The sequence below is a fragment of the Myxocyprinus asiaticus genome, chromosome 29, assembly GCF_019703515.2.
Source record: "Myxocyprinus asiaticus isolate MX2 ecotype Aquarium Trade chromosome 29, UBuf_Myxa_2, whole genome shotgun sequence".
Taxonomy (NCBI): Eukaryota; Metazoa; Chordata; class Actinopteri; order Cypriniformes; family Catostomidae; genus Myxocyprinus; species Myxocyprinus asiaticus.
This window is the reverse complement of record NC_059372.1, coordinates 12388497-12532675: the sequence shown is the minus strand read 5'-3', so window position 1 is coordinate 12532675 and position 144179 is coordinate 12388497. Positions and strand designations below refer to the sequence as shown.

Genomic DNA, 144179 nt, shown 5'->3' with positions numbered 1-144179 from the left:
CATACCTGCTTGAAATTTTTATGAATTTCCTGATAAATCAAATAGATGATAAAGCAAAAATTATCATGTAATTTGAGGCTAGTCTGCTATTGTTTCTGTCGGTTTGTGCATTTCTGCAATGCTGCGCTTTATTGTCAACCTCCAGCACTGATTTTTAAAGCTTTCAGAGGGACAACACAAGCCATCTGTGCATTTGTGTGTATGTGTGTGTGTGTGTGTGTGTGTGTGTGTGTTTGTGTGTGTGTCCACCACACACTGCTTATTTACAATTCTGTCCATGCACTCCCAACACACAGTCTATCTTTCTCTCTACTCTCCCTCTCTCACACCTTTTTTCACTCTTACATTTGAGCATCACCATGCTGCAAGACTTGAGTGATGGCTTCATTCTTCCAGTATTACTGATCCCCCCCCCTCTCTTCACGCAAATTATGCTCGAAAAACATGTGAGATCTATGTGTCAGGAGACTAAACATCATTTTCACTGCACTCTTAATGCTTGATAAAAGGGCAAGGCTTATAATGATGACAGTGCTTTGTAAAGTGTACTCTGACAACATCAGTTAAATTTCAGAATACTACATAGTGACTGAGCAAAATCACTTAATGGAAATGAACATGAAATGAACCATAATACTATTGTTGATTAACAGGTACTTTGCAGCATTTCTCAGCTGATATTAGAACTCTATTTTCATTGGAAAGATAAATCAGAAATGACCTCTCTCAATTTTCGCTCAGACAGCATTGGAGAGCATAATGGAGAACATATTGAGACTTTTGCTGAAGTCTCCTGCTTCTAATGTTTGTCAATTTTGTACTTTCCTAAAGGAAAGACCCAAGTAATCTTTCATGTATCTCTAAAGTTTCAATAGATCTCAACAATGTCTCAAATTGTGCTCAGATTTGCCAAGTTACTGCAACATGATCACACAGAAATCAGCATGTTGCTTTACCCTGAACATTCATGAGACGTTTTTGTCTGCAAGCACTTTTCATATGTAGTTATAAGCAGAGTTGACGCCCTGACGCGAATCATAAACACGGCTTCACGATTGCCGTAACAAAGCGGATAGCCACAGTCTACCGGTAGATTAATATTGTGGAGGATGAGAGTTTAAGCGATTTAATGCCCATTACAATGAATATTTGCAACCTATGTGGGTCTAGTTCTTTCAATTAGTCAAACTGCCACTTAAGACTTTGGGAAATATTTAATGTTACTTGAACTGATTCTTTTAGTGCATTTCTATCTTTATACTGTGGAAGGCTTTGTTTGAAAAATGTTAATAAGCAAATTTTTTTTTTTCCTTAGGAGAAATTAATTGCATTTTGACAGGAAAATAAGTATATTTAGAGTTAGATTTCAGCATTTTCAAATTCTTAAGATTAACTACGAAAAATTATTTGATTAATCACGATAAAAAATTTTAATTGACTGTCAGCACTTTTAACAACTAAAAATAAAACTTGTTTTTTGCGGCACTCAGTGGACATTTCACTCAGAAACTGGAGCTCACACTTGCCCATATGTTCAACACCATTTCCAGCTTCAGCCAATGGGGGGCAGTGATTCGAATTTTGGTAAGCATAGACCGATTTCACCAGCAAAAATTTTGACCTGCTGTTGCAGAATTCACAGGTGATCAGTCTGGTTACTACAGTGCACAACTGAATGTCAGAGATTATAACATAAACATTTTGCATATAATTTTAGCTATGCCATCTACGTAATTTTCTAGCTCTATACTCTGTGTATATACTATGTTAGTAATTGCTCATTTGAGTCTATTTTAACTTCTCCGGGGGAAAAAAGTCAAACTTGACACTTCTGCAAAACAACAACGAGCTTCATGAATTCTCCAGAGCTATGAAAGACCAACATCTGAGCGATACAATTTTACTCAGGGTCTCGAAATTAAAAAGTAAGGTGATTTCAGCACTAATGATCCACTCATTCAAGTAGAATATTCTTCTGCTCCTCTATATATAAACTCGATCCATGTTGAAGTTGTCATAATAACTGATGAACATAATAAAACTCTATCATCAGTTTTCACTAAACACTGCTCCATGTACTGAATTATGGGGCAGTGAGGGATTCCTGGAAATTATCCAAGCACAAAAGCCTGGCCAAGCTCCAAACCTTCTCCCTTCAGGCTATGTTTGACAAGCAGCAGTCAGAAGCTCTGTGGGACTCTGATTTATCCTGTGTACTTGTCAGGTCTTAATGGTCTCACCAGGCCACCATAGATTCACAGGAAGTGGTCCTCTTCTATTGGGCATCCCTCTCCGCATATTGAGTGGCTAAATGGGAAAATGGCATTTTAATTTGGCTCGCCTGTTTGAACAGAATGAAAAATAATTAGCATTAATTTCCTTAGGGGAATAAATGAATCTGTCTGTTCAAGATTTACATGATTTCACTAGCTAAGAACATTTTTACAATGAAGAAAAAGTGAATTGCGCATGCCCATGCAAATCTTGCTAAAGCGCTATGATGCTAAAGTGTTGTGGGTGTTTGCCAGAGCGTTGCCAGAGTGGTTGCTTGGTTGTTCTATGTGGTTGCTAGGGTGTTGCTAGGTAGTTGCTTACTTGCTCAAGTCAAGTCAAAAAGAGCCCGTCCCTCAGTCTCTATGATATTCCTACTCCCTACATATGGAGCGGATCCCTCCTTTAATGTAATTCAATGGAATTGTTTATCATCTGCCAGACACAGATCTTAAATCCAATTAATAACAGCATGTCATTCCTCAACAAATCGAACATTTTGAGGTTTCATTCTTGTCCCTATTACAAATGGTGTGGGACAAGTTACACGTCGAAGTTTAGCATTTAGGCTTAGTCTTAACAATAGTAATAATAATGCTTGCCTTAGCAAACACCTCTAAAAAGTACCAAAAAATACCATGATTTTTTTTTTTTTTTTTTAAGATCATAGTAATGCCATGTTTTGTTTTGTTTTTTTGGACATGTGCCATGGTAATATCATATGACACCATTACTGCACAATGGCATGGCCAAAGTAATGTTTTGTAAGGACTGACATAGTATCCAAATCTGTTACTATAATTAAGTGTACCGCTGTAAAATGGCATAAAAAGCTATGGAAAATCTATCCACAGTTTTTCTGGCCAACAACTGGGCGGCGCCATGATGATTACCACTAGACTGTTTTCTGGTTCCCATCTCCATAAGAAGCAATGTAAAAATTACTGAAACGAGTGATCTGACAAAGAACAACAACCATTTAAAGTGTTAGTTAGAGTAAAAATTTGTAAAAATAACAGTTATTGGCTTTTATAACAAAGTTATAAAGAAATTCCTCATAAGTATTTCATAATATCAAGGTTCCATTGCGACTTTAATGTAGTGGTACTATGGAGCAACATGTTGTTGTTTTTTATTTTGCAATTAGAAAAAATAATAATACGCTAAACATCAAATTATCTGCTAAAACATACAACGATGCAAGTGAAAACACTGAAGGACAAAAAATAAAAACAGGCCTCCATTATGAATTGCAGAACACTTCAACATCCAGAAAAAAAGGTGGATTCATTGTATTAAGGATATCTGTTGCATTGTGTGATTGACCTCCAATTTTGTCGGATATTTAACATGTTTTTGTAAGCTAACTTAACATTTTTGGAATAGAAACTAACAGAATTTAATGGACAGAGGTTTCGATTCATGCCTGAGAAAAACAAAATTAATTTTCAAGCTCTAAGACTCTAATGCAGAGCTCTTGTCATACACACACACACACACACACACACAGAGAGAGAGAGAGAGAGAGAGAGAGAGAGAGAGAGAGAGAATCAAAGTAAAGAAATGTAGCTGTCCTGCTAAAAGAAAGATAATTACTTAAAACAAAGTGCCATCACGCAGTTTGTGTGAAGGCATGGCATCCTGCAAGTGTTCTGTCTGTGTGGAGGCATTGACAAAAGACACATCATGCATGTGTGTTGGGCAGAACAAGGGACTGCAAACAAAGAATTTAAATGAATGTGTGTATCACCATATCAGCCTGTATGTGTGTGTGTTCATCATGGATGCCTTTCTTGCCATCTGTAACTCTCTCATGCTGTGCCAAATCCACTCAAAGGGACCAGGCGACGACTAGAAAGACAAGCCCACACACATTGCACTTGCACATGGTCAGTGTGCCGGCCATCTTGAGTCTTTGTGGGCTCCAGGCACGCTATGAAAAAGGTGCTATTTTCTGGGCTTTGTCTGCTCGTGTGGCGTTTAGGTCACTTCTGTTCCACCAATATTGAAGTCTGTCTCAGCGTGGACGTAAACTTGGAAAACACTATTCTAGACAAGTGACGCCTTGGAGTTTTGTAATGCTGCTTTTCCGTGTGCGATACTTTTCTCACTCTCACTGTGTTACAAAACGTAGTGATCTGCATGCTGTGCTTCCTACAATAGAGCGCAAGCAAATATCCCATTCATTTTCTCCATATGATAATTGATTTTTAACTTATAAACCTTTAAAGACACACATACAGTGCCATCAGTCCACGTAACTTCAACTTCATTGTATAAAATTGTTTAATAGTGGAAATCATGGTGAAGAATTACACTATCTATGATCCAGCATAGAAAGATCCACCAATCAGAGAATCTCTCTCCAAACAAGCTCTGAAGTGACCACACATTTCCATTACGCAATCGAGTCGAACTCCCTACACTCTCAAACTACTTATATATTTCCATATATTTGAATATTTTGCAATATAATTTGCAATATAAATATTTCATTTTTTTCCTAATAATCAACAACTTTAAATCAATAGTTTTCCATTTTTCCATTGCTTTTTTTTTTTGACTGCATCGTTTGAAATGTTTCATGTGATAGTAGTTCAGGCCCTCATGAAAGATGTTTAGTACAATTAAAGTCTTGTAGGGTAAGATGGAGTAAGACGCCCCCCTTAAGAACAATGTTCATTTACTTTAAAATTGTAACATATATAGATAATCTTTTAGCATGTACAGGATGATGATGCATCATCCAACATATTATCAAGGGAAATAAATATAAAAATTTGCTAATTTTGTTGTCATAGCACAAAATAAAAAATTATGAAAACGAGCCACCCTTTTAAAAAAAAAATGTTGGTGGGGGGTGGGGGGGGTGGTGGTCAATGGGGGTGTCTTCCCCATTTTCCCCTACCTTTGTCTATGTTTGTAATGTTGTTATTGAACTCATGAACTTGGTTCATGGCTTAGAGCTCTTTTACAAAAGATTTTATGAAATCACTATGGAAAAAAAAAATGATTGGAAAAATCCATCCAGAAACCAAGATGGCTGATAAAGTGTGCCGGCACTGTTGCGCTCTATAGCTTTAAATTCTAAGGGGCCGTTCACACTGAACACATTTTTGTGTCTGTCTGCATTGTTTTTAAATCACTTTTCTATGTAAACATGTGATAGACAGACGTCTTTGTCCATACACCGCATCTCGCTATATTTTCAGTGTCTCGCACAGGAGCGCCGCGTTTTGAATACGCAGTATGATGCCATTTGTTGCACTGCATCTAGATTTTAAATGCAAGAAAGTGGTCAGTATGAAGTTTTTTTTCAGTGAGCTCAGTGCAATGCATCTTAGAAAGAAGCATAGTCAAACAGCCTTTCTTTGGCACGGCCATCATACTGGTATTACGCCTATTATTAAGCTGCCTATGTATGTTTTGGAATAGAACATTTCTCTCCATCGGAATGAAGCTCTTTTTATTTGTGTATTGCTGCAGAGGTGTCCAGAATATTAACACAAGCCTTAGAAGTTCTCAGGCATTAATATGCCAAGCACAGACCTCCCAATTAGTGGAAGACATGGCTTTTCTTGCACTAAGGAGCAGACAGGTTGGCTCAATACCAGTGCAACTCTAAGTTGAGTTAGAGAGGGGTGAGATTTTCGTTTGTAAAAATTATATTTTCAAAGCAGCAGTGTATGAAGCAATCAAACACACAAAAATATTGCAACTTTATAGGAATGATTGGCATATGGTGAATTTCTTTATCCAATGAGAAGAAGGGTCCAGGCACCGCTTTACACCAGGGAGACATCCAGCCTGCCTTAATGTGCAAGAACAGCATGATTAAAAAGCATAATTAATCAGCACATCCAACCTAAGGTTTGTGTATCAAGACAACCTTCCGCCCTTGGCCATGACCATCTTAAGATGTTTTAAAGGTGTCTAGGAGTCGTTATACTTTGTTATATTTTGCCAACAGAGAGGATTTTCGAGTATTACTTCAGCGGCAACCACTCAAAGTTTCTTAGTGAGAAGCAAAGAGTCTCTTGTGAAAACATTTCTCTTCACCTGCATCTGAGGGTCATTATGTGACCCCCTACTGATATTCTGTAAACCACGTCTCGGGTCCTCACAGAAACTGGAGGGCTTGTTTGAAATTGATCAGTTTGGCTGAAGTGCTGCCTCAGATTAATTTCTGGGCTCTTTGGGTGCATAATATCACAGTATTATGATACTCTTTGGTATATCGACTCCCCCTTAAACAGAGAGGTGCCTATTATATGGCTTTGTATCGACAAGATTTGCAGATTGTGGGAGCTTTTGTCAGCGATCATTGTGATTTTTCAATACCCACCCTCACTTTTATATGGAAAAGCTTAATTTGTGGGAAAGAATGGCAGTTCTTAGACTATTGTACATTTCTTTCTTATAGAACCAATGTAACAAAATAACTAATGGTTGAGCTCAGGTACGGTTGGAGTATATTGCTTGACCTAAAGATGCAGTTGCCATCTGGGTCATCCCTGTTATGCAGTACCTTTTGAACTCTAACTTCCAATAATATATAATATTGTGCTATATTTTAAGGATGTATTTTTATAAAAGGGTATACCAGACTTAAACAAGTATGCTTTGGTCAAGTTTAGACGCTTACATTTTATCGATTATAACTGGATTTTTTACATTATGTCAGGATGTCTAACAGGATAGAAATAAAGAGCTTAGGTTAGCCATTGTTCGGTGTAGGATTGAGAGTTATCTTACATAAGAGTGTCAACTTGAAGTAATTTTTTTTTTTAAATTTTTTTTTTTTATGACATTGTAATACTAATTTCTGCGATTTTAAAAAACTTTCTAAAGGATGATGAGATATGACAGAGATATCGGTTTGAATCCCATTCAGAGCGGTCATGTAGGACTGGTTACAGTGGTACCATGACCTGGATGGGAATGAGGTTTAGGGGGGTGAGTGTAACAATAGCCAGCTGGTAAGGTAGCTGTGCAGTGTGTAAACCTCACTCTCCTGGCCTCAAGATGCGCACTAGTGACTGACGCTAGGGGCTGTAGCCTTTAGCCTTCTTGTTAGTGCACCTGCCTCCCATGCCGGAGATGCCGGTTCGAATCCCGCTCAGAGTGGGTAATGTAGGGCCGGTTACAGTGGTACCGTGACCCGGATGGGAGTGAGGTTTAGGGGGTGAGTGTAACAATAGCCTGCTGGTAAGGTAGCTGTGCAGTGTGTAAACCTCACTCTCCTGGCCTCAAGAGGTGCACTAGTGACTGATGCTAGGGGCTGTAGCCTTTAGCATCCTTGTTAGCGTGCCCGCCTCCCACGCCAGAGAAGCCGGTTCGAATCCCGTTCAGAGCAGGCCGAGCAGTGCCGGTTACATATCAAGTATGAAAAGTGATACTGAGGACATCCTATTGAGGAAAAACCTACTGATTGCCAATTAAAACAATATCTTCAAGAGAACATGTTTTGTTAGAAACATTTCGATTAGAGAAAGGAAAAAGGGAAAAAAATTCGAAATAAATTGACAGTTTTTCATTTTAGAAGTATGGGTGCATAGCACTAACTAGTAACAAATAAGATATTCATATTTGTCACTTAAAAAATTGTGAGTTTAATATTTGATCTAATATATTAAGATCCCCCGTTTTGAAGCAAAAGGCAGTAAAGTTGTGGTTTAGTCATTCACTTGGTGGCTAATGGCAACAGCAACATTGTTTAAAAGAGACACTTGTAAATCCATTCTACAGGTCTTATTTTCATCAGACCACTAAAGTCCTTACTTTGGTTTCCATGGTTACCAAGGCTAAATCACTCAATGTTATCGTATTCTTGTATGTTGGTGTCATTTGAAGTATGCAAGCATTTTTTCACAAAAGCTTTTCATAATAACAACCTACAAACTCTGGAATGTTGCAGGAGATGTATAATTCAGAGGAATAATACAAAAACTGAAAATAATTAAGGCAGACATTTTGTAGACCACATTAACACTCCTACTCTAAAAGTACTACATTGGATTCATGGTACAGTGATAGTATTCCTTTTATATATACCATGTTACTGAATGATAACATAATATTTATATTTTTATATAGTTAATAATATTATACAACTATTTATTTTGTTAGTGGTTATTTGTAAAGAGTAAACTGAACCATGGCTACAAAAATATATTTAGCTAAACGCAATAATAATAATAAAAAAAAAACACTGTAAACTTTTTATATCCCTAAGATAAAGAGAGAGAGAAAGAGAGAGAGTATTATACTGTATTGTGGTGATGTGGGTGTGGCTGAGCGACATCTGTGGAGAGCGAGGCCAGGAGAGGAAGAACGGTAAGGACTGATACCTGTGGAAAATCACCTCTAACGGCTGTTTTGTGTTGCAGTGAGAGCTGGAGAGGGATAAATGGGCAATCCAAATCCGCTGGAGGAGAGAGAGAGAGAGACGCACGCAGCAGAGTTGAACTGTGTGTATATTTGTTGTGCTGAAAAGCAAACCATTTGTTGTGACACTGATAAGTGTATAAAAATAAAGTCTTTCATTGAACATTTACCTGGCCCTTACTTCCTTCTTAAGAAGAGAACTAAAGATCTTTCACAGTGGTGCCGAAACCCGGGATTAGGAGGAAGAAATCGCTGTCATGGAGTCCTCGCCGATGGCTGAAGTAATCAAGACCCTCGCCGGCATCCACCAAGCCTAACATCAGGCTCTGCTTGAACTGCGTGTGGAACAGGAGCAGCAGTTCCAGGAGCTCTTCCAAGCTCAAGCAGAGGACCGGCAGGTGCTACGGAGCTTGGTACACCAGGAGGGGTCTTTAGCCGCGACCCCGGACCCACCTATGGCCTGCCGCATATCACGCTGAGGAAGAAGGGAGCTCAGGACGACCCGGAGGCGTTCCTTGAGCTCTTCGAGCAGACGGCTGAGGCATAGAAGTGGCCCAGCACTCAGTGCGCAGCCCACCTACTGCCACTGTTGTCCGGGGAAGCCCAACTCGCAGCCAGACAACTCCCTGCATCCAACCTCCTGGTGTAGGAAGACCTGAAGAAATCCATCATGCAACGGGTCGGCCGAAGCCCAGAGCAACATTGCCAACACTTCCGCTTGCTGACGCTTGGCAAGCTCGGCCGCCCTTTTGCATTCGCTTGATAGCTCCGTGACACCTGCAGAAGGTGGCTGCAGATCGTGATGCCGAGGAGGTATTCGATCTGGTGGTCCTGGAACAGTTCATCGCCCGACTACCGAAAGGCACAGAGGAGTCCACCGACCGGTGTCCAGTGCCACCGACTGGTGTCATTGGATTAGGCGGTCCAGCTAGCTGAGGACCATATGGTGGCATATCCAGGGGCCAGCGAGCCCTCTTCTTCTCTCCCTCTCTCCTTCTCTCTCTCCTCCCTCCCCCTCTCCCTCACCTTGTTCCTATTCCCTGGAAACGGGGAATTCCTACCCCAAAACCGGTCCTGTGGGCCATGCTACAGGCCGCACCTGATCGAGCAGGAGTGTACCGGATATTTGTACCCCATTTGAATTATTGTATGGGCGTCAACCATGCGGCGTGCTCAACGTCCTATGGGAAAATTGGGAGGAGGGACCTTCAAACAGCAAAAATTAAATTAAATATGTTCTTGACCTGAGAGCAAAACTCCACACACTGGGGCAATTAACACAGGAGAATTTGCTCCAGGCTCAAGAACGTCAAAGCCGGCTGTATAATAGGGGTACTCAGCTACGGGAATTTATACCGGGAGGTAAAGTCCTTTTATTGCTCCCAACATTGAGCTCTAAATTACTTGCCAAGTGGCAAGGACCCTTTGAGGTCACACGGTGAGTTCGGGAATTCGATTATGAGTATAAACTAATGGATAGAGTTGGAGCATGTCAGATTTACCACCTCAATCTCTTAAAACCTTGGAGAGAGGTGGTCTCTGTGACTTTGGTGATGGTGGTTCCAGAGAGGGAGGAGCTCGGATTGGAGGTGAACTTAAAAGCCACTGATCGAGTCACCCCGGTCACTTGTGGAGACCACCTCTCACTGTCTCAAGTCACGGAGGTTGCCAGGTTGCAAGGAGAATTCTCAGTCATGTTTTTGCTTCGTCCCGGCCATACACATCTCATAGAGCACCATATCGAAACAACCCCAGGGGTGTGTAATCGTCCCGACCGATTACATGAGCACAAAAAAAATAAGTGGTTCAGGAAGAATTAAAGGCCATGCTAGACATGGGAGTAACAGAAGAATCCCACAGTGACTGGGCCAGCCCGGTGTTGCTGGTTCCGAAGAGTGTTGGCTCTGTCCGGTTCTGTGTGTATTATAGAAAAGTCAATATGGTGTCTAAATTTGATGCGTACTTGATGCCTCGGATTGATGAACTGCTCAATCAGTTTGGTGTGGCTACCTTTTATTCGACACTGGATTTAACGAAGGGATATTGGCAGATCCCCTTAACTCCCATGTCTGAAAAGACGGCATTTTTCACACCGTTCAGATTACACCAATTTGTGACTCTTCCGTTCGGTTTGTTTGGGACCCCAGCTACATTTTAGTGGCTCATGGACAGAATCCTCAGACCACCTGAGGGCTGTCCTGAGATTGTTGAGATGGGCGGGACTCACGGCAAACCCAAAGAAGTGCACAACTGGCGGGTGGAAATACAGTATCTCCACTTGGGTCATGGGCAGGTGCGACCCCAAATTGATAAGACTTCAGCAATTGCAGCCTGCCTGATACCTAAGACCAAAAAGTAGGTGAGACAGTTCCTGGGGCTTGCTGGCTATTATCATAGGTTTGTGCCTAATTATTCGACCGTCACCAGCCCACTGACTGATCTGACTGAAAAGGGGACACCAGATCCGGTCCAGTGGATGGAGCCGTGTCAGTGGGCGTTCACACGGATGAAAGCTTTACTTTGCGGCAGGCCGTTAATGCATTCTCCTGATTTCTCTTTCCCTTTTATCTTGCAGTCGGACGCAATGGACAGAGGGGTGGGAGCGATACTGTCCCAGATGGTGGAGGGGGAGGAGCGCCCCGTGCTGTACATTAGCCCTAAGCTCTCACTGAGGGAGACTAAGTACAGCACAGTGGAGAAGGATTGTTTGGCCATCAAGTGGGTAGTCCTCACCCTCCAGTACTATCTGTTGGGGCGTGCTTTCATCCTCTGTTCGGACCATGCCCTGCTCCAGTGGCTCCATCTCATGAAGGATACCAACATGCGGATCACCCGTTGGAATCTGGCTCTCTAGCCTTTTAAGTCGAGGTGGTCCACAGACCGGGGGCGCAGATGCTGTTATGGATTTCCTCTCCAGAAATGGGGGGGGGGGGTGTAGATGACAGGCTAGATGGCGACCCGGCCTGAATCGGGCGATGGGGTATGTGGTGATTTGGGTGTGGCCGAGCGACGTCTGTGGAGAGCGAGGCCAGGAGAGGAAGAACAGTAAGGATTGACACCTGTGGGAAATCACCTCTAACAGCTGTTTTGTGTTGCAGTGAGGGCTGGAGAGGGTAAAAGGGCAATCCAGGAGAGAGTTGAGCTGTGTTTTTATTTGTTGTGGCACTGAAAAATTTATAAAAATAAAGTGTTTACGTTGGGCATTTACCCAGCCCTCGCTTCCTCCTTAAGAAGAGAACTAGAGATCTGTCACATGTATATAAAGTATTCATTACTGCTTGTGTAGAATCCACCCCTGCCTTCATCAGCGTGTAACTCTGAGTAAAGTTGACTTTTTGGGGTTAGTGCTGCAAGAATCCCTCTGTAATTCCCTGTAAAGGCAGACCGGTCTGAAGAGAAACATCACATAACTCCACAGCAGATTAAAGATACAAGTTGTCTGTCTGATCCAGCCCACAGTCCAGCATTCATGTTTTCAAAATGTGTTCTTGCTTGTTTTCTTATTTTCAAAGTGAAAAAAAAAAAAAATAACAGGCAAAAGTTTAGATGGCAATAACTTCTTGTGGTCTTGTATCTTAAACTTAGTTTTTATGGAGCAATTAAAGTCAACATGAAATCAAAATTGACCCTTGTTACTTTTTCAATGCATGTTCTTGGTTATTTGCAACACAAATGCATGATCACACGGGAAATTGACATGTAGCTTCCGAAAGTTTATGTACCTTGAAATCAAGATACTTGGGTTCTGGTCCTGTGGGAACAATTCTGTGGTGAGAGCAATTCTGAGTTTGCATTTTCACTGACGGTTATGTTGTTTGGGTTGGATTTAATAAAATATGCATTCCTGATGTCTGTATTACATGCACTGTAAATACTCATAGTTATCTCAAACTGTAAAAAAAAAAAGAAAAAAAAGTTTACTTGACTTAAGTAATTTTTTTTCTATTCTTACTAGATTTAATTAAGTTACCGTTACTCTCTTAACCCTAAAGTTTTTTTTTATTTTTTTTTATTTTTATTTTTTTTATGTAAATAGTTTTAATTATTTTGAGTATTGTTGTTGTTTTTTGTAGCTGGTTGATAGTTGTGATTTATGTGAAGTCACCATTAAGGTGATTAGTGCTACTTCTAGTGAACTTGGAGCCTGTTAAATTTCATTTAAAGAAAAGTCATTCTTCTTTACTCAATTGTACTTTACAAAAGTGCAGATTTTTGTGCATTAAAAGTACTTAAAAGAATCCAATGTGTCATATGGCTAATCGAGATTCCAGTCATAATTTCACTTATACTGTAGAAGATGTGCTATAATTCAGTTTAAATAATGAAATAAAAACAATAATACTTTAATCACAGGTGAGTTAAGTTTACTTGTAACTAGTTAACATTACTCAAAAGTAAGTTCAGTTTATTTGAGCCAAATAAGTATGTTAACTGATTGCCTTAAAAAGGTCAACTAATTAGATTTTACAGTGTAATTTACAACTAAAAATACAGCTTGCAGAAATACATAACATTACAGCAGTACAATCATATAATGATTATAAATTAGAGCGGGGTAAAAGTTTAATCGGCACTGGATTTTGAAATATTTACGCACAAAATCGTTCTTCTTGTGTTTCATAAATAAGCCCCAAAGACTTTTTAAACAGAAACTTTAGGCAGTGTGAGTGTTTTAATGTATAGTCATATTTGTTTCATATTCTCCCTTGTTTTATGTTTGTTGTGTTTATTGTTGTAGTGTTTCATGCTGCCATTTTGGCCTGGTCTTTAATCTCAAAGGACTGACCTGGTAAAATAAAGGTGTAATAATAATAGCTTGAAGTTTAGAAATGTTGTATGTTAGGCCTTGCTTTAGCTACATCTGCAACAGTAATTTGAATGTGACATCACATGGTGATTTGAATACGAGCTTAACTAAATGATGACAAAAAGAGATATGACAGTGGTGTACAGTTGCACAGACTCCTAGCAGTTCATCACTTTGACACGAGAAGACAAGCGTGGCAGCCGGGTTTAAAAAAAATGTGACTCTCTATGAATACGTCTGGAGGATGTATAAACATACTTTGCCGAAAATATATTAAGGAGACGCTCACCCAACCTTCTCCCTGTTCTCGAGGAGGGCTGTAGGTAACAAATCAAACAGGAATCCGAGCCCCACAACATTCCTGCCTGGAAGCATCATCTTCCCTCACAATGGTTCCTTGCTTATCTCTGCCCAAACACCTGCCATGTTGGTTCCTACTTATCTAGTGATTACAGCTGTAGCCATTTTGCAATGATTCACTGCTAAATTATTGAGAAAATAAATAAACATCTCAAAATGTTCAGAGACTAGAGCGCCGTCGACTGAACTGCAACTTGGACGGTTTATCGAGGGGGTATGGGGAGGCTTGGTTCATATTAATAGCTCTGTCTCCTTTTCGTGTATGTTCTCCAAGTAATTACCCTGGCATCCATAACAGCACTTCAAGGTGACACAGGTCCTTCAGAGGGGTAGACATGCATCTCTCTGATGTTTTAATGGGTGAGCTGGCTGATTTGGGGCAGAGATGCTTTTTTGCCCTGTGAACTTTTTACAATTTACATTTTCGTAACTCTTGACTTTTGAAGTTATTGATCAGGTGGAAACTTCGGTTGCTCTCGACTCGAATAAGCTTAATAGAGCTTAGCTTGAAGGGTTGCTTTAGTGGAAAATAAATTACAACAGCTAAAGAAGCACATTGTACATTCTCAGAGTTATTTTTTAATATGTATATCAAACTGTTTGAAAATTTTCAGGCTTTCTCTCCCACTTGATCTCATTCAGTCACTAGGTATTATGTATGCAATGTATTAGCCTAGGCTAATTAACTTTATTACTTGGTAAAAGAATTACGTAGATTATTATTAAATTCAACTATATATTGAGTATTGGTGTCTTTTATCATATTGCTATTGTTAGTATTTTGTAAAAGCATAGTTACTCAAGGCCATGTGTTTTAGGCCCCCTAAGCACTCTGCTTGCCCATGGTAAAATCAGTGGCTTAATGTTTAAGAAAAAGAAAGATAATATTGGCCTATTACTTTATTGCTTTGGAAAAAAATATTATATTCCTAGTTATTCCTAGCAATTGTTGGAGACCCCAAACCAACCCACGGTTATTTAAAGGAATATTCTGGATTCAAGAAAAGTTAAGCTCAATCGACAGAATTTGTGGTATAGGGCTTTACTGGTTGTTTAGATCAGTGTTACTATCAGAAATAATTAATAATTATTTCTGTAGTTATTAATTAATATTCAAATTAATTAATTGGATCTAACTCATTAAAACCTCATATAACTCCAGTAAATGTAGTGCGCTACGTTTAGGAGCAAGTTTGGTTATTAGCAATAATTAATAATTATCAAAGATAATTATTAATTATTAAAATCAATAGAACATTGATGAGAATCAATGTTAGCTTTTTTTTAAATCCTTTAAATCAACAATTATCAAAGATAATCGTTAATTGTTAACATCGATGAAACATTAATTAAAATTAACACTAGCTTATTGATCATTCAAATTCAATCAAAGATAATTATCAATTATCAAAAATCAATAGAATATTAATAAGGATTAACATTGACGGGGCACCACCCTGGAATCAGGGACTAATAACCGAATATTAAAACAGTCTCAATATTAGATTGTTTTCTTAGGAAAATCGACATCCGAAGAATATCGATTTTCGGGGAAAAAAAACAATGAATGAAGGTTTGAATCCGAGCACTGACCTCCCGTCAGCATGACACAGGCGTATGCAAAACAAACCAAAACACTTCTATTTGTAATATAAACAAAGTTTATTTATGCAGTAATATCAATTAATAATTAATACAATGCAGTCAATAAACTTCCGACTTACAACTACAAACTAAACAGTGACATGATTAGATATGGAAATAAAACTAATCCTATAACACATAAGGTGTGTGTGTGACAGTGTGTGTGTGTGTGTCAGTGTGGTTAGTGAGAGAGAGAGAGAGAGAGATTATTAAGTGACAGCCCGAAAGCCGATTTCGCGATAGTGGGAGAGAAAGCAGCTGTGCTCATCACTCAGAGATGCTGTTTTACGAGCGGGGCTCGTAAAAGTCCTGCGTTATTTGACTCTTTAATGGATGAACTCAGTTTCTGTTTCACCCGCGATGGCGAAATTGCACAATTCAGTTTGGTTGGACCACAATACAGCAAAACAAATTTGTGATAATTAATACCCTGAGTATTAATAATGAGCGGACATGGCGGTCCGTAAACTGTACAAGCAAAAACCTTGAAACACAAGAATAACACGCTATAATATTCTATCTCTGCCCAGACATAACCTCTTACTTGAACCGCATGACGACACAGATAGAATGTGTTTTCCTTCGTCCTTTAACTCTGACCCGGTTCCTTGAGGCTCGTGTGATGACGGGAGGCCGTTTCCTCACTCTGTCGGCGGGCGGTACGGCTGTTGATTCTCGGCGGGCTGGCGGAGAACTCAGAAATGTCGACTTGATTGAAGATGGAAGAGAAATCTTTAATCTCTTCACTTCTGTAGGCCAACGGATGAAGATGCGAATTGCTCTGCGGTCTCCTTCGGATCTGTTAGAGTGTTCAGTTGAACATAGAGTAATCTCAACTCGTCCAGCTAGATGGAGATTGTATGGCTACAGTTTCAAGTCGGACATTACTTCCTTATGCCACGAGGCTGCACCGGAGAGCAGCAAAACGCTACGTCCGTATTCGGTGAACTAAGTCGCTGGAAGCAAAATCTTTAAGCATTTCAGAATTATTTGAACTCCTGATGATGTCATGTTTGAGGGACATTCTGTTGTGTGCCTCATCCAATAGGAGCTGAGAGCTCGATCCTTTAGTGAGCAAGGCTTCCTGGATTTGTAGTCTGTTTTGGACTCCCTTTGTTTGAAATTGGTGCAATTTACGACATGGAATGTGTGGGGGCTGAGTTAGGTTTTACGACTGTCAGGCCTGCCTTTGTCTTCTATCTGAATACATGAGGCCCAACAGTGGCATAATGTTGATTACCACAAAAATTTATTTTGAACCATTTCTCCTTTTCTTAAAAAAAAAAAAAAAAGAAGCAAAAATCGTGGTTTCAGTGAAGCACTTACAATGGAAGTGAATGGGGCCAATTGGAGGGTTTTAAGGCAGAAATGTGAAGCAAATAATTTTATTAAAGCACTTACATGAATTCTTCTGTTAAACCTTGTGTGTTATTTGAGCTGTAAAGTTGTCGTTTTAGGGTTTTAGTGTTTACAGCACTACGTCATGATGACAATAAAGTTGTAAAATTGGCTATAACTTTACACAGAAAAGGTTAGTAAGTGATTTTATCACACTAAAATTGTGTTAACACGCTGTGATGAGGAGGAGGCATGGCCGGGCCGAGAGTATTCACGAGAGAGATAAAAGGAGGAGCTGGGGATGACAGAGAGATAGAGAGAGAGAGAGTTGTGTTTTGTGTGTGCACTTTTGTTATGTTTCAGTTCAGTGTTTTATGTTAAAGTCTTTTTGATTGTTAATCCGGTTCCTGCTTCCTCCCTTTGCGATGAACGAGAGGCTTGTCTGCCACACTGGTGCCGAAACCCGGGACTGGAGGAAGATGCGCCGTCAGAGAGCCCTCACTGCTGATGGAGGATCACGAGGCCAAGAAGAGGTCTCCTCAATGGTACTGGAGCGGTCCCCAGGAGACGGAGGAGCCATTGCCGTCCGCCAGGAAGAAGAGGAGCCATTGCTGTCCGCCAGGGTACGGAGGAGTTGCTGCCATCCGCCGGGAGGCAGAGGAACCGCTGCCGTCCACCAGGAAGCGGAGGAGCTGTTGCCATCTGCCAGGGTATGGAGGACCCGATGCCATCCGCCAGGGGACGGAGGAGCCGCTCCCGGCTGCCAGGTGGCGGAATCCGGGCCGAGGGGATTCATGCCTGGTGCTGAGTTGCCCAATCAGTGGGAGAGAGATAAAAGGAGGAGCCAGGGACTCCAGAGAGAGAGAGAAAGATGCACGCAGCAGTGTTTTGTGTGTGCATTTGTTATTTTTCAGTTCAGTGTTTTATGTTGAATTAGTCTTTTTGATTGTTAATCTGGTTCCTGCTTCCTCCTTACCCAATGAACAAGAGGCTTGTCTGCCACAAACGCATATTGTTTACGTCTTATGGGTATCATTTTGAAACAGTGATATATGCGACATGAATGAACATACAGTATATATATATATATATATATATATATATATATATATATATATATATATATATATATATATATACACACACACACACACACACACTGATTAGTTCAGTGACCATTTGTTGAGACTGCATAGTTACTTCAGTAGGTGGTGACAAATGAGCGTCTTTTATGTTATGATTGAGTCATTTTATCATTGACTCAACTGATTTGTTAAAAAACTCTAGTCATTCATCAAGATACAATAAAAGTGAACGAGATGATTTGTTCGCTTAAAAGATTTGTTCAAAAACACTAATTAGTTTTGTTTACAAATGCAGTTCAGAGTTGTGCTTGTTGCTTTGGCTTCTTTAGGAACTCTTGCTTGTGTTGCTTACAGTGCAACTGTTGGGTTCTGGTAGTAAAAATCCTATTAATTTTTTATATAGCCAAATTGATTTTTAACGATAACTTATAAACCTTTAAAGACAGACATACCATTAGCTCCGATGTTGTACCAAGACAGCAAGACAAACACTGTTGCACTCTATTATACTATATTTTTTGAACCAATTATAGGCCCTAGATGTAATTTTATACAGGTAATATTATAAAATCCTGCATAAGGACATGTTTAGCCAAAAGACCATAACAGAGATAATGGTCAAGGATCTTGTCCATAATAGGAAACCTATTAAATTTCAATGGCTGTGTCAGCTATTACTGTTTCTCATGAAATATTTATCTAAGTGTGGACCGAGCTGACGGAAGAGATGCTGGTATTGTGCTGAATGGAAATATGAAGTGCTTCCTCCAAATCATTGTGATTCAGTTTAGTAAGATTCAGGTGAAACAGGAGATTGCCTTGATTATGGCCACATGGGATGACTGCAGGGTTCCTTTCATAATACAGGTGCATCTCAATAAATTAGAATGTCGTGGAAAAGTTCATTTATTTCAGTAATTCAACTCAAATTGTGAAACTCGTGTATTAAATAAATTCAATGCACACAGACTGAAGTAGTTTAAGTCTTTGGTTCTTTTAATTGTGATGATTTTGGCTCACATTTAACAAAAACCCACCAATTCACTATCTCAAAAAATTAGAATATGGTGACGTGCCAATCAGCTAATCAACTCAAAACACCTGCAAAGGTTTCCTGAGCCTTCAAAATGGCCTCTCAGTTTGGTTCACTAGGCTACACAATCATGGGGAAGACTGCTGATCTGACAGTTGTCCAGAAGACAATCATTGACACCCTTCACAAGGAGGGTAAGCCACAAACATTCATTGCCAAAGAAGCTGGCTGTTCACAGAGTGCTGTATCCAAGCATGTTAACAGAAAGTTGAGTGGAAGGAAAAAGTGTGGAAGAAAAAGATGCACAACCAACCGAGAGAACCGCAGCCTTATGATTGTCAAGCAAAATCGATTCAAGAATTTGGGTGAACTTCACAAGGAATGGACTGAGGCTGGGGTCAAGGCATCAAGAGCCACCACACACAGACGTGTCAAGGAATTTGGCTACAGTTGTCGTATTCCTCTTGTTAAGCCACTCCTGAACCACAGACAACGTCAGAGGCGTCTTACCTGGGCTAAGGAGAAGAAGAACTGGACTGTTGCCCAGTGGTCCAAAGTCCTCTTTTCAGATGAGAGCAAGTTTTGTATTTAATTTGGAAACCAAGGTCCTAGAGTCTGGAGGAAGGGTGGAGAAGCTCATAGCCCAAGTTGCTTGAAGTCCAGTGTTAAGTTTCCACAGTCTGTGATGATTTGGGTTGCAATGTCATCTGCTGGTGTTGGTCCATTGTGTTTTTTGAAAACCGAAGTCACTGCACCCGTTTACCAAGAAATTTTGGAGCACTTCATGCTTCCTTCTGCTGACCAGCTTTTTAAAGATGCTGATTTCATTTTCCAGCAGGATTTGGCACCTGCCCACACTGCCAAAAGCACCAAAAGTTGGTTAAATGACCATGGTGTTGGTGTGCTTGACTGGCCAGCAAACTCACCAGACCTGAACCCCATAGAGAATCTATGGGGTATTGTCAAGAGGAAAATGAGAAACAAGAGACCAAAAAATGCAGATGAGCTGAAGGCCACTGTCAAAGAAACCTGGGCATCCATACCACCTCAGCAGTGCCACAAAATGATCACCTCCATGCCATGCCGAATTGAGGCAGTAATTAAAGCAAAAGGAGCCCCTACTAAGTATTGAGCACATATACAGTAAATGAACATACTTTCCAGAAGGCCAACAATTCACTAAAAATGTTTTTTTTATTGGTCTTATGATGTATTCTAATTTTTTGAGATAGTGAATTGGTGGGTTTTTGTTAAATGTGAGCCAAAATCATCACAATTAAAAGAACCAAAGACTTAAACTACTTCAGTCTGTGCGCATTGAATTTATTTAATACACGAGTTTCACAATTTGAGTTGAATTACTGAAATAAATGAACTTTTCCACGACATTCTAATTTATTGAGATGCACCTGTACATACACTGCTGTAGAATGAAGATCTGCTTGTGTTTGGCATAAACTCACATTGGTTGTTAAGATCTATCCCTCTTTCATGTGCCTCCACTGATTTCTCTGACAACATTTTCCTGAAGCTAATACTGACCCCTGGTGTTCAATAATCAATCTTAAAGTAAAATTCTCTCATCATTAACTCATCTTTATATGTTTTGAAAACTGTATGACTTTTTCTTCTGTGGAACATAAAAGGAGTATATATTATAGAATATATTATATAATGTATAGTATATACTCTAGCAGGATGGATAGATAGATATACAGTATGTGTTAGCCTCAGTCACCAATCATACTCATTACATCTTTTTTTCCATACAATGAAATTGAATGGTGACTGACGCTAACATTCTGCCTAACATCTCCTTTTGTGCTCCACAGAGAACGTGTTAGGCTGAGTTTGGAACAGCATGAAGGTGAGTAAATGATCATAGATTTATAATTTTTTCACTGAAAAAAAAAACCCCTTTAAGGCAAGATTTTCAGTGAATAATGACTTTAATTTTAGTCTGTTCCTCAAACAAGCTATCATTTGGCTTTAGAAGACATACACTGATGAGCCAAAACATTATGACTACCTGCCAAATATCCTGTTGGTCATCTGGCATGGACTCTACAAGACCCCTGAAGGTGTCCTGTGGTATCTGGCACCAAGACATTAGCAGCAGATCTTTCAAGACCTGTAAGTGGTGAGGTGGAGCCACTGGGTGCGAAGCACTGTGCGTTGTGACACATTCCTCCCCTAACCATCATTAAAATTGTATGTGACTTGTGCCACAGTAGACCAGCTGTCAGTTTGGACCAGATGGGATAGCCTTCATTGCCCTCGTGCATAAATGAGCCTTGGGCGCCCAACACCCTGTCACCGGTTTGTGGTTTGTCCCTCCTCGGACCACTGTCGGTAGGTTCTCACCACTGCTCACCGGGAGCACCCCACAAGCATACCCGTTTCAGAGATGCTCTGACCCAGTTGTCTGGTCATATCAATTTGGCCCTTGTCAAAGTCACTCAGGTCTTTACTTTTGCCCATTTCTCCTGCATTCAACACGCTGACTAGGGGAACTGATTGTTCACTTACCATCTAATTTGCCCAGACCTTGACCTGTGACCTTTTTAGGAGATGATCAATGTTATCCGCTTCACCTGTGAGTGTTCTTAATGTTTTGGCTCATCAGTGTATACATGTACTAATTTAATTATTATTTTATGGTGCTTTTTTTGTCCTTTTTGAGGCTTGACAGCCCCTTGCCACCATCCACTTTCATTGTATGGAGAAAGCAGCTTGGACATTCTGCTAAACTTCTCCTTTTGTGTCTCACGGAAGACAGAAAGACATACAGGTTTGGAACAACATGAAGGTGAGTAAATTATCGTCAATTTATCACTTTTGACTGAACAACCCTTTTAAGGCAAGATTTTCAGTGAATAACAACTAATTCCAGTCTTCCACAAACAAAGCTATCATTTGGCTTTAGAAAACATATAATGCAAAAATCATATGGATTTAAAAGGAATACAGTGCACAAATCATATGGACTAACTTAATTATTATTTTATGGTGCTTTTTTGTCCTTTTTGGTGCTTGACAGCCCCTGGTCACCATCCACTTTCATTGTATGGAGGAAGCATAGTCCAACTTGGACATTATGCTAAATTTCTCCTTTTGTTTTCCACGAAAGTCATACCGGTTTTGAACAACATGAAGGTGAGTGAATGATGAAACATTTTCATTGTAGAGTGAACTATCCCTTTAAACTGTGGCTCTCCCTTCCTCTGGATAAAACCCTCTACAGAAAAATCTGTTTTGAAAAAATACCCTCAGAGCACAGACACACATTTTAGCCTGAGATTAGATTGCAGTTTGGTCTAGTACACTATGAATCAGCATTTTTCATTAGGATTTCGCTGGTTCAGCTACACTCAGATTTGTGCTGTGGTCGTCTTTGGTTATCAATTACTAAACAGCAGCAAGAAAGTTGCGTGCAAAACATTCTCTCTTGATCACAACATCACAATCAGAAATCCAGCTTCCACAAAGGGACCAATTAAAAGTTTGCTCCATGATGTGCTTTAAGCCGGTCAGCGATTAGTGAATCAACATGTAATCTCATAAATTTCCGCTTGAACGATTCGTGTTTGTCAGCAAAGTGCCTACGACTGACAAAATCTTTTGAAACTGTAATCTTGTCAGGGAAAGAGCGCAAAGGGTGTTTAGTGTGTACAGTTCGATGGACGCATGCGTTTTACTACAGAGCCTCGGTGCGAGATAAGCATGATGAGGAATGCAAGATGTCTTTAAAAAGTACATAGAGGGATTAAACCAACATATTGATGTATTACAGGAGGATAAGACACCAGCTGCTAACTCTTTGCAAGCTACCGCTACAATTAATTTGAAGCTAAACACCCTAATTGATGAGTAGGAGTTTTATTTCGAAGTGTGCCAGAGAAGCTTCACTTGTTAAGAGAATTAAAGCCTCTTTAGAGTTGATTCAACAGGTGTCTAGGGGGAAATATTCAAGGTTTAAACTCCACATACGTTAGAAACACTGAAGTAATCTTGTGTTTTACAGCAGTGTTTGGGTTTTGTATGTGAGGATGGCTATAATGAGTGTAAAATCATAACTACCATCTGTTTTGCATGTGCAAAAATTCTCAGCTGCTCAAAATTTCCATGGCTCCCTAGTTAAAACATCACAGAGTAACTGTTAAGGATGTCACATTTGTTCAGGAGAAATGTTTGTGATTATCATCGAGAGTTTGCATATGTCTTCATTTGACACATCTAATTTGAGCTCAATTATCTCTCTGAAGCAAAACGAAACGAGCTGGACCAAGGGTGCGGACAATGAGGAGCATATCCAAATATGATTCTCACAAACCTACAACAGCAATTACAATCTGCATCTTTTATAATGGTCTCATCACTTGTATTGTAGCATTTCTATGTGTGAGTGTAATTACTAATTCCTATAATTTGCTTTTGTGTTTGGCATAGCTTGATGTGTAACAGAACTCAGATTAGGTTCCTGTGTCTGCCCATACAAAATCAATTAATGGTGTTTAGAGATTTTAAGAATCAAGGAAAATATAAATCAAAGTCAAATGTGATGAATTTCTCTCATACAAATGGATGCCCAGCATAACAGGATGAACAATTAAAATTTTATATAATTTTTTCATTGCCAAGAAGATCAATAATTTCACTGTAAAATCATTAGTGGTGTTAGCTATGGGGGCTGCCATGTTATGATCATATGACCAGCCAAATACTACTCACTTAATTTCAGTAACCACACTGTTATTGGGCACTTTCACTCATGGATTAAATTAATCATGGCTGACTGTGAATCATGAATTTCTACAATGGCATTAGTAACTAAAAACGTTTGTAAGCCCAAGACGACATGCATTATTGAGTGCACCTTTAAAGGTATAGCCACAAGGTTACCAGAAACATGGTAAATCCCTTATTTTATCACACTAAAATCATGTTAGCATGTATAATTTCGGCTACACTTCAGAAAGAGTGCGTATTTTAACATTTATGGATTGGCCCCATTCACTTCCATTGCAAGTGTCTTTCTGTAACATAGGGTTGGGCAACATAGCAAAAAAATAAAATAAATAAATAAATAAATAAAATCGCGATATTTTTCAAACTTAAGGAGGATTAAATTTTTTGACTTTTAAATGTACTCAACTAAAAAGTAACTCCAGCGTGATTCAAATAACATGCTCTTTATTAGAGTGTAAGGCAACCTGGTTTGAGAAATCAAAGTCCTTTTCATTATAGGTGTACAAGAAAAATGCACAAAAATAACCCTGCACAACACAGGAATGGTCAACAGAGTAAATGTCAAATAAATTAAAATCTAATAAATCCAGATACATTTTTATCTCAATCAATTACATCTAGAAATATATCTAGAAATAAATATCTAGAAATTATCAAGTTTATCTAGAAAGTACTCGTTGTATATCAAACAATTTGGCCCGGTGGAGTGGAGTGGGTTACCTTCCTCATGGTTGCTATAAGGTGGTTCTCGCTCTCGGTGGAGCATATGGTGAGTTAGCAGTGAATAGCGTGAGCCTCCACACACACTAGGTCTCCGCGGTAATGCGCTCAAAAAGCCACGTGATAAGATGCACGGATTGACTGTCTCAGACGCGAAGGCAGCTGAAATAACTTTTTTGAAATAAAGTTAGAATGTTCGCAAAAGAATGTAAGATAAACCTGAACCAGAATGTTCAAAAAATATTAACAGTGCTGCCTGGCGAGCACTGTGTTTACATATACAAAGGTGTAAGTGTAGAAAGGACAAATTATTTTTTCTGGTCAAGTCTTTGTGTTTTCTACAGGTTTTCTTCATTGCTTAAATGCCTAAACAGTAAACACACCATAAACCAGTCTAACACGTCCACAGCATCTTCACAAGTTGGAAGCTGCACTCTTCTGATTCATTTGTGAAATTATGTATTCATGGGTTTCTCTTCTGAAATGGCATTTACCAACAGAAAGCAGCATCCTGTCAGCCTTGAGTGCTTCGAGGAATTGTTTAATTGGTTTGCGCTTTCGTTCAATTGATTGCTGGATTTCAGGGAGAGTGTTGTGATGTGGGCTAAAAGCTCCAGGACAGTGCGGAGAGATGAATTGTGGGACATAAAAGAAAAGGTCAGCGGCTGTTCTGTAAAGGGCAGTGCTCACAGTGTATTAGAATTGAATAATTGACAGATATGCTAGTTAACTTGTTTTATATAAGAACACACCCTGATAATTGAAAACAGCATTGAGGGAACGTTTCATGTACATGTGTTCGTGTACAGCATTCTTTTATTTTTATTTTGTATTTAAATATGGGGATAAACAACATAAAACTAGGAATTTACATATTCTGAAACCAAAAAAATGTGGTGCTTTCCCATACAAAAATGCTTGCCACCATGATGCTAGGGTGCTGTGGGTGATTGTAGGGCTTTGCTTTGCAGTTGCTAGGGTGTTTGGTTTTTTGCTAGGTGGTTTTGGATGGTTGCAACATTAAAACAAGAGTCAATAAAACCCATCTCCAAGTCTCTATGATTTTCTGGTCCCTAGACATGGCTCAGGTTGCTGTTTTCACCTATTTTATCATCTGGCAGGTGAAAATCATAAGTCTGATTACTTAAAGAAGTAATAGCACACCTCTCCTCAGCAAGTCTCACAGTTTAAGGTATGATTCATGTCTGTTGCACAAGCGGTGCAGGATGAGTTACAGTACATGCCAAAGTTTAATATTTACATTAGGATAAGAAGTTTGTTCAAATCCCTAACCCTTAAATATGAGCAATAGTAGTGATGTTTGCTTAATCAAGCACCACTAAAAAAAATGGAAATTAAGCAATGATTTATTTGCTGCATGGTCAATGGTATTTACTTCAGTGTTTTTTTTAAAAAAAGAACCTCTTCTCATTAGTGCTGTAGTGACTGAATGTCCAAACTCTACAAAAATCTATTAATTATTTGTCTCAAGGATGCATGTTTAGAATTTATATGAAACACAAGCCTAATCCTTAAAAGAATAGATATGAGGAAAGATCTAAGCTTTCCTCTCTTTTCTCTTGATTTTAATGTAGTGTCTCGGCTATACGACTGGATCCTCGTTGATAATTTGCTTTTGGTTTCTCTTAATGTCATCGCTCAGGATATTTGGGTAGGAACAGACGAAAGGCGCATAACTGAAAGCTACCAGCGGTGGTCTTCATCAAACTCTTTTGTATGCACAGGAAATTAATTTTTTTTTCAAATGTTTCCTCATTATTTATACATTTGCATCTGTTTTCACAATGGGTGGCACTTAAAGATAATGAAGCCTAATAAGCCTTTAATGCTGGTTTTTATGGATTCACAAAGAGTACACAAAAGAACAGATGGTGGCTTCTACATCCACATCTCACCCAAAACCTTTGGTGTTGTGCGTGTTTGAATGGGCATGTGGAGTTAAAATACCCAGCATGCAGCTGCAGAATTCTTTATCACCAATGATGGAATGTTCTGGCTTGCCCTGAAACACACCATGAAAATGTTCAAAAGGGAAAAATGTGTTTTACAATTCATTAATATATTTTTGTTCAAGTTTCTGAAGGAAATACAGACTTTATATACAAAAGTCAGTAAATCTGCTTTCTATTTAATTAAAGTCTCACTTTCATGCATCTCAAAGAAATACACATTTGAATTCCATTCAGTTCAAATTTTAAACAACTGAGAATACACAGCATTAATATTCAAAACAGGGCAGGCTCAGGGGCCTGGGTAGCTCAGCAAGTAAAGACACTGACTACCACACCTGGAGTCGTGAGTTCGAATCCAGGGCGTGCTGAGTGACTCCAGTCAGGCTTCCTAAGCAACCAATTGGCCCGGTTGCTAGGCTGGGTAGAGTCACGTTTGGTTAACCTCATTGTGGTCGCTATAATGTGGTTCTCGCTCTCGGTGGGGCACGTGGTGAGTTTTGCGTGGATGCTGCAGAGAATAGCGTGAGCCTCCACATGCGCTAGGTCTTCGCGGTAACGCGCTCAAAAAGCCATGTGATAAGATGCACGGATTGACTGTCTCAGACATGGAGGCAACTGAGATTTGTCCTTCACCCCCCAGACTGAGGTGAGTCATTACACCACCACGAGGACCTAGAGCGTATTAGGAATTGGGCACTTCAAAATTGGGGAGAAAAGGGGAGAAAATCTACAAAAAAATAAATAAATAACAGGGCAGGCTCTTTATATAAGGGTCAGTGGTTACAGAATATATATTTAAAGGAGTAGTTTACCCACAAAAATTAAATTCTTAAAGTCATGATTTGAAGGTGCATTATCTGAAGTTTGAGTATGAGGAAAAGAGAATGAGATTTAATAGTTGTAGTGGAAAGGAAGTTTTCAGTGAATAAGGCCTTATCATTTGGACCTCTTTTATTGTACTTATAGTTTTTGTTTTTTGTTTTTTGTTTTTTTTATGGGGCAGTTCCACGGAAATGTCAACCATACTATGGAAAAATAACGTTTTAAGGAAAGGAACAAAACTCCTTTTGAATTGTTTATTTAGGATTATATTTGTCTGTATTATAGCGTTATAATAACTTTTATACTTTTTTTGTTTAGGAAATTGCATTGCTTATCCTCTAATGAGTGGTGCACCATTTCTAAAACATTTACATTATTTTATGGTTGCAAAAGAGGAGTCAAAGGACTCTTTATTTTCACTTTCTTAACAATAATGATTTTCCAGAAAGACAAGGAAATGTCTGAGGAATATATATATATATATATACTTTGTCCTAACTGCACTTCTTTTTTAAATGATGAGGCACATTTATGATACCGCTGCATTTCAGTGCTGTGTCCTGACATTTTAGAGGTTAATTTTATATCACTCAAACAATATTCATTCAAATAAGTTTATATTTCTGTACAAAGCTAACTGATTTCGATGTGAAGTATGATGAACAAATGGGTCTCCCTTCTTTACTTTAAATACCCATAATAATGTGTTACAGACATGACCGTTACAGACACTTTATATCAAATCATATGGGTATCAATAAGAATCAAACATCCACCGCTCATTCTTTTACCATAATAACTCTGATAGATCGCTGTTTCAAGCTTTCTGCATCTATAGCCAACATTTGGGAAGGGGTTATTTTGACAGACTTTGAGATTTGAATTGAATTACAACAAATATTATCCAATTTTTCTGCACTGTTCCAAGTAGGAGGCTGCAGGCTGGAGATTTCCAAATGGGGGCAGAATCTCCAAAAGAATTACTCCAGAGTGGGACTGGGTTACTCCAAAAGGGGGTTGGGTCAGCTCCAAAAGGGTGCAACACATCCACACACAGTTAGAGTTAGGGAACGGGTTAGTTTAGGGGCTCTCTGTACTTTTGCTGGTGGTTTGGAGCTCCCGCCACTTTTTTGAGCTCAGACTACAGCTACATCTTTTTCCACTGCTCAGCATGTTCTGCACACCCGCTAGAGGACGCTGCTCACTCACGCAGCACTGACTGAAGCGATGAATGCAGACTATATTTTAAAACGCAGCCTTGTGGCGATCAGCTTTAATGGATATCAGACTCATGATGTAAGTTCTGCTTTCACAACTGTCACATCCATAAAGAAGAGATGTAATTTCTATAATGCAGTTTTTTCCCCATTTATGTGAAAATAACAATTGATACAATTTAAATATTACATGTTCTTAGGAGTGCCAACCCTTCTACATTCCGTGCCTATTATAATTTCTGGATTGTGCATTTCAATTCACAGGATTTTTACAAAGTGTGTGGTCTCCCAAAAACTCTCCTAAATTGGAGGGGGAAAAAAACTTGTCTAGACTGAAACATAGGTGACTATGTAAATGAGGGTAAGTTAATAATGGTAGAACTATTCATTTAAGAATTTGAACACTTACTGTAGATTCATCTAAGAGTCTCAAATTAATAAATCCAGAAAAAGATACAGGCAAGAGAGAAGCCCTTTGGAAATACATTCATTCACTCCTTGAAATATAGTTTCCTGTCTAAGCACTTTGGTTGTGTTTGGATTGTCAACTGATAGTTGTATCAGTCCAGTGAGCTCTGCAAACACACACAGTCTCCTGCAGTCCTGGAACTCCTTTCATCAGGTTTGATTCAAATGAGTCATCTCTTGGAATTTCTGAAGGCAAACAAAACCAGTTATATTTGCTTACACTCAAACACAAATATTTTAGCCTATTTTTTATTTTTTTTTTTTTTTTTTTTGGATTTACACAGTACTATTTCATCTAAATAAAAAAAATAAAAAATAGTGTATTTTGCATTTGCCCATATTGCACATTATTATTGCTCAGTGGGGCAGTTTTAACTTTTCATGAGATGGATAGCCTGAGGGAAATAACTGTTCCTGTGCCTGATGGTTCTGGTGTTCAGTGCTCTGTAGCGCCGGCCAGAAGACAACAGTTCAAAATGGTAGTGGGCTTGGTTTGTGGGGTCCAGAGTGATTTTTCCAGCCCTTTTCCTCACTCTGGAAGTGTACAGTTCTAAATAGAGTTGAAGTAGTGATAAGATAATAATATGTATTATGAATCTGTTTCTGCCTGAAGTACAGTTAGTGTTACTATAGTAAATTGAAGGGTGGTCATGTAGAATTCAATATTTTTAAAGCCTTAAAAGTAATCATATAGCCCCATTTTATTATATGATTGCAAGTTAAATATAAATAAATTGCTGCTTAAGGTGTAGGCCTATCTGAAATAAGCATTTGTACACCTTAAGAAGTATGACAATTTGTATGACAATTGCTTATCATAATAATCGCATTTATTTATGAAAAATGATTGTCAGCCAAATATCATAATCATGACAGCCCTAGCTGCAATGGGGTCTGAGTTCTTAAGAAGCTGTGGTGTGAACAACAAGGGGTCTGAGACCACATTAATGTGAAGAGGACTAAAAAAAGAAACTGGGTCCTCTTTTAAGTCCACTTACATTGTGAACACCAAAAGCACTGAGGTCATTTGCGACTGATTCCCTTTCTGGTTCACTTTAACTGAACTGGGTTTGGTTCACTTAAAATGTACTATATGTGAAACCAACCTATATGTAATCTGTGGTTTTGATGAGAGTTTTATCCCATCAGTCACTGTGCGGTGGAAGATAAACCAATGCACGGGGCTAAACGGAGTTTAATATAACATGTAATGTAAGATGAGATTCATTAGGCACAACAAGTCTTAGATGAATTGCTTTGAGAAAAAGTAATAAATATTCTGGGTTTCTCTCATGGTTGTGTTGTAAAATGTGTCACAGCAGTGCGGTATCCTGGTGCGGGTCTCTTGTCATTGAAAACGTCCTCTCTGCTGACAAACTGTCATTTACAATGCTTCAGAGGCGACAAAACATGATAGAAATTTCACTCAGTCCCCTCCCTGCATACGCACACATATTCAAAGCGAAGACAAAAACACATTCTAATTAACATTCCCACTGACCCGAAAATCAACATTTATTTTCCCATCTTCTGCACACTTCGAAGATTTTCTGACACTGTCCTTTGATAGCTTCCGTGACTAACATTTTCCTCTCCCAAATACGACTTCTTTTCCTCAATTTATGCATGAAGTTCATGCATCCATAATTCTATATTTACCACTATCTGATTATGAAAGTTCCCAAACAAATTCTGCCATTATTGTGTGGCATAGACCGCCCTCATTAAAATTGTATATGATATTTCGTTAAGAGATGAAAAATGTAACAACATTTTTGGCCTATGCATGAATCTCCATGCATTTCAGGCACCTGAACACTGATTATTTTGGTCATCTGACATTCTTGATTGTATAGAGTTACAGATTCAAGGACACGTCAGACTTCAGCTTGCAACTAAAATAGAGTTTGGAAGCGGTCACACTGCATAGTAACTAAACCTTCCATTTAAAGAGATAGTTCACCCAAAAATGAAAATTCTTTAATCATTTAGTCACCCTCATGTTGTCCCAAAGACTTTATTTCTCATGTGGAACATAAAAGTAGATTTTAGACAGAATGTTATCCTCAGTCACCATTCACTCTCATTGCATGGAAAAAGATGCAATGAAATCGAATAGTGACTGAGGCTAATATTCTGCCAAACATCTTTTATGTTCCACAAAAGAAACTCATAGTTGAAAGAACATGAGGGTGAATAAATGACTGCAGAATTTTCAGTTTGGGTAACACCAACACCAATTTGTATCATGTCTCACAATTTTTTATAAATAAAACTCATAACATAATAAATAAAATTAAATTAAAAAAAAAAACTCTCCAATGAGAGCCAAATAGGCATTCATTGTATTGCTTTTAATCTAAGCATTGCAACCTGATCAAGTGTTCCTGTGTGTCTTTGCATACTTGTTAAAGAATAAATGATTAATCTGCGGAAAGGGGGGTCAGGAAACTTACATGAGCATAAAACAATCATTCCAACTACTGAAGCTAGGATGAATGAATGCAAATCCATCATGGGCTGGCTGTTTATGTATGGAAATCCAGGAGGAAGCATAATTACAGGCTTTAAAGCCAAGGAAAGCACTAAAGCATTACGAGGTGGGATTACATTCTGAAAAGTTCCACCTATGGCCTATACTGGGGCCAACAAGCAAAATAAGACTTAAGGGGGTCAAATGGAGCAAATCTGTCATGCAAATATTAAGTCATAATGTTTTTGCTGACTGTACTGTTTCTATAAGGAGAAATGGAAAAGATAATTTGTGACATAATACTGTAGTTACAATGTGTTTAAAAATGTCTGAACATATATGCATAATCTCATTCTTCCTTCAATTCATGTCTGAATGAGATAAAAACACATGTTGGCACCAGTGTCATATTGGGATTTTCTTTGATCCCAGACTTTCAGAGCTGGGAGCATGTAAAATAAAGAATCATGGTGGAAGTTAATTGGTATTGGTCATAATTAAGGTGTTATTGTGAATGTTGACTGTACAATTTAGTTAGTGCACATTTTGTACAGTGTTGATGAAGAATAGAGATTACATTTGCCAGAATATATCACTCATTTAGCCAGTTTATGAGGAGTCAGGCTCATGGATAAAATACATAGATAGCCTAAATACCAATTACACCAACTACTGCACATCCTTAGTTCATAATTTTGTTGTACAAGCATTACAAAATCATCCTTCCTTCTTGCAAATTTTAACTGAGATAAATACATTTGAAATTGCCCAATGCAAAATCACTTAACCCTCCTATTGTGTTCAGAATCTGCTTACTCTTTTTGCATTCTCAGGTCAATTTTGACCCGGTGGAATTCAAGCTTATAAATCATTCATAACCCGACGGTTTTCATCTAAAACTATATTGTAAGTCATTATTAAGTTCTTAACTGTTCATACATGTAAAATGATTGATATTTTTGGCATGTTAACTAAACCAATATAAAGTTATGTATTAATATGCCTCTTTTTTTTTTAAATAATAAAATGTAGAAATTCTTTGACATTTAAAAATATAAATTAACTACAGCAAAACCAGTGTGATACATGTGAAGACATGTTTTTTATCAACATTTCTGTGATATGTTATCTAAATTTAAAATAATATACAATTTATATTAACATCTAATATGAGAATTTGAATGAATTTCCTATTACTCATAACTGCTCAATACAACTTGATGGTCAGAAGTTATGAAACCAATGTATTCTTTTTCAACTAAACTTCATCAAAAGAACTGTACAACTCAAGTATACAACATTAATACTTATTTACTATGTTTTTAAGCTAAATCTGTTCTATTTACTTGCATGAACTGCTGAATGTTTATGCGTGAGTATGCTGCAAGCTGGTGGACAATCTCCTCTTTCAAGCCCTATTTAGACTAATGCGTGCATGAACTTTTGCTCTCGCCGCACACCCTTTAGGCCGTAGTACCTTTAATTTACAACCCTAATTCCAAAAAAGTTGGGACAGTATGAAAAATGCTAATAAAAACAAAAATGAGTGATTTGTAAATTATATTCACCATTTGCTATATTGAAAGCTCTATATGATGTTTTATCTTGTGAATTTCATTGTTTGTTTGTTTTTTTTGTTGTTTATTTTTGTTTTGTTTTTTTAATGTACAGTAATTTCAAATTAGATGATTGCACCATTCTCCAAAAAAGTTGGGACAGTCGAGTGTTTACTATTGTGAAACATCACCATTTCTTCTAATAACACTTAAAAGTGGAATTTTCCCCCATTCATCCATTATGTAAAACATCATATTATGTGTAGTTGTAGTGCTTTCAATATAACAAAGGGTGAATATAATTTACAAATCACTCCTTTTTGTTTTTATTAGCATTTTTCATACTGTCCCAACTTTTCAGAATTGGGGTTGTAGTTTATTTGTTATGTTTGTTAAATCTGTCATGTCTGTTTTGTTCAGGAATGTGTGTGTGTGTGTGTGTGTGTGTGTGTGTGTGTGTGTGTGTGTGTGTGTGTGTGTGTGTGTGGGTGGGTGTGTGTGTGTGTGTGTGTCTGTGTGTGACTGTATGTGTATGTGTATGTGTGTGTGTGCATGTTTGTAAACAAGATGCAGTCCAAGTGAGAGATAAAAAGGTAATTCAGAGAGTATGGGAAAGTGGCTCAATATAAGTGAAGTGTTTATTTAAAAAAAAAAACAATCTAATTTATCGATGTACAAAAAAATCTACATAATATCATGTGTAAAGCTACAGTTGATGCCCGGGTCAAAATTGACCCGCGAACACAAAAGATATAAAAAATATTTTTAAATGGGTATATCTCTTAAATAATTTTATTTAAAAATCTAAAGAAAATAAATATTGTGTATTTTGATAAGTCTTGACAATGTTCCCATTCTAAAAACTATGTGGTATTTAAAAATTATTATCTACCTCTCCCAGGTCAAAAATGACCCAAGCGCAAAAGGAGGGTTAAATGCATGTCACATTGTAAACACAATTTCTAAACTCATAAGCAGTAACTTGAACAGGATAACTTGAACTTGACAGCCTCATCATCAAATGCCAAAGTCATATTTTGTAAAAGTATATTTTATAAAACAACTTTGAATTATCCAGTGTCCTCACACACAGGATTGCATGATATTCAGCACCATGGACAACACCAGTTCTACCAGCTCTGAAAACCTGGTCGGAGCCCATGGGTGCAAAGAAAAACTAAAAGCTGAATACATAGACCCAACCAATGGCATGATGTGGGGGCGACTGTCTATCTGTCTGACAAATGGAAGACTGGGGAGTCTTTGGGGAGCCTGTTAAAAACAGTCGTTATTTTTGCAATTCCGTTTGGTGGTGATGAGGCACCAATATTACACAATATTATACTTAATCTTTAATGTATTGTTATGCTGACAATACACAGATGAAAGTTGAGGCTAGCTAGGGAACATTATTCAGGATGGAAAAACCTCATCGAATTAGAGCAGCCATATGTCACAACCTTGCAATTAATAAAACTATTGCAGGCGTGTTTCTAATGGAGCGTGGGATTTATTGGGCATTAGGAGTGTAACTCTGCTCCAACAGGGCAATAAAATTTGTCAATCACCAAAGGCCCTTCCTTGTTACAGCCAAAATGAAAGAGTGTGTCCATAGTTTGGAATGTCACATGAAATTGATTTAGTGCATCTTGGATCCTTGTCCTATTTAATATCCCACTGTTATTTTATATACACTGTATAGTAAATAAAACCACAGCTAAGGTCTGAACAATTCCCCCATCTTCCATTGATCAGCCAAACAGACAGTCCCACCCTTAAAGGGATAGTTCACACAAAAATGAAAATTCTCTCATTATTCACTCACCCACCCTCATGCTATCCCAGATGTGTATGACTTTCTTTCTTCTGCTGAACACAAACACAGATTTTTAGAAGGATTTCTCAGCTCTGTATGTCCAAACAATGCAAGTGAATGGGTACCAAAACTTTGAAACTCCAAAAAGCACATATATGCAGCATAAAAGTAGTCCAGTGGTTAAATCCATGTCTCCAGAAGTGATATGATAGGTGTGGGTGAGAAACAGATAAATATTAAATCCTTTTTTACTATCAGTCTCCACATACACTTTCACATTCTTCTTTTGTTTTTGGCGATTCACATTCTCTGTGCACATCACCACCTACTGGGTATGGAGGATAATTTATAGTAAAAATTAGCCTAAGTACTGATCTGCTTCTCAACCACACCTATCATATCGCTTCTTAAAATATAAATGTAATCACTTAAGTCTTGTGGATTACTTTTATATTGCCTCCGTTTTATAATAGCTACTTAGCTGACAAGCTGATTCAAATCATTGTCATTTTTCACATTTCCAGTCAATTTGATTCTAAATTCCTCCCTGAAGCATAAAAACAAGATATTTTCACTGTTTAATTAGATATTTGTTACCCCCTCTCTCCTCCTCAGGTGCGAATGAATTCTGACTTCAAACTAGCTGCGTTTAAAATCGATTCAGATATTTCAACAGACTCAACACGCGCGCGCCCGTCCCATCTTTATTTCCGCATCACCGTGATGCGTTTAATCTCGCGCACGAAATCAGCGGATGAGAGCGCGCGAATCATCATTCCCCACAAAAAGCAACGGGTGTCTCGCAGTTATTTAGCGAGATTACATGGTGTATGGTCTCGTTCAAAAACGTTTTATTTACTCGTTTGCTCTGGATGGATGAGCGCGACTGAAGGGAGATGAGCAAAAGAAATGGGGAGAATGTTGCAAGAAGAACAAAAGTATGGGATTTGCATATTTTAGGTTGTGGAAAAACCTGTGGAGTTTTGACTATAGTCATATTTGACTATGAGCTCATAACAGGTGTTTTTTGGCTTATTAAATTAAAAGCTTGATAAAGCCAAAACTTTTACCAAATGTTTAAGATTGGGGGACCAAATGCAAAAGTTTTAGAATTAGCAATACTTAAACTGTGAAACAATAATAAAACACAAATGAAAACACAATTATGAAATAGCAAAAATGGAAAATGCAACATACAATATCAAACTACTAGCTGTTTTGGTCAACAATAATATTCAATATTTGATGGTCAATCAATATGAGGGTATTTCAAAGCCATTAAAAAGCCTAAAATAGCCTACATGAATAGCCATGTATAAAGATATACTTTTTTTTTTTTTTTTTTAACTTAGAATTTTAGAAGTCCATAAATGGTATTCTTCTCAAATTAGCATCAACAAACAGCAGGTTCACATTGTGACAACTTACCCCATATAGTGTAACAAAATGCCTCACAATATGTCACCATAATTAAATGAAATGCATCTTTTTTTTTTTTTAACTTTTTTTTTCCAGGGCAATAAAAATAGAAGCGTTCAAGCATTTTTGTAGCCAATAGCTTAAGGTATGTGTCTATAAAAAGGCTGACTTTCAAAAATAAACCTACAATAAAAACCCTAATAAGTTGACTTTACTCAATTAATTGAGTAAATGAATTTCCTCAACTGAACTGAGAGATGGTGTCTCTAACTATTGTAATTAATCATATAGAATGAACCAATCAGATTTGCTAATTAAATGTTGTTGTTTCTATTTAATAATTTTAAGTTGAATGGACTCAAATTTAGGTCATATAATAAAACAGCTTAAATAAATATTATAACTGATTCTTGGTCAATCATTAAACTTATTTCCCCACAGAAATGCATAGACACATGTACTTGCACATGCACAAGGAGAACTGAGCTAGTGTTAGAGTCCAATTCAACCAAAGGAGAAACAGATCAAGACATCAAACAACTATTTGTAACAAAATAACTTAATAATACAACAAAAAAGCTAAAACCTATAAATTCTTAATAGCAACTATTTAAATGCCCCTATATGTTCACTTTGACCAAGGAAACATAACAATTAAATAATTCAAGTGCAAGGCATTATGGGTATTCTCCATAGTCTCAATTTTGTACTCAATAGTTTGAGTTATTAACACTTAAAATCTCAAGTCTATGGATTTTTAAGAAAAATAAGTTCAAACAACATGGATATTTGAGTTATGAGCACAAAACTTGACATTTCAGGTAATGTTTAATTAAGACAACTTGATTTTTCCAGTAATGCAACATTAGGGTTTCCAATGTATATTCCAAGAAATATTCACTGTAGTAAAAGTGTGACAACTAGCCCCTGAATTGTTATCACAGTAAAGACCAGGATGTCATGTTTAGGATACAGCAGGACTATAACCAGTGACATGGATTGTCTCGAAGATATGAACAATAATCATATGGTATTAATAATATATCATAGTCCCCTACCCCAACATGTGTGTATGTTAATCTGTAATGTTTAAAAGTGTGTTCAAGAGGCGAGGGAGGTACAGGGCTGGGATCATAATTGGTGAGAAACTGAAAATGTCAGTTCCACTAGCTTAGAATTCTCAGTCTACCGTTTACAAGCTGAGCTTTTTAATTCCCTCCGGCCAGAATGGCAATTTTCTGCTATAGTAGTGCTACGTCCCTGGAATTGCTTATGTTAATAAAGCCGGTGAAATAACTGCACAATTAAGCAATTTTAGTGCTTAAATTTTAATTTGGAAATACTGCCATTTCTCTGCTTAGTCATCCATGCCATGGAAAAAAAAGCTACAGATGTGCACATTTTTTATGTGTCATCTTTTTTTTTTCTCATACATACAGGTGAAGGGTAGATTTGAGATTTGTGTTTGATTGCACAGACTAGTGAAACCAAACTGCTCTTAGTAAAAAAAAATTGTTACCAGTGGCCTTAAAGGGATAGTTCACCTAAAATTGATAATTCTGTTATTTACTCATCCTTATGTCATTTCAAACACATAAGACTTATTTCTTGCATGTAACACTAAAGAGTTATGGAGCAGAATGTCCAAGCTGCTTTTTCCACACAATGTTTCCCATATGTCAAATATCTCCTTTTGTGTGCCATAGAAGAAAGTCATATGGGTTTGGAATGACATGAGGATGAGTAAATGATGACAATATTTTAATTTTGGGGGGTAAACTATCCCTTTAACCTCAATGCTGAAGCATCATGTGAACAAAAAAACATTCTTATTTGATTTTCTTTTCTTTTTATTCCATAAAGAACTAGTGCTACTAATAGTGAATAGTGAAACTATAATTCTAGGTTGAGTGGATTTAAAACAAGAGTACTATACTCAATTATCTAAAATAATTACATTTAAAATAAAAGTCTTCCCCACTGAAAATTCACAGTGCTGTGTTGGGGAAGCTATTTTGAAACCCAAGCTACAAGCTACTCACTTTAAGGAGCTATACATTTCCACTTTCATTTTCACTTTCACTTCAACATTCTTTTTCTTATGTTTTTGGCAAACCGTCCGAAAGAACAGATTCACTAAAACAAATCAGGTTTCCCAACATTAAAGATAAGGGAATCGGTTATTTTAACTGGTTAATTTACACAAACCTTCTGAAAGAATCGATGCACTTAAAGGGATAGTTCACCCAAAAATGAAAATTCCCTCATTATTTACTCACCCTCATGCCAATCCAGATCTTTCTTCTGCTGAACACAAACAAAGAAGAACATTAGAAGAACATTTCAGCATTGTAGGTCCATACAATACAAGTGATTGGGTAGCAACATTTTGAAGCTCCAAAATACACAAAAAGGCAGCTTAGAATGTAATCTATAAGACTCCAGTGGTTATATCTATATCTTCAAAAGCGATATAAGTGTGAGTGAGAAATCAATATTTGAGTCCGTTTTTCCATAAATTCTCCTCCCCGCCCATTAGGTGGTGATATGTATGAAGAATGCTAATTCTAGTCATAGCCACACCTAGTCATATGGATTAATTTTATGCTTTGTCATTTTGGAGCTTCAAAATTTTGGTACCTATTCACTTGCATTGTAAGGACCTATAGAGCTGAAATGTTCTTCTTAAAATCTTCGTTTGTGTTCAGCAGAAGAAAGAAAGACATACAGATCTGGAATGGCATGATGGTGAGTAAATGATGAGAGAATTTTCATTTTTGTGTGAACTATCTCTTTAAATGATGTGGATGTCCCAGTGATATATATGAGAGTGAGGACGGTTTAGGTGAGCGCATTTGATTACTCCCTCGGCACCATTGCTGCATTTAATACAGTGTGACAAATGTCGTGTTTTGTGATGCTAGACAATTACTCGTTGGAAAATCTAGTTACTGGAAAAGCTACACTTTTAGCTAAACTACTCTTGCACTACTGAAAAGTGTAGTTTAGTTAGCAGCATTGCTATTTTTAGTTAACTATTCCCCACCACTGGTGCTACCGTAGATGCACCTTGGTTATTTAGGTGGATTTTCAAGCTCCTTTAGCTTGTTAAAGTCTGTGTGTGCTCAGTGCGAGCACAGCAACAAAACAGTAATTATCATTTGAAAAAGAGTCAGCCCAGAGCAAATCCCTGTCAAAGGCTTTGTGCTGTACCTGGGACTGCAGCCGCAAGATCAAAGGCATTTGAAATACTTCTGCTCTGTCATCATGGAACTTTCATAATCTTCTTATGATAATTCACAGAGGAGGGGAAAAAGAAGACTTTCAAATGGCCTTAGCAAATTCAGTCATGGTTTGTTTTATTATAGAATGAGGATGTAAATAAATAATGTAATGCCATGTCACTCAGAACCACAAAGCTCTTGAGAAACCACAGAAGGCCCTTCACTTTCCTGTATCAGCCGCTGACTGTAATCCTCCATAACCACCTAGGCGTACAAACGATTTTCAAAAATCTTTGACCTGCTCTGATATGGCACGCATCTGTCCAATTATATACCTCTCTACAATTTTCCATGTTGAAATTTTCTCGGTTTTGACATCCTCTATTTTGCAGTTCTCAGTATATGTCTGACCAATTCAGATACAGCTGTAAAAGAACCTTATTTGACTGAAAAGTGTGGTAATTTGACAATGAAAAGACGGTAAGTAAGGGCACTCTGGGCATCTCTTCATATAAGATGAGAGGTTATTTGAGAATTAAAATCCTCAGTGATTTCAATGGTCGATGAGTACGTATTTATCCTACATCCACTGATGATCTGACAAACCAATCACGATAAGAGGAATACCTCTCAAGTTTGAATGACTTGAAACACTCAACGTTTTCTCTCAGCGTGGGGCAATTTGGTCCTTTCTGTGCTTCTCAGGATTGCTTACAACATCAGAATATTGATCAGCTCCTCTGGAAATGCTCCTATGTTTACTAGGAACTGTGCATTTATTAGAATGGAATTTTTACACCAACATATTTGTATAGTGTTGGACTATATAGCCCCACTTACAAATTTAAGGGTATTTTGATGCAGTGTCGTCCAAATGGTTGTATTATGGCTTGTCGGGAGAGTAAACCTCTACTTGATTGTAAAAATGAAGGGAAAAAAGCTTTGAGCGATGATAAAGGCTGCAATTTTGTTTTTAGTCTTGATGCATGATGCACTACTGTCCTCTAATGGATTTAAAGGCAGAAATGTGAAGATTATAGTTTTATAAAAGCACTTACATTAATTCTTCTGTTAAAACTCGTGTTATTTGAGCTATAAAGTTCTTTAAATCATCATTTATTTATTTTTTTTACATTCGTTTTAGGGTTTGTAAACATTACATTGTCATGGCAATGAATTTGTAAAATTGGCTATAACTTTACACAGAAAAGGTTAGTAAGCAATTTTATAACACTAAAATCATGTTAACATGCATCCTGTTTATGTCTTGTCGCTATACTTTTGAAACAGTGAGTATTTTACCGTTTACAGATTGGCCCCATTCACTTCCATTGTAAGTGCCTCACTGTAACCCAGATTTTTTTTTTTATTTTTTATTTTTTTTTTTTTGTGCTAATCATTATTATACCATAAATGCATTCCATTGAGCTTAACTTCAACCTGGATTATTCCTTTAAAACACAACTAAATAATATGAATATGGTTATATGTCAATCAATTTAATGTATAACTTCATACATGCAAAGTACTATGGCTTAATTTTTTTAAACCTTTAATTTCTTCCAAAATGCCATATTAACATATGTTTTTTTTTTTTTTTTTTTTTTTTCATTTTATTTGGTATTGACCAATACTTTCCTTAAGTAGTAGTAACTGATTAATAGTAATTGTAGTAACTGCTGTATTTTGGTCATGAATTTATGTTGGTGTATTGTACCAAAGTTGTTTGTTTGCAAAAGAAAGCCTTTGTGCTCTTAAGCTAAAATTCACATTTAGTGTAAAGCCAGATGAAGGCTCTTGTATAAGCTTATCTATAGAGCCCCTGTGATGAAATGTCACCCTGAATTAACCCCCTTCTGAACGAGCTGAGCTGATAAGTGGAGGAGGGAACTGCATATAGGAGCATGCACCAACTTTCTGTACAAGCTGAATATCTTCAAAGGCTTCTACTTTGAAAAGGCAACCTTGGAGTTCCCTCAGACTGAATAATAGTTGGCTCATTTATTATCAATGATGCTTTGTTTCATTGAAGTTCTAAAGTTAGGAGCAAATGGACAAGGTCAAATTTCAACTTTTTTAAAGTACGATAACACATGGTACATTACTGATATACTGCATTTCATGTGTGTAAGTGACTGTTGTTTAGGGTGACCAGATGTCCTACTTCGTTATTAAATTACGCGATATGTGAAAATGTGAAAGTTTTAATGGTCACAAATAGAGATATTTCATTGTGTAATCACAGAATTACAGTATATGTATAAATGTTAGGGATGCATGATATCATTATCACATCACATTTTTTTCTGTAATATTAAGAAATAACTACCAAAACAAATTTTAAAGCATGTCAAATGCATTACATGAATTTGCAATGTTCTATCATAATGTGTAACAGGTGACTTCTATTGTTTAGAAGTGCAAAAACAGAAGCACAAAAATGTTTTACAAGTGCAAAATAACCTATTTTTACGTTATATAAAGCAACTAATTTTTGTGAGTCAATGAGTTACTTGATTAGAAATTGTTCTATAATAATATGTAAATGATAGTTTTATTGTTTAGAACTGCAAAAACAGTACAAAATAAAAAAATAAAAAAATCACATAAATTGTCATGTTATCATATTAAGTTTTTATCATCATATTTAGTTTTATTAACATTGTATCTTTTTATGTCAGAACACTAAAATAGCTTTGTACCTCATTGTAAATTTTTTAATTCCTAACCAAAACAGTGATCTGATGCCAAAGTAAGACAAGTAAGTGGCAAAATATTGGTATCGACCTATAGTTTTTTGTTAAAATATCTGCAAAATGTTTCATATCGGTGCATCTCTAATAAATGGTATGACAGAATTTTACTTGTAAGAGACAAGTAAAAATGCTAAAGCTACAATAAAGCAACTAAGTGAAAATGTCACTCTCTATAATGAATATAGTTATTATAATAAAACTAAGTGGTTTTCAACTCTTGCTCACTTGGTATAGGTTGTTGGCAAGTAAGCAGGCCTTAGCAACTGCATAGCAACACCCAGGCAACCACCCCCAGTTTAAAGAACAGACACGTCTAAATTATTATTTGTGGTAACCAACATTATGCCACAAATGCTGTCGATTGAGCTTAATTTGTATTGAACCTGGAATATTCCTTAATGCTGAATTCCCTGTTGAGCTCTACACCACCATTATGCGAGATCCACCAATCAGAGAAGGCATTGCTGTAACCTTTGAAACCTGGATCACAGCAAAGAACTTGATAGTGACCACCCTTCCCACAAAGCATTGTAAATAATGTAAGTGAGTTGAACTGTGTCCCAAATGATGCACTATACAATATACAAAATACAATCAGCCATGTAGTGTATGAATTTTCAAAGTGTAGTATCATCTCAAATGGAACACTAATGGTTTATTACTACATGGAAGCATATGCTGCCCATTTTTCAGCTGATGGAAGTGACGTTTCAAATGCACATGATGCGTTGCCGCTAGCTTTAGCATGTTAGCCAACCTCAGTCCAACACTTACATTTCAAATAACGCACATATTCACTCAGCGTGAGGTGATGGTAAAGCATTCAACTCACATTTGTATGGTGCGGTCTTCACAGAAGCTTCGCTAGTTGCTACATTCTCCTTTATTTACAATTGTTTTGTCAGGCAAGCATCACAGGCAGGTAACTTTGCCCCTTTTGTTACAAAGTGCCACGAGAGCTAAGTGCATGAAGTGTCCAACATTCCATAATCTGTTTTTTAGGTTGAAGAAAACCATCATCAGGGTACTCATAGTACACTTCTTTTTATTGCATTTTCAGTGTAAATGTTCTACTTGCACTACTTACACTACAAAATGCCGTAGAATAGTACAGAAGTGTGTGATTTGGAATGCACCTTTATTCTCCTTACACTCTCAAACAATTTATATATTTGTATGTATTGGAATATGTTTTAATAAATGTAAAAAATATGTTTTAATTGTTATATTATACGTTTTCATATACGTTTTGCCTTATATTAAATGTTTAAATGTTATGATTCATTATGAAGATGGCTGGTTTTGGTTCAAGGCCTAAAATCTAAATTCATTTAAATGCCTTCGGAGAAAATTTATTGTAAAATACTCCCAAAACCAAGGCCACTGAAAAAGTAAAGCTTGGTAAAGTCGATTTTATGTGGTGTTATTGCTAAGCAGGGCCGTAGCTAGTGGGGTGAAAGGTGGAAATGATTCTAGGGGCCCACAGATCCAGAAGGGCCCCACAACAAATTCTAAACTGTATTTTTTTAATAGGAAAGGGGCTCAGAGCAATATAGAGTCAGGGGGCCCAGAATAACTTGCTATGGCCCTGTTGCTAAGCACCTTGCTTTGTGCTTTCCCTTTTGCCTCTACTGGTCTAAATACTTTAACAAGGTTACTGTATTCTAGAATTAATATAAAATCCATGCTGGTTTTATCCTGTCTGGCTGTGTTTCAGAAGAGAAGCTGTGCTGTATATGAGAGATATCCAACAGAGAACAGAAGATCAACCAGAGCACCTCTTAAAAAGTCTGACTTTAACATTCTAAATGAGAGACTCTCCTCACAAACATTTGCTATTTTAATATTGCTGAAGGGTTAGGTAAGTTGTGAGGAAGGGTTAAGAAAAGAGTTGTAAAAAAGATTTGTTTAGAAAATGTATTATATTAATGCTCGCAGATCTAATTACATTTTTTTTTTTTTTTTTCACAGTTTTATGAGTGTTTTTATTGCTTGTTTCATCTTTCATTGCCATAGGAACTTGGTTGTCTTTTTTATTCTCGTTCTGTTTAATCTCCAGGACAAAATGTTAACTTTTACTGACATGTCGGATAGCAAAGATCGAGTAACGATTTGTACCCTATTTTCTGAAGAAGATGTAAGTGGTACTTGCCAGTGCAAAACTCATTGGCATTATGCTAGTGTAAAATCTCCTATGGACCGGTTGCGGGTATAACCCATAATATTGACTAGTCCATTCTAGAACTAGACTATTACAGGTGTGGAGTTTGCTTATGCTGATGATTAGTGTGTGGCACTTCCAACCTGCTACTCTGCTGACAATAATGGAGAGAGACTACAGTCAAGACATGTAACAGCTTTAACCCAACTCAGATAGAACAACTATCTGACTTTTAATGCCTTGTGTCTTTAGGATGACCTGCTGTTTTTGGTCTGCTCTTAGATCTCTTCAGTGTCTCTTTGACAGTAGAGGACAGAGGGAGATCAAGAAGCTTTTGATGTGTTGCCCACCAGGCAATGCAGGGATATGGATTATATATATATATATATATATATATATATATATACACACACTGCCTGGCCCCCAAAAAAGTCACCGTTTGGATATAAAAACGCAGATACTTAAGAGCCTATGATTGGATCATTATTGCAGTGATTAATATGTTTCAGCTGGTAACAATTCTTTTATTCTTAACTGATGCAGTGTGTAGCTTCTCATTTCTTAAACAACCTTGTCGGAAAACGGATCCCGTGGTCGTGGAAAAGATGTTACTGTGTTTCAGAAGGGGCAAATTATTGGCCTGCATCAAGCAAAGAAAACAACTAAGGACACTGCTGAAATCACTGGAATTGGAACTGTCCAATGCATTATTAAAACCTGGAAGGATAGTGGTGAACGTCAGCTTCACGGAAGAAATGTGTTCAGAAAAAATCTTGAATGATCGTGTTCGGAGATCACTAAAGCGCTTGAAGTCACATCGTCAAAAATCAACAGTAGAACTCACGGCTATGTTTAATAGTGAAAGTAAGAGCATTTCCACATGTACAATGCAACAGGAACTTACAGGATTGAGACTAAACAGCTGTGTAACCTCAAGAAAGCCACTTGTTAGTGAGGCTAATCAGCAAAAACAACTTCAGTTTGCTAGGGAGCACAAAGATTGGACTGTGGAGCAATGGAAAAAGGTCATGTGGTCTGATGAGTCCAGATTTACCCTATTCCAAAGCAATGGGCGCGTCAGGGTAAGAAGGGAAGCGCATGAAGTGATACATCCGTCATGCATAGTGCCCACTGTACAAGCCTCTGGAGGCAGTGTTATGATCTTGGGTTGCTTCAATTGGTCAGGTCTAGGCTCAGCAACATTATGTGGCAATAAAATGAAGTCAGCTGATTACCTGATTGTACTGAATGACCAAGTTATCCCTTCAATGGATTTTTTCTTCCCTGATGGCACGGGCATATTCCAGGACGATAATGCCAAGATTCATCGGGCTCAAATTGTGAAAGAGTGGTTCAGGGAGCATGAGGAATCATTTTCACACATGAATTCGACACCACAGAATCCTGACATTAACCCCATTGAAAGTCTTTGGGAGGTGCTGGAGAAGACTTTACGGAGTGGTTCGACTCTCCCGTCATCAAGACAAGAACTCGGCCAAAAATAAATGCAACTCTGGACAGAAATAAATGTTGTGACGTTGCATAAGGTTGTCGAAACAATGCCACGATGAATGCACGGCGTAATCAAAGCTAAAGGTGATCCAACTAAATATTAAAGCATGCAATTTTTTTTGGGGCCAGGCAATGTATATTTTAAGCAACATATAGATAAAAAAAAAAAAAAAAAAAAAAAAAAAAAAAGGCAAGCAGTTTTTTTTTTTTTGGAGTGACATGTATCTTTGCCTTGATTTATGCAAAAAATTACTATTCTCAGTGCTCTTTAAAATGTAACTTTCTCTAATACATTTGTGAGAAAACAAATAAAATTTATGTATATATTGTACAGCGTATATTGGTACATTATGCAGTGCACAAACACTGATGTATAGGCTACCATGGGACATCTAGGGACCCCTTTATAAATAAGCTAGATTTTTTCCTTAATAACTTTCAATTAACAGTAATCTCAGTATTGAAACACATCAGAAATGTGTTTGAATTCTCTCATATTTTTACATTAATTTTGTTCTTCTCTCAACAGTGCTGTACTCCCTGTTATGTGTTGAACTGTATGGCACACACTGCCACCTTCTGGCTGAGATAATGCAGTGCAGCACTCTACTCTTAAGCTGGCCTTACAATAGGAGACTCAGAACAACTCCATTTGGGTGGGGGGTGTCACACTTAGTGACTGTAGTTGCTGATCTTTCCATTCTTGTCTTAGGAGAGATGACTGCCTTTGATTTTTCTCAATGCTTCACTTAGCTGTGCATGTTTTCTAACAAATTACCACCGTATCACTTGGTGGCGAATGTGAGGAGAAATGATGATGAAAATTAAAAGGAGAAGAAGCCAGTGGTATGCTAAGCTAATAGGCTAACTGGCTAGCTTGTGAACTCACTTGTGAGAAAACAGAACAGAGACATTTTTAATTTCACCATTTATGCCTTCAGTTTAATAACATGATATGTGACATATAATTTAAAAGTTATTCTTTGTTATATTTACAAAGTTAAGACAACACGAATCATACAGTGATTGCATATAATTTTAATAGTTCTTTTAGCCAACAGAGTGCAACAATCTGGTTCCAGAAGTAAAAATCCCATTCATTTCTTCCATATACGAATTGATTTTCAACGCTAACTTATAAATATTTAAAGACAGACCTACCATGAGCTCCAAGGTTGTTTATCGATGGTATATGTTTCAATTGAAGCCATCCATCTGCATTATTTCAACTTCATTGCTTAAAAATAATCTTTAATAGTAGAATTCCTGTTGAGCAACTACATTACTCATGGTCCAGCAGAAAAAGCTTCACCAATCAGAGAATGCAGCCAACAAAGCCCGCAAAATAAGGCCGGAAGCGGCCGCCCACTCCCAGACGCACTCTGAATGACGCAAACGAGTCGATCACCCTGCACTCTCAAACTACTTATATATTTGTGTTTATCGGAATGTTTCAAAATAAACTTAAACTATATAATTTTTATAATTATAATCAACAACCTAAAATCAATAGTTTTATATATTTTCATAGTTTTATATTTGATTACTTCATTTCCAATGCTTCATGGGATTGTAGTTCGTGCCCTCATGAAAGACGGTAAGTACACAAACTTGTACCTTTGTCTTTTTGTGGGATTTTGAAATACTTTTTTGCCTTCCCTTAAGAAAATTGAGAGTTCATGGCAAATTCGCCACTGATAATTTTCACATGCAAATGAGCTTTTCGGCAAACTTGCGGCAAATTGTCCATTGTTGTCCATTGTGAAGAGCTTCAAACTTCTGGCAAACATTTGTGGAGAATTAAAAGCTCATTTGCATGTGAAAATAACGAGCTGCAAATTTGCTGAAACAAAATCTGTGATGTTGCAATTCACCTCGGAGCTAGTTGGTTTGGTTCATGCTTTACAACTATTTAATGGAGGATTTTTTGTAAAGTCTATGGAAGAAATTAATGGGAAAAATACTTCCGGAACACAGACACTGAATAAGTGGGCAGGGAACTGTTGACTAGCTTTATGATCCAAGGGGGGGCATTACTTGCAGTGGGTGTCTCGTGTTGTGGGTGTTCTTTGTCGTCTTGCGGGACACAGACAAATAAACTTGGAATGTGGTGCTGCTGCGTGAGATGCCAAAAAACAGCAAGATGTGCAACAGTAAAAGACTTATGTTTACATAACAATTAAATAACACAATTAAATAGCGCAAAAACACAATCTGTGTCAATATTCTGCTTTATATTTGAATGTATTTCATTACTCTGTTCCGCAAAGGAACCTTACACAGGGTTTGACTTTAGCTTCTTGGCTGAAGTTACAGTAGGTCTACTTGAGTCTCAGAGTAAGAGGAGTAAAAAAAAAGCCGGAGCCACCACATAAATTACGGTTACTTTTTTGTGGCTTCAGACGCAAAGCTAAGAAGTGATTACATTACTCTCTAATGACTTTATGCCATTGAAATTGTGATATCAGTATTAATTGCCTGTAGGATCTGCAGTCAAGTTCTGATGTTCTGGAAATCTTTCAACAGTACCTTCTCACCAATCAGTCTCTACCCAGCACTTTGTCTTGTCCATCTCACATCAATCTTTCACCTCTTCGCTCCTCATATCTGACCAGTCTATCACCTATAGGAAGGGAAGGTTTCCTAATACATCTGAGTATTGGAGCCCCATATTTGAGGAAGTTTAAAACTGAGTCCATGAATTATTTTTTAAGTTCCAGTTCCATCAAAAACTATGTTTAAAGCAAGAACAGGGTCCTGCAGTGTGGTTTAGAGGCAGAATGCCAACATTTAGCAGGACCTTGAGTTTTTTTCCAGTCCAGTGGCAAAGAATATATTCTCTTATCAATTCCTTTGTGGGAGCACTCAATAACCCTTTTGCTGTGATTAACAGAATTTAATTAAAGTTCACAAGTGTTAGCCCTGGACTGAAAATGATTGTTTTATAAGAAAGGTCTACAGTGGACATGACTACACACAGGAAAGAAAAATAACAAATTGAGATCTCTAAAGGAATATTTCTCTTCAAAATGAAAATTCTCTCATCATTTACCATCACAGATGTGTATGACTTTCTTTCTTCGTCAGAACACAAACGAAGATTTGGCCAAAATGGTGACCAATGCTTTGACGCTCCAAAAAGCACATAAAGACAGCATAAAATTAATCAGTAAGACTCCAGTGGTTTAATCCATGTCTTGTCAAGCGATTTTATTGGTTTGGGGTGAGAACAGATCAAAATATAACCCCTTTTTCACTGTACATTTTGCCATTGCAGTCTCTAGGCACAGTCATGATTTTAAGCTCGATTACACTTCCAAGCACTTAATGCATGCGCAGAGAGAGAGATGGTGCTAGGTAGTGTAATCGAGCTTGAAATCATGATCACCAAGGAGACTGCTGATGTCAAGATTTATAGTAAAAAAGAAGTTACATTTTGGTCTGTTCTCACCAAAAACTGATTAGATCTCTTCAGAAGATGGATTAAACCACAGGAGTTTTATGGATTACTTTTAGGCTGCTTTTATGTGCTTTTTGGAAATTCAAAGTTTTGGTCACCAAAACTGGTCATAAAAGAGCAACCTTTAAATCGATAAAATTTTCTTCTGGGTATGTCTGTAATATACAGATCATTGTCTAAACATTTTTCCTAATATGTAACAGATTAGCTGTAATTCTGGCCCAATATCATTATTTATCATGTAACTTTATCTAATGTTATTTCCTTTATCCTAGAAGGTTTCTACTAAGATAAATGTTTAAAATTGCTCTGTTATCTTTTAAATTAAACACTTGCCTTCTCTTGTTTGGTAGTGAAAGATGACCATGAAGTCATTGACCCATCCTGCTGCTTTAAATAGACAGGCCAAAAAAAGACAGACCTTCATAAACCTCCAAAAGAAGCTTGTAACCTCAAGATGGTCGTTTGAGGGCAAAAGGTCAAGGAGTGTTTCTGGTTACATTTCTGATATGAATGAAGCAGCCTTGTGGAATGCACTTCTTGAATAAAATGGGTTCATATAAAGGTGGTTTTGAGAGAAGCTCTGGCTGATCTCAGTGGAGGCACACTGGTGCTGACTACAGAGACAGTGAAATGTTAGCCAATGCAAGCACTACATAGGCCAGAGAAAACATAACATTAAAAAGTTATTTCTAAATGTCGAGTGAGGCTGGAGTGATTATTTGCTCAGCGATATCTTCAAAGATGTTTTGGTGGGGATGTGGCAGTGCTCTTATCCTCATAATTACAAACTAATATTTTAAACCATCTTAACATAACATCATTTAGCTTATAAGTTGCTTTTATTTAATTGATGTTAAATAAATTGCCCCATAAAGCATTGTTTATTAAACATTTTACAAAGTTGAAGTTAAACTTCATAAATGATTGTATCAATGTGAATGTCACAATTTTTTTTGTGTAACTGGACACAATGGGACGCCTATACCAAATGACCCTAAAACAGAACCTACCATTATGGTGGTGGACAAATCTGTGACCTTTGGATAGGTTGAATGTAAAATTTGGATTGCCAGCACCTCGACCATCACCTTCTTAAAGATTAAACTATTTGTGTACATCAAAAACAATCATGACCATATTTGGCCAAGGTGAGAAAAAAACCTTGAGCAACTGAGGCTTTAGTATTGCCACATTTTGTCCTATAGCACTGACTGCAGGCCTGACCAGGCTGTTAAAAACAGTTTGGCTACACTTCAACTATACATCTAATGCATTTTACTTCATACAACCAATGATGTGTTTTAATGTCACCCAATAAAAGCAGTCAAGGACTCCAGTGAAATTTCACTTATGCACCAATAAGGTTGATTGATTCCCCAGGATCTGCTTGGTGTTATGAAGTGAAGGAATACATGATTTATATTCCCCTTAAACCTTTAAAAAGGAAGCATAAAGTTACAGATTCCATAGTGCGCACAACCATGCCACTCAACTCAACCACAGAGCTCTACTCCCTGAGGCATGAGCTGACTGTTCTTCAAACAAATATTAGTGTAAAAACAGCAGAACCGTGAATATTTAAGGAGATGTTTTGAGCATTAAGCAAATGTCTTTGACAGAACCACAATATCTAAATCTATGTGCATGGCAAACTTTAGGCAAAAGTCTTTTTCTGAGATTTTCCAGTAAAAGGCTTTTTCTTTAATCCTATTGATCCTCAAACGCCATTAACTGAACAAAGAACCTATGGGAAATTATTAGCTGAGATTTAAAGCCCAACTTTATACCCTCCATTCTTGGCAATGAGTAGGCACCTCTGTAACTCAGCAAACATTAGATGCACATCGTGTGTTCTATATAAAACACATATTGATGCATCAGTCAATGTCTGTCTATTCATGTTGACACTTTCAATTCCCCAGTGACCTAAATAATGCAACTCGCACTGCACATGCACACTTGTCACCCATTCAGTGGAACTCAGTTAGTTCTCATTGGACTGCATGCATTTTGCATTTATGTCAAGGTCAGAAATTTAGAGGAGCTCATGCAAAAATGCTCCTTAAATCCAAAATGTGGTGGCAAAAAATGCCCTCATTATGAATTCTTCTGTTTTTAATTTTTAACATCTGATATACAGTAGTTCTTTTTAATATAGTCCTAATTATACAAATGATGGCATAAAATATAAATTGATGTTGATTTAATTCTTAGGGTAAGAGGTAGTAATTCTAAAATTTGTGTTAAAGGGATAGTTCACCCAAAAAATAAAATTCTCTCATTTACTCACACTCATGCCATCACAGATGTGTATGGCTTTCTTTATTCTGCAAAACACAAACAAAGATTTTTAGAAGAATATTTCAGCTCTGTAGATCCATGCAATGCAACTGAATGGTGAACAGAACTTTGAAGGTCCAAAAAGCACATAAAGGCAGCATAAAAGTAATCCATATGACTCCAGTGGTCAAATCCATGTCTTCTGAAGCGATATATATGATAAGTGTAGGTGAAAAATAATTTTCTATATAGTTTCCTTTTTACTATAAATTCTTCTCCCTGCCCAGTGGGTGGCGATATGCTTGCTTCTGAAGATATGAATTTAAACACTGGAGCTGTGTGGATTACTTTTATGATGCCTTTATATGCTTTTTGGACCTTCAAAGTTCTGGCCACCATTCACTTGCACTGTATGGACCTACAGAGCTGAGATATTTTTCTAAAAACTTTGTTTGTGTTTAGCAGAAAAAAGTCATACACATCTGGGATGATTTTCGTTTTTGGGTGAACTATTCCTTTAATGAACCGATTAAGATGAGACACAGTTCTTTTTAATGGTAAAAAAAAAAAAAAATGCTTCATAAAGATAAAAGATGTCCCTGATGCCCCCCCCCCCCCCCCCCCCCCCCACCCCACACACACACACACACACACACAATGGTACAAACCTTACAGTCATCAAATGAAAAAAGTGGGGAGCAAACAATCACATTTTCCTGTTTCCACCAGATGTCACTAAAATCACATTATTTGTCAAAACGCATTTTGGACACATTTTGTTGTATCGTAGTATAGAACTGTGTCAAATAGATTTGTGTGTACAATATTCACACCGTAAGTTGTGTGTATGAGATTTTAAAATGGGCAAAAATTAGATGTTCCTTCTTTAAATGCTTTAAAAAAAATTTACTAGTTGACTTTCAGTCTGAAAAACACTGGTTCACCCTAAACGCTTCTGAGGAGTTGTTTACTTTATTAATTCACTTAGTGACGTTATAAAATGCGAGTTTTGCGTTCGAATCTCAACGAAGGGTTCCAATTGTGACGTCACTATCGCGGGCCCCCTGCGGGCCCCAGCTAGATGCTGGTGGGTGTGATGTCATAGACGAAACTTTTTAAAACAATGCCCTCCATGTTTAAGGGAAGTAGTTTAGTTCCACTGACAACAGCAACATGTGACGTACGGAGACAGAAGACATGTATATGATCAATGGAATTTATGCGTAATTTATTTACGCGACCGCTCGGAAAGCGTCGACTCGCCGAAATAGATTCGGAAATTTTTTATTTTATTTTTTTTATTTTTTTACGAGGGTTGAATGGTTCGTATACAACGTGGGACGAGCGGGTTGCTTCGGATGAAAGAGCGTTTCGGTTTAGTTTAGTTTTTTTTATATATATAAAGTAATTTGGTTTTCTGTCTAAAATGAGGAAGCCTCAGTATAAACGCTTTTAGGATTCTTCTTGCGACAAAAGCCCTTCTCGACCTCCGTCGCCGGGCGAGAGTCGGGCATCGTCCGTTATAGGAGAATCAGAATGATAAAGCCGAAAGTGGGTCGGATGTTTCTGGCGACATGCGTCGGATCGTTTTTCATTCTCATCTTGTACATCCAGAACATCTCAAGATCAGGTGAGTCTTACCAACAAACTTCTTTAAACGTACTTGAAGCCATGTTTCCATGATCTCAGTCTATATTGCTCATGGACTGGAAAGTCAAATTATTCGTTTTTAAATGCTTTTCCCTCTGAAAAGACCAACAAAACTAGCTTAAGCTAAGATGGTTTTAGCTGGTCTCCCAAGTTGACCAGCTAAAAAGTGCTAAAACCCCGTCTAAAACCAGCCTGACCAGGCAGGGCAACCAATTAAGGGGGCTTTAGCTGTATGTTTGTTTGTTTTTCTGCAGGGTTTGTTGTTTAGTGAAATTTAGTTTGGGGTTTGAGGACAAAACCTAATATTCATAAGCAACAGAAGTAAACAAAATGTTTTTATTATTATTATTATTATTATTATTATTATTATTATTTTTAATTACAAGTTATTTTAATCAGTGAACATTTCAAAAAGGGAAGTTGCTTAGATAACTTTTCACAAGCCAACTAAAGGTTTGCAGAGCAGGCTGTTTTTTTTTTTTTTTTTTGTAACAACACATGGCCACATCCTAATTCTTGCAGTGAAAACATCTAGCTAGGTAATGAAAATGCATGTTTCGTCATGTGGTTCCTCTGAGTTCTGTACATCCTAAATGTCTGGGGTAAGTATTTAGCATCAAGGATCAAGGCTACTCAGTGTTGTTTTGCAACATTCTGCCCTGGTGACTGAAAGGTTGTTGGTTCGAACCCCAACAAGGTAGAGACATGAACTATCACCCTTGTGCCATTGATTAAGGCTCTCCTCAGGTTGCACAAGAATGGGGCTTTTCCACTGCACGGTACAGCTCACCTCGACTCGACTCGACTCTGCTCGCTTTTTGGGGGTTTTCCACTGTGGATAGTACCTAGTACCTGATTCTTTTTTTAGTACCACCTCGGTCGAGGTTCCAAGCGAGCTGAGCCGATACTAAATGTGACGTCAAAACCCTGCAGATCACTGATTGGTCAGAGAGAATCGTCACTACCAGCATCACTGGATTTGCGACACAGGACATCAACCCGCTAGTTTTAAAGTTAGCAACAGTGACAGCAATATCATTTGTTCACATGACTTTCGAATTGTAAAAAGAAATGGCTGTGCGCAAAACCATGCCGTGGTCAATAAACAAGGTGCAGATGTTCCTCTCGTTAGCGACGAAGGAAACGAGGCGAAACAAAAGTCTTTCAGGAAGTGTCTCAGCTGTTGGCCGCACACGGCTACCACCGGACCTACCAACAGTGTAGGGAAAAGTTAAAAAACCACAACAGCCGGAGTGGTTCAAACAGAAGAAAGTGGAAGTGGTTCGACCAAATGGATACTATGGCAATAGACCAGCGAGCAATGCGAGGGAGAGTGCCCTGGACTCGGTGTTGTTGAAGTCCACAATGGAGGATGGTATGTTTTGTTACGTTAACTCTATATTCTGCTTGAAAGCTTCACTTTATTTAGTTGACCAGCTATTGGAAAGCTTGTTTCTAAAACAACCAGGCTAATTTAACTGTTACACTTGTGTAAAATCACCATGCAGCAACTGCTTTATGCAGCACAATGAGCTAGTAGCTAACATCTAGCGGTCGTGTTTTTGTTTATGGTCAGTAATGTTTGTGTCGCGTTTAAGATGATGTCACGGCAGTAGAGGTGGCGCAACTATGACGATCAGCCTATAATCCCACCCACGTTGAGTGGTGGAAAAGCAAGCTCAGAAAAGTAAAGCGAGCAGAGTCGAGTCAAACCATAACGTGCAGTGGAAAAGTACCAGAAATGTACCGTATGTCACTTATAGTGCAAGATAAATTACTTTGTAATAATTCATAATTGTCCAGAGTAAAAATGAAGGCATACAGAATTCAGTAATCTTCAAAAGCAGTGGTTCTAAACAGGTTTTGCTTCCCAACCCAGATTTTACATTGAATATCAAGCGGTGACCCAACACCAAAATTGCCTAAATTGTTTATCATACACAAGTAAACAAAAGACTTCTTCAAAATTAAACATTTAAATGTGTTAACTTTGCTCACAACACACTGTGGTCAGCACAAAACATGTTTATCGTTGCTACAAGTGAATCCTTCATTCATTGTAGTCTGTATTTGTTTTACCTTGCCTAGTTTTGTTCACGGTTTTCAAGAATAAGGGCATGTCATGCCACCTGTCCATGTCAGAATCTGCCTAATTTGTCTAGCTTCTACCTAGTGACAGATGAATTTGCAAAAAATACCATTGAGTTTGATTGGACACACAACATGTCATCTCAACAACAAAAGTTATGGGAAGCGCTGATGAGTTGTTGATTCTATTTACTTGATATTATGGTTAGTTGCATTTTGATATTTGCTTTTAGCATAGCATTTTCCCTGCTGTACGTGACCCTATCAGAACAGACCTGTGGCCCATTTTTGGGTCACACCCCACCACTTTTAAACCACCGTTTTAAAGGTCTGTTTAAAACTGCTTCTAGCTCATTTAGATCAGAGAATGACAAAGAGGAATTGAAATCCCTGAAAATTTGTTATCTCTCCCATTTGACAAGCTTAGGTAAAGTAGATAGAGTTTGGCAACACAGTCCAATGTGGATACGCATGCCACGTAACAGCAGTACCTCTGACATACTAAAAAGGGCATCAGACTGTCCTCTGAGTACACATGTGGACTTCAGCCTGTTCAGAACAATGAGGGAACAAAAAAAGGCTGTTCAAACCTGCTGGGAACAAAGCAGGGAGAGAGAAAAACTGCCCCTGGAATGTTTGGAAAGCCCCCACTGGGAGACACTGGGGCATTCCAAAACCTTTTAAACCCTTCCTCTGATGCCCGCGATTGCCTCGGAGAGGGACGGATCACCTTGAATGAGGTTAGTGTGAGATAGAGGCATGAGATTAGAGAAGGGGGAATGAAAGGTCAGTGGCTTTTGCTTTACCCCAGAGTTATGGACAGGCCTCAGAAATTACTTGCATTCATGACCGTGTATGAGGGTGAACCTGTGCTGCCTATGACAGTAATGAATGAAAACCACCTGGACAAGATCAGTGGAAGCATAAAGTTGTGATTCATGTAAGTTAATTTAGTGGAGACAATATACAGTGGGCCCTAAGAAGTATTTGGAAGCATTTAAACACTGAAGTAGGGGTGGGCGATATTACCAAAATCATATATCATGATATGAGTAATTTTACATCACGATAACGATATATATCATGATATAGTCATTTTTTTTCTGGAAAACCAATAAAAATCAGTTAACATAATAAATAACCATATTGTAGTGCCTATTTTTTGAAAATCTAGTCAGTGACATAAATACTTCTTAAATGAAAACTGCTTATATAATTTACTCCTTATTTAGAACTTGACAAAAATTCACAGTTAAAAATAAAATAAACACTTGGTTTTAAATCAGCCTTACCATATAATTCAATTTTAAATCAACCTTACCATAATAATTCATTGGACTCAAGATGGCGCCGAGTATGGCTGCTGTGTTGCGAGCTCCGACACAACATGGCAGTGTTTTGTTTGTTTTGTTCACAATTCTTATGTTTTTTGTCTTGAATGTTGTCTGCCTTATTGTCTACGACAGACAAACATTTTTGGACATTGGTTCAGCAATTTCACACCATAAACCGGACTTCAAATTCCTCAATGCCGACCCGCTGTTTACAAACATGCAAGCGGAGCCCTTTGTCTGGGCAGTCCGGACGCGGAAACGCAGGAGGAAAAGGGGAAACTGAGCCGGCGTTCTCATCAGAGAAAGACGACTCGCAAATTGACCCCCGCTACCTACTATTCTACTGGCAAATGTTCAGTCTCTGTATAACAAGCTCTGCAAGCCGAAAGCGCGGATCTCTTTCCAACGAAAGACGAGGGACTGCTGCATTATCTGCCTAACAGAAACTTGGATGTCTGCGGAGATCCCAGACTCAGCCATTGAACCCGCGGGGTTCTCCGTGCACCGAGCGGACAGAGCGAAAGACCTCTCAGGTAAAAGCAGAGGTGGTGGTGTATGTTTTATGATCAACAAATCCTGGTGTGATCAGAGGAACATACATTCTATCAAGTCTTTCTGCTCTCCTGATCTGGAATTTCTCATGCTTCTGTGTTGACCATTCTGGCTACCGAGGGAATTCACAGCGGTCATTATCACTGCTGTGTACATCCTACCACAAGCCGACACAGACCGGGCACTCAAGGAACTGTAAGGGAGTATAAGTGAGCAGGAAACCGCGCACCCTGAGGCCGCGTTCATCGTGACCGGGGACTTTAATAAAGCCAGTTTCAAATCAGTCGCACCAAAATACCACCAGCACATTAGTTTCAACACACGAGGGGACCGGGTTTTGGACCATTGCTACTCTCCCTTCCGGGATGGCTACAAATCCCTCCCCTGCCCACCATTTGGCAAATCGGACCACTCTTCCATTCTGCTTCTGCCCGCTTACAGGCAGAAACTGAAACAGGAAGCACCCACCCTCAGAACGATCCAGTGCTGGTCGGACCAATCAGACTCTACGCTACAGGACTGTTTTGATCACATGGACTGGGAGATGTTCCGGTCCGTCTCTGATGACAACATCGAGGTTTACACTGATAGCGTAATGTGTTTCATCAAAAAGTTCATGGAGGACGTAGTTCCGACCAGAACAATATGGATTTATCCGAACCAGAAGTGCGGACCTCCGCTTTCAATTCCGGGAACGCGGAGGAGCATAAACAAGCCAGTTATGCCCTCCGAAAAAATCAGAACAGCAAAACGCCAGTACAGGAACAAGATTGAAGGACAGTTCGACACCACCAACTCTAGAAGCATGTGGCAGGGAATTAACATCATCATGGACTTTGCTTGTTTTGAGGGAAATAACACCACCCTCGCGGAGAGAGCTCTCGCGGCCGAAGCTACAGAGGTTAGTTCACTCTCCGTCTCTGTAGCGGATGTAACCCGATCCTTCCGACAGGTGAATATCCACAAAGCCGCGGGCCCAGACGGCATTCCGGGCCGCGTCATCTGAGCGTGCGCGAACCAACTGGCTGGTGTTTTTACGGACATTTTCAACCTTTCCCTCTCTTTGTCTGTAGTCCCCACATGCTTTTTTTTTTTTGGTGGATGTTTATCCACCATTGTGCCTGTTCCAAAGCAATCAAAAATAACTTGCTTAAATGTCTGGCGTCCTGTTGCTCTGACCCCCATCATCAGCAAATGCTTTGAGAGACTAATCAGAGATTACATCTGCTCTGTGCTGCCTTTCTCTCTTGACCCATTGCAGTTTGCTTACTGCAACAACCGCTCCACTGATGATGCCATTGCATCTACAATACACACTGCTCTCTCCCACCTGGAAAAAGAACACTTATGTGAGAATGCTGTTTGTAGACTACAGCTCAGCATTCAACACCATAGTGCCCTCCAAGCTAGATGAGAAACTCCGGGCTCTGGGCTTAAACAGCTCACTGTGCAGCTGGATCCTGGACTTCCTGTCAAGCAGACGCCAGGTGGTTAGAATAGGCAGCAACATCTCCTCATCACTGACCCTCAACACTGGAGCCCCACAGGGCTGTGTTCTCAGCCCACTCTTGTATTCCTTGTACACACATGACTGTGTGGCAACACATAGCTCCAATGCCATCATTAAGTTTGCTGATGACACGACGGTGGTAGGTTTGATCACTGACAATGATGAAACAGCCTACAGAGAGGAGGTGCACACTCTGACACACTGGTGTCAGGAGCACAACCTCTCCCTCAATGTCAGTAAGACAAAGGAGCTTGTGGTGGACTTCAGAAGAAAAGACAGAGAACACAGTCCCATCACCATCAATGGAGCACCAGTGGAGAAAGTCAGTAGCTTCAAGTTCCTGGGTGTCCACATCACTGAGGAACTCACATGGTCCATCCACACTGAAGTCATTGTGAAGAAGGCTCATCAGCGCCTCTCCTTCCTGAGACGGCTGAGGAAGTTTGGAATGAACCGCCACATCCTCACACGGTTCTACACCTGCACTGTAGAGAGCATCCTGACTGGCTGCATCTCCACCTGGTACGGCAATAGCACAGCCCACAACCGCAAAGCACTGCATAGGATTGTGCGAACTGCCAGACACATCATCGGAGGTGAGCTTCCCTCCCTCCAGGAAATATATACAAGGCGAGGTGTGAAAAAAGCTCAGAGGATCATCAGAGGCTCCAGCCACCCGAGCCATGGGCTGTTCTCACTGCTACCATCAGGCAAGCGATATCGCAGCATCAGGACCCGCACCAGCCGACTCCATGATAGCTGCTTCCCCCAAGCAATCAGACTTTTGAACTCTTGATCTCCCACGAACAAAATACATCAGCACTGCACTTTATTATTATTATTACTACTCTTACTCTTATATCTCACACCGGACTGTCATAAATTATATTATTATTATATATATTCTCTCTTAACAACTTACTATCAACCGACAGCCTGAATGTCAATACAGTACAATACAACCTACTGTACATTCTATATATACTACTATATATACTTTTTTTATTTTTATTGAATAATGTGTATTTATATTGTGCGTACTGTATACTGTACAGTGTATGTTATTATTTGTATATTGTGTTGTGTGTAATTATGTGTATATTAGACTTTGTGTTGTGTTAATTTGATGTTTTTGTAAATTGGTATATGTCTCATCACTGTCACGACTGCTATATTGATCGGAACTGCACCCAAGAATTTCACACACCATTGCACTTGTGTATATGGCTGTGTGACAATAAATGTGATTTGATTTTGATTTGAATTTCACATTATGCCACATTTCGGACTGGTATGGTGTTGACCAATATTATTGTGAACTTTCCTCAAGAAACTCAAGATCTCTTCAAAGCAAAGTTACAAAGAAAATATTACATAATTTTAGTAAAAATTGTTGCAAAGAGTGCATCTTTTGGTTTTCATAATATTCTTTAGCGTGCTTCATTTTGAGGTGGTAAAAAAGATTGTTTGTATTACCACAAGTGATTATCGTTGAGTGACACAGTTTGCAGGCTTTTGTGAACATAGACCACAGTTGCACCTGTTTTAACAAGCTCCACTTCATTTTCTTGACTTTTCAATTGATTATATCAGCAATACAGATGTGCGGAGTAGTCAAGTGCACCTTGGCATGTTAAAGAGATGATCCAGGTATCTGACACAGTCCCGGTAGAGTGTGTCAGATCATGGTAGACTGCTGCGTCATACGCTATATAGCGCTCAGAATCGGCCCACAAAATTATAATGACAAAGAATCAACAACGAGTTTACAGGCGCGTTTGCGGCGTTGCCGATCTGCATAATTCCTTTAGTGAATTTGGCGCTAAACCAGCATGTGCAAATTTAACTCATTCTCCACTCAAGCCTGGTTTCAGTCTCACGTGAAGCGTGCCCACTTATAGATACGCAGTGCTGCACACATGGATATTTACATATCGCGATGTACACGATATAGCTAAATCTCTATCGGTTAACGCTTTATATCGCTGACACGATATATACAGTTGTGCTCAAATGTCTGCATACCCTGGCAGAAATTGTGCAATTTTTGCATTGATTTTGAAAATATGACTGATCATGCAAAAAAAAAAAAAAATTCTTTTATTTAAGTATAGTGATCATATGAAGCCATTTATTATCACATAGTTGTTTAAATCATAATGATAACAGAAATCACTCAAATGGCCCTGATCAAAAGTTTTCACACACTTGAGTGTTTGGCCTTGTTACAGACACACACAGGTTTAAATGGCAATTAAAGGTTAATTTCCCACACCTGTGGCTTTTAAAATTGCAATTAGTGTCTGTGTATAAATAGTCAGTGAGTTTGTTAGCTCTCACGTGGATGCACTGAGCAGGCTAGATACTGAGCCATGGGGAGCAGAAAAGAACTGTCAAAAGACCTGCGTAACAAGGTAATGGAACTTTATAAAGATGGAAAATGATATAAAAATATATCCAAAGCCTTGAAAATGCCAGTCAGTACTGTTTAATCACTTCTTAAGAAGTGGAAAATTCAGGGATTTCTTGATACCAAGCCAAAGTCAGGTAGACCAAGAAAGATTTCAGCCACAACTGCCAGAAGAATTGTTCGGGATACAAAGAAAAACCCACAGGTAACCTCAGGAGAAATACAGGCTGCTCTGGAAAAAGACGGTGTGGTTGTTTCAAGGAGCACAATACGATGATACTTGAACAAAAATGAGCTGCATGGCCGAGTTGCCAGTAAGAAGCCTTTACTGCGCCAATGCCACAAAAAAGCCCAGTTACAATATACCCGACAACACCTTGACGCGCCTCACAGCTTCTGGCACACTGTAATTTGGAGTGACAAGACCAAAATAGAGCTTTATGGTCACAACCATAAGTGCTATGTTTGGAGAGGGTTCAACAAGGCTTATAGTGAAAAGAATACCATCCCCACTGTGAAGCATGGTGGTGGCTCACTGATGTTTTGGGGGGGGTGAGCTCTAAAGGCACGGGGAATCTTGTGAAAATTGATGGCAAGATGAATGCAGCATGTTATCAGAAAATACTGGCAGACAATATGCATTCTTCTGCACGAAAACTGCGCATGGGACACTCTTGGACTTTACAGCACGACAGTGACCCTAAGCACAAGGCCAAGTTGACCCTCCAGTGGTTACAGCAGAAAAAGGTGAAGGTTCTGGAGTGGCCATCACAGTCTCCTGACCTTAATATCATCGAGCCACTCTGGGGAGATCTCAAACATGCGGTTCATGCAAGACGACCAAAGACTTTGCATGACCTGGAGGCATTTTGCCAAGACGAATGGGCAGCTATACCACCTGCAAGAATTTGGTGCCTCATAGACAACTATTACAAAAGACTGCATGCTCTCATTGATGCTAAAGGGGGCAATACACAGTATTAAGAACTAAGGGTATGCAGACTTTTGAACAGGGGTCATTTCATTTTTTTTCTTTCTTGCCATATTTTGTTTTATGATTGTGCCATTCTGTTATAACCTACAGTTGAATATGAATCCCATAAGAAATAAAAAAAAATGTGTTTTGCCTGCTCACTCATGTCGTCTTTAAAAATGGTACATATATTACCAATTCTACAAAGGTATGCAAACTTTTGAGCATAACTTATTGTCATATCACCCAGCCCTACACTGAAGTCACACTTAAAATGTATGAATTTCAATGCAGAACTTTACTTATCTTTATTTTTATTTTATTTTTTTTAATTACCCTTAACTAACTGGACTGGAGATCATTTTTAGTGGGTGTATGAAGCCAGTTCCCCTCAAATTCACCCAGGTGTACTAGCAGAGTAACCATGGCCCAACTATGGACATGTTCCACTACGGTGTCTGAATACTTTTGTCTTAATTCTGAAGAGTATATCTGTAATATAACTTTAAACCTAACAAATTTCTTTCTTTAAAGGAATAGTTCACCCAAAAATTTTCTCATCATTTACTCACCCTCATGCCATCCCAGATAGGGCTGCAACTAACAATTATTAGAACGATTATTCGACTATTCAGCGATTATCGCAATGATTAATCATTAGCTCTTTACCGATTATTCAGCTTGTGCCCTGGCTTAAAAGGTTGTATTAATTGTGCTTACTAACAATAAAGAGGACAAAATCATCTTTTAAAAATACCTCTAAATGACATTCACTGAATTAAAGGGAAAAAAAATACCTTTAGTTTAATTCAGTAAAGAAATTCACTGCAAAAAATCCTATTGTTATCAAGTGTTTTTGTCTCTTTTTCCATGCAAAATTGTCTAAAAATCCTTAAAACAAGATACATTTATTTGAGAAGCAACATATATTTATACTTGCTTTAAGAGAATATATCTTAAATATAAGTGTATTTTGTATTTAAGTGTATTTTTTTCACTTGGTTATACTTCTTTAATTGTAATACAATTAATTAAAAATTAATTTAATTTATTTATCACACATTTGCACATAAACAGTGAAATTCTTTTTTTTTTTTTTTTCACATATCCCAGCTAAACTGGGGTCAGAGCACAGCGTCAGCCATGATATGGTGCCCCTGGAGCAGATAGGGTCAAGGGCCTTGCTCAAGGGCCCAACAGTAGTATCTTGGCAGTGCTGGGGCTTGAACCTCCAACCTTCTGATCAGTAACCCAGCCTTAACCACTGAGCCACCACTGCCACTGCAAGTGCAGTAAAGACAAAATATACTTATATTCAAGATCTGTTATCTAAAAGCATGTCTAATTAACTTATATGCTGCTTCTCAGGTGAATGTATCTTTATTTTTAAAGGATTTTTAGATTGTGACGAGGAGGAGGACTGCATTTATCCCTCTCCTCGGCTGATTAGCCTGACTGGGGGCCGGGCGTGTGTAGTCACGGCCCGACCCCACCCTCCTCCTCGTCACATAGATATTTTAAAATATTTGTATTTTTAATATTCTATTCAACATTCTCAGATAACAATTTTTTCTTCTGCAGTATAGTTCCTAAAGTAAATGTACGTTGTTTTAAAGGAGTTTTAGATATTTATATTGGAAAACAAGCCAAAACAAAAACATATCAAAAACGTATTTGTTGCAGTGTATAGTGTAACCTTTCTGTTCACTTCAATCCATCTTTAACTCACAAAAAACAAACTCTCTCTTAATAAAGCTGTGTATTGCCAATTTTCTTCACAATAAGAAATGCACAGTGACGCATATATTATGATTCAATAAGTTGCGAGCCATCATGTTATAATCTAGCTGCATTAAGTGTGCACGCTCAAGGGACGAGCATCCCCGTGACACAGTGTGCCTCAGCCGGGTGCAGTTTCAATCTCTCCCCCTTAGATCGGGACACTTTGCGCAACTCATAGAAGAGGCACTGACTGCACAGAGAAATGCCAGTTTCGGAGTTTGCAGTTATTTACATGATCTGCTTCCGGATTATTTGAACTTTAATAAAGCTATAATGCATTAAATATAACTGCATTAAAGATGTAACACCGGGGTGTTTCCTTTAAAGATGCTCGTCATGCAAGTTTTGCTTCAGCGGAGCGGCAGCTCCAGCTCCTTTTATTCCACAACGAGAGTGCTTCTGTCTTATTTTGTATTTTTGCATTATAATTCCCTCATACTTTGTGATCTACATCACCTGAAGCTGTTTGGAAAGTTTAGAGCACATCTGGACTGTGAGCTGTGTAATTCCTCCTCTCCTCAGTCAGGCACGAACTGCAGTGCTGCTCTCGCGCATCATCATTAGAGTTTAATGTGATGTCATGTTGCGTTAAATGAGATCAAAGGACTATTCAACAATGAAAAATGTTAAAATTTTTTATTGTCAATGTTGTTGATAACGTTGACTAATCGTTTCAGCCCTAATCCCAGACGTGTATGACTTTCTTTCTTCTGAAGAACACAAACGATAATTTTAAATTCTGTAGGTCCATACAATGTAAGAGAATGGTGATCAGTCCTTTTGAAGTCCTTTACAGAGCTGAGATATTCTTCTAAAAATCATCGTTTGTGTTCTTCAGAAGAAAGTCATACACATCTGGGATGGCATGAGGGTGAGTAAATGTGAACTAACCCTTTAAGAAAGTGTGATTGTACTAGCATTCTTTAAAGTAATTGCCATTTGGTTTAATATGTTGTTATATAATACAAATACATTCATAAATGTGTCTTAAGTGTCCAAATACTTTTTGGTGACTTACTAAATCTGGGTGTTTCTTCAACTTCGGGCAATTTCATGTCCCATGGGTTGATGTTTTTATAAAATAAACAGATTTCATCTTTTTTCTTTTTGTTATATGACATAGTTACAAATAAACTGACAAGGATACTTTTTACTTTTCCAACTTTATTGGTACTTTTGAAATGACTTTTATGTACAGATTGTACTGTTTTAGTCATTTCCCAGACACAGGCTTTCAATATTAAACTATGAAAAGCCATTACAAAAATACAAATGATTACATGTTTAAACTGATAATTAAAACAAAGAGAGAAATAAACAAACCATTTCAATATTTATTGTGTAAAAATGATTTCTATCAATTAAAAACTCTAAAAAAGCCCCTAATACCTAAAAAAAAGTTTCTGTATTTGTTAACCAAGTTGACAAGTGTCAGTGAAAAGCATGCTTGAAACGAAATATGGAACAAGTGAGTATTTTTTATTAGATTTCAGTTCCAATCAAGCTGTAATTTTGCCAAATTATGTTAAAAGTGTGAAAATATTATTGTGTGTATTTAGGATGCATAAAATATTATCTATGAAATTAGCTATAGCAAAACAAAGGAGTCTGCCATTTTATTGTATTTTTTTATATATTTTAATTATTGTTTTTTTATTTTTTTATTTTTACAAATGTCATTTCCATCAGCGTTGTTTCCTCCACTAAATTCTATCAAACACCATACAGAATTTAAGATATGGTGCAAATGACATGACTTAATGACTTGAAAATGAAAAAAGAAAAAAAAAAAAGACAAATCTCTAGTGATTCATGTATATGCACTATTTATTTAAAAAAAGAAAAAAAAAAAGTAAGGGTTTAACGAGACTTTACATTCTAAGAAGTCCACAGTGCTAAAAGTGCTTGAAGTTGAAGAAACACCCATCTGTGTGTGTGCATATGAGGGCATATTTGTAGGTTATGAATACTTTCTAGTGCATTAAAGACTTTGTAACAAAAAGAGAGAACATAAAAGTGATAGCCAATCTCTTTTTTTCAATTTTGTCAACAGCACCTCAATTCTCTTTCTCTTTGCCCAGAAGACACAGTAGACTTGAGCCAAGTTCAGGGAATACAAAGTGTTTTGGTGAAAGTTTTATTATACAGCTAAGATTGTACGGCTGGCCAGAATTTAGACAGCCTTTTTTACAAATTAAATGAGTAATCCACTTTCCCTGACTCGATTTGGCCCCTGCTATTGCCTAGACTTGTTAGTGTAGTGAGTAGAACTTTATGGTACATTCTGCTCAAAATATTTCAGGATGTGACCCTTGAAAGTGCTGCTGCCAGAGGCAAACAGCTTGTGTATTACAAAAATGCCATTTGTTTCTTCTTACGATGTACCTTAACCAGATGTTTTAACACATGCTTTTGTGAAGATGGTGCAACTGATGTGTGGGATTTAAAATGCTTTTGAATTTGTCTTTCTCTTTTCTCATTGGTTCTATCACAGAGAGAAATTTACTAAAACACGTAATGCAGTGGCGAAACACATTAATATTATGTGCTGATAATATCAAATATGAGCACTCATAATGTTAAAAATAACAAAAAAACAAACTAGCGCTGGATCGCCACTTATTATAACACACACAAACGAAATGGAAACTCCTGCTCAAGAACTGGAGATGTTTGATCTTTTGCATTAGTCACTTACCTGATGAAAGCTATTTCAAAAAGTTGGGACAAAATTGGTAAAGGCAAAAAGCGGTCCCACCAGTCCCACCGGTAAATGGGATATGCACATATGCTAGGGATGCCACAGTGTGAGTTTTTGATGGTTAGATTTCCGTCCGAGAAAAAAATCACAGTTAACCAGTTTTACGATCATCTGCAAATTAGTACTGATACAAAAAATGCATATCATATCACAATTTAACGTCTTACTGGACGTATTTCTGGGATTCGCTAAGGGCAGCCCTATAATAAGAAAACGGATAAATACACAAAAAATAAATAGGAGATATATAATTAGAGACACTCCAATCTAGGGTACACCGCTTATGCACACCCCAAGCTCACTGATGTGCTAATGTAACCGGAGTGCTTCAAAAGTGTACATACAAGATTATTGTGGGTGCACAACATGTAGTTCACAGCATCCATCCAGCATCTGCAACAGTTTAGTAAAGCAATCCGTTGTCTGTCGGACAGCCTGGCATAAAGAACTGGCAACAGACTCTATAAAAATACTGTCCACAACACCTTACAAATAAACCTGTGTGACTATGCATAATAACAGGTACATTGCTTACAGCAGGCAATTTAAAGTCCGATAATGACTAAAATTGACATTTAATGTTGAATATGTGAATATACACAAGCAATGCTTTAAATAATGAGTACGATTTTAAGATGCAACTTTTCAAAGTTTACTCGCTGATAGTAACAACACGCAATGCACCGCATGCTGTCAGCACGCTTAAACATTATAAAGTCGCATCTTTTAAATCACTTTAAAATCACCACAGCAAAAAATTATTAAACTTACTAGTTTGTTGTTGGACGGCTAGTGGAGCATCCTGACCCATTTGTAGGATGTGTACCTTTCTATGACTTCTGTCCCTCGTGTTCAGTCAGTCATTTAAATGCTCCCAAACAGCTGTTTTTTCTTTTTGGTGGATATAAGTCTGGTAGGTCGAATTCCTCTGTTATATTTTGTAATTTGTGTGTAGACCCAGTTTCAGTTAAGTTTAAAAAGTTTAATACATTTTAAAAGTTCATGTTCAGCCTGTGACACCTGGCCATCAAGTACCATGCGGCCACCATAGCAACAGCTCCAGTACCCACACATGTACAAGGGTTTTTCACATTTAGTCTTACAAAATCTTCTTAGTAACCCTTTTAGTTATCCCTAACAAAGGCTTGATGGACATGCATTCGGAAACCAGATGTTTCGCTTTCTTTTACACATCAGGCCTTTTAACATTAATATCATGGTTATGTATACGCTCTGGGTGGGGTAAAGTGTTACGCTTTATGGTTAGGTTTAGGGATGACATTTGGGTTATAAAAACGCAGTTATGGATTATCACGGAACAAACTGTAGTTGGGAACTACAAGGATAAGAGGGAAGCGACTATCATTGGTAGGTGTATAACTCGTACTATTTCCTATGAATGAACTGGTACTATTGTGACAAATTCTCATGAGATTGGATTGGAATCTTGCAATTTCCCTTTTCTTTCTGTTGATATGCTTCTTTTTACTTCAAGCGAACAACAATAAAACTTGGAATGCAAACGATGAGGTACAACCAATAAATATTTAGTGGTTTGTCCATGAGAAACATATGAAGCTCTTTCCTTTTCTGTACGTGCCTAGTGAGTCAGAGCAGAGATTAGATGCTCAACTGGACCATAAGTAAGCTTTTGTCAAAGGCCCTTGGACCATTTCCAGTAAAGTTGAGAGTTATTGCTTGGCTCTCAGCTGCATTAGAGTCACATCTGCTGACTAAACAAAACTTTGGTCAATTTGGAGCTAAGGTCCCAAATCTTATGATGACTCAGTCCTTTATGAAGATTCTGTACCTTTCTATGGACATAGATTTTGCAAGTCTCCCAGCTAGAGATGCATCATGATGGTCGACTAGTCATCCAACAACCGTCTCGTTGATCAGTCAATACGTTTACATGCGCATTTATAATTGAGCTACAGCGGGTTTTTGCGTTTGTGATTTTCAGTGATTTTCCATATTGAAAGTAGGGTTAGCTTTAGGTTTGGGTTAGGGGGTAAAACATTAGGAAAAACCCTAATAACATTGGGCCTCATTCATGAAACTTTCGTAAATATATGAGTAAATTAGGAGTAATTTGCGTGTAAAATGGACCTTCCCGAATACGTTCTGCCAGTTTCACAAATGCTTTGTACTCTGGTTCAGTTTACAGCGCATCGCCAGCATCATTTGTGAAACTTCTATGGTAAATCATGATTGGAACAGTAATATACTTGCAACTGGAAGAATCTTCAGAGAAATTAATAGAATGTCTGAAGAAGATCTTTGACCGAAATGCTGTAAGATATTAAAGATTTGCAAGCTATATGACAGTGTGCAGGCTTTTTCTTTTTTGTATTGTGTATGCACTTGCCTGCAATGTATTTATTTATGTGTAACTTAAATAGCATTAACCATACATTATCAACTGAACGTGATTTACTGATGCCTATACAAAATTATAAAACCTAAATTATAGAGCTCATATCAAATAAAAAACCTGTCCATCCAGTCACATTAGAGGGCATTATTATTTTTCTAGATAAATCAAGCACTTCTGCTGAAAAAAAAGTTATAAACAGAGTTGGGGAAAAAACAATGATACTTTGAAAAAAATAAATTCAAGCAGTAAATTTTTTTTTTAGGCTAGTATAGGCTATGGTTTAAAAAAAAAAAAAACCTTTTTACAATTTTTTAAGGTTAATTTCACTCATTTAATCATTAGTTAATTTTTTCATTACTTAAAACATAGTCATGGCAGTTTGCCTGAAAGAACACAACACGTTCGAATGTTTTACACATGATTTAAATGTGGTCAGGAGCAGATGCAAATTTCGTTCATACCAACTAACATTTTGAAAACCCGAAAACTTTCATGACGTCAGACCGGCTTTTTGTTCCATTCTGTTGCACACCGTCTAGCTGTTTTTAAACGCAACACTCCATAAGAAAATGTCTGTTGGGGTCAGTTTATCCTGAAACCAATCCTAATTATACAGGGCTTCCTTAAGTCCGATTCGTCAACTAGTCGTTGAGGCAACCCACTGACTTGTTACTTTTAAAAATATGGAGTTTTCTATCATATTGCTTATCGCTACTCCTAGCATCATTTGCAAAAGCTTCAGTGTCCCAGCATGTTTTCATTCTTCTCTGATAAAGGCTAATAGTGTGGCTGCTGAATGTGCAGTAAAGTTTTATTGCTTATCTTAACATCAGTTATTGCTTCTCATGTGTGCAGAGGTAAGATTGCTGACTTCCTCTCACATCGCACTTCTTTTTGCTTGTCTAGTTTGACAGAGGCTGTCCATTAAATCTAGTCAGTTAAGCGTAGTTTCACTGAGCTCCCTTACAGTTTGCGCCGATAAAACTGTGCATTTAAAGGTAAATGTAAAATGATTGTAATACATCATGATTAGGGTGATTTGGACCAAAATTCGAATTGTGATTTATCTAGAAAAATATTGCGATTTTCATTTGAACTGTGATAACTGTTGTTAACATATCAAAAAAAAAAATTTAACAAAAAAAAAAAAAAAATCATGGGCAAACATGCTCTACTGCTTATAGAAATACTGTTACCTCTTAAAAACAAAGATGTTATTAGAAATTATTATTTATATAAAAATATTATTACATGTATATAAAAATAAATTATTATTGAAATATATTTTGTTTAATATAAACAACAACTTTTTTATTATTATGATTATTATTATAAAACAGTACCATATTTATGTAATATTTTCTAAACCTGCATGCGGCATAGCTATTATATATCGAAAGTATACTCTTTGACTGCAAGCAAATATGAACACATTCAACGCACTGCTCAAGCCCAAAGTATACTTCGATTTTGATGCGAACGTTCAGCGTCTACGTACAGTCGAAAGTGAGCCTGTTAAAGTATACTCCATATGACTGTGCGCGCATACACAGGCGGTTGGCACAAGCGTGCTATGACTGCTATGAGACACCAGACTATTTGTTTTCAGTAGTTTATACCCATAAAGATGTCTTTATATTCCTTCAGACTTGAGTTATACAAATGCAGGTACGTCCTGACCTCCTCTCACACACGCTCTTGACATGCACATCCACTGTTGTTGTTTTTACCATCGTCTCCTGATGTTTACTGGCGATCTTCTAGCGCTTCTTTGTAACAGAAATGCTCAAATGTGAGTGTTGCCACCTTGTGGACCCACTAATTCGTACAAATAATTCCAGGGGCATTCTGCGCATTCAGAGACGTGTGGTTTGAAAAATTGGGCTGCAGGCGTTCAGTTTTCGAGCACTCCACTGATGATGAGATTTGCGTCACACATCTGACCGAAGTATACTTTGGGCTTTGAGATACTCTTTTAGTACAGTCAACGAGAGGCGCGTGCACCGATGATGTGCACAGATTAGGACTGTCCGCACAGACTGTGCTGATGACAACATTTGCATCTTGCATACTGCTCATGTTCCGATCAGCAACGCGGACAACCGAAGTATACTTTTGTCCTTTAACACTTCAAAGAACAGAGCTGCGCACTTAAAGTGCAGCGAGCAGCGTGTTCAGACTATTTATTTATTCAAATCGCAGCCTTTGTGGTTTGATAATCTCACTGTCATATCACGATTTTGATTCTATTTCAATTAATTGTTCAGTCCTAGTCTTGATTGTAACATTTATATGCTACAGTCTCTTCATTGCTGCCTGTCCATTACAGAATCAATTTTAAGCTGCTACTGTTTGTTTTTAAATCGTTAAATGGGCTGGCGCCGATCTATCTCTGTGACCTGCACATACATAAGAATTCAAGTTCACTTAGGTCCTCTGATCAGATGATTTTGACCATTCCCAGGTCCCAGTTAAAGCTAAGAGGCGATCGTGCTTTTGCAGTCGCAGCCCCGAAGCTTGGAACAGTTTGCTCCTGCACATAAGAATGGCTCCTACTTTATCTATTTTTAAATCTCAATTAAAATCACATCTTTTCTCTCTGGCATTTGGTCATACAGAGTCTTGATAAATGATTTGTTGTTTGTTCTTCATTGTAAACTTTTTATTTTTCTCTTATGTATTATACATTTTTCATTTTATAATCTTTCATTGTACAGCACATTGGTCAACGGTCTGTTGTTTTTAATTGTGCTTTATAAATAAATTGTTGTTGTTGTTGTTGTTGTTGTTTTATATAAGCTTAATGGTTTTAATGGTTTGTCTTAGGGGTGCACCAATTGATCAGCCACCGATCAAAATCGGCCGATATTTGTCTTAAATCCGTGATTGGCGATCGGCCGATCGTGCCTAGTATCAGGGCCGATCTTTTTTGCAGCACACAGGGAATCACACATACACTGCTACTCTAATAAATGAGCACTTGCTCAGCCCTTGAAGCATGACAGAGTGGCCTTTGGAGGGTGAGTTGTTGGCACTTCTAAGCATTCACGAATTTAAACTTTCAGACATTATGTAATTCACATGAATATGCCATTTTGGTTTTAAAAATGTGTATGAATTACACGTGTATGAATATTAAGTTGCCCATTTTCTAGAGTCATTACGGTAGTTATTCTGACTCTTTGCACAGTGAGCAGGAAGAGGATAAAGAGGCTGCTAACGAGTATAAAAATGAATTAAACAACAAATAAACTTGCGAATACAAATCTGAGTACACGTGATGTAATGTGAGTCGTGACAGTCGGACGTTGTGTGGAGCGATAGAGACTGTTTGAGCAATCATGAGCACTTTCAGCTTCACTCCCTTCAACATGAGCGCTCTTGGTGTCAATCAAACATGCGGCTCTCCATGTGCTCAATATCTCATCATCAGTCACTCATCCCAGCGCTATTCTGTGAGGATCCCAATTTAAATCCGATTAATGTTGGTCAAAATACCACTGTTGGCCTCAGATTTCCTGATCGGTGCACCACTAGTTTGTCTTGTATCGAAAAAATGCAAGGACATTTGTAGAATTTTCATAACATGCCTGCCTTCATTCTAGTAGGATATTTTAGTTTAGGAAAGGAGTGATATTGGCTATATGGAATACAAGCTTACTGCTTACTTAACACTGCATTAATACTGCCTACTTTAAAAAAACAAAACAAACATTTCTCATCGTTAAGTAGTTGCACAAACCTCCCACACTCATACACTGACCATTCAGGAAAGTTCAGAATTGGAATTGCACTGGATATGTCCAATAATTCAGCCTAAATTGTTTACACATTTGTTTTGTAGGGCGTTTCTGCTAGAAAAAGTGTACATCAATCATTAACCCCTTGTTTTTGGGGTAAACCACCCAGTACACACTAATGCATGAGTTTTGAAGAGAGACCTGCATTTAAAGGTATTGTCCACAAAATGAAAATTCTGTCATCATTAGATCACCCTATTGTGCTTCTAAACCTGAAAGACTATTCTGTGGAACACAAAAGATGGCGTTCGGTAGTGTTTTTTTTTTTTTCATACAATGAAAGTGAATGGTGACTGAGCCTGTCATTCTGCCTAACATATCCTTTTGGGGTCCATGGAGGAAAGAAAGTCATATTGGTTTGGAACAACATTATGGTGAGTAAATGGTGACAGAATTTTCATTTTTGGTGAACCATTCCTTTAATGCCCTCTTGCTCAGTATGTTCACAGATTGAAATGTAAACTTCCTGCAAATCCACTTTCTGATTCATGTGTTTGGTATAGCATCATCAGCCATTGCTAGTTTTGTCCAGGCATTATATTACCCATAAAATGACATAACTCCGTGAGCTGCACCGCTCTAGCGCCAACTTTCCCAACAGTCCTGTTTTATATTTTATGAGGAACTGCATGCAAGATGCTTTTGATTTATTGTGCTTGTGAAAGGGAAGGGCACTAGGCAGCACTTCACCAACTCTTTCAGTCTTTTTGTCTCCCTTCAGGCATCCCAGGCCCAATAAAACTGGACTCAGACTGGAGATGTAGTTTAAAGTGAAGTGTGTTTTTTTTTTTTTTTTTTTTTTTTTTTTGGCGCCTCTAGCAGAACAAACAAACAGATTGTCCCGCCCCAAACTCATGCCATTAGTTAAGCCAGTGTTATGTCAGGCTGGTCGGGATGCTCAAACAAACAGAGTAATGTTTTGATAGGAGTCACAGTGTTAAACATTTCAGGAGAAATAAACTACTCATGGCTTACTTATAGATGTCTTAACATATTAACCTGGGATATGAGAAAGTATTTTAAAATCAAAATAAATTGAACACTTCACCTTTAAGCAAGGGGATCAGAAATTTGGATGGCTAGTTCACTTAATCCAGATCAGAACAAATAAATCATGCAATGTGACTAGGTAAAACGGATTGCTTGGTCGCCAAACATGGTCGCTCGACATGGTTTCGAATATTAGGCAATTCCCTGGAGTAAATATGTTTGAGGGTTACAAAGGTTTTGCATTTGCTCTTGTGTTGGTAATTTTCTCACTTTTAGGATCGAAAAAGGGGAAAAAACTGTATATTAAAAAAAAAAAAAAAAATAGGGGGCAACTTCCAGCCTAAAAAGGAATTTTGGAATTTGGGATGAACAGTCAAGGCTCTGTGTTAGTCAGGCATAGAATGACACCCTCAAACGGAGTCTCTGTGGAGAAAGCAAGAGAGAAGCCCTGCTTTTCTTCACCTCATATCATATTACAGCCTGCCATACAGTTCTAAATCTGTCTCTCTTCTCAAAATTTCAGCTATAGTTATGAGAGTAAAGTTCATGCCATGAATGAAATACTGTATAGTACAACCTGCTGTGCCACTGTGAGTGGACGTAACTCTATCCAAATATCTGATTAAGCACATTTCTCATTCTGCAGTGGGTTTTGCTTTATGGCACATTGAGATGCACATGGGAGTTCTGCTTCTAGTTTTCTTAGGGCAGAAAGGAAAATGATTTCTATAGTAAGATTACCTATTCCTTTTAAATGATTCACCAAGGGACAAAACACGGCAATATGTAAATGATTTAAAAAAAACGACAACAACAAGGTAAAAACAAAAAGAGAATTTTGGTTCTCATTAGCAATCCAGCATAAATTGTAATTAAGGACAGTAATTAAATTATTAATTCTCAATCATGTATTTAAAGGAATATTCCAGGTTCAAGATGAGTTAAGTTCAATCGACTGCATTTGTGGCATAATAAAAAGGCTGTATGTAAACAATATGCGTGTTAATATGATTTAGTATGATAAAGTCACTTACCTTTTTTGTGTAAAGTTATATCCAATTTTTACAATAGGGGAAATTTGACAACTGGTATACATTTTGGATTATCGTCTCTATCGTGGTTACGGAAAATCGCCACCGCGTGGCAAGACGTGCACCTCATTCTATTCACGTAACATGTAACGGCTTCACATGAGACTGAGAGAATTGAAGAAACAGGGTTTTTAAGGCACTGACCATTTTACAGTGACCACCCAAACAACAATTTGGGCCGGCTAAGCAAATTAAATGACCATTCATCTCACTTTCTAAATGTGCTTCTCATCTGACATGAGCAGCTGTGTTGCACGTGACTGTTGTGCGCACTCTGGATCATGCAGTATGCGCAAGTCCACTGGGCTTCCCGTTCATGCTCCAGAGACAGGAGAGTGCAGAGCAGGATCATTCGCACAACTCAATTCGGGTACTGTCTTGCGACAAAAAGCCACAAAACAAACTGTAAAAACAAAGTGAAATTTAGCATTATGGTATGTTGATTTAAAAACAAATTTAGCTATTTGTTTTTTTTTTTTGTTTGTTTGTTTTTTTTTACTTTAGCCATGTTTGTCAAGTTTCAAATAAAGAGAAAATTATATAAGAGGAAGTAGTTTTCATTTATAAATTGAATTCATTGACTGGATTATGCAAACAGGCATTATAGGCATTACAATACGGTTATTTAATATATAAACCACCTTTTTTATAGATTTTTTTATTTATTTTTTTAAAGAAAAATGTAACATCATTTTATATATATATTTATATATATCTCGTTATCGTAATCAAAAATTATTCATATCGTGATATAAGATTTTGGTCAAATCGCCGACCCCTAATATTAACATTGTACTGTAATTTTGGGCACAAAACCAGCCTCCTTTTCAAATATGTTATGGTACTTTTGCATGTTTTTGTATTGATTTATGATGATTTTAATATTCTCAGTCCAAAAATCTGTTTCTTTAATTGTATGTCATTTCACAACTGCCATAGCATCTCATAGCACCCAGAATTACTTTTTGACACATACAGATATAGAGTAAATTAAACATTCTGTTACAGTGGATATTCTGAGTAAGGTGTTTATATGACTAAAAATTTCTGATTAATACAAACATATGTTACTGATCTTATTTGGATTTCTGCTCATCCGAATGTTGGCTTAGTTGGAATATTGCCGCATAATCTGAGTCAAGTGCTTCCTGGTACAAAAAGTTTACTGATAAACTGTCCTATAGTGAGATGTCAGAGACAATACATTTTGGATTGATTCTTGAAATACGCACACAAAATTCACTATGTCCTTTTCATCTGCTTTTTTACGGGAGCTTCTATACCAACTGGATTCTGGTAATTGCTGCTTGCAGTTATATTTTAAAATGTGGTTTTCCAGTAAAGCTTTTTGGATAAATGAGTAGGAGTCGAGAGTGTTTGACGTGTAGTTTGTAATATCCTACACATGTTAATTTTACATAAAGTCTGACAGCTTGTGAAAATGCCCTTAGCTAATTTTAACCTTGTTTGCTTCACTTATGACTGATCTACTAATTGTGATGGGTTTAATGAGACATACAACACTTCTCTACCTCAAGCCTTCCAGTAAGTGCAAGCTCTCATGCATATGTTTCCATTAATTTTTCAGCATTTCCTGGTAACCTTTTATGTCACTGGAGAATTGTGATCAGCAGAGATTTAAAAAGTACTGCAAAATTAAACTCATGAAAGTATGGATGCTGTGTCAAAATTTTACTTGGATTAAAAGTCAAAGTATCTGGCCAAAAAATACTTGAATGAAACAAGAGTTACCATTTTCATTTGCTTTTACTTAAAGGGATAGTTCACCCAAAAATGAAAATTATCTCATCATTTACTAACCCTCATGCCATCCCAGATGTGACTTTTTCACTTCTGCTGAACACAAAGATTTTTAGAAGAATATCTCGGCTCTGTAGGTCCATACAATGCAAGTGAATCATGGCCAGAACTTTGAAGGTCCAAAAATCACATAAAGGCAGCATAAAAGTAATACATAAGACTCCAGTGGTTAAATCCATATCTTCAGAAGCGATATGATAGGTGTGGGTGAGAAACATCAATATTAAGTCCTTTTTTACTAATGATTATACACTTTCACTTCCACATTCTTCTTCTATTGTTTTTGATTCAAATTCATCATGCCTATCGCCACCTACTGGGCAGGGAGGAGAATTTATAGATAAAAGGACATATATTGATCTGTTTCTCACCCACACCTATAATATTGCTTCTGAAGTCATGGATTAAACCTCTGGAGTCTATGGATTACTTCTATGCTGCCTTTATATGCTTTTGAACCTTCAAAGTGCTGGCCACCATTCACTTGCATTGTATGGAGTGGTGGTGGCGTAGTGGGCTAAAGCACAGAACAGGTTAGCAGGATCCCTACAGCCTCAGCGTCTAGGGTGGATTGTCCCTGTAATAAGTGCAATGTAAGTCTCTTTGGATAAAAGCGTCTGCCAAATACATAAATGTACAATGTAAATGAATGGACCTACAGAGCTGAGATATTCTTCTAAAAATCTTGGCCTGGGATCTTGGGATGGCATGAGGGCAAGTAAATGATGAGAGATTTTTATTTTTTGGTGAACTATCCTTAAGGATTAGTTCACCCAAAAGGCATACACAAGACAAAGTCATATGGGTTTGGAACAACAGTACTATATTATAGGGTGAGTTAAGGATGACAGAATTTTCCTTTTTGGGTGAACTATTTCTTTAAGCATAGAAAAGAAGTACAAATACTCAAGTACTACGTCCCTGGTGATCCCCAAAGCTGTTACTTTAGTCATTGGAATATCGCAGCCTAATTATATTTAGACTGTAGTCGTGAGAACACCTGCTGAGAAGACAATTGAGTCAATAAATCATTTAATTTCGGGAGTAAAACAAAACTCTCAAGCCACAGTGCAGAACAAAGACTCTCTCCACATGAGGCCGAGCAGAATTCGATTAGTTAAGCGAGCAGTTGCAGGACGGCAGGAGGGCTTCCTGCCCATTATCTTGCAAACTTTTGATTAAAGCCTGCTGATTCATGCATTGTCCTTTGTAAATCCTCACATGCCAACATAAATGGCCACAAGCCTGTGATGCGTTCCAGCAAATAACCTTTGTTGACTTGAGGAGCCTCACTCATAGTGCATACTAACAAGGTTAAAAAAGGGGCCTCATTGTTGTCTACCTTTGGAATCTGTTTAGTGCTCTTTGTCAACCTTAGGATTGTTTCGAGGAACACATTTAGTAGTATTTTGGTATTTTCTTTGCAAAAATAATGGCTGTTTTCAGACAGGCTTCATGAACACTTCCCCTGTCTGTCATTGGTAGTTCAAACACTGTTCTAACCAATATTTCTGTGTAAGGCTGGCCTTGTCTGTCTGTCTTTGATTCTCTGCTGGTAACTCTGTTCTGTAGCAAACAGATAAGTGTCGTAAGAGGAAGTTTGTTGTCATTCAGATCGTTCTGTGGTTGTGAATCGGGCAACCCCTAACAGTCTCTTCCGCTTTGAGACTTCCTTTTACAAATGATTTTCATCTGATGATAATGAGTAGAATTGTCTTACGAAAGAAATTTGTGATGACAGATCTGATATGTTTATACCTGGAAATTATCTCAGATTGTGTAATTTAATCACACTACAGTTTATTTTAATGTCAGGGTAATTTGTGATTTAATGGTTGCATTTTGTGTTTTAAAAAAATGTGAACTTCAATCAGTCATATTTTCTATAGATTAAGAAGTTGCTGTAGCCTTTGCACAGAAAAAAACAGATTAACATTCTGGAAAATATGTACACTTTAGGACAGTGGTTACCAACTATATTTTTGTCAGCTGAACCCCGATGTCAAATTATTTACTTGAAGTACCTCCTGAGATTTTAAGTAATGTTAAGTAATTACTTTCACAGCATCCTTGCATTTTGTTATTTGGAAATGCTAAAAAAAAAAAAAAAAGAAAAAAATCAATTTCAAAAGTTTTAATTACTAGTTATGCATTTGTTTAAAAAAATTATACATTTTATCCCATTTAATTCAGCATTGACATTACTATCACAATCTCTTGAAATCCTGGTTTTAGTATACTTTTTACCATAAGTTTCTTTTTTTTCTTTGTTTTTTTTTTCTTTTTAAACTAACTACATTACTTAAAGCTACACTATGTAACTTTTGGCCCTCTAGCAGTTAAAAAATAAAACTGCATGTGGCTTGCGGAAGAACATTGTTTTGGTAATGATGTGCTTCGGCTCTGTGCGGATGAATGTGGTTCGAGGCACCGGTGTACACTGGATACAGGACATCTTATCAGAGTGAATGGACAAATAAATAACGAAAGAAAGGAAAAGACGGATATCCGAAAACATGTCATCTGAGCAGATAAGTGCCATATCTTATGCTGTTGTTTTGACTTATTGGAAACATTGATGTTTTGAAATAAATGATGTTACAAAAGTTAAGTAACGTTTGTTAACATTAGACATAATGATTGCTAGTCTGATAAGGTCAAACGTTGTAAAGTTTTTATAACTGCAGGATATTCTGGCCAAATAGACCACGATAGTAATTAATTTATAGATTGTCATTGTTACCAACCAGTGGTCAACATCATTTCAAGACTCACATGTCCTTGGCATGCCTTGGGCTAAAGAATTTATTTATATAAATTATTGCTGTTATTGATTTGACAGACGTGTGTGTGATTACACAACTATACATAAACCATATCAATAAAATATCTTACCTGTTGAGTAAGAAAAAAGCCATCTCTGGGTCGCTTTTAAATCCTTTCAGATCTCGGAGTTGTCCCCATCTCTGAAAAGCCAAGCCGATGTTGATTCGGGTTTTATTACGGACTCTGTCACTTTCCCTTTTTGCTTGTAGACTGATTTTACAACCGGTGTTTTCCCAGCGGTTTGCCGTTTTGAATGATCCATTGTCAGTTTTTCTCGTTCGTTGTGACAACAAACTTTCAGCTTCAGCTACTCCCACACAAGCGCTACAGTAGCCGGATATGTTGTCAACATGCACGGGCGAATGACGCATGTATGCAAATTCCCGCGAAATCCGTCCCGACAGCTTTAAAATATAAATCATTATTATAGGTTTATCAAAGTGTATTTGGGTAAAGACATGGTTTGGAAGATGGATTTTTGTTGCACTCTCTCATTAATAACATTTTTTAACAAAAAAGTTACATAGTGTAGCTTTAACATTTAACTAATTGTATTTTCATAAATTAACATTGACCAAGGTTAATAAATGCTTTGATAAAAAAAAAAGTGTTAGTTCATGTACTTAATGCATTAAATAATGTTAAGTGCAAAGTGTTACCAAAATATATAGTGTACTGTATATGGATCATTGACAAATAAGGTTGCCCGAGGTTATAAAAATGAGAAATCTTATCAAAATCTAGTTTTAAACACACGTGTCAAGTTTGTAGAAATGTAATCTTTGTGTCCAATTTAGTTTTATTTATTTTTGAAAAACATTTATAGCATTTTCTAAATAAAATATTGTTTAATGACTTTAAAAAAAAAAAAAAAAGATCTTGTTTGCAACCATCAAGTAAAAGGTATTACATGAGAGTGTACTCAATAATTTCAAACACATTTTTCAAGGTAAAAACATTTTTTTGTTTTTGTTTTTACAAGTATCATGAATTTTTGCATGAATATCATGAAGTTTTCTTAAGGTAACTCCATATGACCAGAACAAAATGTGCCTTTACATAAAAATGTCAAAAATATCAGATTTCTTTTTCTTCTTTTTTCTTTAGACCACAAAGGATCCTCTCTGTTTTACTTTTCTTCTGAACATAAACAACAAAATGATTTCCTACATGTTGGTTGCGCCACCTGACTTTGATTTGGTGGACAAAAGTTTTTCAAAAATGTAATATTTTATAACAAATGTTTCACTGCTTATTTTTTATAAGAAATATTGTTAAAAGATTATTCTGCACTACTCATGCCAACAATTCTTTTTTCAAGAATTTCAGCTTTTAATGAGACCAGATGTCTCTGGACAGTTACACCACATGACATTTTTGACTTTAAGCCTCAGAAGAAATATCAATTTCCTGTCATTCTCGATAGCTCTGTAGCTGTCAAATTCAAGGGAACAATTCCAAAAATAAAGAAAAATAGTTTTTGTTGTGAAAGTGATTCATCTACATATGTGTTTAGCTGCATTAGTTTCCCTTTTGCTGTTTGATATTAATTTCATATTTATCTGTCCGTTTGAAATTGAGTGTATATGAAAGTCTGGAGAAGACATCAGCGCCCGCTGCTATAGCACAGATTTAGGTCTGTATATGTACTCAACCCCCTCCCCATTTCCTTCTCACTGCCACCTATTTCTCCAGCTATGTCGTAATATTATCCATTACACTTACTTATCTCTGTTTTACTACGTCTTTAGTACTTTTTTTTTTTTTTTTTTTTTTTAACCATGATTGTTCACTCCCCTACTCTCTCTTTTCAGCGTTCAGACTTGCTAGCTTGCACTCTTTTCTCTCTCTCTCTCAGCAGTTTAAAGTATCCCTTTGACTTAGCTGGCACATGTGCAAAACCAATCACTTACGTTCGCCGACAAGCAAGGGCCCCAACAGAGACGTGCTTCGAGCTGAGCGGGTGTGTGTGTATATGTGTGTTTGTGATGGGTGGAAAGGGGATTAAGGGGGAAAATGACTTGGACAGGGAAGAACAGACTGTTCCTATAGAGAATGCAAATGTGAGGGAGGAATTTTATGGCAGATCAGTGTGGTGAGTAGAAGGCAGTAGTTGTGGATGAGCAGGCAGATCACCCATATGCTCTGAGTTAACAAATCTAATCTTTTATCGCTCAATAACATGATCGTCCAGACCGAGAACTTTGATTTTTGCTCCCACTACACAAGGACACAAGACTCTCAACCCCAAAGAAACACAAGAAAACTGAGTTTTCTTAAGTAAATTTTCTAAAGTGTAAGAGTGAGTGGTGCAAAACTTGCCGCCATGATGCCAGGATGTTGTGGGTGGTTGGCATTGAGTTGCAAAGTGGTCTCTAACATGTTCTGAGTGTTTTTCTTTGGACATTGGTATGGGGATGCTAGGGTGTTTGTTGTGGTTGCAAACTAGTCCAAGTAGGAAGCCCACCCCTAAGAAGTGGTTTCTGGTGCCTAGATATGCCTCAGATCCTTCAATATAAGTCTTTATTTATTTTTATTTATTTTTTTTAAATCACAAGACAAATCTTTTAGGGTGAAAAATGGAACACCTCTCCTCAACAAGAGGTGTGTGATTAGTGGCGTGTCAAAGTTTATTACTTAGTTTGTTCAAATCCCTTATCCTATATTAGCAATAGTAATCGTGATACCTTAGCAAACACCACTAATAAGTGTTTATGGGTCAATGACGTGACACTTTATGTTGTTGTCCAGATCTATTAAATTATCCAAAAATACATTAAAGTACATTTCAAGCAAAACAATTACTTGAAACACTAATGAACAGTTAAACAATTTTGTTTTTAAATATTATTAATATTTAAAAACTTTTGTCCATGTAACCAACATGCAGGCAAAAGAAACCTTTTTTTTTTTTTTTTAAATCTCAGATATTTAGCGTAACCCTAAAAAATCTTATTGATATACAGTATGTGACTCAAAAGCATATATATATATATATATCTCAAGTCAAATAATTTTTATTTGTATAGCACACAAAAACAGAAAAATATGCTTTAACAGAAAAAGAAGCTGCAATGTCTTTGAGTCATAATAGTGTGGTTTAATAAAAAACATTGTAAATGGCACCTTAAATAATAAAAAAAATAAGTAAATTATATTTATATTGAGACGCCCGTGACTGTGGCAAGGAACACAAAACTCCATAAGATGTAAGCATGTATATAATGCCAGTATTAGTTATGTGTAGTACAAGTCATGATTTAAAGTTAGTAAACTTAAGTGTTAGGGGCCAATATTTAAACAAAGATTTTGGATTAACTGTAAGATTAATGACTAAAGTCTTAGAATTAACGTCCTGAATCAACTGCAGAAATGCACACAGATGCATTGTCCTTAGTCATTTGGCTGATGAAGGCTGCAATTTATTAATTATCTTTGTATTCCATTTTAAGAGTGTAGTCCATCCTTTGACCAAGGTGATGCAGGCAGAGGTCAGTAAGGTGCACTGCAGTTCGACTGGAAGCTTATGGCAGTTAATTTCCGGTGAAGTCCATCTTAAGTCCAAGTTTCAGGCAGTGTCTGATGGTTGGTGCTGGCATCAGTTCATCCTCTGTGAAGTCCATCGTAGTAGACTGAAGTGATATCTGGCTGGCACAGGCTGCAGTTAGTCATCATCACTTAGCAACACATAGTAGTGGGAGTCAGACATCAGGCAGGATTTGGCAGGCTCATGTAACCTCATGATATGTATCCCGAGGTTAAGACAGGGAAACAAATAGAATAATATTAGCCTAGATGCCATTTGTTTTAAAACAAGTTTATAGAATATGAGAAGTGGTTCCGGCAGACCTAACTAATGCAACAAAACTATGAGTTGATGAATAAATTAGGTGTATACCTGGCTGAAAAGATGAGTCTTTAGTCTAGACTTAAACTGAGAGAGCGTATCTGAGTCCCGAACCATGTTCGGAAGACTATTCCATAGTTTAGGAGCCAAATAGGAAAAGGATCTACCTTCTTTTGTGGATTTTGATATTCGAGGTATTATTAACAGGCCAGAATTCTGCGATTGTAGTGAATGTGATGGAATATAGTATGATAGGTCACATAAGTACTGTGGAGCTAGACCATTCAAAGCTTTGTAAGTAGTTAGAAGCAGTTTTCAAATGAATATGAAATTTAACAGGTAGCCAATTTAGTGACTAGAGTTGGGGTTCTTGAGTTCGGACTCGAGTCCGAATCACAAGTCCAATTTTAATGAACTTGGACTTGACACGGACTTGGATCCATTTTTACTCGGACTTGACTCGGACTCGAGCCTTTGAGACTTGGGATTTTTTTTTCTGTGTCCAGCCAAGTCCATGGCATTTGTGATGCATTGAAAAAAAACAAACCAAAAAAAAAACAGAAATAAATGAACACAGCTGTACCACTCCCGATCTCATAGACGTAGCAGTCACACTCATCAGTCAACCAATATGCTTGAATGTTACTACAGAGACTACTGTATAACAGGTGGCTGGCATGACAAAAACATAAAGACAGGTATGTAGCCAATGTTTTATAAGCAAGGCAGTTTCGCACGGCACGTGTACCTGACAATTGAAATCGCATGCACCATTTGTGCAGCCAAGACAGTGCTCGCATCACGGTTTCATTGTTGTTAAGAACTTCAAACCAAAAACTTAATTGTGTCTAGTCACCTACAAGATGCCTCTCACAGTTTACTAAAAACAACATATCAAAATAGTATTTATATTGGGCTATTAAGTCTTTTTAGGTGTAATGTATCCACACATGTAGGCTTCTGTAGTCTCTTGTGGTCCACTCAGTGTTGTCAGCTTGAAATGGTCCATAATAGCTTTATGAATTAACTGTGTAACTTTTTAAGTGGTCAAAAAATAGTTATTGCTAAAGCAGACAGCAACTCTAAACAGAAAAACAGCACCTATTTATTATTAATTTACTATTTTCAAAGCATTGACGAGCTGCTTAAAATATGTTCTTTTACAGCATTTGTCCATTATTCACAACATTCAGCCATGTACAATAAAATATTAGGATATTTTGGGCAGCGAATGTTTAATTATAGACTGTAAAATGTAGACTATTACTCAATGGCAGAGTTTGTGTATGAAGCTAAACTTCATGTAATGAGTTGAATTTAGTTGGTTATGACATTTTTATTTTATTTTTTTCACAACCGGGTAGCCTATAAATTTACACTTATGCATATATTGTTTGTAGCCCATATCTCTGACATTTTTGAAGGATAGTTTTGTTAAATGTATGACTCTAATATTATTATTCTCCATGTTTTTGCAGTTAAAGAAGAGCTCAGTGTTATTTTATTTGGTTGGCATTTAAAGTAGTGCTGTCAGCCATTTAAAAATTTTAAGCGCGATTAATCGCATAATTGTTTGTAGTTAATCACGATTAATTGCAGATTTAGAAAATACTGAAATCGGACAATATATATACTTTTTTTTTTCTTGTCAAAATTCATTTATTTCCACCACCGGAAAGAAAACAAAACAATATGTAACAATATAATGCTTTATTAACATTTTCCAAATAAAGCCTTCCACAGTATAAAGATGTGCACAAAAATGGCACCAATTCAAGTAATATTAAACGTTTCCCATAGTCTAAGTGGGAGTTTGACTAATTGAAAGAACTAGTTAGTTGCAAATTCATTGCAATGGTCATTAAATCTCTTAAACTCCTCCACAATATTAATCTGCCTGTAGACTGTGGCTAGTCACTTTCCTACAGCAATTGTGAAGCTGTTCATGATTTGCGTCAGAGCGTCAACACCAGTGTCGAGCGCCACTTCGAATTTCACATGAAGAGCGCTTGCACACAAAAACGTCTCATTCTGCGTTTTGGTGATAGTTAAGATTTGGTGTGCTTTTGTGATAATTAAAATGCACCTTACAAGTCCCATCTGGGCTTGTTTTGTACATCAAAGCTCCTTTCTCCATTTTATCACTGACAGTGAAGTGCTGTCAGAATCCTTTTAATTAAATAACCTACGGCTCTATCATAGGAGAGAGCATAACGGTCAACTAGCGTGTTATGACAGTACCGCCCATAGAATGTCAATAGGACCACCACATTAAGCTATTTTAGGCTAAGCTTGAAGGCTCATTGGTAGAAGGGCTCTGGCGCTAGAGACTCCGAAAGAAATCTCAGTATAGACTATTATTTCTTTAGATAGGGATAATTTTAGATAATCCTAAACTAAATTAAAAGGGCAAATTGATCATGAACTCAATTAAAACTCAATTAAAATTTGAATCAGTAATAACCCTGGTTGTAAAGACAAACAAAGTTTCACTTAAGTCTGTTTGTTTTTGTCAAGTTTTTGTTACATTTATATTGACAAATTGTGTTTCTTAGATGTGAAGGTTAAAATAAGCTTATAATATTGATGTTGACTTTATGGTTAAAATTTTAATTCAGATTTGTGAACAGATTCATTTAGACTTGACTCGGACTCTACTTAGGTGGACTCATACCCAACACTAGTAGCGATGATAATATTTAGCTGATATGACCATACTCCGAATGGTGCCAAAAACAAAAAACATCCAGTGAGCGGCAGTTCTGCGGACAGAAATGCCTTGTTGGTGAGAGAGGTCAACAGAGAATGGCCAGACTTGTTCAGACTGACAAAGTCTATGGTAACTCATATAACCGCTCTGTACAATTGTGGTGAGAAGAATAAAATCTTAGACTGCTATTCTGAGATGCGGGTTGGCGCTGTTTTGGCGGCATGAGGGAGACCTACACAATATTAGGCAGGTGGTTTTAATGTTGTGGCTGATCGTTGTGTGTGTATATATATATGTATGTGTGTGTTTTATTTTTTTTATTTTATATATATATATATATATTACCTTTAAAATATGTTTTTGAAATAAATGATGTCGAATACACTCACAGGTATTCAATGTGTAATGTCATTATTTTATTTTTTGTAGAAAATGCTATAAATGTTTTTCTAAAAATTATGAAACCAGCATGGACAAACAGATCACATTTCTACGAATTTGACACGTGTTTTAAATTATTTTTTTAGATGATTTCTCATTTTATCATCTCAGACAGCAAGTTCGTGACCCTAATGAGATGTCAAAAAGTTTTACTTTTAGAACTTTTATCATTCTCCTTCGCCATTTCTGATCCTTTGCATTTATTTTTTGTTTGTAGCTTCGGAACAGCTGTCGAGTGGAAACAGTTTCCCAGTTAAATCAAGACGAAGTCCTCTGCAGACACTACAAGAAAATTACCAGGTGAGTATTTTATTGATCGAAAGCACATAAAGGTTGACCTAGGAAAATAAATTATGTATTTAAATAAGACAAAGTGAAGTTGGCAATACTTTTGAAGATAATTTTGGAGTTTGAATTGTTGGATGGTTAACGGAGGACAAAGTGCTTTCCACGGGCCCCTGGTGTTGAAGGGACCATTTTTTTACAGCAGGGGAAATTGAATTGCTAAAAAAAAACAACCTCTCATTCCTCAACCGGCTCACTTTACTCACCATTAGCTTACACCATCATAATTTCACGAAGACATTCACAAACCAACTGACAAAACTAAATGAAACGCATCCCGCACTGAATTCACAGCACTAACTGTGAGGACCATTTTATATTTACACGTTTTTCGCGAAAAGCTTTTAGCCTGTCCAAAAATTGTAAACAAAGCAGTATGTTGGAAAGGAACAAATGAGTCATTATGAAACTTTTCCAAGCCTTGTTTTCTTAAATTGCAAAACATTTTAAGGACAAAATTGATTAGGCTGGAGTTTCTGTGTAGGGTTTTAGATTTCAGGATGTTGTACTCACCATCTTAGTGAATTTTCCATGGCAGTACAGATACGTTGAGCTCTACATTGTCAAAGATGTGTGCTTTGTAGTCCTTATCCTGTTAGAATCAGACTCTAAAGCAAAAATCTAACAGTGCAGCATTTTTAAAGGGATAGTTCACCCAAAAATGAAAATTCTCTTATCATTTACTCACCCTCATGCCATCCAGATGTGACTTTCTTTTTCTGCAAAATACAAACAAAGATTTTTTAGAAGATATCTCAGCTTTGTAGGTGTATACATTGCAACTGAATGGTGGCCAGAACTTTGAAGGTTTTAAAAAGCATATAAAGGCAGCATAAAAGTAATCCAAATGACTCCAGTGTTTAAATCCATATCTTCAGAATAGATATGATAAGTGTGGGTGAGAACAGACCAATATTTAAGTCCTTTTTTACTATAAATCTTCACTTTAACTTTCACCTTTTTCTTCTTTTGTTTTTGGCGATTAACATTCTTTGTGCAGATTGCCACCTACTGGGCAGGGAGGAGAATTTATAGGAAAAATGGATGTAAATATTGTTTCCCACCCACACATATTATATCACATATCACCACTGGAGTCATATTTTATGCTGACTTTGTGCTTTTTGGAGCTTCAAAGTCTGGCTACCATTCACTTGCATTGTAAGGACCTTCATTTTTAGATATTTTTAAAAAAAGCTTCATTTGTGTTCAGCAGAAGAAAATTAAACACTTCTGGGATGGCATGAGGGTGAGTAAATGATGAGAGAATTATTTACTTTCTTATTTACTCACCTTTTTCTGGACGTTCTTCCTTGGAATACAGTGCATCCGGAAAGTATTCACAGCGCTTCACTTTTTCCACATTTTGTTATGTTACAGCCTTATTCCAAAATGGATTAAATTCATTATTTTCCTCAAGATTCTACAAATAATACCCCATAATGACAATGTGAAAGAAGTTTGTTTGAAATCTAAAAAACGAAAAATAAAATTACATGTACATAAGTATTCACAGCCTTTGCTCAATACTTTGTTAAAGCACCTTTGGCACCAATTATAGCCTCAAGTCTTTTTGAGTATGATGCTACAAGCTTGGCACACCTATTTTTGGGCAGTTTCTCCCATTCTTCTTTGCAGGACCTCTCAAGCTCCATCAGGTTGGATGGGGAGCGTCGGTGCACAGCCATTTTTAGATCTCTCCAGAGATGTTCAATCGGGTTCAAGTCTGTGCTCTGGCTGGGCCACTCAAGGACATTCACAGAGTTGTCCCGTAACCACTCCTTTGTTATCTTGGCTGTGTGCTTAGGGTCATTGTCCTGTTGGAAGAGGAACCTTTGCCCCAGTCTGAGGTCCAGAGTGCTCTGGAGCAGGTTTTCATCAAGGATGTCTCTTTACATTGCTGCATTCATCTTTCCCTCGATCCTGACTAGTCTCCCAGTTCCTGCTGCTGAAAAACATCCCCACAGCATGATGCTGCCACCACCATGCTTCACTGTAGGGATGGTATTGGCCAGGTGATGAGCGATGCCTGGTTTCCTCATGACATGACACTTGCCATTCAGGCCAAAGAGTTCAGTCTTTGTTTCTCATGGTCTGAGAGTCCTTCAGGTGCCTTTTGGCAAACTCCAGGCGGGCTGTCATGTGCCTTTTACTGAGGAGTGGCTTCCGTCTAGCATACAGGCCTGATTGGTGGAGTGCTGCAGAGATGGTTGTTCTTCTGGAAGGTTCTCCTCTCTCCACAGAGAAATGCTGAAGCTCTGTCAGAGTGACCATCGGGTTCTTGGTCACCTCCCTGACTAAGGCCCTTCTCCCCCGATCGCTCAGTTTGGCCAGGCAGCCAGCTCTAGGAAGAGTCCTAGTGGTTCCAAACTTCTTCCATTTATGGATGATGGAGGCCACTGTGCTCATTGGGACCTTCAAAGCTGCAGAAATTTTTCTGTACCCTTCCCCAGACCTGTGCCTCGATGCAATCCTGTCTTGGAGGTCTACAGACAATTCCTTGGACTTCATGGCTTGGTTTGTGCTCTGACATGCACTGTTAACTGTGGGACCTTATAAAGGCACAGGTGTGTGCCCTTCCAAATCATGTCCAATCAACTGAATTTACCACAGGTGGACCCCAATCAAGTTGTAGAAACATCTCAAGGATGATCAGTGGAAACAGGATGCACCTGAGCTCAATTTTGAGTGTCATGGCAAAGGCTGTGAATACTTATGTACATGTGATTTATTTTTTTTTTTTAATAAATTTGCAAAGATTTCAAACAGACTTCTTTCACATTGTCATTATGGGGTATTGTTTGTAGAATTTTGAGGAAAATAATTAATTTAATCCATTTTGGAATAAGGCTGTAACATAACAAAATGTGGAAAAAGTGAGGCGCTGTGAATACTTTCCGGATGCACTGTACAAATGGAGAGATTTTGCAGAATGTCCTGGCATTTAATGAAAACAGGCAGTGACCACCTATCCTTTTTTGTTCCAGAGAAAAAAAGTTATACGGGTTTAGAACAACATGAAGGTGATTTAAATTACCAGATTTTCATTTTTTGTTAAATTATTGCTTTAAAGGTCTCTGTGAAAAGTCTAGATAAGACCCTTCCAGTTTATCACTACAAGCTCATCAGATCATTTTGTATGCTTTCCATTATCATAGCCATCTGTTGATCATCCCTCAGGCAAAACGTTACTCTTGCATAGTTGCCACGTGCCTCATGGTTTGACACGAACTTCCCTCAAACAGAGCAACCGTCTTATCGCATAATGTCACACAAATACATGTGCCTGCATGTACTGCAGTTTCCATAACTGCACAGTTGTCAAAGCCTATATTTGTTTCTCAGCCACAAGTTCCAGTAGATTTCAGTTTCAACCACCCAAAAAAAGATTATCTGGACAAGAAGGTCTGGGTTCTGCTGTTTGGTGTAGGGATGGGCATTTTGGTCATTTTGTCGTCTTGAGTTCACAACGGATGCATTTACAGAGTACTAAAGTATTTTTACACTGTTTTTTTAAATTGTTGTTCTACAACCCCAATTCCGAAAAAGTTGGGACAGTATGAAAAATGCTAATAAAAAATCACCCTTTGCTATATTGAAAGCACTACAACTACACATTATATGATGTTTTATCTTGTGAATTTCATTTTTTTTTTTTTTTTTTTTAAATGTACAGTAATTTCAAGTCAGATGATTGCAACATGCTCCAAAAAAGTTGGGACAGTCGAGTGTTTTCCACTGCGAAACATCATTTGTTCTAATAACACTTATTAAGCATTTGTGCACTGAAGACACAAGTTTGTAAAGTTTAGAAAGTGGAATTTTCCCCCATTCATCCATTATGTAAGTCTTTAGCTGCATAATTGTACGGGGACTTTGTTGCCGTATGGTGTGCTTCATAATGTGCTACACATTCTCAATTGGAGATGGTCAGGACTGCAGGCAGGCCAATCTAGCATCCACACTCTCTGCTTACACAGCCATGCACTTGTAATCCGGGCAGTATGTGGTTTGAAGTTGTCCTGCTGTAAAATGCAGGGACGTCCCTGGAAAAGACGGTGCTGGATGGCAGTATTTGTTGCTCCAAAGTTTGTACATATCTGTCTGCATTCATGGTGTTCTCACAGATGTGCGAGTTACCCATGCCATGGGCACTGACACACCCCTGGTCCATACAGACACTGGCTTTTGGACCTGATGCTAATAACAGCTTGGATGGTCCTTTTCCTCTTTGGCCCGGGTAACACAGTTCCACTGTTCTACTTTCCATCTAAGATGAGACCGAGACCAGAGAAGTTGGCAGCGCTTCTGGACAGTGTTGATGTAGGGCTTCTGCTTTGCATAGTGAAGTCTTAATTTGCATATGTGGATGCAGTGGCAAATGGTGTTGACTAACAAAGGTTTACTAAAGTTATCCCAAGCCCATGTTCATGATATCCATTACAGATGAATGAAATATTTAAAGACGGTGATGTCTGAGGGATCAGAAATCACGTGCATTCAGAAATGGTTTTCGTCTTGCCCTTTACGCACTGAGATTTGACCAGATTCCTTGAATCTTTTAACTATGTTGTGCACTGTAGAGGGTGAAAACACCCAATCCTTCCAGTTTGTCTTTGGGGAACATTGATCTCAAAGTGCTGGATTATTTACTGAAGCATCACTTGGCAAATAGACAAGTCTAGAACGATCCTTGCTCTTGAAGGACTAGGCTGTTTTTGGAGGCTCCTTGTATACTGTGACATGATTGCTTCACCTGTTTAACATCTCCTGTTTCACATTGCCTTGTTTTAACTCGTTAAATTGTTTTAGTTCTAAATTGCCCTTGTCTCAACTTTTTTGGAGTGTGTTGCATTCAATTAATTTGGAATTACTGTACATTTTCAAAAAACAATGGAATCCACAAGGAAAAAAAATCATAATATGTAGTTTGTGTTTTCAATATAGCAAAGGGTAAATATAATTTACAAATTACTCATTTTTGTTTTTTATTAACATTTTTTATACTGATGCTTTTTCAGCATCTCGTGCCATGATCATACTTTAAAGATTTTGTCAAATTCAAATTAAGGCACAGTCACACATACCTTTGCATAGTGAAATTCCGCAGGCGAAATGCAGTCATCTCAATGGGAATCTGTGCAATCGTGAGTTTCACACGATGGACTTCCGGTGGCGAAGAATTTCTCCTCGTGGATTTCACTTAGAGTTCAAGTTTGATGATTTGTTTGCGTTGACCAATGGGCGGTTGCATGGTTTGGCAGTGACCTCTGTCTGGGCTGTGCTTTGTACACAGCTACACTGAATATTCACAATGGACAAGGATATCATTTTAGAATATTCACAAATGGACAAGGTTATAAAGTGCAGCATTGAAAAGAGGCTGCTTGACAATTATATTTTTGTTGGTTTCACACACGCTCAATATCCGCCCACGCCATCTTTAACTGCTGTATTTCACAGTGCGAAGGTATGTGACTGTGCCTTTTTAGTTCTGTTTTTTAAATTAGTTCTTTCCTTTAAATAGTGCCTTAAAAATCACTTATAAAAATGTCTCAAGACCCCTCCATTTATGTTCCATTGGGGAACTTTGCTCTGTCTACCAGTATTTGAACGGAAGAATGCGTCCGTTTTGATAACGCAAATTGCTGTCTAATGAATTGGGTCGCAAGGTAAAAAAAATAAGCTGTAAACAAATTCTAAATTAAATATTAGACCACTTTTTGACACATTTGTGTGTAGTTGTTTTCATGCTCAAACATTCTTGTGAGTACCCAGGTACCTGTGCCCATCCCTGTTTTGTTTTTTATTCCATTGCATAATGCACTGGACTGTCATTCAAGGCAAGAACTGTTCAATGCTTGATATGTTCTTTAACCTCCCCATCTTCACTTTCTTTTTCCTATACCACTTCTTCCTGTCCTTATATCCTCCAGCTGGAGCAGTCTGCAGTGCAGGCCACTCTACAGGGCCGTCGCGAACTCCTGGAGGAAACTTGTCGCACGCATACTCGTAAAAGACGTGTACTCAGCCCGGAGGATCTCCGACACCTCATAGTGGACGATAAACACAAGTTGCTGTACTGCTATGTCCCCAAAGTGGCATGCACCAACTGGAAGCGTGTGATGATGGTACTAACGGGTGATGGTCGCTATCGCGAACCACTAGCTATTCCAGCCAACGAGGCTCACGTGGCGGGCAACCTACATTCACTCTCGGAGTATTCCACGGCCGAGATCAACAAGCGCCTACGCACGTACTTAAAGTTTATCTTTGTTCGCGAGCCCTTTGAGAGACTAGTTTCTGCCTACCGGAACAAGTTCACACGTAGCTACAACACAGCGTTCCATAAACGCTACGGAACCAAAATCATCCGCAGGCATCGGGAGGACCCCCAACCCGAGGCAATAGAAAAAGGCAACGATGTCTCTTTTGAGGAGTTCGTGTATTATTTAGTAGACCCCCAGACTCAGAGAGAAGAACCTTTTAATGAGCACTGGGAGAGGGTTCACTCGCTTTGCCACCCTTGTTTGATCCATTATGATGTGGTGGGCAAATACGAGACTCTAGAGCAGGATTCACGCTATATTCTAAAGCTAGCAGATGCTGACGGAGAGGTCAAATTTCCAGCCACCTCCAAGAGCACCAGAACCACAGGAGACATGGCTGCCAAGTTCTTCGACAACATCAGTCCGTTTTACCAGAAGAAACTCTTTAACCTCTACCGAATGGACTTCTTACTGTTTAACTACTCTGTGCCGGCATACTTGAAGTTGAGATGAGGGTTTGCACAACATGTTTCAACTGATTCTAAGTCTTCGTCTTCAATCTGCACATGGATTTGAGTCTTGTGTGCACTGACGATTAAATTTCACTCTTGTGTCTGGATTTGAGTGAACTGCCTGAGGGAACCAGTAGAGGATGAACCTTGAATGTGGTGTCACCCTCACTCCCTTGAGGCGAAATTCAGCACTGTGAAGAGATTACCGCTGGCAGGGGTGTTACATCCCATGAAAGTTCATGAAATACTGGCTGTTATTCCTTTGGCTTCGGTAAATAAAGACCAAGCTCCAAGTATGTGCCTTTGTACTTATAAACGTAGATAAGTGAAGCAGGATTCTTCATCAACAGACAAATGCTATTTATGGTATTATGTAGCATATTTATTGTGAATATTGCTTTTGAACTTGATCCAGCAAAGCCTTGACATTAATCTTGATGATGAAATTCCTTAAGGAACATAATGTGGCTGGTCTCAAAGCTTCCTTTCTAACATTTCGGGATATGATTTCAGACCGTAACCCTTTGCAAGTCACCAGGACTATGATCTACTTTCACAATTACATCTCTCATCAACACTGCAATGGTGTTTTCCTCCACCGAAAATGGAGACAATCGAAAACACTCTCTAGTAACATGTACTTTGGAAAATTATGTTAGGAAGTGGAAAACGTATGTGTGGACAAGGCCCAAGCCAAAAGGTTACAAACCATCAACTGTGATTTTGAGAAGATAAAACCTTTGAAGATATGCAGTGGCCAAAGTATACTTCGTTTTTTTGTGTGCCGGTACATCTCACGCAAATGTAATCGTCAGCACAGTTTGCGCAGATTGTCCGCATGCAGCATGTTTTTTCTAGACATTCCACATCTTTGCACATCATCAGCACATGTGCCTGCCTTTTGACTAGGCTAAAATAGTACCACAAAGCCATCAAAGTGCGCATGCGTTGAACAAGTCTGTATGGGCTTAAGGTCAAAAGAGTATACATTGAAAGGCTTAGTGCTCAACCCATGTGCGAGACAGAACGGCAAACATAAAGACGAAGTATACTCTAGCTTTAAGCGATTCAAACTAAGGGATGAAGGTAGGCTGCTCTTTTAGTTATGAACTGGACTGGACTGTCAGCCTTGGCCAGTTTACCAACTCTGAAATGAAATGTTGTTCTCACAGAGTCACCTCTTTATTTAGCATGCATCGGGCTTGGGTAAACAGTGCATAGCTGTGGTTGGGGAAAGGTAGACACTCATCAGTGCTCCTCTTGTTGAGTTATGGATGCAGGGTGAGGTGCAAACTACCCACTGGGCATTGCAGGTCAAACACCAGCAGAATCTTGGAGGAATCACTCGTCTTACGAATCTGTAATAAGGGTTTAAGTGCAATAAATGTTTCTAATGAGGTACCTGTATCTGTAGACTTATGCTTTGTAGTAGCTTAACCATAGTTTTAATCAGTCCCTTAGAACTCTTATAGTTTTTTTTTTTTTTTTTTTTTTTTTAGTTTATTGAAAGTCATGCATCCAACCCTTTGTGTACAAGTGCACTACATTACAGTTTAAAAGTCCAACTATAATTGGATCGTTCACAGAAACTTTAACGTGTTCCTGTGGTTTTTAGCAGTTGAAATTACCCTTAATAATTTATTTATTTTTGTCCACGGCAAAGACTTGAGATTAATTTTTACGGTTGAAATTATGAATTTTTTTGAGAAAGGGTGAGGTGGTAGTATCTGACTAATATCTGGCAGACATACATCCCTTGCCTTGGGCTGCATTGCTAGCCTGATGCACAGTGGGTACCTTGTGTGCAACATTGCGTAACAAATCTTCTGGTGTTCTGTTGGAAAATGTTTTAATCTAGCCAACTTGTTACAATATTGAGCTGGCACATACATCTTCCAGCAACTCATTATGAATTTAAAATGAGCACAAGGAGTCACCTGTAAATCTAGTTTATGGTTGGTTTATAATATGTTTTAACAGGCAATATCTTATCATCTAAAGAGAAACTTAAAAATTGCATCTAGATTTTGAAGGTGCAGAGTTCCCCATGTTTTTGTCCTGGCAAAATGCCATTACTTTGATTATTCTGTCTTTGAAACTTTGAATGTATTTAGCAGGCTAATACATATGTTTGAGGAAATGTGAGATTTAAGAAAGCCATAGAACAACCAATTACATTCATTACTTCAAGGAACAAATCACCCCCCACCCCACCCCCAAAAATATCAAACTCAAAAGAATGTTGTTACTTTAATTGCACCAAAGAAAGCTAGAGCAGTTTCTAGATTTTCAATGAATAATTATTTAAATTTTGATCTGTTTCTCATCCAAACCTATTAAATGATATCGGAAAAACTATAGTACATGAGTTGTAAGGACATTTTTCAATTGATGCATTTGATGACAGATTTTTCATTTTTTAGGGTGCATTATTCCTTTTATTTTTATATTAAAGTGTATATAAAATACATATAATTTTTAATATTTTTATCTTTTTTTAAATTTTATATATATATATATATACACAGTACTGTACAAATGTTTTAGTTACTTGTGAAAAATGTTGCATAGTGAGGATGTCTTCAAAAAATAATGCCATAAATAGTTTTCATTTATCAATTAACATCATACAAAGTCCAGTAAACATAAAGCTAAATCAATATTTGGTGTGACCACCTTTGCCTTTAAAACAGCACCAATTCTCCTAGTTATACCTGGACACAGTTTTTCTTGGTTGTTGGCAGATAGGATGTTCCAAGCTTCTTGGAGAATTCACCACAGTTCTTCTATCTGTTTAGGCTGTCTCAATTGCTGCTGTCTCTGTATGTAATCTCAAACTGACTCGATGTTCTGTAGGGGCAATGCCATCTCTTGCAGAGTGCCGTTCTTCTATTCTAATCTTTTCTATTTGCAAAAGTAATGTTTGCGAGTCTAAAATTTATTTTTCCTATTGACGCACTAAAGCTGAAGATATAAATAATCATCTTATGACAAATGTTTTTGTGAAACACCTTATGTGCCTAAGACTTTTGCACAGTACTGTATATTATGGTTATTTTGTCTTTATTTAAAATATGGTATTTCAGAAAAAGAACCATTGCAAATGCAAAATATTAGAACCTTAGAGGCACACTGACCACAGCATCTAAATAAACCATATTTTCATAATCCAGTAGAAATGTCGAGCGGTAATAATGACCTAATATGCATATACTAACACAAAGGAATGACCTCCAACAAAGTTTTGTGACTTTACCATGTACATTAAAATAGATCCTAATTTTAAGAGATACTTCAAAACAATTAAAAATCCTTCAGGGTCCTTACATCTTGTAAACTTCAAATTCAATGTATACATAGCACATAAAAAATCAGATTGACCATTTGTGGTCAGTAATCATGTGAAATATGTATGAAAGCAGCATTGTGGCAACTGGACAACACACCTAGAGCTCATGTAAAACTGTATACAGACTGTCAGGTAGTAGTCCATACCTGTCATTAATCAAAACTGTATCTTTCCATTCAACCCATCCTGTTATTACATAGGAAAGGTGGCTTATATTCTGTCCAAACCAAGCTCAGCTTCCCTTAGACAAGTTTGCATCTCTAAAGCCACTGCAGCCAGCCTGGGCGGCAGAGGCTCCAGAGATATAGCTGGGAGTGGGTGGAGGAGGCCTGGCATCTTACAGGCCAAGCCCCTTCACTGACATGACCAGATGGAAACACAGGGCCAGGAACCCCGTGCCTAACAGGTCACCCAGTGCAGTCAGGTATGGGATGGAGAAGTTATCAGGGTCCAGTCCTTTCCTCCACACCAAACGCACAATCAAGTCAGCCGTATAAATAAGGATCCCGACCTGTGAGGGAAAACTCATGATTAAAAACAAATTATTTTACATGCAAAAAATATTTGGGCTCTCAATATTTGGGTTGTTTTTCTCCCCAATTTGGAATGCCCAATTCCCAATGCGCTCTAAGCCCTCGTGGTGGCATAGTGACTCGCCTCAATCCGGGTGGCGGAGGACGAATCTCAGTTGCCTCTGCGTCTGAGACAGTCAATCCACGCATCTTATCACGTGGCTTGTTGAGCGTGTTACCGCGGAGACATAGCATGTGTGGAGGCTTCACTCTATTCTCCACAGCATCCACGCACAACTCGCCAAGCACCCCACCGAGAGCGAGAACAACATTATAGCGACCACAAGGAGGTTACCCCATGTGACTCTACCCTCCCTAGCAACCGGGCCAATTTTGTTGCTTAGGAGTCCTGGCTTGAGTCACTCAGCATGCCCTGGATTTGAACTCGCGACTCCAGGGGTGTTAGTCAGCGTCATTACTCACTGAGCTACCCAGGCCCCCAAAAAGCAGCCTTTTAATGTTTAGTAATTGGTTTAGCAAGGCCAAATTGCGATTTTTAAATTTGAATTCAATCAATCGTGCAGCATTAATGGATATCATACCGATGTCTCAGAAGTCAAAGTCTGCTGGTTTCAAAGCATTTTTAATGGTTTCCCTTACCATGTAGCCTATGGGTAAGTGTTGCATTCACAACTGTCACATATGTTTATGGCTGTTTTTCCACATTAACGTGAGATTGAGAATGAATAAAAATGAAATATTACATGTTCTTAGGAGTGCCAACCCTTTTACATATTGTGGCTATTATTATTTGTGGATTTTGCATTAAAATTCCCCGAGTTCTTCATCAGTTTTTCATATCAGCGTTTTCATGCTTATAAACGATATGCCCATGGTTTTAATTTGGTCAAATATTGTCCGACAAATATCGTCAGCCGATACATCGGTGCATTCCTAGTTTTAAGCTATGAAGTGGTTTTGACAATCTTGCAAACAGTTAGCATTGCATAATTTAGCATTCAAGTAAAGCTTTAACTTATTAATACTGAAAATCGCTTGTGTAGAGATGTCACATTTTAGGACTGAAAAACATGGATGTAGTTTCACACATACGTACAAATTTAAGTAATAGTAGGAGGTAAAACGAATCGTGTTATTAACGTCTAAGCATAATTTTTTCGGTTAGCAATTTTTTCAAGAATCCCCAAAGACTGCCTATTTAAAAATGTATATATATATATAAAAAAAAAAATAGAATAAAATAAACATCCTCAATAATTGCTGACAAAGTGACAAAATTGTTTCAACTTTTTTACGTCTTGAAGGTAATATGTACGTTTATGTCAAGTCATATTTAAAAAATAGACCCCAATTTAATATATTTAATTGTATTTAGATCCACATTAATTATTTAAGTCATACTGCAGAACAATTTCTAAATTTGACTTGAAATTTACTTGGAAAAACTCCATTTGAATTGATAATTTTATTTTTATATGAATAATCTTTTTTTTCTGTCCAGACAAGCAATGAAAATCTTAATATTGGCCTTTTTTTTTTTTTTTTTTTTTTTTTTGTAAATGAAAAAATATATATATTTATACAGTGCATCCGGAAAGTATTCATAGCGCTTCACTTTGTCAACATTTTGTTATGTTACAGCCTTATTCCAAAATGGATTAAATTCATTATTTTCCTCAAAATTCTACAAACAATACCCCATAATGTCAATGTGAAAGAAGTTTGTTTGAAATCTTTGCAAATTTATTAAAAATAAAAAACGAAACAAATCACATGTACATAAGTACTCACAGCCTTTGCTCAATACTTTGTTGAAGCACCTTTGGCACCAATTACAGCCTCAAGTCTTTTTGAGTATGATGCTACAAGCTTGGCACACCTATTTTTGGGCAGTTTCTCCTATTCTTCTTTGCAGGACCTCTCAAGCTCCATCAGGTTGGATGGGGAGCGTCGGTGCACAGCCATTTTCAGATCTCTCCAGAGATGTTCAATCGGGTTCAAGTCTGGTCTCTGGCTGGGCCACTCAAGGACATTCACAGAGTTGTCCCGGAGCCACTCCTTTGTTATCTTGGCTGTGTGCTTAGGGTCGTTGTCCTGTTGGAAGACGAACCTTCGCCCCAGTCTGAGGTCCAGAGCACTCTGGAGCAGGTTTTCATCAAGGATGTCTCTGTACATTGCTGCATTCATCTTTCCCTCGATCCTGACTAATCTCCCAGTTCCTGCCGCTGAAAAACATCCCCACAGCATGATGCTGCCACCACCATGCTTCACTGTAGGGATGGTATTGGCCAGGTGATGAGCGGTGCCTGGTTTCCTCCAGACATGATGCTTGCCATTCAGGCCAATGAGTTCAATCTTTATTTCTCATGGTCTGAGAGTCCTTCAGGTGCCTTTTGGCAAATTCCAGGCGGGCTGTCATGTGCCTTTTACTGAGGAGTGGCTTCCGTCTGGCCACTCTACCATACAGGCCTGATTGGTGGAGTGCTGCAGAGATGGTTGTTCTTCTGGAAGGTTCTCCTCTGTCCACAGAGAAATGCTGAAGCTCTGTCAGAGTGATCATCGGGTTCTTGGTCACCTCCCTGACTAAGGCCCTTCTCCCCCGATCGCTCAGTTTGGCCGGGCGGCCAGCTCTAGGAAGAGTCCTGGTGGTTCCAAACTTCTTCCATTTACGGATGATGGAGGCCACTGTGCCCATTGGGACCTTCAATGCTGCAGAAATTTTTCTGTACCCTTCCCCAGATCTGTGCCTCGATACAATCCTGTCTCGGAGGTCTACATACAATTCCTTGGACTTCATGGCTTGGTTTGTGCTCTGACATGCACTGTTAACAGTGGGACCTTATATAGACAGGTGTGTGCCTTTCCAAATCATGTCCAATCAACTGAATTTACCACAGGTGGACTCCAAGTTGTAGAAACATCTCAAGGATGATCAGTGGAAACAGGATGCACCTGAGCTCAATTTTGAGTGTCATGGCAAAGGCTGTGAATGCTTATGTACATGTTATCTTTTTTATTTATTTATTTATTTATTTTTTTAATAAATGTGCAAATATTTCAAACAAACTTCTTTCACATTGTCATTATGGGGTATTGTTTGTAGAATTTTGAGGAAAATAATGAATTTAATCCATTTTGTAATAAGGCTGTAACATGACAAAATGTGGAAAAAGTGAAGCGCTGTGAATACTTTCCGGATGCACTGTATATATTGGCCTTTTTTTTGTTTTGTTTTTTTTAAATGGGAAAAAAAAAAAAATATTGACCTTTTTCTTTTTTTGAAGTAAATGGAAAAATAATATAGACTTTTTTCTTTGATTACACTACAGTTAAATTTGTCAACTGCCTATTTGTCCTTGGCAAATGGAGCTACTATGTGAAACAATCAGTGTGAATATGTACATAACAGTGCTTGTTTCACATTTTCCCATGTAAACAGCTCATGTTGAGTCAGTATATATTTAAACTTGGTGCTGGGTTAGAATCAAAGTTAACTATTTTTCAAAAAACGTAGGACTCACCTGAAGTAGAGCAGCGCCCAGGTAGCAGCAGGTAAAGGCTGGCGTGATGGCAGTGTGACCACCTTGTAGCATATTAATGGCAAAGAGAAACAACAGGTGACCCGGTACCACCAGGAGGAACAGCACCCGGGCTGACTTGGAGTTCACTCCTGGAGAAAAACAACACAGGTGAAAGGGCCTCATTTAATTATATGACTGAGAATGATCAAAATTAGGGACTTTATCTCAAGGACCCAAAGGAGTGAGAGAATTCATGTTAGGCACACAAATAGATTAGAAGTGACCTCACCAGAGGAGAAGAATGTGACACAGGGATTGGGCCAGTGCTGTCTCATCTTATAGGGCAGCACTCCAGGGACACTCCAGAAATGAAGGTAGGTGGAGATCCGACTCGCCTGGATGGCCACCAGATTTCCCCCCACACCTGAAAATAAAGAGGAAAGAATGTTAGAGCTTTCCAATCACTACACCATTACAATTCTCATATTCACTCATTTCAGAAAAAAATGGAACGTATAAACTATTCATGTCAATGGCATGCGTCTAGGTAGGAGAATATGCACACTGACATAAATGTATATTTTTCAGCACATTTCGCCACCATCAAAGTATTATGTGTGCAATTAATAGCCTTTCCACACTTCAGCTTGAGCGTATAATGTGAAAATGCCAAATGACAGTTTTGTATTACAGCAGGAGGGCATTCCTTCACATGAATATCGAACCAGTTAATGAGATATCAAATTAGTCTTCCTGAATCACTGCCACCTTGTGTTCCTCATTAAGAGCAGTTTGTCTGGGACTAAGCTGGAAAAATAGTCTGCATTGTTCCAGATCCAGACAAATAGCCATAGAAGACGTCATAGGAGTTTACTGCAGAGAAATCAGTTACTGCACTCTTGGGTGATTCTCACAAAACCTGTCAAAAAATGTCCTGATCCTATTTTATTCCAAAATTAAAAGTAACAAATAAGAAATTAGATTTTGGATATAGAAAATGACATTATTTTCATGACAATTATGCACCCCCAATTTTCATTATTGCAACATGGTAAAAGATGGTCATTATGATATTCTTATTATCAGAACGTGACAAAATTAAACATTTAAAATGTATACATCATAATAGCACTCGCTTAGTACTGCTTTCCATTTTCACTAATTTCAATGAAAATAAAAATTGTACAACAGAATTTTTTTTACTGTAATACAGTAAAAAAAAGACTGTTATGGTAATGAGCATTATAGGTGGTTTAATCCATGTCTTCTGAAGCGATCTAATCCGTTTTGGGTGAGAACAGACCAAAATATAACTCCTTTTTCACTGTACATCTTGCCATTGCAGTCTCTAGGCACAATCGTGATTTCCAGCTTGATTACACTTCCTAGTGCTTGACCATGCGCAGAGCGCTAGATGGCGCTAGGAAGTGTAATCAAGCTTGAAATCATGATCACCAAGGAGACTGCTGATGTCAAGATTTATAGTGAAAAAGGAGTTATATTTTGGTCTGTTCTCAACCAAAACCAATTGGATCCTTTCAGAAAACATGGATTAAACCACTCAAGTCGTACGGATTACTTTTATGCTGCCTTTATGTGCTTTTTGGAGCTTCAACGTTTTGGCCACCATTCACGTGCATTGTATGGACCTACAGAGCAGACATATTCTTCTAAAAATCTTTGTGTTCTGCAGAACAAGGAAAACCGTACACATCTGGGATGGCATGCAGGTGAGTAAATGATGATTTACTATTGCTTTAAGTGTCCTGAAAATAATGTCACAATGCAAAAATATCTTAATGTAGGCTTACTTATCCTAAATGTAGGCTTCATTTTAATTGAATTTAATATTGTTTGCATTGATTTAGGGTTAAATATGACATTTAACTGACAGGTTTCATGAGAATCACCCCTTTATTACTGGATTAAACAGTTTATACAAACTTTTACGCACTCGATTCCCATTTGGAAGCATGCAATTTCTGGCAACATATTCTTGCGTCGGATTGAGCCATCGTTTGAGAGGGACAGAACACTGGTAGTGCACATGTGCAGCTGGATAGGAATGGGACCAGAGAGAGGAAATCAAAAACAGATTGCAGAAGATCACAAATCACCACAAGTGATATTTTACGTGAAACCAACAAACTCTGCCATTGACAGCCTCAATTGGGGTTTTTAAGTCTATTACTTATACTCCCATCAAAATACTCTAATTATTTAATGTACAATAGAAAGTCGCAAACAAAGAACCAGTGCCCTGATTTATTGGGACGATTTGGAATGAAAAAGGTTTCATTTTGGCAGCAGAGTCAGATCGCCGTCCTAAGTTAACAAGCTGAGCAGTAACTCAAAACACGGAGTATGAGATATGTGATCTATTTTAATGTGATTAGAAGTTGGAGAGAGAAAGGCTTAAGCAAAATTCTAAACTTGTTTTTCAGGCAAACTGTTATATTGTACCACTGTTGAGGAGTGACTAACTAGAAGTAGTGACACTAATGTTCTTACACTTTTCAGTAGCGTGACAGTAGTTCAGCTGTTTCAGTATAACATACTGTAGCTTTTCTAGTAAAAAGCTACTTTTTCCAATGAATAGCGGTGTAGTGGGGCAAAGTGCTACAAAAATGCTTTTTTTATTTTTTTATTCTCTCATCATTTACTCACCGTCATGCCATCCCAGATAAGAAGATATTTTGAAGAATATCTCAGTTCTTTAGGTCCTCACAATGCAAGTGAATGGTGACCAAAACTAAAGCTCCAAAAAGCACATAAAGGCAGCTTAAAAGTAATCCATAAAACTCTAGTGGATAATCCATGTCTTCTGAAGCAATATGATAGGTGTGGGTGAGAAACAGATCAGTATTTAAGTTCTTTTTTACTATAAATTCTCCTCCCTGCCCAGTAGGTTGTGATTTGCATTCTTCTATATAAAAACACAAGAATAAGAATGTGAAAGTGGAGATTATTAGTAAAAAAGGACTAAAATATTGATCCGTTTCTTACTCACACTTGTCATATCGCTTCAGAAGACATGGATTTAACCACTGGAGTCTTATGGATTACTGTTTTGCTGCTTTTATGTCCTTTTGGAGCTTTAAAATTTTGGTACCCATCCACTTGCATTGTGAGGACCTACAGAGCTGAAATATTTTTCAAAAAATCTTCATTTGTGTTCTGCAGAAGAAAGTCACAAACATCTGGGATGGCATGATGGAAGAGTAAATCATCAGAGAATTTTCATTTTGTGTGAACTATCCCTTTAAATAGCTTCAGTATATTTTGCTACATTTTTATAAGTAGCTTGTATTTTGTATTGTCAAATGGGTAACTTAACTGTAGTTTAACTTCTCTAAATTATAAGTAGCTTTAACATGCTCTGTACATTTGGCATAAAGTATTTAATTTAAATATGAATATTAAAGAAATGTTTTGTCCTTGACATTTACTCACCATTTATGACAGGCGTGAAGACAGCCATTCCTTCAAAGTTCGGATCGCTCACAGTCTTATCAAGAATAAGACCTCCAAAACTTAAATAGGGAAAAGACTCATTAAAATAAAATTCACAGTCATATCAAATTATTATCAATCGTTGTTATATAACATAATTAAACTCACATCTTGAATGAGTAATGTCTAATCAAGTCTCTTTATAAACAGTGTACAAACAGAAAAAATTACAGTTTTTGATTTTCTGAATTATTCACAACTGAATAAAACTCAAATCTAGCCAACAGGGTTCCCACATCTTTAGACAAATGAATTTCCATGACTTTTCCAGTCATTAATGATTACTGGACAAGTAATATTATAGATATTGGACTCTTATTTGAAACATTTACAGAAGATTATAACTAGAAAAATTATATTGCTATATTATTATAGTGACATTAATAATAAAAAAATATCCATATATATGGGTTGGGGAGTAACGAAATACATGTAACGGGATTACGGATTTAAAATACAAAATATGAGTAACTGTATTCCACTACAGTTACAATTTAAATCATTGGTAATTAGAATACAGTTACATTCAAAAAGTATTTTGATTACTGAAGAGATTACTTTGCATTTTATTGTCATTTGTTTCATTTAATATTTAGTCCTTTCAGATGAAAAACATTTATACATATAAATGATGCGATCCAAAGTGCATTTGAACAGCGGTGAAACACTTTCTTATGATGTGTTACATTCACACGAGCAGACAGAGAAGTACGTTTGAAGTAAGTTTGGAGCAGAAGAAATAGAAATAAACCTTGTGTAAATTGTAAGCTTTACGCTAAGCTAAAATGCTATTTCTAGCCATTTTACATGCACATGTTACCAGGCACGATCATATATATATATATATATATATATTTTTTTTTAATCAGGAAAATTCACGTTGGATCATAATTTCTTTGATATTAGGGCAAAAATCGTATTCTTGATGATAATTTTTGTATTGTTTTCCTGTAAAAATATTTAAAAATCCTTAAAACAAGTTCAAACTGATTTATCTTGTTTTAGAAACAACACTGCATAAGATATTTAGGTTTTTCAGAGAATGTATTTTTAACGTGTATTTTGTCTTACTGTACTGGCAGAGTTTTTATAGTCAAAACAAGTGAAAAAATCTACCAGTGCTGAAGAAGTAATCCAAAGTATTTAGAATACGTTACTGACCTTGAGTAATCTAACGGAATACATTACAAATTACATTTTACAGCATGTATTCTGTCATCAAGTTTTTTTTATTACATTTTAGTTTTATAATGAAATTAATTAATATGGTTGCACAATTATATTTTTTTCTACAAAACTAATTTCAAACATTTAAGCAAACGCCTTCAGATCAAAAGATTTTTAATATCATGAGAAACATTTCAGTCGTGTTTCAAAACTTTTGACCGGTAGTGTATATATACACACAAAGTATGTGTGTGTGTATATATATATATATATATATATATATATATATATATATATATATATATTATTATTATTCATAACTATGACTTTCTCAGATACATTAAAATTCCCTGATATTTCCAGGTTTTCCATGACTGTGAAAACCCTGAGTAAATCTGATTACAGGCACAAAATATATTTTAAATTTCAATCTGATCATGCTTATTTGATGTTTTATTCTGATGTCTTTGTACCTGCTGATGGACATGGCCACTAATACAGGCTGCCAGCCGGACTTGAGCACCTCTTTAATCTGAGGACTGCGTCTGGCGATGACCACCCAGAAAGGAATGAGTAGAAGGAAGAAGCCACACACCAGAGGGGACAAGTACCATACATCTGAACATACACAAACATTTTACATTATACTGATGCCACCTGTGAAACTTAAAAGGGTTATTTCACTCAAAAGGGACATAAAAAGGGTTATTTCACCCAAAAATGAAAATTATATCATAATTTATTCACCCTCATGTTGTTCCAAAACCCAAAGGACTATTTTTTTCCATAACATAAAAGGAGATGTTAGGCTGAATGTTAATCTCGGTCAACATTCACTTTCATTGCATCTTTATTCCATGCAATGAAAGTAAACAATAAAAGCTCAAATTTTGCATTAAATCTCCTTTTGTGTTCCATCGTAGAAAGTCATAGAGGTTTTGAACAATATGAGGGTGAGTAAATGATGACACAAGGTTTTTTTTTTTTTTTTTTTTTTTTTTTTTATCCCATTAAATCATACAGAAGTACATTTAGAAAATCTAGGGTTTTAAGGATTCTAATTAAGCACTTTGTACATGTAACAACTTCCTCTCTGGAATTTTAGTGTTTTTAAACAAAACAGCAAGAGGACTTTCCCTAGGGGAGGAGATTCCCACTACTGTATCTTTCTTTGATTTCACTCGGTGTCTAATCACAGAAACCATGTATGTAATGCAAATCACCAATATCTTTTTAGTACTTATCTACTGCCCTCTTCTGGGACCTTGATGTAACAACAGTACCATATTCTCACAACAGTTAAAAATATAGGCTCCACCAGTATTTTTCATTGTGTATGCATGTGTTAAATAAGGGGAAATGTCTAATGCTTCCTGTTAAGCAGTATTTGATGCTTTGAACAGCTCACTCATGTAGCATGTAGTCTTTAGAGACACAAATAACAAAAATGGTGACTGATGCTGTCATTCTGCCAAACATCCGTGTGTGTTCCACAGAAAGTCATACAGGTTTGGAACAACATGAGGGTGAGTAAATTTCCACATAATTTACATTTTTGGGTGAACTATTTCTTTAAGGTTGTTGATAGATATCAACCTGCTTTGTAACATAAGCAACAATATGTATTTTCATGCATAAAAACTTGCAATTATTAGGTAATATCAAGAAGACTAAATGACTATATGCTCTCACACCTCTGTACTGGAACAGAGTGCTGCTGACTCCAGCCAGTAAAGACAGAGTGATGAGATCTCCCAGACTGGCGGCTATCGGTGTAGCCACATTATCAGGGTTGATGCCCACCTTCCTGGAGCCAATGATCACACCAATCATAATCAGACCTGCAGACAGAGAATAAAGACCAGTAGAACTGATTACTGGATTTCAGGGGTCATGTTAGGTATATGAAAGACACAAAGACTGAAAGATTATGATGCATTATCCTAGATGGTCCTGATTTTTGGGCATTTAAAGGTTTTAAAACAATTCTTTAAAAATATAAGCACAATGAAAACAAAAGGTTGTTATTTCCGTTGTGTCGATAACTATGTTCCAAAAGTATTCTGTGAGAGTGCATATAGAGTACAACATGCAACAAAATATTATAGAGCAAGACTTGATTTGATCCTTTGTAAAAGTGAATTGTCATTTTATTTATTACATGTTATTTTACCCTGTCCATGAGGTTTTTCAGCAGAAAAAGATATTTTTTTTTAAGAAAAAGAACATTTTTAAGAAAGTTACATTTTAACGAACGATTATGAGAACAATTTATGAAATCTATCGAGCTAAAACAATAACTTAAATCTGAAATTTGTTCATTTGAATTCTGGACATGCACAATTTTACCAAATTTAGTTGTGCATTTGGAGTTCTGAATTCTTTTTTATTTTGGAAAAAAAATGTGGACAAAAATCTGTGTAGTGCAAGATGAGTCATCAATATTTTGGTCGGTTTTCCCGGAAGAGAGACTGTACATTTTAAATGTGTACAGTATATCTGCATATATAAGAGTGTTCTGTCAATGTACAGGAGTACATTTATAATAATAATTATAATTTTCTTTATTTATCACACATTATACATTTGCACATATACAGTGAAATTCTTCTTTTTTCACATATCCCAGCTAGGCTGGGGTCAGAGTGCAGGGTCAGCCATGATACAGCGCCCCTGGAGCAGATAGGGTCAAGGGCCTTGCTCAAGGGCCCAACAGTGGCATCTTGGCGGTGCTGGGGCTTGAACCCCCGACCTTCTGATCAGTAACCCAGAGCCTTAACCGCTGAGCTACCACTGCTACATTTGCATAGAGTTGGCCTTAAAGCCAACACACATGATCTGAAAAACAAAACTCTAATTTTGACTTCATGGGGTGTTTAAGAAAGAAAATAGAGTCAATTTCATGTTGACTTTAAATGATAAAGAGAGCGGTGTACCTAAAGACAGTGCTGCCACAAACGCAGTGGTAACGCTGCTAGCACACAGCACAGCGGCTTGGTCCAGTTCAACACTTCCTCTGGACACAGCACCAAGAGCCACAGCTGCAAGAGCTGCCAGGAAGCCCACTACAGTAGCCTGAACCTGAGGGGGAAAGCACAGGGCCTAACATTCATAGTGCGCAGAGAACCAACTTGGCAATCACAGCAGCTCATCAGAGCAGATCATTTTCATTCATAATTAAAGGAGATTAAAAATAATTTTTTATAATGAGTACTCATTGGTATTCAAGACACTATTCATGGTTTTTAAAGTTTCCTTCAACATGAAGTCTTATACAGTAATTGCACATATTCCTTTACATTTGTTTAATGATTTTAATTCATGTTTGTAACCTATATATTTTCACTTTGACAGCTACTACTTTAAGCCTGTTTCCTGTGGATTACACAAAAATATCAATAGTGATTCCCAATCCATTGGGCCCTTTGTGTTTGAGACTCACCCACCTGAATAAGAGCAAGATTACAGGTCACCATCATCCACTGCTGTTTGGTGTCGTCCATCTGTCCGGTGTTAGCCTGCGAAAGAGCCAACAAAAGCAGTGAAGCAGGTTACAGCTTGAAACATCTTAATTTAATCATTGAGGCACATTTGATAATACCTAGGCCTTTAAACGCCATGGTTACCGATTGATATAGATAATAAGTAGTGTGTATGCCATGCTTAAAAATGTCTGAAAGACATTGTCATTAGATAACAAACTATCAAATCAACTGGCATCTTCAAACAAATGATGCTAGAGCTTTTCTCAGAACTAACTTCACTTTTCTGAGCTATTTTTGCAATTAACCAATTGGTGTCTAGGTCATTTTTAATAGACACTCACTGAGCACTTTATTAGGAACACTATGGTCCTAATTAAGTACCCAACGTGGTCTTCTGCCGTTGTAGCCCATCCGCCTCACGGTTTGACATGTTCTGCATTCTGAGATGCTATTCTGCTTACTACAATTGTACAGAGTGGTTATCTGAGTTACTGCAGCCTTTCACTCACCCCGAACCAGTATGGCAATTCTCTGGTGAACTTTCTCATCAACAAGGTGTTTCCGTCCGCAGAACTGCAGCTCACTAGATGTTTTTTGTTTTTGGCACCATTCTGAGTAAACTCTAGAGATTCTTTCTGTATTCATTTTGACTGGTATAGCTATTGTTTTAGCATGTCAAACCAAACAAATTTCTTTTTGTGAAATTGATGGCATGAAAAGTGTGCTTGAGATACCTTTCTTTAAAATAAATGCCACTTTCTTTGATATTTTATTATATAATGCAATGACATTCATACAGTACATTTAAAGTGTGACATAAATGTACAAATACATTTTTAGTCACTGTACATTACTGTACCAATCTGCTTTTTTCTTTGTTTTTATTTTTTAATGTTTTTACATACAGCAGTAGAGAGTCGAGACGCTAGAGTCATCTCCAGGTTTCCCTTGAGCCCGACCAGAGCAGGTACCAGGATGAAGATCTCCGTGATCACTTTAAATACGTCCCAGTGCTGAAACACACAAAAAGCAGTATTAAGACAAATGGTTTGAAACTGTTATCTTGAGTTGGTTCTTCATAATATTGAGGTTGACCTGGTACTGTGAAAACAGTGTTTATAAAATAAATATCAAAAGAGACACATGTAAATCTATAATACAGCATGTACTGATAAATCTCAAGATGGCGCCACAGATGGCTGCTTCGGTGTGGAGCTCTCTAGCGTTTTTGTTACTTTTGTTTTTTTTATCATGTTTTTTGTCACCTCCCCGATCAGTTTCACCAGGGATGAACTGCTAAATATTCGGCAGAGCATTTCTGATCATTTTTTGCCAGTGTTTGATTATTCTGATGTTTTACTAGCCATCTTAGTTGGAAGCGCAGTGGTGCTCTACAAGTGATCCAAAAAAACGCACGCGAGGGAAGAGAGCTGGCGTGCTTGTGAAGCTTCGTCAACGTGGCTTTAGGACTCCGCTGCCGAGTATTCATCTAGCGAATGTCCGCTCTCTCGCCAACAAAACGGATGAACTGCTTCTGCTCACTCAAACAAATAAGGACATTTCTAACTTCGCTGCTCTGTGTTTCATGGAAACCTGACTGAAAGAAGCCATCCTGGACAGCGCATTACATCTGCCGGCCTTCCAGCTGTTCAGAGCGGATCGCATCAAGCAGTTATCGGGGAAAACGAGAGATGGTGGAACATGCTTTTACATCAACGAAAGTTTGTGTAAAGATGTAACAGCATTGAAGAAGATGTGCTGTCCTAATTTGCAGGTGCTATTCATCAACTGTAAGCCTTTCTACCCACTGCAGGAGTTTTCCTTGTTCATTCTGATGAGTGTTTATATCCCGCCACAAGCGTGTGTGAATGCAGCGTTGCAACAGCTGGCTGATCACATCAAAGACACGGAGCAACAACATCCGGACTCTCTTATCATTATTCTGGGTGATTTTAATAAAGCTAACCTTACCCATGAACTGCCAAAATACAAACAACACATCATATGCCCCAGCAGAGAAAGAAATATACTGGACCACTGCTACACTACTGTAAAGGATGCATTTCGCTCTGTCCCATGTGCAGCTTTAGGACTCTCTGATCACTGTCTGGTTCATCTTCTTCCAGCCTACAAGCAGAAACTAAAATCAGCTAAGCCTGTAGTAAGGTCTGTAAAGGGATGGACCAATGAAGCAGAGCTGGAACTACAAGCCTGCTTTGACTGCACTGATTGAAGTGTTTTTGAGGCTGCAGCCACAGACCTGGACGAGCTCACAGATACTGTGACATCATATATCAGTTTCTGTGAGGATATGTGCACCCCTACTAGGACATTTTTATCATTCAATAACGATAAACCATGGTTTGCAGGAAAACTCAGACAGCTTCGTCATGCCAAAGAGAATGCTTACAGAAGTGGGAATAAAACATTGTACAACCAGGCCAGGAACACACAGTAGCTAAAAGAAGCTACTCTAAAAAGCTGAAAAACCAGTTTTAAGCCAATGATCCTGCATCTGTGTGGAAAGGCCTAAAAAATATCACCAAGTACAAGACACCTGCCCCTTGCTCGGTAGAGTGTCAACTAATGGCTAATGAACTGAATGTGTTTTACTGCAGGTTTGAAAATTCCAGTCTCACACCCCTCCCCCGCTCTGATCTTCACTTCACACACACACAGCAACACCTCCTGGAACCCCCCTCCTCCCCCCTCCTGCTACTCAATCTGCACTTATGATCTGTGAGGAGGATGTGTGCCGGGTCTTTCGGAAACAAAAGACTAGGAAAGCTTCAGGGCCAGATGGTGTTTCACCTGTCTGTCTGAAAGTCTGCGTTGACCGACTGGCCCTAATCTTCACATAGATCTTCAATAGATTACTAGAGCAGTGTGAAGTTCCCTGCTGCTTCAAACGCTCCATCATCATTCCGGTCCCCAAAAAACACACAATCACAGGACTTGTCGCTCCTGTCACTCTCACGTCTGTGGTCATGAAGCTGTTTGAGAGACTGGTTTTGGCCTACCTTAAGGACATCACTGGACCCCTGCTGGACCCCCTTCAGTTTGCTTACTGAGCAAAAAGGTCTGTGGGTGATGCTGTCAATATGGGACTGCATTATATCCTGCAACACCTCGACAGACCTGGGACTTATGCAAGGATCCTATTCAGCCTTCAATACATCATGTCTGACCTTCTCTCAACCAAACTGACCCAGCTCTCCGTGCCCACCCCAATCTGTCGATGGATCACCAGCTTTCTGACAGATAGGCAGCAGCTAGTGAGACTGGGGAAACTCACATCCGGGACCTTCAATATTAGCACTGGTGCTCCTCAGGGATGCATACTCTCTCCACTGCTCTTCTCCGTGTACACAAATGACTGCACTGCAAAAGACCCCACTGTCAAGCTCCTGAAGTTTGCAGATGACACCACGATCATCGGCCTCATCCGCGATGGTGACGAGTCTGCATACAGACGGGAGCTTGATCAGCTGGCTATCTGGTGCGGTCACAACAACCTTGAGCTGAACAGGCTCAAAACAGTGGGATGATCAAATCAAATCAAAATGAAATCACTTTTATTGTCACACAACCATATACTCAAGTGCAATAGTGTGTGAAATTCTTGGGTGCAGTTCCGAGCAACATAGTAGTCGTGACAGTGATGAGACATATACCAATTTACAATAAACATCAGATTTACACAACCCAATTAAAATCTAATATACACATAATTACACATAATACAATATACAAATAATAACATACAATGTACAGTATACAATACACACAATATAGAATACACATTATACAATAAAAAAATAAAAATAGTCTATATTGTATATATAAAATATACAGTAGGTTGTATTGTACTGAATTGACATTCAGGCTGTCCATTGATAGTAAGTTGCCAGTGTGTTGTTAAGAGAGAATATAATTTATGACAGTCCAGTGTGAGATAATAAGATTAATAAAGTGCATTGCTGATGTATTTTGATCATGAGAGATCAAGAGTTCAAAAGTCTTGATTGCTTGGGGGAAGAAGCTGTCATGTAGTTGGCTGGTTCGGGTCCTGATGCTGCGATACCGCCTGCCTGATGGTAGCAGTAAGAACAGCCCATGGCTCCGGTTGAGGGAGAGGTTGTGCTCCTGACACCAGTGTGTCAGAGTGTGCACCTCCTCTCTGTTGGCTGTTTCATCATTGTCAGTGATCAGAACTACCACCGTCGTATCATCAGCAAACTTAATGATGGCATTGGAGCTGTGTGTTGCCACACAGTCATGTGTTTACAGGGAATACATGAGTGGGCTGAGAACACAGCCCTGCAGGGCTCCAGTGTTGAGGGTCAGTGATGAGGAGATTTTGCTGCCCATTCTAACCACCTGGCGTCTGCTTGACAGGAAGTCCAGGATACAGCTGCACAGTGAGCTGTTTAAGCCCAGAGCCCGGAGTTTCACATAAAGCTTGCAGGGCACTATGGTGTTGAATGCTGAGCTGTAGTCTACAAACAGCATTCTCACATAAGTATTCTTTTTTTCCAGGTGGGAGAGAGCAGTGTGTATTGTAGATGCAATGGCATCATCAGTGGAGCGGTTGCTGCGGTAAGCAAACTGCAATGGGTCCAGTGATGGAGGCAGCACAGAGCAGATGTAATCTCTGATTAGTCTCTCAAAGCATTTGCTGATGATGGGGGTCAGAGCAACAGGATGCCAGTCATTTAAGCAAGTGATTTTGGATTGCTTTGGAACAGGCACAATGGTGGATGTTTTAAAGCATGTCCTTATAAACAACAGCCAGTTGGTTCGCACACGCTCTGATGACGCGGCCCGGAATGCCATCTGGACCCGTGGCTTTACAGATATTCACCCGTCAGAAGGATCGGGTTACATCCGCTACAGAGACGGAGAGTGAACTAACCTCTGTAGCTTCGGCCGCGAGAGCTCTCTCCGTGAGGGCGGTGTTATTTCCCTCAAAACGAGCATAAAAAGTATTTAGCTCATCCGGGAGAGATGCAGCAGTGTTCACGGCGGAGTTTTTATTCCCTTTTAAGTCCATGATGATGTTAATTCCCTGCCACATGCTTCTAGAGTTGGTGGTGTTGAACTGTCCTTCAATCTTGTTCCTGTACTGACGTTTCGCTGTTCTGATTTTCTGTTCTGATTATGTTTTTCAGAGGGCATAACTGGCTTGTTTATGCTCCTCCGTGTTCCCGGAATTAAAAGCGGAGGTCCGCGCATCAAGTGCTGCGCGAACATTGCTATTAATCCAAGGTTTCTGGTTCGGGTAGATCCGTATTGTTTTGGACGGAACAACATCCTCTATACACTTTCTGATGACACACGTTGCGCTATCTGCGCAAAGCTCGATGTCGTCATCAGAGGCGGACCGGAACATCTCCCAGTCCGCGTGATTAAAACAGTCTTGTAGCGTAGAGTCTGATTGGTCTGACCAGCACTGGATCGTTCTGAGGGTGGGTGCTTCCTGTTTCAGTTTCTGCCTGTAAGCGGGTTTGTAAACAGCGGGTCGGCATTGAGGAATTTGAAGTCCGGTTTACGGTGTGTAATTGCAGAACCAATGTCCAAAAGTGTTTGTCTGTCATAGACAATAAGGCAGACAACATCCAAGACAAAAAACATACGAATTGTAAACAAAACAAACAAAAAACTACAATGTTGTGTCGGAGCTCGCAACGCAGCAGCCATACTCGGTGCCATCTTGAGTCCACAGATAGTGGACTTCAGGAGAAATCCCCCCTGCACCCCCTCCCCTCACCATCCTGAACAGCACTGTGGCAGCAGTGGAGTCATTTAGGTTCCTGGGCTCTACCATCTCTCAGGACCTGAAGTGGGACACCCACATAGACTCCATTGTGAAGAAGGCTCAGCAGAGGTTGTACTTCCTTTGCCAGCTGAGGAAGTTCAACCTGCCAGGAGCTGCTGAAACAGTTCTACTCTGCCGTCACTGAGTCTGTCCTGTGTACATCTTTAACTGTCTGGTTTGGTTCAGCCACCAAATCAGACAGAAGGAAACTACAACGGACAGTCAGGACTGCTGAGAGGATTATTGGTGCCCCCCTGTGCACCCTCCAAGACCAGTATGTGAGGAAACGTGCAGGTAGAATCACTCTAGACCTCACACACCCTACCCACTCCCTCTTTGAACTGGTGCCCTCTGGCCGGCGCTACAGAGCACTGAGTGCCAGGACATCCAGGCACAAGAACAATTAAACTGCCTCAGGACTCCCCCTTAGTGCAATAATGTATATACATATCTCATGTACATATGTAACTTTACATTTATTTCAATAACTGTACATACCCCTACCTTGCACATACATTACCACCTGCACATGTACATATGCCATTCTGTTATATGTCCTATTATTTGTATGTCTATTTATACTCCTACCTTGTTTTATATTCTGTCTCACTGTAATGTTCTGTGTGCACTTGTTTCTCATATCACCATAAAAAATTCCTTGTGTACATGAGAACACTAGGCAATAAAGCTTATTCTGATTCTGATTTTGTACTAGTAAGTGGGACTAACTCTAAGGACCCATAAACAGCAAGAGATGGTGATAACATAAGATAACATAACATAACATAATTAAGGCTGGGAAATTTAATGTGTTAATTTCTTTGATTAATAGTTGACTGTTTTTTCTTTTCACTTCCTAAAATTTTACTAATGTTTTCCCCACTTCCTGTGGCTAAAATTGGCATATATAAATTTCCAGGAGGTACATGCTCGACTCAACTGCACATCCTAGAAACTGATTGCGTGGAGCAGTGCATGCTTATTCATTACACATGACAAATGCGTGTGTACGAGACTGAACAGCAGAGAGAGAGAAAAAATAGTTTTGTGATTTTTAACTTTAGTTAATTAAACTTCAGCATTCAATTTTTTTTATATCTCCATGTATAGTGTCTACTAATGCACTGACACTGTACACTTAAGTTTATCTTGTGAATAAAGCTTGATATGAATTGAATCTACCCGATCCTATTATTAAAAAATAAAAAATAAAAAAATTTTCCACTGGAAAACAGCAGAAGATTTTGCCCAACTTATAATTACAGCATGTATGGCTACTGATTTTATGGCATGTAAACATATACATGTACAAAAGATTTATACCTGTAAAAATTTGTCTAATTAACTCTATCTGCAAGAAACTGAACATTTTAACTATGTACATATTTAAATCATTAAAATAAATGATGACTGACCGATTTGTCGCAAGTTCTTTAAGACAAAGTATAAAGTAAATATATTCATGATTATATTTTAATGTTTGTTTTAATGTTTTAATTAATTAATTGCAATTAATCGCAGTAAAATTAAATCAAATTAAGTTTGAAAATGTTATTCAAGTCCTAAATAGCAATTATAATATAATATCATATAATGCTCCACTTACTATTTTCAACTACGTCAGTTTCAACTATTTTTTGTTATTTTATTTTTTAGTCAAAACTAAATACTGTTTAATCATCTGCAAAATCATAAATCATCGCATAATGGCAAACTATGAGGGTGGAGCTTCTCAGTGAAAATTAATGGCCTCCTAATGCTGTGCCATATTTAGTATGTGTCAGTATACAATTTGAGTGCTCCCCTGCTTACAAATCCACTTATGCAGCTAAAAATAACCTTAATGTTTAAATGAACAGATAAGAGACCGGTGCCAACCAGCCTACCAGCCAAAGGTCGGTATTTTTAACTCATGCACAGTCCAAGCTGTTTTAAGGGGCTGGTGTCTCATCACAGCCCTGTCCTGGGAGCAAGCCCACTTCTCTTGCTCTCTCTCAGCTTTATAGAATAAGAGCTTCATATCTTACTAGGACAATCTCATCTGCCTCCATGGAAATTCAATTAATAGACACCAAACACAGTCCATGCCAACCACATCTACTGTATCTGAAGGACAGGAACACAAGGAACCGTTACTGGAAGCTGACATTTGATTGTGCAGAGTACTGCTGATATCCCATGAAATGATTGAATGTTGTAGATACAAACTATTCTATATGTTTACTTGGGGATATTTTGTGTCACAAGGCAGTGAGGTTAGATTCACTTTGTGTTTTGTTCAGCAAGATGCAAAGGAAGTTTGACAATCAGAAAATGTTAGAGGTTTTTGCAAGTACAGTGTGGTATTAAGTTTTTAAGGATGCAGTCTACAACCTCTGAAAGCACACACACACACAAAAAGAAAGCACTTACAGTGGAAGTGAATGGGGTCAGTCCATAAACGTTAAAATACACATTGTTTCAAAAGTATAGCCACAAGACACAAACATTATACACGTTAACATGATTTTAGGGTGATACAATCGCTTACAAATCTAATCTGGGTAAAGTTATGTCAAATATTACAACTTCGTTGTCATGATGCCGTAATGCTGTTAAACCCTTTAATCTGGTGAACGGTAGTCTGGTGGTAAATCACTTATTTTATCACTCTAAAATCATTATAATGTTTATATCTTGTTGCTATACTTGTAAAACAGTATGTATTTTAATGTTTATCAACTGGCTCAATCCACTTCCATTATCAATGCCTTACTTCAACTGCGATTTTTCTAATTATTTTTTGTGGTAATCAACATTATGCCACAAATGCTGTCGACTGAGTTTAACTTGTATTAAACCTGAAATATTCTTTTAACAGAATTAGTAATTCCGCTTAGTGTCGGTTAAAAACTCTACCGACAGTCTTGTAAATGGATAGTGCAGATGATCTGTTTTCAAATATTTGCTGTGATTTTAAGTGGTAAATACATTATATTGGCCTCAGTGCACTCTAGATATTGATATTGGCACCGACCATTAATAAAACCCACTTGTAAATCGCATGGAATACAAATATTGTACCCATTCGACACTCACTGAGCACTTTATTAGGTACACCTGAACACCTACTTGTTCATGCAATTATCTAATCAGCCAATCGTCTGGCAGCAGTGCGATGCACAAATATACGCAGAAACGGGTCGGGGGCTTCATTTAATGTTCACATTGAACATTAATGTGATCTCAGTGTTTTCGACCATCGCATGACTGTTGGTGCCAGATGGGCTGGTTTGAGTATTTCTGTAACTGCTGGTCTCCTGGGATTTTCACACACAACAGTCTCTAGAGTTTACTCAGAATGGTGCCGAAAACAAAAAACATCCTGTGAGCGGCAGTTCTGTGAATGGATATGCCTTGTGGATGAGAGAGGTCAACAGATAATGGCCAGACTGGTTCGAGCTGACAGATCTGTTAGGGACAGCTAACCCTAACCACTCTGTACAACTGTAATGAGCAAAATAGCATCTCAGAATGCACAACATGTCAAACCTTGAGGCGGATGGACTACACTAGCAGATGACCAAGTCGGGCAGTTTATTAGGACAATAGTGTTCTTAATTAAGTGCTCGGTGAGTGTATATCAAAGTACCATGGTATTACCATCTGATACCATTAAAGAATCATGGTTCTTTCACAGTGCTTTTAAAATGTTATCCATACTATGCTTTCAATAGTTTGAAAACACTAGAGACCTTCAAACTTCCAATTTCAACAGCATGTACAACAAAATTCTCCAAAGCTTAACTAAATTGGTCATACTTGAATAATATCCATGACAATACCGGCCACCACCATCCCCAGCCCTCCCAGCAGATACGGCAACAAGACATGTGCAGCGATGATGTATGAGCTCTCAGGCAGGAAGCCATGAGCTGAGCGGGTGAGCTTGCATTTGAAACCTCTGAGCTTCTTCCCCTGATAACAGAGCTCCAGCTCTAACTGAGTGACCACCATCTCTGTTACCCCATTCCCCAATGGTGGGGGCTGTGACTAAAAGGTTTGTTGAGGTTCTGGAAGGTTTAACACCCTTCTAGATGGCAGAATGCTCCTTTCATAAAGTTTAAATTCAAAGGAACGCAAGAACACATCAGGACAAAGAGACATATGATGAATATGAAGTAATTAGGTCTGGAAGGAGAAAAATAAGATGCTAACTTTTCTTTATATTGTTCCACAAGAAGGCCAAAAAGGTCTGAGGCACCCAGGAAGCTGTTATAAATATTATGCAAGGAGATGTAGAGGTCATTAGTTCTGCTATCAATGAATCCAAAAGGTGCCTTCACATTCAAAAGTTTAAAAACATTTTTTTGCAACATCAAAACCAAGTTCAAATTGTTCCCAACAGTCTCCGCTATGCATCACGTAATCTGTTTTCTTCAGCGGATTCTCTGAGAGACATGGTCTTCATCAGTTTTCACTTCCAAAACCTTGAGATCCATCATATGTCTGAGAAGACGAAGCATCTAGAAGTTTGACACGGTCATCCCTGGAGAACTCTTGAAGCAATTCTCAAGCTGCCTTTCCTAATATCTCTTTCATGTGGCAGGAATATCAATATACGTGAGCGCTATGATGTCCAAACCGTGTTTGTGTTGCATTCCCAGTTGGAGTCGTGACTCACAAGACAAAAAATCCTGTTCAGCTCAATGTCTAGTCTTCCACTGTCTTTAGTCACTCTGTCACCAGGCCTGGTCAAACAGGTCCAGAATGTGTCAGAAACACATGTTTAAGCTTTCTTTTTTTTTCATTCCTTCCAAGGTGGCAAGCCCTCTAATGGTCAATGGTACCATCATCTGTTCTAACGTTTCCTTTCTCCTCCATCCTCTAAGTGCCGTTCGAGATGCCTTCCGTCTGTCCCTATTCTAGCTCTGTCTCGTTCTGTCCTGCTTGCTTTCTCTCTCTCTCTTTCTCTCTACTTATGTCTCCTCTGACGTACTAAAACCTGTCTTATCAGCTGTGAATGGGGCTGAGTGCTCAAAAGACACAAGGAGAAGAAACAGAGATAGTCTGAGAGAACAAGTGTGTGTATGTGTGTTTGAAAACAAAGACAGACTCAGAACCCATGGGGTTGTAAAAGCATTGCTCGATTACTCACCCAATATACCAGCTGCCATGTAGAGGACACATCAAGAGCGAAGGGGCATGATTCAGCTAAAGAAAACAGCTTGATTGTGAGCACAGCATGATGACGCAGCACATCCAGCCCCAAATCACACTGACCTGATAAGGGGGCCAGACATGTTCCTGCACTAAAAAAAGCTAAACGAAGCAAACAAATATAACGGAATGCAAGTGTCTCAAGATGCGTTTTTAAAAGCTGAAGTTCTTCTAAAAAAAATGCAGCAACACACAATAGTCAAACACGTCCAACTAGCTCATGTTTACATAGAAAAACAACTGAAAAACAGCACAGATGAACTGAAAAACGTGTTTGGTGTAGAGAACGCCCGATAAATTGATTTTCTGATGTTTTTCTGATATTTACACTTTTTTCATCTGTCATCTGTTTTTCAATATCAGATTTACCTATAAATGCCGCCATCTGGTGAGTATTTAAGTGCCCTTAGACGCCATTACAGTTCGTTCAAAAGGAAACAGCTGTGTTCAAAGGAAAACTAACTTAATGTAAACTTAATGTTATGTTGGTCACCGTATATAGTCAGAGATTTTAATAAAATCCACTTGTGCAAAAGTCCATTATATTGGGATATAAAGTACATGGCATTCACACGTTATCAGTTTGTTTCAATTGTCAACATTTACTTTTACAGTCAATATGTGTGTGCATTATACAGTGATTTTAAACAAATGTAAATAACACTAGTAGTTTCCTGTGCTAAGCCACAGAAGTAAAAAGAAAATAGTGAAAATAGTGCACAGAGTCATATGGACAACTTTTATTGAGGTATTACGGTGCTTTTCCATCATTTTTGGAGCTTGACAGCCCCAGTACCTATTTACTATCGTTGAATGTAAAACATCAGCCTGGACATTCTGCTAAACATCTCAATTTGTGTTCCACAGAAGAAAGTCATATATGTCATACATATGAGGCTAACTAAATAATGACAGAATTTTCATTTTTGGGTGAACCATTCCTTTAATGCTTCATGATTAGACTCTAGTCCAGTCTCTCTATTTCCAAACACATTTTAAATGATCACATTAATTTTACTCACACTCTGCTTCCCATAACTGTGGCTCATAAATATCACTTTATGACTCGCTGGATATAAAGAGAGCACATAAGCAGAAATAGCATCAACCATGTATGTGTAACTGTTCTCAAACTGATGGAAAATCACACCAGGCTTCAAAATATCATAGACAGTTGCAGAAAGCTCTCCAAAAGCCCAAAGAGCAAGAGTTATCTTACCTGTACAATATCGAGCACCATGCCTGCCATTACCATCCCCATCCCAGCCAGCAGGTAGGGGAAAAACACCTGTAGGCAGATAGATATGGCAGACTCATCTTCTATCTTAGCCTGGGCTGTTTTGGTCTTCTCCTCCACAGGCTTCTTGGGTGGTGTAGTAGGTGGGGGTAAAAGAAGGTCATTTTGCCCATCTAGACTGCTTGTCCTATCCAGACCACCCTTCCCTTTCCCCTTCTTGGACTTCTTGCGGCCACCTCCTTTCCTCTGCCGAACTTCATCTCCTGCCATGGTGATGCCCCAATTCCTGGCCTTCAGAGCAATAGCAAGTCAATCAAAGATAGTTCATTAAAAATGGATGCAGGTAAAGCCAACAATAACAGAGGTGTAATTTAGTCTAAAACATACAGTAAGGTCAAAATATCTAATATCACTAATGAAAATGCTAATATTTTGAATTTTTATAATATATATAGAAGGTTTGCATCACTTGGACCCCTGATTACTATGATGATGTTCATGTTTTGGTCCACATGCACTGATGTCATGTTGCCATAGCAATCTCAAATCCCAAATTCACACAGATTTACTGATGAATGGCTCAAAACGCATCACAAATGTTCTTCTTAAAAAATAAAAACGTATCTGAAACGTTTGTGCAACAAAGCCAAGTGTTATTGATATGAACGATAGATGCTGATACAAAGATGGGTTTATACAAGGATGATGGCTCCTGCTCCACATCACCAATAGTAAGTCACGTAAATGTAAACAACAGCCTACCGTCTCAGTTTAGACGTTCGTTTGTGGTTTTATTCATCGTATTACATAAGATCTCGCTATCGATGTCAAAATGAATCGCTCTAAAACGCCTCAGCGTGTTCAATCAATTCGCGAAATGTTTAACTTCCTAGAGTGAAAGCGAATTCACCTACCCTACTACGGGGAAAGCCGAGCTCATGAATATTAATTAGTCACGTGACTGTAGGCAGCAAAAAGGCTTGGAAGCAACGTCGACGTGGTGATATTAATATTCATAAGCTAGGATTTTGTTACATTTTTAATACAGAGGACGAACCAGAATATACATATATATATATAATACTAAATTAATATAGCAGGTATCGAATGATGTTAAGGATTTGGCATATATGTTTATAAATTTGTCTGAAGTACTTGTGAGTCAGTGACATTTCCACAACCCAATGTCTCTTGTCGTCAGCACTCCATGCAAACCAAAAGTGTTGTTGAGATTTTATAAATTAGCCGATTTTGTTAGGTAAAACTTTGTTACACATAAAATATACTTATATATATATATATATATATATATATATATATATATATATATATATATATACACACACACACACACACACACACACTAAAATAACTACCATTTATATTATACATTTTAACTTGTAATACAAAGAAATTTAGAGATGAGAGGTTAAACATGTTGCTAACTTTAAGTATATAATGCTGTAGCTGCTCTGTCTTGTGTTTGTCCACATTGCAGGTGTCCATACATCTAACTTCCAAAGGTCATGAAAAGTTGCACTCCAGGTGGATAACTTATAATTGAATGAATGGTTAATTTCATGGGAATCTGACAGTACATAAACTAATCCCAAATCCAGCTATATGGTGTAAGTATAACAGGTGTAGTCATGCAGATCTAACAAATAAACATCTTACCTATCACAATGTCGCAAAGCGAACGAAAGTCCACAGAGAACTGCATAAATCTTAGAAGACATCAAGAGGAACGACGGGAGTTCAGATTGGAGGTGTCACAGATGGGGTGGGGGGAATGGGGGTCTTAAATTTCATCCTGTTGGCAGTTTATAACACCCCCCTCCTGTCTGTCCTCATCTGCTGCTGAGAAGATGGTGTTGACAGGGAAACCCACAGCTCTGTTCCCTTCAAAGAACGTTCAGTTAAACAGTTTCCATACACATATCACAGTCACTTTATTGCCACCAAATTTGAAAAGACAGTGTGTGCAGGCACAGGTTTTGAAATGCTTTTAGAGCTCATTTGGTAGTGCAATTATCTAAATAGAGCACAGCAAGCATACTGTATGACGTTGGGCAACTGGGTCACTTTATACTCAATTTACATTGAAATACTAATGTCAGTTTCAAGCATCATCTCATAGTGCTGTTATTATAATCCCTTTTCAATGTAAATGTTTTTTCACTCAAATTTTGGACATGCTTACTCATTCTATATTATTACTCTTTTCCATATATTAGAATAATAGTAATGTCATTAAAGAAACATTCCAGATTCAATATAAGTTAAAGTCGCAAGTGCCTTGACGAGCACAGTTCGATTTGGTGTTTTGACGCATTTCCTACTGAAACAGACAGTGTAGGCAGGATATGTGGAACGACTAGTCCCATTTAAAAAATGGCCAATAGGCTTTAGTTTACAGCCACACACACACACACACACACATCCCCTTCCACCATGCTGCTCTTGTCAGAGCTGCTCATCGGGGAAACATGAGAAGCGATCTCAATACCGACCAGCTTTTCCAAAGACTTGAGAACCGAACGATGAACTAACAGACAACATTAATCCATAACCAGCCCACAAACGCAAACACCACATCGCTCTTTTTGTTGACGAGGATGGAGTCGTTGTCCAATGCAGATGAACTAGAAATGAGTAAAAGATAATGTATCCCATGTTTTTAAACACAATACACCTAGAATAAAGAATAAAGATCACTTACTCGAGCTGTACATCCCAAGAAACCTCCAGCTGCACAACAAATATAAATAAACTCCAGCTTTCCTTGCATCCAGCTCCCGTGTTGGTGCGTCCCATTCAGAAGCGATCATCCCTATGCTCATCTATCTATCATCTTGTCAACTTCATGTATGTCCAGACTTTTGACTGATTATGTATTTCCTAACAGTACTTTCAATATTTGTTCTCATTCATATATTTGACACCAAGATTTATGCTATTTGTTTTTTGCAGGAAGAAGATGAAGAAGTGAAATGTAGTATTTGAACAAGGCCCTACAATACCAACATTAAATTCTATATACATCAAAGGGCCCAGACTTCTGAAAATGAACACGTTGCTGCTTTCTGTGTGATGTTGGTGCTGTCCACTAGGTGGAGGTAAAGTACAGCATAACGTGTTGCTAGGCGGCTAAATGGAAATGAGCCACTCGAATTTTACTGAGGAAACAAAAACTGTGTTTTAGTAATTATCTGTATACAGTACATGAACATTTAAATGAATTATGGTTAGAACAGTAATTTTAATAAATTATAGGGTTCGCATGAAAATCATAAAAACACAAAAACCTACAGTGGAACAGTGGAAGAAAGCAAAATAAAAATATAATAATACAGTATAATGAAATATAAAATAATATAAAAAATGTTACACACATAACAAGAACTCTTTCAATATCTATTGTGAGCCTCTGACGTTAAAATACTAGATTAATGCTACCTCGTCCCTGTGAAATGCAGTAAAATAGAAACACGTACACACACGCTGTAATTATGGGTAGGTAGTAGCCTGACAAGATCGCTGGAAACTGGTCAGAGTTGCTAAATATAGCTGTTGTCTCTTTCCAGCGAGACACAGTGGACACCTGTCACACACACAAACACTTACCCACAATGCTTAACTTTCACTTTACGCCAACTCCCACACTTTACCCTTGGCTTCAGATGTCCCAGCTGTTCTTCCCTTCATCTTGAACTTCAAAGCAAAGGAGCAAAACTGAAGGTATGCAGAGACAAGCATGCTTAACCTGTGTCTATCAGTTTGTTTGACAATGAGAAACAAGTGCACAAATAACCATGCTTGTTGCTCATTTTAATGCAAAGTTGCTTATCAACAAATCAAAAAGGGTCATATTGCAGACATACTGTAGGTGCCATGCAACTTAAAACCCATAAATGCCCATCCATGTCATTAATTAAGATGTTGACAAGTGGCTTCTTCCCACTTCTAAACCAGGAAAACATGGCTAATTGCTTTCTCCAAGCAGACGTACCCCATAAAACTGTCACTTCAAAAGAAATCGGAGTAACAAGTAAACAGGGCCTGTTTCCACAAAAATTACAAGGTGCAGTGAAGCTTTTAGTAAAGCCATAAGTACATATGTTTAATCTGTCCCTAGTGTACTCCGCTAACATGAAGAGACTCCAACTGAGAGCATTGACTATGAGTTCCAGGAAAGTGATAACCTCTGACCTTTCCTGAAATGCAGTAGCTTCACACGTGTTAAAAGGGTCTTAACGGGGACAGATAAATCAAAACATATTAGATGCTTTAATAGTTAAAGTGAAACGGGATTAGTGTTTATAATAGCACATTCCAAGGAGCTGAGTAACACCTGCAGTGGGTTTCTTTAGAAGTCCTGAAACCTTCATTCACTGGCTGACAAGACCAGGATTGCTGGTCACCAAAAGCAAACAGCTTCATCAGTTAAGTTTTGCATGGCTATGCTGGTTCTCAAGCTAGACCAGCAACAAATCAACTTCAACCAGCTTAGCTTTTTCCAGGGAAGTCTCATAAGCGAAGTATCACTGTAGCTTTTTTCCTGCCCGTGAAAATGTCAAGTACAGAACGATCTCTCCTCAGTTTGGACTATTCTGTCACAGGCTTGGCAATCTTCGCATATTATTGTGGGTATAACCGCAATATGTGTTATTATACTTAGAAATACATTATTATCATATTGAGATTTTAGATCCCCTAACCAACCCAATCCTTAAACCTAACAAATTATTAACATGTAACAGACAGGTAAATTTAGTTACAATAATTTGTTGCATTACACAATTATAAAGATATTTCTGAGCAACTAACCCTACCCCTACTCCTGAACCTAACCAGTTCTCAACAATATAAAAGACGTAACAAGCAGAAGCAAGTACAGACACAATAATTTATTCCATAAAAGTAATATAAGAGTTTTCCAAACGACTCTAAACAAAATTAAGGTAAAAAAATTCCACTAAGTGAAGGCAGTCAGATCTCATTTAAAAATTATACAAGCAAACATAAGAATAAGAGACACACCGATCTGACACCTGGTATCTGACATCGGTATCAGCTTCGATACTGACTTTTTTAACAGGATCGGGTATCAGTCCGATGAACCCGATCCAAATTCGACACTGTGTGTAGGTCATGGTCATAACCATCCAGCTCCCAAAATGGCATAGAAGAACCATAAAAGCACCATTAATGCAGTCCATATGACTCGTGCATTTTATTAAAAGTATCTTGAAGACATATAATAGCTTTGTGAATCTCAGAAGGCTGCTTTAATAAATAAATATATAGTCTGCATGTGCAGCGTGCTTCAATAAATGAGCGGTGCTCTGTTGTGACACACACACACATAGCACGAGCGGGCTGATGACGCGCTGCTGTTTTCAGCTCTCAGAGCGGTAAGAATATGTGAGCGCTCCACACGAACAACATCTCAAATGTAGATGCTCAACAGTTTGGTTCGCTTATAACATGCATTGAGATCAGAACCGGAGGAGCAGTTCACCAGATTTTGAATGAAAAGCACATTAAACTATTGTGAACTAGCCCACACACACTCTCTCTAAAAATAAAAGCCCCAGAGTTTTAAGTTAGGAAATTATGGCTGAAATACATTACTATTGTATAATACAATTCTAATATTTATCATTATTATTGGTAATAATAACAATGATCATAATAATAATTTTATTATTAATAATATAATTATTTATATTAAATTACAATAATTTTAAACTTGACTGGGTTCTAAAAAAAAAATAACTGTGATTGAAAAGTGGACTGATATACAATTACAACTGGAGTGAACAGAAAAGAGGCCTGAACCCATTTAAATGTGTAAAGAGAACTGGCTTCTTTTCAACTGAAGACTTTCAATGGAATTACTGTTAATTTTCTGCTGCATTATCCAGTAGAATATTTTAAAATAAAATTTTTCCTAATAGGCTACATATTTTTTATGTTATCTGTTTTTTGTTTTTGTTTTTTTCCTCTACTTTATAATTAAATAATGTTTAGTTAGATGTTTTTGTTTCTTTACTTATAAAAGAGTACTCCCAAGCAGTTCTATCCAGTAAGGCATAGATATTCTAAACTGATTATGAAAAAAACAACACTGGTATCGGATCGGGAACGGTATCAGCCGATAATGAGAGTTCAGGTATCGGAATCGGATTGGGAAGAGAAAATATTGTATTGGTGCATCCTTTATACGAATGTCGCAATCGATCACAAGACACGCAAGAACTAATGGCATTTAACATCAATGACGTCAAAGCTTTGTCGTAAGACTCGTAACGCTTCTTTAGGAGGCAATTTTTAAATGTTTTAATGAGTGTTGGGTCTGACTGTTACAGTGGATGGAGACTGTAGAAATTTAGATCTGTTTCTCTTTTAGTGCTTTTCGCATTTTTTGAGCCGCAACTCAGACATTCAGAAAACTCCCTTTGTGTCCCCCGGCAAACAAAATAAAAATTAAATGAAAAAGCATCAAGTAAATGATGACAGAATTTTCAAATCATTTAATTTGAAAATGTAGCACTGAGGAAAGTGATGTTTCATCATGAGAGCGTGTTGTCTTTTTAGCAAAGTTGAAAAAAGAAATCGCAGTTATAAGGATTTGTTGTTATGATACATTATCTTTGCATATAAGAGATTCAAGATGCAAATTTTTTGGATTTTAGTTCAGAAGACAATTCAGTGCCGACAAAGCCACATCGTGACTGTGAACACACTACACAGTTTTCTTCACCCTGAGCTTAGCGTTAATAACAGGTTCTCAGTTGACCTTTTAGCTCTGTGTTCAGGCAGTGGTGATAGAATGGCTCTGATTCCAGGCATCTGAAGTCATGTGGAGGTTAGGAGCGTGACTGGCAGCTTTCTACTCTGAGCTGTTAAAGACCATGATGAAAAAAACACATTAAACCAGCCCAAACTGGTTTGCTTGTCTTACTTGCCTCTTGTCCTACTTACAATAGAAGTGAATGGGGCCAAACTTTAAACGTTAAAATACTTTTTCAAAAGTATAGCCACAAGACGTAAACAATATGCATGTTAACGTGATTTTAGTGTGATAAAATCGAATTAATGTAAGTGCTTTTAAAAAATTAAAAGCTTCACATGTCTGCCTTTAAACCCTCTAAAAATTGGCCCCATTCACTTCCATTGTAAGTGCCTCACTGTAACCTCGATTTTTGCCTCTTTTTCTTTTTTCTTTCTTTCTTTTTTTTTTTTTGTAAAGAAATGGAGGGATGAGCTAAAATAATTTTTTGTGGTAATCAACAACAGTATGCCAGAAATGCTGTCAATTGAGCTTCACTTGTATTGAACCTGGAATATTCCTTTTAGACAACAAGCAAACCTGCAGGGGATGAGTAAATTTACAACACAAACACACATAGGTCTGTACACGCTAACACACTCGCACATACCTCTCTTCATATTATTTTGGGCATGACTGGCACCACTGAATTAAGGTTTGCTGACCAACATGATGGCTCATGTTTCTGAACGTTGTCGTTTGTGAGCCCTAATATTTGCATGAGTAAGCAGTTTGATCCAAGAGTGAAGAATTCCAATCTGTCTGTCTGCCAAGGCACATGCTGAATGAAGGATAAGTTTGGCACACAAGTCTAATTGTGGCATTCAAACGGCTTGCCAGAAAGAAATCAGTGCGTATAGACTTGTTCGTTATGGTGGGCGCCAAACTGTACTCTGAAGACGTGTCTATTGTGTCTTAGAATAGAATTTAATCTTTATTTATCTTCAAAAGACCAGGGCCAGTGGGTCTTTTTGTGCAACTTTCACTTGATGTTGCCATAGAACGCCGCCATAAACTTATTTTAGGGCCGAATTCCCTAGGATCAACCTGAAGTGAATTGTCTTGCCCAAGGGCACAGTTGTGATAGCTAGGTGCAGACGAATGTTCAGACTTTTTGTTTTGTTTAGTTTTTTACATTTTTGTGCTAATTTGGGGGGAATCTGTGAAATTCTGCAGAATTAATATATTTAAACCTTCTGTTTTGGGGAAATTCCTAACAACTTTTCTGTTTGGGTGAGCCTGTAGAGAACAGTTGATATGCGACAGCTTGATTATAAAAATGGACATTAACATAGGCTTGTTTTGTGTGTTTTCACAGTGAACACAAGCTTTTATAGTATCATTTCATCTGAAAAGAGCACCAACTGTATGTCAGAGGCAGTACTATTCTTTTACTGTAGATATATGGTAAACCCATTATTTTGAGTAAAAATAAAAGCAGATAATTGGAAAACTCACACATTGAATCTGATTGAAACAAATACAGAATAATAGTTTATATTCTAAAAGATTTTTATTTTAGAGTATAAATGTTTTCCCGGCACATGAAAAATGAGCGAAATATGCCACCGACTTTCTTTGAAAAGGTCCCCAAACAGATCTAGGGACCAGGATATCATAGGCTATGTTCACACCGCAGAGCTGAATGAGGCCCAAATCTGATTTTTTCACTCACATGTGACACAGATCTGTTAATTGGATGACCATGTGAACAGCCAAAAGCACTCTGAATCTGACATTTTCAAATCCGATCTGGGCCGTTTTCATATGTGGAAATAAATCGGATATGTATCTGTTTTTTTCCAATGTGCTTTCAGTGTAAACAGCTAGGTCAGATTTAGTGTGATTTTTTTTTACATAAATCTAACTCAACATTTGTCACTTGCACGATTGATTTGCCACATAATATGCCTTTTATGGTTTAAAACTTTTAATTTCATGTCATATCTTATCTAGTTAATGCATTCAGTTTCTTTTTAAGAAATGAAGGCTTCAACAATTGGGTTCAGTGGTTCGTTTGAATTTCACATAGTAAAATATGCAAAAGATGCAGAGGTAACATGGCTCTTTGCTCATATCACACGTGCAGAAAACAGTTTCTATATTTCTCAAACTGTATCAAAATGCGAATGCAAGCAAGTCAATGGAAATATGAAATAATTACAGATAACAACTCTTACCTTACACACACACACACACACACACACACACACACACACACACACATATATATATATATATATATATATATATATAATGCCGTTTTTCCTGCTGTCCTTCGATTTTATTTTGTCTTGCTCATAATATTACATTCTTGAGCTTCAATGGTAATGAAATTCCACCATATGACTTTATTTAAAATTACTTTATCCATCAGGCCTTACATTACTTGCAGATATTTTATTTTATTAGATAGTCATTAAGTGTCCTATTCAGGTAAAACAAAAACTGCTAATAACAATTTTTATAAATTAATTAATTATACATATACATATTAAAATAATGAACATGTCTGGGTTTGTTATACACATGTTCAGGGAGTGTTATATGCATGCGGGTCAGTAAATGAGTGTCGGCTTATCAGACCAGTGTATGATATGGGATACATTTAAAATGTTGTGTGAACAACCTTACGAAAAAATCAGATTTGAGCAGAAAATCAGTTTTTGGCCACATTCAGCTGCGGTATGAAAGTAGCATTAGAGACTTGGGGATGGTGTCTTTTGACTTGGTCCAGTAAGCAACCATCTAGCAACCTTTAGTAATGCCCTAGCGACCACCTAGAATCACCATAGCAACGCCGTAGTAACCACCCAAAACACCCTGACATTGCGATGTAAACAAGTATAACAGAAACTTAATTTTTTTTACCTATTCATTTATTCATAGTTGTGGAAAATCCAAAGGCTTAGATTGAGAATGTTTTTCACTTTTTTTACCTCGGCCAAAAATTTAACTGGCCAAAAATGAACCAAACATAACAGTAGGATTAAACATGACAAAATGTGTTAAACAGAGACATGAATACTATACTATTACTGGCAGCTGAATATATGATCAAATTAGTCCAAATATTCAATACATTAACACACAATGGGTGGGGTATTTGTAGAATTTAATGAATTCTGCTGAATATCTAATTTCTGTGGAATACTACTGGTGCAGATTCCATGTGGGCCTAGTGATCGACTATGGGTTGCTGCATTTTAACCACTACACCAAACCACCAAGATATCACTTTGACACTATTACAATATCACACACTATGTGCATAGATTGCATGTATTATGCATAGATTAACTGTTTTGAGATGGTCTCCAAAGAGGAATGTAGATTTGAAGCTATTGTTGACTATTATTCACTTCAGATCTTTTCTGCCATCCACAATGGCATAGGATAGGAAGGATAAGGATAAATGCAGTGTAACTGTTTTATACACCACTGCTCCGCTTACTCTTGCTTAGCGTGCTCAGATCGACCGCAGCTGTTTGTGTGGGTCTCCACCCTCTCCAGCAGAGCTCGATTACATAACATTACAGAGTGATTGATGAGCTACTCAGTTTTCAGTTCCTGCCAAGTGTCTATTCTCTCTCCCTCCTCAACGTTAAGACTTCTAGTCTGCATAAACGTTTTCGTCTGTTGTTGCTTTTTTACCTCGCTCTATTCTTTACCCAGTCTTGTGTTAAGTAAAAATTTAGGAGGAAAAAAGGGGGAAAACCAAATGCTGCAGAAAAGGAAATGATAAAGGAGATTAAGGAAGATATTTTCAACAATCTGCTGGTGGGACACAAGTGCAAGTCTGAGTCATCCAGTTTTATGAGCTTAATCTCATTCATGCCACAACACGACTGAGCTGTTGAAATGACACATACTGCACTTATACTGTAGCATACTGCACTCTAAGAACAGAGAAAGGTCTCCTGAGGAGATTATGTTCTAGTTTTGTTCTATTTTTTAACAAATGTAAGAATTGTGCTCTGCAAAAAAAAAAAAAAAAAAAAAAAGTTTTTGTCTTCTTTTCCAATCTAAACATTATTAAAACAATATATTTACTTGCGAAGCAGCATTTGTATGAAGCGTTGTTCTCAGGGACACCCCATTGGCATACGTTTTTTTTTTTTTTCTTGTTGAAAGCATAAGCTTTGCAAAATGTTGTTGTTTATGCATAAACATTAATTAAAGCATATAAAACATTTAAACATTAAAAAATTTATAAATAGTGATAGATGCTATTTACACTAAGTGCAAATAGCAACAGATGCTATTTTCACTAAGAGTAAAAAGCAACAAAAAGCATTTTCTTTGCACTAAGTTCAAATAGCATCTAATGCTATTTGCACTTAGTGCAAAGAAAATGCTTTTTGTTGCTTTTTACTCTAGTGCAAATAGTGGCAAATCCTCTTACACCCCTGTTTAAATACTAACATACTATTAAGAATCAGCAGAGGCAGGACCCAAACACAGAGTAAAAAACTAAATGCTTTATTAATACAAAAATAAAACAAATACAGAAACTCAAACTACCCTGAAGGGAAAAAAATGAGGAAAAGGATGGGCTGGAGGAAAAAGGGAAAAACACGCAGGACCGACTGGATGGGGAACAGGACCGACTCGAATAAGACCAACAAACAAGATGAACTCACCCTGGACAGCACACACGAGGAGACTAAATTAGGGAGAGAAATCATACAGGTTAACAAGAGGACAGGTCAGGCAAATGCACTAATAATAGGCAAACAAGGAGGCGGGGTATGATGCAAGACTGAGAGACACACAGCAATACAGAAACAAAACAAAGCCACTTGCTCACACAAGACACAAACACCCGAATGGCATGAGCGTGCATCACCAAGATAATAAGGCAATATACACTCATGCCAACCGACAGACAAGACGAGACAATGCGTAGCAAAGCCAAACAAAGCAATGCCACATATTCCCACACTAGACAAAGCCTGAGCGTACATCCCGAGGTTCTTGAACTTGGGCACATATTTTTAGTTGTTTGAAGTCTATCAAGGGCTCAAAACGGTCCAATAAATCTTTCCCGTTGAGAAGAGGGAAGGTCTCCAATCGTGAGATGTATATTGAATGCATTAGGCTCATGGGGCCAACGGTTAGGTGCATTGGTGCCACCCGTTCCAGTTGGATTCCAGTTTGGGAGTATGCCTGCACATTCAGTGTACATCTATGGAGTTGAAGAGTTCAGTTTGTTCTTTTGCCATTTTCTTGTACCTTCTCGAAGAGCTGGGATGACATTAGGGTTATGTCGGCTCCAGTGTCTACCAGGGCTTCCAATCTCACTTGGTGTTCCAGAGTGATGGAGAGGTAGAATTTCTTGGCAACTCCTTTTTCAATCAGGTCCCCTAGGAGTTGAGGAACCACGGCCTGAGTGGTAACTGGCAGGGAGTTGAAATTTGGGTCTTGTTGGTCAGTGGGGAGGCAGACGACCAAGATGGCACTCTCTGGTACCTCAGGGTTATCGTTAGTACTTGACTGGGACAGATCCGTTTGGCTTGGGTTGCTTGCTGTCTATAGTGTTAGGCACCCAGGTTGGATCTCTGGTATGTCTGAAAGTAAAATTTGTTCTTTGTTTGTGATCCTCAGAGGTTGGTTGATGGACAGCTAAGCATTGTTGTGTGCAGCAGGAGGTTGTACTAGGTGAGCATTGGTCATCTATTCCACTTTTAGTCATAAGGAATCTGACTTATTCTTCCCATCCCTCTTGGGTGGATTCTGTTTAAAATATTCCTTTAGTAGCATTAGTAGTTCTTTTGCATCTTCTGCTGGCGGATTATCATGACCTTGTGCAGACTCGGTTCTTGGCCTGTCTGCATAGGGTCGAGGTGGATTCCGCCGATGATTACTTGGACTTCTTGTCCTTGGCTGTGTTGACCGATCATCCTTAGACACCCAGCTGGATGTCCATGTGGTTTTTACTTTTGGGTTTTCCAAAGGATGTGGTTGGTCCCATGGTTTCTCCCAGTGGTTGGTCTGATATCTGGTCTGGCACCAGTGTAGTGGTCATGTTCCTTCCTAGATGGAGGTTCTTTTCGACCTTTGTTGAAAGGCTTGGCGTTGTAATAACGCTGCATGCCTTCTAGTGCCAGCCCTGGGCTTTGGGTGGTAAGGCTCAAAACTGATGACTTGGAGGTCTTTTCTGAGGTCATCGTTTGCTTGTTGTAAGCCTTGTGTGCTCACAGGCCACAACCCCAAGATGATGGTTCACTGTGGGATGAAGGTTTCGAATGAAGAGATTCTTGAAGTTGTAGTCTTCTTCCATCTCAGGTTCATTCCAGGCCCTGAAGTAGACTCATCGGAGTTGTCCATAATAGGCTTGAGGAGTCTCGTACTGTGTCCTTTTGTCATCCAAGGCAGCAATCACTCCTGGTTCAGATTCTGGGTCTGAGAATTCTTTTACCAGGGCCTCTCTGAGTAGCTGGTAGTCAGACTGTGTTTGGGTACACTGCCTGTCAAAGAAACTTTGAACCTCATGACTGGATGTTATTCTCAATAGGTACAGTCTGTCTCTGGTGGTCACATGAGGCCTCGTCTGTAGATGAAAGTCTATGTTTTTTAAGTAGGCATGGATGTCATGAATTGGTTGATATTCCTGGCTAGTCTGTCAAGTTCTCTGAGGTCCATCCCATGGACATTACCAGCGCTTGTTCAGATGGGTCCCCATCTTTTGGCAGTAGCGGGAGATCCATGGGAGGAGGCTGGTGAAGTTTTGTGTGGTGGAGCCCCAGCCCTGCCCTCATATTGTAGCTCTTGGCTTTGGGATTCTGCTTTGCTGGCAGGAGGTGAGACCAGGGGACGTGTCTCCTTCTTGGGCTCCCACCTTAGCTCGTAACAGTGTTTTAGTTCTCCTCTGACCATGTCAAGCTCATCTTTAATTCGGTCTAGTTGTTGGGTCAGGGCATCAATCTCAATTCTTGACACCTTCAGGTGGCCTTCCAAGGCCCTGATTCTGGAGTTCCGGTCAGTGAATTCAGATCTGGCTTTCTCTAGTAGCAGATCTGTGTGTTGGAGTCTCTCTTCTGCATCCTCTCTTTTGTTAACTGTTCTCTGCTTGGAGTTCCGCCAGGGCTTCTTGCAGTTTCTCTAATTTTTCTTTGATTCCCTCTCCATTTCTTCAGATTCCTGCTCTGTTTCATCAGGTTCCTTGAGTTGGTCTCGGGCCTCCTTTTCTAGTTGGGCAATGCGGTCTTGAGCTTGCAACATTTCTTTCTGAAACTCTGTGCTCTGTAGCTTTAGGTCGTCCATTTCTCGTTCAAGACTAGCAACATTCCGTTCCAGATGGTCAGTGTTCTGGTCACTCAGCTTCAGCTGGGCTACAAGGTTGAGGGTGGTGGAGCCCGTGATTTTGGACAGCTCCTTATGATTGTAGCTTTGGGTTGGATCATTTGGTATGAGTTCTTGTATGTTGTCATCTAGCACCTTTTGACTTTGGTGCCGAAGGCCATCTGCAGCTTTGGGTAGCAGACTGTCCGTTAGGCCAATCAGCCTTGCCTCAAAGTCTTCCCAGTGAGCAGCAGGGTTGGTTGACTGAGACATGATGGTGAGCTGTGCTGAAAAGCTTATAGCAAGAAAGAGCTGACACAGATCTGTACTGGGTTTAAGGGTCTAGGTGTAATGGACAGCTAAGGATGTAGTGGGACAGCTAGTGAAATGTAGTGGTGATTCAGTGTGGGTTGCAGTCAATCAGGATTAAATCCTATAAAAAAAAAGGTAAATAACTGAGATAACAAACCGAAAATGAGGGATAATAATGGATCATAGAATAACAGAAGCCGGAAATTAACAGTAATAACAAGCAGTAATAAGTCTTTCTGCTTAAAATACTTCACAACTTACTATTATCTGATATAATTAAACTTCAAATAAGAAATAAAGTAGTCATAAATCAACCAAATGAGAAATAGAACGATAAAAAAAAAAAGTTTAAATTATTTTATTCATGAACTCATTTATTTTTTAAACTTGAATTTAATAAATAAAAAGTTTGTAGAATGTATCTAATAGAATGAAAGCAAAGCAATGGAAAGGAACAATGGCTGAATTACAGAATAGAGAAGAGACCAAGAAAGGTTCATTTGAAATGTATAGAAAAGCTTTAATGTTCCCACATTGCCACACACACAAGCTGTATTCAAATGCTACAGACACATGATGCTAACTGCTAACCTTCAAAGCTAATGGTTTTAGCTTATGTTTAACTATAGAGGACCACTCTGTTAGCTTAGCTACGACGGATGTTTGTTCACAAAAATGTGGTGTCGACGGGTTGCGTATGTGCGGTTGCAAGTTGCCCCGTTAGAGCCTCCTATGACTTCCCGTGACCACTGGTTGTCATGGCAACTGACACCACACATTATTGTGGGACATGCCCTCATTGGTGCCTGGGAGCAACAACTGAAGCCAATCACATGAAACATCAGCACGTTTCAAACAGTGCACAACAAAGAAAAACTGTGAAGTTTTCAACAATGCACAAATAATACTGTCGCGTTAATGCCGAGGTGCGGACTATATTATTTTTATTCAGAGCGGGTCTTATGACATGGTGCTCGTTATGTTATTCATTCAGAGCGTTAACACGCTTACAATTTGAATAGTTCAGTGCATGTGCGTCTTGTTGACAGAGCGCTTACTATTTAATTTATTCAAAGCGTTGGCATGCTTGCAATTTAATTCATTCAGTGTGCGTCTTCCTGACGGGCATTTGCTATTCCATTCAGTGTCGGAGCGCTTATAATTTCGACATTCAGATTCTTGCCTGTTCACAGCGATATCTTATCACTGATCTGCAGACTATTTTAACGAACAATCTATTTGATCTCAGCGGATCTCTGCCAGTTTCCCTGGACACACAGATTTACTGTAAATTTCAAGCTTTCTAGCTTTCATGCATGCAAAATAAAACTCCCAGTCAAATCACACTCGGACACTGACACACAATGTTACACAAGTGTATCTATTAATTTTGCTCAGCGAGCATGTACAATGGGCAATCTGTTAGTCAGCTACTCTAATAGATAAAACCCAGGGAGTCCCAGCTCAGTTGAATGTCATCGGAGCATCGCGATGGCAACAATCTGGCTGCAATAAGGCCTTTACAGAAAGACAAAGAGCCGCAGTGCTCAGAGTCTTCTTTATGCCTGCACTGTGAGGGGTTTGCTTCCTGACAGGGGTGTATTTATTTAATTTACTGCTGTTTCAACTAAAACAAACTGTATATAAGCGCAACACCTCATTCGGCACTGGTAGAGACTCCATGACCTGAACTGGGTGTGTCAGATAAGGGAGATATACAAAATGTGTAGTGTTGGGGGGCCTCCAGGAACAGGGTTGGGAACCTCTGCAATTGGTGAAACAATTTTTTATATCCTCAATAAAAAAAATTTTTTATCATCGCAAAGGGCAGAATCTCAGATTTCTAATGACACCTAGACTGAGCTTCTAGTCCACTCAGAGGCCGAGATATTCAATTAAACAATGGGGTGGTGCATGAACTAAAAATTAGAGTTAATGTCATTGGATCTGTGAGGACTAAAATGTGTTGGAGTGCCACCTACATTTCAGATCTGCATTTTGTGATGGAAGTAAGCAGGTGCTTACTGGTGTATATCCTTGGGATATGACTGGCAGACCTAGATGAACAAGCTCCTCCCGAACATACGTTTGGAACTTCATTTCGATAATTTTACTGTAAAACAAGATAAAAGTACTGATTAAAAATTCTTTATTGCAATGTGCTCACTTACTACTGAGTTTTCTGCACTTACCCAAAGTATTACTCATTTCTGATTCATGGTAAATCCATTATACATCTGTTATCAGTACATGGGGTTTTTATACTCTTATCAGATGTCGTATTTGAAGATTCCTGTGCACCAGAAACAGAAACTAACAGAATTGCCTGCATGCACAAAATATTCAGAGTTAGTAATCCAGACTTGCAAGAGAAGCAAGAAAGAGACTTTTGTCTATGCATATTATGTTTAATATATTTTGACTTGGTGAAAAGTAATGCATTTTATCTTGTACTTTTCTATAGTGCGACTGGAGATGTTTTAAATATTTTAAATGGTAAATTCTGGTCATCGGTTGAAGTTTTGAAGTTGAAGACGACATTGTGAATTGGTAATTTCATGGTAATGAAATTACGGGCCTACTCTATGTCGTTGCAGTTACGTTGCCAATTAATAAATCATGAAATTACTTAAAGTATGAATAAAAACTGTAACTGCTCCATTGTGTGTTACCTAGGACATCTTGCTGTTTTTTGACGGTCTCACGCTAAAGCGCCAAGTTGTTTGGACGATGTGTCAAGTTTAAAAGAACTTCAAATTTAAAACTGCGTTTCGACACACCTGCATTCTGTTCTGTTCTGTTCTATTCGTTGCATTGCATCTAACTTTTTTAGTGCAAGAATGCTTTTGGTCTGAACGGTGTGCTATTGCTTTTCTAAGCGATTACTCAGATTAGATTTACAATAATTACCTTGCAGATGATTAAACAGGCAAAATAAATAAATAAATACAAAATCCCATAGTTGTACATTAAAGGAGGGAACAGCATAGCAACATGCTAGAAACCATTCAGAACGCCTTAGCAACTTCATAGCAACTTCCTGTCAACCATCCACAACACCTAAGCACTGTAGTAGTGAGTTGTACACAGGAAAGCAACAATCACATTGCCTTCAAAAAATGTAAATGTCTAGTTATATTTAAATTTCAATTTATTATTCAAAGAGCAAACTAGCCACATTGACCTGGCCAAAGGTATAATGTAAGATGAAGATCTATTATGAAAAATAAAAAAAAACACAAAAAAACAAAAGATGATGTGTGAATAACAGTATGCTTACATAACACATTAGTGTGTGCATTAAAATGTAAAACGATAATTAAACGTCAATAATATTGTAGTATTTGTATGGTTTTAGAGGAAGCTCTGATAGACGATGATCTCGGCCATTGAGTTCACATAGTGATGATGTCATAAGAGGACAAGCTTACTCCAAAACTTCCTCAGTCTTACTGCTTGAGGTTACAGAACAACACTGCAAAACCTGGGGGGGAAAAATTATCTAGAACATATTTTCGCTGTTAAACAGCCCAAGGGACTCTAGGGACTCTGGATGAGAGAGTGCTGCTGCACATCATTAATATTTGAATCTTTTAATCTTTGAATTTGTTATAAATATCTTAAGACACAAAAGGCTTGAGTGCTCAATTTTTGTAGAGCAGTGGGATGGAATTATGGAATAAAATATTGAGTCTGTGATGCATGAACAAGCAGATTTAATGATTAGTTTCAGTGAAAACCAGATCAATGCTTATATGTTGAAAAACAATTGTTGTATTTAGGTCTTTATATTTAATGAGCCAAAGCAGAGAAAATTATAAGAAATGCGTACACTTGCAAATCCTTCTCTCTGCAATGCTTAAAGGTGAAGTGTGTAATTTCTGCACCAATAGTAACACCATAGAGATTCCAATAAAATTTCCAATGGAAATGCATATTTTAAATTGTTTTTATAGTTTTAATGTGGGTATCAGCACAAAAACAACGTGGACCAGCTGTCATCCTACTCATTTGTGTATTAACACATTATTGACTCCAGTCTTTTTTTTAATCTACTGCATAAAACACAGCAACATTGCAGTTCTGAGCAACAGTTACTATCTATTACTATTTATTATCTTCAGGCCGTGGGAATGTATTTAAAGTCACCATGGAGATGGGGAATCCTGTTCTTCATTTGCTAGACAAACAGGACCAGGCTAGCCAAAACATTCAACCGTATCATCCAATGAATTGTGAAAAATCAAGGATTACACAGAGACTTAGAGGACAGATTAAAAGCAAGCAGTGTACATGACACGCCCTAATCCCTGCAATAATAGCACAAAATGTGTTATATTTCAAGTCAATTCACAAACCTTTGCTAACAGATAAAAGGTTAAAAGTTAAAAGTAACCATGACACTATTATTGTTACAACACAATTTCCACTTTCTTCGCACAATCCTCTACTTCCTCGCAAAAACTGCCGCACAATAAAAAGATTATTAACAAAAGGATTATATTATTTAAGTCATTAATCACTGAAAATCTTGACATCCACCCTGGCTTTCCTTGCAGCAGTTGGTTAGAGGTCATGAGAGAAGTGGAAATGTATGATTCCTCAATTAATTTTTGAGTCTACTCTTTTCACTGAAGAGATTCAGTTGCACTACATAAAATCAGCAGGAGATCAGCAGTTACAGAAATACTCAAACCAGCCTGTCTAGCATCAACAATAATGCCATGGTCAAAATCACTGAGATCACATATCTTTCCCATTCTGATGGTTGATGTGAACATTAACTGAAGCTCCTGACCCGTATCTGCGTGATTTTATGCATTGCACTTTTGCCACACGATTGGGTGATTAGATAATCACATGAATGAGTAGGTGTACAGTAGGTGTTCCTAATAAAGTGCTTAGTGAGTGTATATCTTATTTTAAGGATGTTTAGATATTTTTAATGAAAAACAAGACTATAATTCTGATTAAGAAAAGTGATTTTTGCAGTACAGGAATTGTACTAATGCAGTTCACAGCTAATTGGAGGGGAAGATTACATTAAAAAATGTAGTAAAATGTGGTACATATGACTCCTTCACAATTAGCATGTTTTCTGGAGTCATACTGTAGCTTTCTGTGAGTAAAAACCAAATTTTAAGTCGTTTTCACTCATACACTCAATATTATAACCCAGTTATAATTGAGTAATAATCTTTAATAAAATAAAATTTAATTTAAATGTAATTATATATCACTTCTGAAGACATGGATTTAACCACTGGAGTCATATGGATTACTTTTATGTTTCCTTAAAGTGATTTTTGTAGCTACAAAGTTCTGATCACCATTCACTTGCATTGTAAGGACCTACAGAGCTGAAATATTCTTCTAAAAATCTTTGTTTGTGTTCTGCTGAAGAAAGAAAGTCATACACATCTGGGATGGCATGAGGGTGAGTAAATGATGAGAGAATTTTCATTTTTGGGTGAACTATCCTTTTAACATTTTGTCTATTACTCACAGAAAGCTATATGACTTCAGAAAACTTGCTATATTGTGCAGGAGTCATATGTAAAAACATTTTTTTCTTTTTCTTTTTTTTCTTTTTTTTTATACTTTAATAGTGCTTTTGTACTCTTTTTGAACTTGAAAGCTCCAGTTCCCATTCATTGTAGTTACACGGAATAGACCAAGCAGTACATCCTTCAAAATGTCTCCTTTTCAATGGAAGAATGACAATCAAAAGGGAACAACACAAGAGTGATTAAATGATGACAGAATTTTCATTTTTATGTGAACTATTACTTTAAACCTCTTGTTTTTGCACTTTTGTGCACATAGAGCCAATTATGTGCACGGACAGTCATTCATAGAAGAATGGAGTGAATGGCAGAGCTCCTCCATCTTCTGGTTGTGATTTTCTACATTTATTATGGCATTAAAGCACGGTTGGCCACAGCCTTTTTGGAAAGGGAACACCAGCATCCTGACACTTTTAAAATGGATGGGAAACACAGAGAGGAATATTCAGCCTGTGGAAGGGTAAAATTAACCACGATATGCAAGATGATGATGGGCCTTGGAATGGTATTTCTGGCTCCATCCAACAGCGATTACATAAGTTATCCTTAATGCTGTTGTAGTTGTACACATAATGAGGAGATTTTTTTTACAGACTATGTGTGTGCGCATGTACAATGTGATCAAATCTGTATTCTTGGGTATTTATATAAAAAGTATTTTTATCACAAATACAGTGTTTTACATTTGGATAGACACTGGTACAATATAATGTAGGGACAGCTTATGAAACAAACTCTTTTTTTATGTATGTACTTCAAAGGGTATATAATAGGTTCATAGGATATTGAATTTATTGGTTTTAATGTATTTACAGTATAATAAATTAGATTAAATAAGTTTAAAGCCATCAAAACAATTCTTTATGCATTGTAACGGTTTCATTCTGTTTCGTTTGATTTCTAAAGACAAGACACTCTTTTTTTATAGTATATATATATATATATACAGTATATATATAACGATCAGCCACAACAGTAAAACCACAGGCCTAATATCATGTAGGTCCCCCTCATGCCGCCAAAACAGCTCTAACCCGTCGAGGCATGGACTCCACAAGACCTCTGAAGGTGTCCTGTGGTATCTGGAACCAAGACGTTAGCAGCAGATCCTTTAAATCCTGTAAGTTGCAAGGTGGGGCCTCCATGGATCGGACTTGTTGGTCCAGCACATTCCATAGATGCTCAATCGGATTGAGATCTAGGGAATTTGGAGACCAAGTCAACACCTTGAACTCTTCATCATGTCCCTCAAACCATTCCTGAACGATTTCTGCAGTGTGGCAGGGCGCATTGTCCTGCTGAAATAGGCCACGTCCATCAGGGAATACCATTGCCATGAAGGGGTGTACCTGGTCTGCAACAATCTTTAGGTAGGTGGTATGTGTCAAAGTAACATCCACATGAATGCCAGGACCCAAGGTTTCCCAGTAGAACATTGCCCAGAGCATCACACTGCCTCCGCCGGCCTGCCTTCTTCCCATAGTGCATCCTGCTGCCATTTCTTCCCCAGGCAAACGACGCACAAGCACCTGGCCATCCACATGATCTAAAAAAAAAATGTGATTCATCAGACCAGGCCACTTTCTTCCTTTGCTCCATGGTCCAGTTCTGACGCTCATGTGCCCATTGTAGGCACTTTCAGCGGTGGACAAGGGTCAGCATGGGCAATCTGACCAGTCTGCAGCTATGCAGCCCCATACGCAAGCAAGCTGCGATGCACTGTGTGTTCTGACACCTTTCTATCATGGCCAGCATAAAGTTTTTCAGCAATTTGTGCTAAAGTAGCTCTTCTGTGAGATCGGACCAGACGGGCTAGCCTTCACTCACCATGCGCATCAATGAGCCTTGGACACCCATGACCCTGTCGCCGGTTCACCGGTTGTCCTTCCTTGGAGAACTTTTGATAGGTACTAATCACTGCATACTGGGATCACCCCACAAGACCTGTCGTTTTGGAGATGCTCTGACCCAGTCGTCTAGCCATCACAATTTGGCCCTTGTCAAAGTCGCTCAGATCCTTACGCTTGCCCATTTTTCCTGCTTCCAACACATGAAATTCAAGATCTGACTGTTCACTTGCTGCCTAATATATCCCACCCCTTAACAGGTGCCACTGTAATGAGATAATCGATGTTATTCACTTCACCTGTCAGTGGTTTTAATGTTGTGGCTGATCAGTGTATACATGTTGACTTAGCTACCTAAATGAAAACATACCGAAGACTTATACTGTTTTATATAAAACTAATTATAATTACTTTACACTAAACATAACACTATCACTAGAGGAAAAAAAGCCATTGATTCATAAATAGAGCAAATACAGTTTTTTATTCTAAAAATAAAAGGATTTAGGTGATACTTTGCAATACATTTCAATTTGTTAACATTAGTAAATACCTTAAGTATCATGAACTAACAAAGAACAATATATTTTTTTACAATATTTATTCATCTAAGTTCATTTTAATGGTAACACTTTACAATAAGGTTCCATTAGTAAATGCATTGGGTATTATGAACAAACAATTAATAGTACATTGTTTACAGAATGTATTAATCTTTGTTAATGTTAGTTACAAAAAATACAATTGTATTTATAATTAAAAAATATATATATTAGTATATGTTGCAATTAATTTTAACCAAGATTAATAAGTGGTGTAAAAGTATTGTTCATTGTTAGTTCATGTTAACTATTGTCGCTAACTAATGTTAACAAATGCAAACTTA

At 37.9% G+C, this 144179-nt stretch overlaps 2 protein-coding genes and 1 pseudogene across 5 annotated transcripts; 1 reads left to right on the top strand and 2 right to left on the bottom strand.

The window, feature by feature from the left end:
• Positions 1 to 52683: 52683 nt before the first annotated feature.
• LOC127419917 (carbohydrate sulfotransferase 11-like) lies at positions 52684 to 95779 on the top strand. The gene is made up of 3 exons (XM_051661737.1): positions 52684 to 53164; positions 86715 to 86797; positions 92779 to 95779. Exons 1-3 carry the CDS (start codon positions 53071 to 53073, stop codon positions 93622 to 93624), a joined length of 1023 nt encoding a protein of 340 aa, XP_051517697.1. The 5' UTR covers positions 52684 to 53070; the 3' UTR covers positions 93625 to 95779.
• An 81-nt stretch (positions 95780 to 95860) lies between these two features.
• LOC127419909 (solute carrier family 41 member 3-like) lies at positions 95861 to 138205 on the bottom strand. Of its 4 annotated transcripts, XM_051661725.1 has the most exons (13): positions 138072 to 138205; positions 137862 to 137992; positions 123123 to 123347; positions 121428 to 121736; positions 110097 to 110204; positions 109153 to 109224; positions 108643 to 108787; positions 107401 to 107547; positions 106180 to 106324; positions 104480 to 104559; positions 101316 to 101450; positions 101027 to 101175; positions 95861 to 97483 (listed from the first exon to the last, which is right to left on the bottom strand). In XM_051661725.1, exons 4-13 carry the CDS (start codon positions 121713 to 121715, stop codon positions 97310 to 97312), a joined length of 1443 nt encoding a protein of 480 aa, XP_051517685.1. In that variant the 5' UTR covers positions 121716 to 121736; positions 123123 to 123347; positions 137862 to 137992; positions 138072 to 138205; the 3' UTR covers positions 95861 to 97309. The 4 variants fall into 4 exon arrangements, with proteins under 4 accessions (XP_051517685.1, XP_051517687.1, XP_051517686.1 ...); XM_051661727.1 differs by lacking the exons at positions 137862 to 137992; positions 138072 to 138205 and having other exon boundaries at positions 123123 to 123724; XM_051661726.1 differs by lacking the exons at positions 123123 to 123347; positions 137862 to 137992; positions 138072 to 138205 and adding an exon at positions 122208 to 122361.
• Positions 134450 to 135162, bottom strand: LOC127419923 (uncharacterized; annotated as a pseudogene).
• Positions 138206 to 144179: the final 5974 nt, after the last annotated feature.

Excerpts from the sequence above, each read along its gene's own strand:
- LOC127419917 (XM_051661737.1), top strand. The coding sequence starts at position 53,071 with ATGATAAAGCCGAAAGTGGGTCGGATGTTTCTGGCGACATGCGTCGGA. Across the intron at positions 53,165-86,714 it reads CCAGAACATCTCAAGATCAG|CTTCGGAACAGCTGTCGAGT; the intron begins GTGAGTCTTACC and ends TTTTGTTTGTAG. Across the intron at positions 86,798-92,778 it reads CACTACAAGAAAATTACCAG|CTGGAGCAGTCTGCAGTGCA; the intron begins GTGAGTATTTTA and ends TATATCCTCCAG.
- LOC127419909 (XM_051661725.1), bottom strand. The coding sequence starts at position 121,715 with ATGGCAGGAGATGAAGTTCGGCAGAGGAAAGGAGGTGGCCGCAAGAAG. Across the intron at positions 110,205-121,427 it reads TGGTGCTCGATATTGTACAG|CACTGGGACGTATTTAAAGT; the intron begins GTAAGATAACTC and ends TGTGTGTTTCAG. Across the intron at positions 104,560-106,179 it reads GTGGCCATGTCCATCAGCAG|TTTTGGAGGTCTTATTCTTG; the intron begins GTACAAAGACAT and ends TCCCTATTTAAG.